Consider the following 144,179-nt stretch of genomic DNA (forward strand, 5'->3'; position numbering starts at 1 on the left):
GATTCTGAATCCAGACCCAACTATTTTCTATGTGGTTGCGTGTTCTGATCTTACTTTGTTTTATCGTATTGAGTAATATCTTATTTAAGATTTGCTCGAGAGTTATCTCCGATAGGTAAGATATAAAAAGTAGTCACAAAGCTCTTTGTCTCATTCTTTGTGATTCCACAATAACTTGTACTACCATATAGTTAAGTTATTGTGAGGTGATTGATATTTCTAGGCTGTTCTTTGGGATATAAGACCGGATTATCAATTGTTTCTATTCACTTTGATTTATCAAAAGACAGAACAAAAACTTCACAGGTATTTCTGTGAGAGACAGATTTATCTATTCTCACTACAAAAAAACTGACCAAAGGCTACTAAAAGTTTTCAACAGCAGAAAACTTTAGTTGCCTTAATAGTTTAAGCCACTAGGAAAGGCAACTTGGGGTGCGTTTTTATTTAAGCCACTAAACGTTAAGCAACTACAGATTCCAAAACCCATTACCAATAAATGTGTGCCAACTAAACAAACGCACTAGTAGTTCTAGACATTCCACCACTTGGAAAAAACCAACGACAAGATATTAGTTGTCTAATCCTCTATTCAGCCACTAGAGTAACGCAACTACCAGTAAACCTAGTTGATTAAACCTTTGGGAACTAACCATGCCAACTACAGTAGGCATATACATTGAGATATTTTTGGGAACCAACTCAAGCATGTTAGCATCTTAACTTAAGAGGAGTAATTAATGAGAGAGTGACTAAGTTGTTGGTGTACAAGAGCCTTGTCGCTGAGCCCGTATAATCAATAGTACAGACATATTATTGTGGTCACAATTTAATTTGTACACATGAGGTTGTTGCAGAGAAATTTAGTAATTAAGTGTGTTAAGAAAGTGTATCCACTGCATATAGAAACACTCCGCATCAATAAAAAATCAGTTTCTTAACAATTGCCAAGCCAATCGTAAGAAAACTCTGTTTGTTTTAAGAATAATGAAGGCCAAGGCTAGAACTTCCATCGCCAAAAGTTAACAAAGATGCTCCTTTGTAATTATAGCTTAATAAACAAAATATGCTATACTTTCATACTGAAGTGGTGAAAATATTCCCCCTTAAAGGCCTTGACAAAAGGCCTTGACAAATAAAGTTATCACATTAAATGGTGATGAAACCCTTGCTTCCTATTGGCCTAGAAAGGCCTTTTCTAATGCAGAAGCTATGGTGAGGGCACTTGGCATAACTCTATTGGTTGTAATAATTAAAATTTGGTTACAATTTGGACACATCAAATACTTAACTGTCTGTTAGTAACGGTGTTGAAAAAAAAGTAGGTGGAAAATACTTATGTTAGAATTTAAATTTGAATTATTTAATTACACCGTGTTTACACCTATACTTAACTGTACTTTATTAAGGGTGGACAAAACTCACATCCAAACAGTTAAGTAAATAACAATAATTAAAAAAAAAAAACGTGAAACTCTTAAAAAGGAATTCCTATAAAAAAGGAAATCGTTGACACACCAAAAAAAAGGAAATTGGTTGAAATCAGAAGTTCGATCCCAAAAAGGAATTGGCCTTTCTTTACATATATATGTATGCAAGTCGTAAGATTAAACCATGAAAAGAGCCTTTGATCATTAACTTAAACCTAAATCATGGAAGCTTTTGATCATTAATTAAGTACTACAAACTCAACTTTAGTAATGCGGACAATTAGTTTTGAGCTTCCATTTGGCTTCTAAAATTTAACATCATATTTCTGTGTGTTCGTTAAAAGGCCAATAGATCCTTTTTTAACTGTGAACTATGATTTTGCAGACATATCCACATAAGAGAATTCTAGAGATAAAGATGTCAGTACCTTAATGTAAAAGAAATGTTAGTGTCTAGAGGCTTCTAAAGAGAGTGTTAGAATAGTTAGTTAGAGAGACTTCTAGAGTTAAAGGAAGTCGCTTATTGTATCCTATAGATAGCATTCGTATCAACATTTGTAAGCAAGCATGAATCAGAGTAATACAAGAGAAAGTTCAAGTTACAAAGTCTTGCTTATACAAGCAACATCACTATGCTCATATACATCCAAAAATATTACTAGAGTGTTTCCAAGTTCTTTATAAAAATAAAAATTTCTAACATGGTACCAGAGCTTCAAAACATCTCAATATCTAATATCGCATCAGAGCGGGTTTGATCCAAATGGGCGTCAAGTTTTTCAGCATCAAAGTGTTTGAGAAGATATGAAATTCAAGAGGATGAGAAGGTACAACAGCCAAGCCCATCTATACGGGGTGCAAAAATTGTCGGCGCAAACCAAAATTGTGTTTGGAGCTCAAAGAAACAAATGAAAACAAAAATGCAAGGTAGGACTCTACTTACCTATCCAAAGTTCAGATACTTGTTGTATGTTTTGCGTCCCTTAGTAAGAAGCTGTCACCCAAACATATAATATAAGAAAAGGATAAATGAATGAAGAAGAATTCATCCCAAGTATATAAACTCGTCTTTCAAACGCAAAAAGAAAGACAACGCAAAAAAAAAAAAAATTAACAAATTACACTACTTGAAAAAAACTAGAGTGAGAATGGGAGCCAGAGAAGTAAAGTAATAAGGCTCATCCAAGTACCTCGAATATTGATCTTTACACAAGCAGTTTTGAGAATTTTATCATTTATCAATTACCGGTATGCACGTCACAAAAAGTTCACTAATCACACATATACAATACAAAGGAAAGTATGGTAAACTCCATCACTACAAACCAAAAGTGAGATTCAAATTATGAACCAAACAGGAAAGACCAACATCAATTAGATAAATCATGACTCAATATAGTGATTATTACCTCATAAAATTCTCCATTTAATCTTCTTACACTCTTTCAAATAACCTCATTAAGATTCCAAACTCCATCTGAAACATAAACAGAAATCGAGTTCACCAAACACGAATTAACCAAATCTGAGAGAAAACTCTCAGATTAGTTTTGTCAAACAGGTAATAAGCGATTGTAAATAGAAATATGGAATGTCAGAAAACAAAAAAAGCACATACCTTCAACCCCTGATTTCCAATTTACAGTATCACTTAACAATCTCTCTAAGACTACGAAGTCCAGCATCATAATCTGGATTTAATTTGGAGATTTTAATGGTATTTGATCAAATCGATCGAAAATGGTTAGGAGTCACCTCACAATCTCTCTAAGACTACGAGAGAAACGTTCACCGACAGAATCCGGGGGGATTGAGTTGTAAGGCCTACCGATATCGGGTAAGATGACACATAACAAGTCAAATCAAGTGAGTTGATGAAAGTTCGGTTTGAATAATCATGTAATTCCATGGAATCAAAGATAAATTGATTTGAGTTCGAGTCATATCGGAAAAGATTGATTGATAACGGGTGACACTGACTAAGGTCAGTGGACATTCGGTTAAAATGATAGATAACTATACAAGTTGTGTAACACTGATAAATATTGGTAAGACGACTGATAAGAAGTAAAATTAAGTAAAGTTGATGAAAATTCAAAATATATTTTAATAGAAAGATAATCATATGAACCTATGGACATTTGGTTAAAATAATGGATGATTAGAGGAACCGATGGAGTGGAGGCCGACCAACGTTTGGTGAGATACTAGGATTGATGAATAAAAAGTGAAGTTAAGGAAAGCAGATGAAAATTCAGTTTAAATGAAAGGGTACATATATAAACCCCTACGAAATCGAGAAAAATTGAGTGAGGTCGACCGATATCGATATAATCAATGAATACAGATTAAATTTAGCGAGGTGGATGGACACCCGACGAAGTTGATTGGAAAAAACTGTAAAAATCAATATAGTTTGGGAGAAGTTTATTATCAGTTATAAGTTTTTCTGGTGGATTAGTTTCATGAGAGCGCATAAGGATTATTTTTTAAGTGTCCTAGAAGCAAATTTGGAAGGCTTGGCCAAACTCAAATTCCCAGAAGAAAAAAAAGTCGATTAAAATTTAATACAGGACCAAATAATGTTAATATTTTTTTTGGTTGATTATGTATATTAAAATTTAATTATTATAACGAAGATTTTATAGTTAAATTATCTTTTTATCATTACACCGCGTCCACTCAAAGGATCAGTATTTGCATTCTTGCTAGATATACGAGGTTATAGAGCTTCGAGGACATTAACGGCGAAAGCACTATGCTGGGCCGACACTGACACTGAGAGACGAAAATAGTAAATAATATTGAGATCGTACTCAATATCACTAAGTCTGATTATCCACCTAATTCCATCTAGTTCAATTACATTGTACTAAATTTTCACTCAATATCTCTAGATTATACTATTTTGTACAGTTATCCACTGAATTCTATTTTACTTAATTTCACTCCATTCCATCAAAATTACTACATCCTACTTGACATCACTTAGCTAATTATGCACCTAATTCAAACCAATTCCACTCAATTTCCACTCAATATCACTAGGTAATACTCGCATTCACTAATTATCCACAAATAAAATTCGAGTTATCTCAATTTCATTTCATTCAGTAAAAATCACCAAAATTCATTCGATTAAATTAAATATTCATAAAAAAAAAGTACATATAGTCGATTCTAAACGTATTTTAGGTTTCCTTTGCTTGTATTAAGCACACTAATATTTACAAAAATTTATTCTTCCAAGGTAGTTTTATCCGTTTCTAGACTTTTGTTTTGTCCCATCAAATATGATTAGAAATTTGTAAATAGGTAATTCCAAGAAAAAGTTGTCCGATCAAGTCGATTGATAAACGGTAAAAGACGATTCAGTGAGAGACAGAGCGACATTTGACGATATTAATGGATAACAGGTGACACTAAATGACGTGAATGAATATTCAGTTAGTTTAATAGATAAAGTGTGAAATTGGATACAATGGAGTCTTTCAGATATCTCGCGGAATCTAACTCTTCGTCGGCATAAAAAAAAATGAAATTTATAGGATTTAGAATATTGACTCTTTCCTCGAAAAGCTATCAGATAAGGATTTTGGTACTATTGCTAAAGCCGGTCTTGAAATTTCAACCAAACATGAATTTATCTTGGAATAGATTATACTCATCGTTGTATAACATATTAATAAGTTGAATCAATATTTGAAGTATATCAAGATTAGTATGCTTCAAATACAAAAAATTAAAGACTAAAGAAATTTAGCCGGTAGCTTTTACTTATTGTTATTCTAAAGCATTTGTTATAAAATAATTGTAGGAACATGCTTCAATTTTTTTTTATTTTTTCTTGTAATTACTTTTTTTTTTTTTGAAAAAAAACATCTTGATTTCATTAATATTATAAAATTGAATACATGATTACCAAATATACCGAAAATGAAAATAATAAAAAATTACATATATCTTTTCTTTTTATAATTACTAATACATATACACGCGTGAAAATAAAATGTCAAGTCCCATCCAAATTTTGGACCTCTGCAAACAAGGTCGCATAGTGGAGAAATTATGTAGTTGGCGAACTTTTGGCCGTCGAGATGGCCGTGAGATAGACGGTTCGAATGATAGAGGAGAAAGTCAAAGTTATGTGGTTCTAACGTGACGGATGTTTATTCGCTGAGCATCAAACAGTTGATGCACTAAGTTGTATTAAACTTCAAAAAAGAAAGAGAAAGAAAAAGAGAGCGCATCTTCACGTCTCACTTTCTATCCGCCTCAACTTCCTTTCTTCCCTAGATCTGCCACCGCCTCTTCTGCAAGATCGAAGATGCAGGAGCTTCGCGAAAACCCTAACAAGCAAACTCTATCATTTTTCCCATTTTTAGTACAAATCTAAGAACTCCCACCTGTTCAACGATTCCACCACGAACACCAAAACCACAGAAACTCCAATCAATCACAAACAAACCCTAATGCGAAGTAACGAAAAGGATAAGTATGCGATATTTAACATATTGTCATTGAAACTTGATTTTTTGATTTGCTATCTTATTTTGATTGAGAGATTTTTTGTTTTCTCTTTTAATAAAAGCCTTTTGGCTATTGTATGTATTGTACAGGTGAACCTAGAGCACAACATTCGTTCCCTTAGTATTTCCACATAACTGGGAATAAAAGAGAAGGTAGATGCTTTCCATATGCGAAACGTGGCGATGATGCTACACCAGAAGGAAAAAAGATAAACAACAACTTGATACCATCACCGAATACCGACAACAATAATGCCCTCTTTAGTATTTCCGAATTACCTTCTTTTTTTCCTTGTTTCATTGTTTACTTTTTAATTATTACTTTTTTAATTATTTTATCTTTTCAATCAATTTAACATGAAAATTTGGTAAATGCCATGGACTGGATCTAATGCATTCCACCATATTGCTATGATTAATAGATGCTATACATAGGGATATTTCATGTGCACTTACATAAAATATATTTATTGTGATCACACATTTAAGTTTTAAGTTAAATACGACTAGTTGTTTTGATTTCTAGTTCTTTAGTAGTCAAGAGAGTGTTGTCCGAACTAGGGCTTTGGATACAACTCAAAAACCGTATAGGTAGTTGAAACTTAACCGAAAGCGATAAACCTTGTGCCAAAATGTAAGGTAACAATTTGTTCCTTGTTTCTTCACAAGTCCATTACTGCTTTTATCTACTCACAAGTTAAGCGTGTACGCTGGTTTCCGAGAGTCATATAAGAATCCCAGGCTAACTAGTTACTGGGAATCAAATTGCTTTCTTGTAATTGCATAACGCCCTTATTTTTCAATTAGACCTGTCATGGTTTTGTGTTTGATTTTGTTTATTTCCCACTTAGTTTGTAGTTATGTGACAGCTAGTGCCCGCTCTGATGGCATTTTCTTTGTGGGGGGAAGAGACACCTTGGGCACAATATGATCTATTGATATGTTCTCCCTGAACCAGATATAGACATATAGTCAATTATTACCAGTTTACATTACGAACCACATGGTTCAGAACTACTTGTGTTGTGTTTCCCACTGTGACTTTTCTGTTCTTGCAAGCGGGAGTTATTAGATAGAGAGAGTGGATACACCTCACTGCTTATACATTTTGTTTATATTATGCATAACCGTGTAAAATGACCAGCAGTTCTGCTTGAGTTTTGGAGGAAGCTCGACAATAACATAATGTTATTTTCATTGTTGTAGGATGCTTACAGGAACACAAAGCTATTCATGGATGATGTGAACTTCAACAATTGTATCAGGAGTTCGAAGTTACCTGAATGTTATACTCTACCATTTCAACTGAGGAACTTGCAAGTTATTTGGAATAAGATGAAACTACTTTAAGATTGGTGATTACTGCTTGGGACCCTAAATCTTTTATTTTATTTTTTATTTTTCCATTTTTCGATTGTTTGTGTTGTTTGATGGTTTGCATGTCCACTGGCTAGATGACTTTCAAGCACAATATCCATGTTGTTAACAAAGAGAGTATCCAAGTATCTTCAATGCAGATGTGAGTTTCCTCATTGAAGATTTGGAAAATGAATCGAACATGATTAGAGTTAAATGCTTTTTACGGGCTTCGTTTTGTGGAGAGCTAATATAACACTTGCTCATCTATCTTTTGGTGCTGAATATAATACACTATGTCGAAAGCAAATCTGTTAACCGGCATGGTGACTATTTTATGCATCGGACCTTTATGGTACTATAGTCGTAGTTATTAAGGTTATGAATTCTATAATCCCTCGCTCATTTTATATATTCGTGATACAATGTTGTTCATGACATTTCCTAGGCTTGGATATCGCATCTAGATTTTGGATAGTCATTACTCCTGCTTTCCAAAGAGCCGCGCGCCTACAACTGAAGAAGGTTTCTTCTACTTAATCTATTGATGTCATTTTATTATTTATTTATTTATTTCGGTAATTTGTAATCGTTGCGTATTACAGATTTATAAAGAATTTGTTTTTGGTTTAACCGTTCCACGGCTCAATATAATGATCTGTTTTTTTTTAAATATATAACTATTTTATATATTTATTATTTTATATTTTTCCAAAAATCAACAGAAAATTGTTTCGTGGTTGCTAATTAAAAAATTCCCTTTAATTGAAATTTCATTTATGTAGATCTATAAAATTAACCGCAAAAATTATGGCCGAAAATAAGACAATTAATAAAATAATAGCAAAGACATCGGTCTATCAAATTGGAAATAAATATTTTATTAACCGCAAAATTATGTCAGTAAATAAGGCAATTAGCTAAATGATAATAAAGGCACCGATCTACCAATTAGGAAACAAAATATTATTAATCGCAAAAATTACGCTAAAAAATATGGCATTTAATTAAAGTATGTTTGTTGATTTAACTATTTAGCTACTAGCCTATTAGATATACAAGTGGCTCTCAAAGTTAAGCCACTAAAAAACAATTGTGTGTGTTTTAGTCTAATGTTGTAAGGCACTTGGAAAAATTTTAGATGCAAAATCAACCAAACAATTAACAAAAAATCAATTGCTTTAATGTTTTCGCTAATAGCCTGACGACTACACAAATTAGTGGATTTACCTATTAGGTGACGACTATTGGCCGATTAGCCAAACTAGTAGCTTTAGACATGGCGACCAACTAACCATTACGCGCTTGTTGCTTTAAACATAACACAACAACCTCTTACGCGACTAAGGCTGGACAACTAACATTAATTGCATAAAGTGATAGGCAACTAAAGATTTGAATAGGCCACTACCATTGGTCAAGTAGCTTTTGGTCGTTTTCTTTGTAGTGTCTAATAGACCTTTATGTGTGAGACAAATTTGTTTATCAAGTCTTCGACTTTGGGTCATATCAACTCTTAGTTGTGGTGAGATCATCTAAGGAAATCAAGTGCGTAGAGTCATGCTGGGATTCATAGGAGTAAGGAACGCGATTGTACCTTAATCAGTGTAAGATTAGTTAGGGCTCAACTACATTCCAGTTCGAAGTTAACTTGTAGTAGGCTAGCGTTTGTAGAGGCTTAATACAATGTGGTGTTCAAATCTGGACTAGGTCCCGGGGGTTTTCTGCATTTCTGGTTTCCTCGTTAACAAAACTTCTGGTGTCTGTGTTATTTATTTTCCGCATTATATTTTCTATATAATTTAAATATCACAGGTTGTGCATAGTTCAATCAATTAGTAAATCCAACCTTTGGATGTTGATTGAAATTGCTTGACGCTTGGATATTGGTCTTTGGTACCATCCAAGTTATTTCTCATATTGATCCGGCTCACAGATTTCTATCTGTTCGATTGCAGATTGATTTGAGAAATTGAGATATAACTCTTGGATATATTTTCCTTGATTGAGTCTGACTGTCTAGTTGATTCTATTGGAATTATATTGGAGTTCAACCACACAAATTTCCTAAACGAATTATTTGGTGTGGTTGTTAGACCCTCGTTTTTTCAATTGGTATCAGAGCAGGCAATCACGTTTAAAAGACCTCATAAGTATGTGTTTGTAGCAATCTGACTCTATGGAAAATTGTGTTATAGACGAACATGTTGTTCACACGAAACAGACAAGCATTGTTATGTGTTATCCTAATTATCTTATTGACGAGTCTAACTCTGAAGTAGAAACGGAAGCATCTCAAGAAAGTGCAGTGATTCTAAAACTTGTTAGAATCCAAGAAGTCGAAATCAATAGGGTGAAACACAAGGTCAATACAATGGTTGGTATGGTAAAAGATCGTGATTCCAAATTAAGGGTTTTTTGTGAGTAAAATGTTGTAGTTTGTTCTTCACGAACCTTACTCGAGGCTAAACTCAAAGAAATTGCCAGTGAAATAGAACGACTATTGAGTAATATCTCTATTCAAGATAAAGGTTGTTCTGAGGAATCTGTCATGCGAACTACTTCTGACTCTGCTGTGATATCAGAAAACGTGACTCATCGAGACCTTTAGCTATGAAAAAACATGACTAGTTCATAGCTATTTTCTTATCATCCGTAGCTAAATTATTGTCTACAGATTAGCTCGTTGATACTATGAAAGGTCTCGATGTGTTAAGAACTAAGTTGAAAAAGGTTAACTCTGACCTTGTTCTCATGAAGACACGCATTAAAGATCTTCTCAATGAGGATATCTTCTCTGAAGAAGCAGTGGATGCTGTCAATCACAAGCTCAAATGACTCAAGACTTGTGAAGGATCCGAAAGTGCTCTTTGATTTCAGTTCATGATCGATTTTGTTGATTTAGGAGTCTTTTTTTTTAGCTTGTTGGTTTTTATTATGTCTAGGAAACTTCTTATGATAATTTATTCTTGTGTTTCGGATAACTAGGGTTTGGAATAGCATATATTGTGATGCTAAGAGAGAACAAGTTGATGCCCTTCGTTACCTTCTTCTTTGTTTCGAGTTAACTTCGGGTTTGAAGATAAATTTATCTAAAAGTAGCTTATTTGGGATCGCGGTCGAGGATGAGGTTGAAAATTATGCTAACATGTTAGGATGCAAGTATGCGAGTTTTCCTAGCATATATCTTGGCCTTCCTTTGGGAGACAAGGTAGGAGGCACTCAAAAATGGGAAAAAAACACTTGAAATTTGTGGGAAAAGAGTTACTACATGGAATGGAAAAGCAATAGCAAGAGGAGGTAAGTTAACTCTCATAAAAAGCGTTTTAGCTAGTCTTCTCATTTGTTATCTCTCTATTTTTCTTGCTCCTTGCTCCATAACTAAGAAAATTGATAGAGTTGTGAGAAAGTTCTTATGGGATGATCAAAATAAGAAAATAATTCACAATATTGGTTAGAAATTGTCTTCAAACCAAAAGAAAAAGGTGGTCTTGGTATAAGAAGAACTAAGCAAGTAAATTCGGCTTTGCTAAAAAAAAGGTGGTGGTGCTTTGGCGTAGAGAAAGATTTGTTGTGGAGGAAGATCATAGTTGAAAAATTTGGCGAAACATTTAGCGGTTGGGAAACTCTCCGACCCAAAGGATCTAAAGGTGGTAGCTTATGGTTTAATATCTATAAAGAGCTTGAAGATTTTAATAAAAGTATTAGATTCAAAATTGGAGCGGGTAAGGAAACTAGATTTTGGGAAGATTCTTGGCTTGGATAAGGAAGGTTATGTGATATGTTTCCTTTGGCGTATGAAGCTTCAAGGACCAAGGAGTTTGTGGTGGCTAGTATGTATGGCGTTAGGGAAGGTGGTGTAAGGTGGATGTTTATGTCTAGGCAAAGATACTCTCAAACCATTTCAAGTGAAGTGTTATCTATATCAAATCTTGTTTCTTCCATCTCTATTCAAGAAGGGGTTATGGATACCCGAATTTGGGTAGTGATCATGGTCAATATACGGTTAAGGATGGAATTAAAGTCAACGACGATCAAGGTGAGCCGGATTATCCAACAAATGTTGTTTGGAGTAATGAGTATCCTCACAAAATCAATTTCTTTATTTGGCTTCTTTCTCATGATCGAGTAATGACGGCGGATAAACTTTTAATAAGAGGTATGAATGTCTCTAGTGTATGTCGTTTTTGTGAGGAAGACAATGAATCAAGTATGCATTTGTTTTATGGTTGTTGGAGAATTCGGAGAATATGAGACTATTCTGTTGAAGGGTGTCAATTTGGATGGTCATACGACCCTAATGTCATTACATCTATGAAGACTTGGAAGTTTAATTGGGGAGACGAAAGACTAAGTCGAATATGGAATAACATTCCGGTTGCTATATGGTGGTGTGTATGGAAACAACGAAATGCAAGAACCTTCGATAACAAAAAGAAAACTTTGGCAAGCCTCATTAGAGATATCAAATTACAAACGTTTTTTTTTTGGGCCGAATCAAATACAAAAATGTTGGGGCTTACGGCAAATATCGTGATCTCTCTATGTGATCCATTATACCGGCCTCCGTCATAAATTGTTTTTTCGTGTTTTTTATTTGGGTAGCCGAATCCCCTTTCGGTTCCCATTTTTTTGTTCGGTCGTAATCATTGGGTTAAGGTATCCCTTAAGTGCATTTTTTCAATGAAATTTCTATTTGACCGATTAAAAAAAAAAGACTGGAGAATTTCAGTTGACGCATATAGCCAGCGACACATTAATCACAATTTAGACTAATGGAGATAAGTGACTAACAATGCATTAGAACTGAAGTATATACAGTCACAATTGTTTACAATATCAGAACAATGTACAGAAATTTGAAATGGGTAGATGAAAATTCAATAAGGTTACATGTGAAACATAAAACATCAAGTTATCTGCTTTTTTCTGCCAAAGCTAAAATATAAACCAGTAAAGGATAAAAGACATTATTGAAACCTGTATAGGTGTTAGAATGCAGATAAAGAAGCGAAATGGTTGTAAAGAAAGAAATATTGCCATGGTATGATCAAACAACATGAACATTATAAGTTGCAAGAATTGGTAACAAACAATTTGAGAAGCACTCATAGAGACCTCGGTGGTTTCTCCAACAATGCAGATAGATAAACTTCGTCTTTCGATTTAGGAGAAATAACCCATTTATGTTTCTTGTACCTAAACTGCAGAAACATATACATGAAGTCATCCAACTCAGTTTTCTTGCAGAAGAAACGGTCTACCCAGAGCAATCCACCAGGTCTCAGAATTCGATCCCAGTCGAACAAGATAAAATCCATTAGTTGCAAATCAATCCAACCATCTAAGAACCCAATTGTATGAATCAAATCCATAGTATTATCAAAAAATGGCAGTCTTTGATTCAATGTTACATACAAAGGAAGCAAACCTCTTAACGCAATCATCTCGTTGAAAGGCGCCCCGAGGTTAAGAGCAGTCGAGATAATTGTCACATTTTGTTCCCTCATTCTTGCAGCAAAAGTTCCAGTACCTATACCAAAATCAAGGCCTATTCTTATCTCCCCAGGCTTAACTTCAAGAACATCACTAATTCGAAAAGTTGGCGCATTTGGTGTACTACTATTACCCATCCACTTAATTTTCTCCTTTTCCATCTCAAAACATCCACTGCATTTGGTATAACCTCGTTTTGGATTCTTGGCTTCTAAACACTCAAAATTTCTGCACTGATAATTAGCCCACCGAACATTTCTTCCGTCCGGCAATTTCCATAACGACTCATTAATCGAGTATGGCCTCAGATATAGCTTCGATGCTCTGGTTAAACAACGCCTCCTAGGTAACGGATCGCATCCGTTAATCATAAGCTTCTGCGCTAAAGGCCAATCATCTTTACAGTAAGAACCAATGTCGTAATTCATGTACTCTTCTAAGTCCTCCTTCATTAGAACACAAGCATGTCCTATTGTGTTGTAAATCTTTTCTGTTCCATATATATTCACCTTTCCGACTCTATTCGTTTTCGCGGTTATGTACTTGCGAATCTCTTCCACTACAAACGAGTTGATTAATGGGTCTTCAACTGAGGGAGTACTCGCATTTCTTGTTTCTTGAACTTTCGGTAGTCGAATCTGTCGAAGAGAAATATGAGCACTATAAAGAGGTTGAATCACTTCATCCTCCAAAAACTTCTTATACTCCGATTTGTCGATACTACCTCTGCCATCTTTGTCTATCTTTTGTACAGTAGATTCAAGCTGATCTTGCAAAGTTGCCATTTTCATTAACACTTCTTCAACCCGATCTGATAAAGCTTTCGTATCGAAACCACTGTACGAATCTCTAACACCATAAAAATGTTTGCAGATGTCCTCATCGTGCATAAAAAAACCGGCAGAGTAAAATCGAAACAAACTCGTTATACTTACTAGTATTACAAGTCCTCCTAAGAGAATCTGAATTGAACCCATCACTCTTGCAAGTTTGCAGCATCTTGGTGAGCAAACTTTCCTCATCTTCCTTCTCTCCGAAATCGATCTGGGTTGTCAAAATTTCATTATATATTCAACTTCAACCTTTTTCTACTCAGTGTAGCTCAGGAGTTACTAAAAGTGAGATCCGGAGAAACACTAAAAAACACGCATTTTTTTTGTATGTTTGCGTGATGCAACCGCTGTTGAAGGGTGATAAACCATGTGTTTGTCACCCAACTTGACAAAATTTTGTCACCTACTAGTAATGGCTCCAACTTCGTAAGTTGAAATATATATTTAAATATAATTAAACTTCGAAATCTGGATTCCGGATGAGGAAATTAAGGAAAATTTAGTGTTAGATTGGAAGGGTTGACTCAAGAACTAGTAGGATTATTATATGTAGCGGTTGCTGGGTTGTATTATTAATTACAGCATCAGCTTGAATTGTGGAGTTCTTAACATGTAGTGTTTCATAATTCTTCATCAATTCAGGTAATGCAGTTGCAGTTTCTTATATTCACTTGCAAGATTTTTCCAGAACACTGCATTCTGTAACTTGTTGATATGCAATAATTATGAACCGTTTTTTTTGGGCACTACTCCATTTTGGAGGAGTACTATTTGATAATAATATCACCCTATAATTATAAGGGGTTTTCTAAAGTGTGGAAATGACTAATCTATCATTAGCCTAATTTAATTTAAAACCAACCCAATAACCACCTATATATAACGACCACCACCACCACCGACCATCACCTACCACCTTTGACTACCACCACTACCAACCACCACCATCTCTCTATATATATAGCTTAATTTAAATCATTAACAAAGATATTCCCACAAACTCATTACTTGTCATTCGTTTTTGGTGGGAAAAATGAAAAGTAATCATCAAAATGAGTTGAAAATGGAAGTTGCAGAGAGAAGTTCGGCTAGAATTATGTGAAAACTTTGTTGAACTAGCCGAACTCAACTTTAATGGAGGTTTTTCTTTTTTTTCAGAGAAAAGTTCGGTTACGTCGCAAAAAAAATGTCTCAGCCGAACTTTTAGTTCGGTTACGTCGCAAAAAGTTCGATTACGTCGCAAAAAGTTCGATTATGTCATAAAAAGTTCGGTTACGTCAAAAAAAGTTCGGTTACATCGCAGTTTTTTTCTCCTAACCGAACTTTTCTCTGAAAAACCTATATATTGAGTTCAGCTACGTCGCAATTTTTTATCCTAACCGAAATCCTAATTCGGTTACGTCGCAATGTCGCAATTTTCTTCTCCTAACCGAACTTTTCTCTGAAAGAAAAAACTCCATTAAAGCTGAGTTCGGCTACCTGTGTTTTCAGAAACATTAGCTGAACTACACTTGCAGATGAGTTCGGCTACCTGTTTTTCAGATGTCGTAGCCGACCTTTTTTAACCAAACCGAAATCAATTTGTAAATTGTTCATTCTTAGGAATGTTTTGACCAATTCAAGCACCATTAACTAAATTTGAAGTATCCGTGAGTATCCAAAACATCAAACTCTTGTTGTGGCTCTTAAAGAAAAAGATCTCACTTTTTTCTTCCAAAACCCTCATTTTCATTATCATCTTCATCTTCTACTTCTCCCTCCCAATAATTCTTCTTTTGAAAAAAAAATCAATTTATTAATTTAGTCTCATTAATCATTCCACTAACTTAATTAGAAAGGGTATTTTTGGTACTAAAATAAATATATGAATAAGGAGTGACTCAAATTTACGTTAAACATCCACCCAAAAAAATATAGTAGTCTCCCCTCCAAAATGGAGTAGCGCCCAAAAAAAACGGTTCATAATCATGATGCATGCAAGTTTTTCACAAACTTGAACAAGTTCCTCGGCCCAGCCTAGTATGGACATTCATTCTCTCTCTCAGCTTGTGTAGTGTCATTCTCTCTCTCTCAGCTTGTAGCTTTCCTTTTCTCCACATTTGTTGTATTCTATATGTTTCCTTATTGGCGCGGATCGTTAATGATGCGCGAGTGTTTGAAATTTTCTAAGTAATCTTCTTCATCCAATCTTCTTTTACATTTTATTTTTCTCTCAACACTTTACCCTCCAAATATTAGAAAAGGTCCATGTTAATTTCCTGAACATAGTTTAGGAGACGAGCATGGAATGTGTCCGATAATTTAATGAAATTAAATTTTAGTACCAAATTGGAAGGGAAATCTTGTTGATCATCATCGTCGTCATCATTTTCGTCACCTTCTTCGGCCTCGAAGTTCTTTTTTAAGAGGTCATCCTTCAATTACATATTCATTCCTCGTGCTCCGTGCATGCCCTGAAATCATAAGAGCAGCACTAATCATAAGAAGTTGAGAAAAGTGTTTGCATTGCAAAGTATAGACACCGTATATTAGGCGGCCGTAGGCCGCTTCAAATTTTGGAAATTTCGTCTGTTTTTTATAGCTAAATGACACTGTTACACTTGAAAATAAACTTGACTAATCTATCTAGCACTATGCTTATACTATAGTTAAACCGACTAACATGTCAAAATTATTTCAATAATTATCAAAATAAATGTAAGGAATTTAAAAAGGTCCAAAACTAAATTTGTTGTTTCGAAAAAGTAAGGGTCCTCTCAAAATCAATGGGGACTGATTTTCGCACTTAAAATAAGTAAGTAAACAAAACTATATTGTACACAATGAGTGATGGAGAGTAGCGAGAACTTGCTACAACTAATAAATCTTTGATATTTTCTTTTTCGTTTTTGAACATTTCTAGCTATTAAAAAAAGAAACATAATAAAAGATGAAGACTATGTACTATCTATGTAAGTTGATTGAAAGAGATTTTTCTTAAATATAATTTAAATTCATAACTGAATATAATTATAAATATAAAGGGTAATCTAAATTTATAGGTCGTCTAAATATAAATTAATTTTATGGTAATTATAAGGTCCAAAAACGTTTTCTAGAATTTTGGGGTGGGATAAAGCCCACCTTAGCCTCCCCCATCTCCCTCGCTAAATTTGAGGCTTATGGACCTAGATAAATTCATATATGCTCATTAACTAATCAGTTATTAGTCCTTAGTTGGTTCATTTTGTTCTCATGTTATGACTACATGCGTGTTTTATGCTCATCTCATGGTTACAGGATACTAGCTGTAAGTCCAATACAAACAATGTCACTATTACCTTTCAAATTTGAGAGGTTCCAAAGAGCCATGATTCACATACTGCTACGATATGACAAATGTTTACCCACTTGAGAATAAAGAACTAGCTCGATGACCCATACTGTTGAAATGTGGTAACATCTTGCTTCATTTTTGTTTCAATTTTCTTCGGGGAATATTTTGTGCATGTGCTGAATTCCATATTCTTGTAAATTATGTCGACGTCTAGAAATTTCCTATCTTAGCAAACCCTAATTCCCACACAAACTGTAAAGTAAACTTTGGAAATCGGTTTTGCTCTTGGGATCGGTTCTACCATGAACAATAACACAGGATAGGTTCGGTTCTACCAAGTCACCAAACACAGGTCGGGATCTGTTCTACCAAGACTCCCAAAAAAAGCTAGGATCGGTTCTACCAAGATTCCCAATATACGTTAGGTGTCGGTTCTACCAAGACTCCCTAAAAAAGTTAGGATCAGTTCTACCAAGATTCCCAATATTGGTTAGGGATCGATTCTACCTTAATTTCCAACAAAAGCTAGAACCGGATCCACCACATATCCCAAGCTAGGTGAGGATCGGTTCTACCTTGACTCTCAACATAAGTTAAGATCGGTTCTACCTTAAATCCAACCTTAGGTTTGAATTGTTCATTCAAAAGATCTTTATGAAAAACCGGACCAACATATCTATTGATTTATTTTTGATTACGAAACAAGTTCGTATATCTACTTCCTTATACCGATGTAATAAAACATAGTTTTCTAGGATGAAATCACACCTATATCCCATACACAATTGATCAAGTAACAAGTTACATATATATATGATGTTGATGTCGCATTTACAAAGTTCAAAAGATGAACATTATACTTCGTAATTCAATATACTTCCTTAACACTTTGATCTTAATAATATGACCAAGTCTAATACTAGATTTTCATAAATATAACTGCGCATATTATGTTTTCAATCTTAAACGACTTCAAAGACACGATAAGAATGTAAACAAGTCAAGTCAACATTACTAACCTCAAGTGGAAGGATGATATCTTCGTTTTAGTCGATACTTCTTCGCGTCCTTCAGGTCCTCAAAGAAATACTTGTAAGTCTCAACATTCCTAAACTTTTTAGTCTAACCTAAACTAAGTTGACTCTAGTAATTAATCAATCGACTCTAGATGAGTTATGATACTAAAATATGACAACCAACTTTGACATACCAATGCTTGGTGGGTTCAACCGGGCAATGCTCTAACACAGTGTTGCAATGGACTACTTCAGGAAAACTTGTTATAGAATTGTGGGTCACTTTTGCTTAGTTCTTGCTACCCTACACCTACTGACATCCCTGAGGTTATTTATGTTCTTCTTCATTCTTATTCTGATGTGTTTAAATAAACCATCCACTTTTCTACCTCACAGATCATTGGATCATACAAGTCCATTTAAACCTCATTCTTCACCACCCAACATGAGACCCGATAAGTGTCCCTATATCCAGAAATATGTTGTTGATAACTTAATGCAAGAAATATTGTCTTACAGTATCATCCAACCAAGGCATAGTCCCTTTGCTTCTCTTATTCGGTTGGTTAAAAAGAAAGATAACACTTGGAGATTCTGTGTTGATTACTGGAAACTCGATAACATAACTATTAAAGATAAGTTTCATATCCCTATGATAGATGAGTTATTTGATGAATTAAACAACGCCATTATTTCTACTAAAATTGATATTAAGTCTGAAAATATCATCATATCAGAGTGCATCTCTCTGACATTTACAAAATTGCCTTCAGAACTCATCATGGCCATTATGAGTTCAAAGTAATGCTATTTGGCCTCAATAATGCTCCAGCTACATTCCAGGCACTGATGAATGACATCTAGCCTTATATCTAAGAAAATTCATCCTGGAATTTTTTGATGATAGTTTGGTATATAGCCCCAGCTTAAAGGAACATGTGCACCATTTGGAATTTAGTCTACAGCTTCTTCGACAACATCATCTTTATGCAAATCTTTCTGAGTGCAGGTTTGCTCAACCAGAATTGGAATACCTTGGTGTTTGAGGGTGAAAACGATTTCTGCTGATTTTGGTAATTTCGGGTGTGTGGGTGAGAAACGAGTTTAAACCCTAAATAATGTACTGCAAGGGAGTACTTTAGATTCGAGAGATCAATCTGTACAAATTCGGCCTTAACCAAGAAATGGCCGTTCCAGACTTGCGTCGGTCACAAAGTGAAGGAGAAGGGTTGGTTTTGGGGAGGGAAGCGAAGAGATTGTTGAGACCAGAATAGTTGATTCTGGAAGAGTAGTTGTTTCACGACTTGTATCAGAAAGTGGGAAGCTAACAGATGGAAATCTAGCAAATATTTTCGGAGTGTTGTATCCTCCTGACCTAAATTTGTTGTTCGATGGAAATAGGTAAGACCTATTTATACAAGTCGAAGTGAAACGTACTCTGGTCTCGTAAGAAATGGAAAACGGATGAGTAAATGGGAGGAGGTGGTAACCGGTAACGCCTGGAATTAATGTTCCATAAAAGAAAGTGTTTCACCATTACTCCCTGTATTTAATAACCGCCTCATCCTTATGACACTATCTTATAACGGGCGTAGTGTACGCCGCACGCTATAAACCACCAAACCAATACCCAATGAGCATCCCCCAGTTTGTTACATGTGTTGATGTCTCGGGTTTTTTCGTGGAAAACATGTAGCATGTTGTTGTTCGGCAAGTTGAGCTTGGGAGACTTCCCGGCTCGGTGGTGACCTTCGACGGTCGAGATTTTGCATCTTGAGAGGAAGGGTAGCTATTGATTATTGCAACCCTTCGTTTGGTAGCCAGTGGAATGAAAGCATGGCCGGTACAGCTTTAATATGTCCTAGTTTAGGTGCGACCAAAAGTTAGGGTTTTGGCTTTGTTTGGGAGCGACCAAACTAGGGCTTGGTGTCGGGCCAAAGGTTTCCATGTGTTAGCTGGTAACCTTGGAAGGCTAAGATCTGCATCTTAGATGGAAAAATGGTCGTTGATCTTCGCAAGCCTTTGTTTTGGTATCCGAATAGGGAAGGCCGGCATGGTATGGCGCGACAATGTGGTTGGCATGCCATTGGCACATGTGGCATGGCTGGCATGCCTTGGCGCGGTTTAGGCGTGGCCAAAACAAAGGTTTTGGCGTTGGGCCAAAGGTTACCATGCGTTGGTTGGAGACCTTGGACGGCTAAGATTTGCATCTTAGATGGAGGGATGGTCGTTGATCGTCGCCAGCCTTTTTTTTGGTAACCGCATAGGGAAGGCCAGCATGGTATGGCGCGGCAAGGTAGCTGGCATGCCATTGGAACACGTAGAATGGCGCGGCAAGGTGGATGGAATGCCATTGGCACATGTAGCATGGCTGGCATGCCTTGGCGTGGTTTGGGCGTGGCCAGAACAAAGGTTTTGGCGTTGGGCCAAAGGTTACCATGCGTTGGTTGGCGACCTTGGACGGCTAAGATTTGCATCTTAGATGGAAGGGTGGTTGTTGATTGTCGCACGCCTTCGTTTTGGCAGCCGTGAAGGGAAGGCCGGCATGGCATGGCTTAGGCGTGGTAAGGTGGATGGCGCGGCATGCCATTGGCACATGTGGCATGGTCGGCATGCCTTAGCGTGGTTTAGGCGCGTCCAAACTAGGGTTTTGGCGTTGGGACAAAGGTTACCATGTGTTGGTTGGTGACCTTGGACGGCTGAGATTTGTATCTAAGATGGAAGGATGGCCGTTGATTGTCGCTATCCTTCGTTTTAGCAGCCGTGAAGGGAAGGCCAACATGGCATGGCTTAGACGCGGCAAGGTGGACGGCGCGACATGCCATTGGCACATGTGGCATGGTCGGCATGCCTTGGCGTGGTTTAGGCGCGACCAAACTAGGGTTTTGGCTTTGGGACAAAGGTTACCATGTGTTGTTTGGCGACCTTGGACGGCTAAAATTTGCATCTAAGATGGAAGAGTGGTCATTGTTCATCGCACGCCTTCGTTTTGGTAGCCGTGAAGGGAAGGCCGACATGGCATGGCTTAGGCGCGGCAAGGTGGATGGCGCGACATTCCATTGGCACATGTGGCATGGTCGGCATGCCTTGGCGTGGTTTAGGCGCGGCCAAACTAGGGTTTTGGCGTTGGGACAAAGGTTACCATGCATTGGTTGGTGACCTTGGACGACTGAGATTTGCATCTAAGATGGAAGGGTGGTCGTTGATTGTCGCACGCCTTTGTTTTGGCAGCCGTGAAGGGAAGGTCAGCATGGCATGGCTTAGGCGCGGCAAGGTGGATGGCGCGGCATGCCATTGGCACATGTGGCATGGTCGGTGTGCCTTGGCGTGGTTTAGGCGCGGCCAAACTAGGGTTTTGGCGTTGGTCCAAAGGTTACCATCCGTTGTTTGGCGACCTTGGACGGCTAATATTTGCATCTAAGATGGAAGGGTGGCCGTTGATCATCGCACGCCTTCGTTTTAGTAGCCGCGAAGGGAAGGCCGGCATGGCATGGCATGGCCTTGGCGTGGTAAGGTGGATGGCGCGGCATGCCATTGGCACATGTGGCATGGTCGGCATGCCTTGGCGTGGTTTAGGCGCGGCCAAACTAGGGTTTTGGCGTTGGGACAAAGGTTACCATGCATTGGTTGGTGACCTTGGACGACTGAGATTTGCATCTAAGATGGAAGGGTGGTCGTTGATTGTCGCACGCCTTTGTTTTGGCAGCCGTGAAGGGAAGGTCAGCATGGCATGGCTTAGGCGCGGCAAGGTGGATGGCGCGGCATGCCATTGGCACATGTGGCATGGTCGGTGTGCCTTGGCGTGGTTTAGGCGCGGCCAAACTAGGGTTTTGGCGTTGGTCCAAAGGTTACCATCCGTTGTTTGGCGACCTTGGACGGCTAATATTTGCATCTAAGATGGAAGGGTGGCCGTTGATCATCGCACGCCTTCGTTTTAGTAGCCGCGAAGGGAAGGCCGGCATGGCATGGCATGGCCTAGGCGCGGTAAGGTGGATGGCGCGGCATGCCATTGGCACATGCGGCATCGTCGGCATGCCTTGGCGTGGTTTAGGCGCGACCAAACTATGGTTTTGGCGTTGGGCCAAAGATTACCATGCTTTGGTTGGTGACCTTGGACGGCTGAGATTTGCATCTAAGATGGAAGGGTGTCGTTGATCATCGCACGCCTTCGTTTTGGTAGCCGCATAGGGAAGGCCGGTGGTTGGCATGCCATTGGCACATGTGGCATGGCATGCCTTGGTGTGGCCAAAACTAGGGTTTGGGCCAACGGTTACCATCCGTTGTTTGGCGACTTTGTACGGCAAAGATTTGCATCTTAGATGGAAGGGTGGCCGATTGTCATCGCACGCCTTCGTTTTGGTAGCCGCATAGGGAAGGCCGGCATGGTATGGCGCAGCAAGGTGGTTGGCATGCCATTGGCACATGTGGTGCAGCTGGCATGGTTGGCATGCCTTGGCGCGGAGGTGCGGATGGCATGGTTGGCATGCCTTGGCGCGGAGATGTGGCTAGCATGGTATGCCATTGGCACAATGGTGTGTCTGGCATGGTTGGCATGCGTTGGCACGATGACGTGGCTGGCATGGTCTGCTATTGGCACAATGGTGCGGCTAGCATGGTAGGCATGCCTGGGCGCGGTAGCATGAGAATTAGGGCTTGGCATAGATTATGTCAGTCAGTGTTAAGGGTTCTGCCGTGGAATATGACCCATGTAAAAAAAAGGGTACCCAGGTAATTCTTACGTAGGCATGTTGATTGATTCAATAAATGTGCTAATGGTCATAGTGATGTCATGTCAGATGTACAGTTTTAAGATTTTGACCGTAAGCTAAAAACCACCATCAACATTAAGTCCCCTGCTTAGCTCGGAACAGGAGCATTGTTGCGAGGTAAGCATAAGATGGTGACAGGCGAGGACAAAAATTGAAATGACAGGTCGTGAAAAGATGGTCAGGAAAGTCCGACTAACCTTTTTCAAGAGGTAGGGAGAGTTCATGATCCTCATGTTTGGCGGCCTTGCATAGATTCTATTTGTGGTGTAGACCGTGAAGTGGTGAGATGAAGATCGTCGGCTTAGTATTGTCATGTATCACCTTGGCTAGGTTAGGGAACATCATGACGCTGGCTTAGCGAGTTGTTGGTATTGGCGCGACAAGTCATGGCGCGGACGGCTTGGCATGGTGGGGCTAAGGCAAGGTGCGGTTTGGTGAGGCAAAGCATGTGGATGGCTTGGCGTTGTAGGGCCAAGGCATGGTGCAGACGGCTTGGCATGGTGGGGCCAAGGAAATGGCGTGGTTTGGTGAGGCAAAGCATGCGCGGACGGCTTGGCATGGTGATTTGTCTTCACGGGCCCGATTGCCTCTTTTCCTAACTTGACTCAAATTGGAAGTCCTTTCCTTATCCAAACTCCCAAGTACCACGCCTATAAAAGGGGTCGGCCTCTCCTTTTATTTCACATCTTTATTTATTTTTTTATTCTGACCGTGTGGTAACAGTAAAGCGGACGAGCGAATCCCAGGTATGTCTTCAAGCACTTCCTCTTTAACTTGTTTTTCTTGTTTTCTTGTGTTAGTGCAAACCCTAGCTATAGGCGTACTTTTTCATGAACTTGTAAAAATATTGTTCTTTTGTGTTAGTATGAATCCTAGCCGTAAATATGCTTTGCGTGAACTTGTAGTAACATTTAGGCGTGAATATCTTAGTAATGTTGGCCGCCTCAATTACTGTGCAAAGTAGACATGCTCCTAGGGTTTCCTCCATTTTCCTGGTGTGGCCGTGTATATTTTTACCATGGTGGGGAGCGCCTCCTTGTCCGGGCGCAAATTTCCTGCTGCAGGGTACGGCCTTGGCATGAGGTGGTGATGCAGGGTCTGTCAGTCCCCATTTCTTTTCTCATGCGCATTATGACTTTGCAACAAATTGGTTTGCGTCCAGGATGGATTTTTTATGTCTGATAAAATAATTTCCATGCACTTTCCATAATAATTTCTCTTCGTATTGTTCCATTGTAGTTATTTCGAAGGTGAAAGTAGCGTGAGAGAATTTCGTTAGGATGTCGTTTGAGAAAAGTTCTGCCGTACCGAAAGACGTTGGCAATTCCAATCCAAACATAGACGATGAGTTCTTTACAACATCTGCCACAATTAGGAAAAATCATCCCAAGTATGTGTTGATTCTTCTGAATGGTCCGGAAAGTGAAGGAGATGCCCGATCAGTTCGTCCTGGAGGTGTAATAAGGTTTTGTCTTCAGAGGAAAGAGTATTATGCTTCTCCATTGACTTTAAAATCTGTGTGAGTCCGTTGCGTCCCTTTGAGAAATGGATGCGATTCATGATGAGCCAGGAATGTGTAAAAGCCAGTTTGACCAATGCGCAGATTATTGATGCTGTCGCGTCTTCCGCAGTGCTTCAAATTAGAAAAGATATTCCAGACTTGGTTTCTTTTATTTCCAGATGGTGTCCGGACACTCACACGGCCATATGCAGGTGGGGTGAAATGACCATCTCTTTAGAGAGCCTGGTCGTCTTGCTGAACCTTCCCGTAATAGGAAACCTCGATGTCAAGTTGTCTGCAGATGAAGAAGAAATGTGCTCCGCTCTGGTTGCGAAATCAAAAGGATTCGTTCGGAAAGAAAACGAAAAGAGGTGCTTCTATGGCTGGTGGGTGTCTCAATGGTTTCCTGATGAGTTGGAGCCAAATCAGAAAAATAGTACACTTCATGTCACAGCGTTCTTGGCTCTTTGGTTATCCAGAGATATTTTCGATGACGGCTCTGGTAAGAAGGATATAAGACAAGAACTTATCAATTTTTCCATAAAATTGGCAAAAGGTGTCTTTCTCCCTATTGGCGGATTGTTTCTTGGTTCTTTGTACACACACTTGGACCATCTGGTCGCAGACATGTGCACTGCAAATGGCTACATGAAAGTGGATTCGTATATTCATGCCGCCTTTATCCAAGCGTGGCTGTGGGAGCACTTCAAAAGGTATTCTCCAAAACCGTTGGCCGTACTTCCCGAGTCTTGGGGTGGTTCTAGGATACTGCGCTGGTCGAATAGGCGTCCAAAGATTGGTTCGAACCTGGTTGGATTCCTTGACAACTCGCACATGATCAATTTTCGTCCATGGGCTCTGGTGCATGCGTCCATAACTCATATCAATACCTTTGCTCCTGCTCCGAGCATGTTTTTGTCTTCTAATAAAGAGGATATGAGTGTTGGAGAGATGGTGTTCATGCGAAGCTGCACGCCAGGTCATGTGCCATCTTTCTTTCAAGGATCTTACAAAGCAGTTTCTTACAACATCGATAGGGCGGCTCGGCATATGGGTTTTGACCAAGGGTCCCACTCGTTCGTCAGCCAGTTGTTCCAGAAGACTCGTTGCCAACTGTTCTCGATGCTAGTGTTCTTTTGTCGGGTAAAAGTCTCCCTTTTACACTCGCGGAACGAAATCCATAAACAACCTCCAAATATAACATATTTTGGCAGGATGAGTTTCTCGCTATCCATGGATTCGTGAATGATGTGGTAGAAAACCGTCGCGGTAATCCTTCTCCTGCGGTTTTAGCGGAGCACCCACTGCTGAGGGATCCTTCTTCGACCAAGCGAAAATCCGTTAGCCCGAATGCAGATAGTCCCCAAGTGAAGGAGCGAAGGTCTAAAAGCCGTGCAGACGGTTCCCAGTCATATTCGACAGCCCTACCGACTTTCATTTCGCCTAATATACGGGTACATATGCTTTTCCTTATTTTAGTTGGATCGCGTATATCCTTGTTTCTTTTCTGAGTATCCGTCTTTGTATCTTGCCCAGGGTGTCTCAGCAGCGTGAACACCTTTACCAAACTTGCAAGTAGTCAGAAAACATCATTTCTCGAGACGTAGGGTGGTGGTGCTAAGCCTATCCATGGTGATGGGGAACCCGAGAATGATGAAAGTTCAGAGTCCAGTGATGGAGAGAGTAGTTCTTCCGGAAGCAGTGCTGAATCTTCCTCTAGTCGGTCTGTAAGCGAATCAGTGAGTCTCCCACATGTTTTTTCTTCTTTCCTCTCTTCCTTTCTCTTTGAAAAATATCTAATCCGTGATATCATAAGGGGAAGCCGTTTCTGAAGATGGCCCTGAGACGGAGACTGGCGGAGATACAGCTTTGTCTCCAATTGTGATAGCCGCACCAGGCGACCTTGAAATGGATGTTGATCGAGATGAAAACGTCGTTGTGACTCAGACAATGGATAGTACTCCAGTGGCCGCAGGTGCAATTGTCGTTATGAATCCCTTGACAGTTGCTGATGCAGTCGCGGGCGCCACTTTCAACCCTCCATATCTGGTTCCTCATCCGGATCATGTGTTGATCGGGGGATTTAGCATGCCATCCAAACACGCGGTGCTATACACCAGGATATGGGAAAGCTACAGACATATCGCCACGACCAAGAAAATTACTAGTCGATTTGCGTTGGTTAAGCGTGTTGAGGAAGCTTTTTCTTCGATTGACGACATGTGCAATGTGACTGGTAATACTGTTTCTGAGGATGTAGTCTCGAGATGAAGGTTCCATCGTGACACGTGTGTAAACTTCGAGTTCAATGTTCCTTTGTTCGTTGAAGGTTTCTCTGAGGTTGAAAAGTTGTTGGCCGAAACAGTCGAAGGTCCTTCTGCGGATATGGTGAAGAAGCAGGAAGCGGAAATCGAAAAGTTGTCCAGGAAGCTGAAGTTGAAGAGGACGGCTCTCCAAAGCACGAAATAGGCTTTTTCCAAGAAGAGCAAGCCATTGTTGAAAAACTTTCCTTGAACGCATTTCTGTCTTCTGAACTTCTTATTTTAGGTTTCTTTCTTGAAAGGCAAATGAAACTCCCAGTTTACGGTTTTGATTTCCTGGATATTTGGTTTGACATACAAATGTTATCTTGAGGGTTTCGGATTATTATTTGGAACGAACTGTTTTTAGAATAACGATGATTTTTGGTTACGATTGCGAATGGTGCAAACATCCCAGGAAAGCCACTGAATCGTGAGCATTGCTTGTCGACAGAGAGCATGAAATAAAACATAACATGGCTATTGGTTTCATCATTCCCATGAAAACCTGAAGTAGTAAACCACGTATTTTGTCTAGGCAAGACTTACTCGGTTTTTGGATCTTCTGGTGAAAAAAGAATCTCCCGAATGTAAGACCGAGTTTTGTGGGAAACATCACGGTAACTGTGGAAAGTACCCAGTCATTCCTTTTCGGTGACTGTGGATGTAAGACCGAATCGTTTGCTTCTAACCCCTCGGAAGTCCCTAGTCGTCCCTTGTCATGTCACGAATGGTAATCGAGCCGCCTAGTAGCTGAGTCGTCGATTCCTGAACGGATCGTTTGATTTTACTGTCCTGACGTCTGGGTCGAGGTATTAGATCGAGGATTGAAAATTGACATCGTGACCGAAAGATCAGCCTCCCACTGTGGTCGCCAATTGTTTGAGGGTGAAAATGATTTCTGCTGATTTTGGTAATTTTGGGTGTGTGGGTGAGAAACGAGTTTAAACCCTAAACAATGTACTACAAGGGAGTACTTTAGATTCGAGAGATCAATCTGTACAAATCCGGCATAAACCAAGAAATGTCCATTCCAGACTTGCTTCGGTCACAAAGTGAAGGAGAAGGTTTGGTTTTGGGGAGGGAAGCAAAGATAGTGCTGAGACCAGAATAGTTGATTCTGGAAGAGTAGTTGTTTCACGACTTGTATCAGAAAGTGGGAAGTTAACAGATGGAAAGCTAGAAAATATTTTCTGAGTGTTGTATCCGCCTGACCTGAACTCGTTTTTCGGTGGAAATAGGTAAGACCTATTTATACAAGTCGAAGTGAAACGTACTCTGGTCTCGTAAGAAATGGAAAACGGATGAGTAAATGGGAGGAGGTGGTAACCGGTAACACCTGGAATTGATGTTCCATAAAAGAAAGCGTTTCACCATTACTCCCTGTATTTACTAACCGCCTCATCCTTATGACACTGTCTTATAACGGGCGTAGTGTACGCCGCACGCTGTAAACCGCCAAACCAATACCTAATGAGCATCCCCCAGTTTGTGACATGTGTTGATGTTTCGAGTGTTTTCGTGGAAAACGTGTAGCATGTTGTTGTTCGGCAAGTTGAGCTTGGGAGACTTGTTGGCTCGGTGGTGACCTTCGACGGTCGAGATTTTGCATCTTGAGAGGAAGGGTAGCCGTTGATTATTGCAACCCTTCGTTTGGTAGCCAGTGGCATGAAAGCATGGCCGGTACGGATTTAATATGGCCTAGTTTAGGCGCGGCCAAAAGTTAGGGTTTTGGATTTGTTTGGGCGCGACCATACTAGGGCTTGGCGGCGGGCCAAAGGTTGTCATGCGTTAGATGGTTTTGGCGTGGCAAGGTAGCTGGCATTCCATTGGCACATGTGGCATGGATGGAATGCCTTGGTGTGGTTTGGGCGTGGCCAAAACAAAGGTTTTTGCGTTGGGACAAAGGTTACCATGCGTTGGTTGACGACCTTGGACGGCTAAGATTTGCATCTTAGATGGAAGGGTGGAAGTTGATTGTCGCACACCTTCGTTTTGGAAGCCGTGAAGGGAAGGAAGGCATGGCATGGCTTAGGCGCGACAATGTGGATGGCGCGGCATGCCATTGGCACATGTGGCATGGTCGGCATTCCTTGGCGTGGTTTAGGCGCGGCCAAAGGTTACCATCCATTGGTTGGTGACCTTGGACGGCTGAGATTTGCATCTAAGATGGAAGGGTGGCCGTTGATTATTGCAGGCCTTCGTTTTGGAAGCCGTGAAGGGAAGGTCGGCATGGCATGACTTAGGCGCGACAAGGTGGATGGTGTGGCATGCCCTTGGCACATGTGGCATGGTCGGAATGCCTTGGCGTGGTTTAGGCGCGGCCAAACTAGGGTTTTTGCGTTGGGCCAAAGGTTACCATTCGTTGTTTGGCGACCTTGGACGGATAATATTTGTATCTAAGATGTAAAGCTGTCCGTTGATCATCGCACACCTTCGTTTTGGTATCCGCAAAGGGAAGGCCGGCATGGCATGGCTTAGGCGCGGCAAGGTGGATGGCGTGGCATTCCATTGGCACATGTGGCATGGTCGGCATGCCTTGGCGTGGTTTAGGTGCGGCCAAACTACGGTTTTGGCGTTGGGACAAAGGTTACCATGCGTTTGTTGGTGACCTTGGACGGCTGAGATTTGCATCTAAGATGGAATAGTGGTCGTTGATTGTCGGACGCCTTCGTTTTGGCAACCGTGAAGGGAAGGCCGGCATGGCATGGCTTAGGCGCGGCAAGGTGGATGGTGCGGCATTCCATTGGCACATGTGGCATGGTCGGCATGCCTTGGAGTGGTTTAGGCGCGGCCAAACTAGGGTTTTCGCGTTGGGCCAAAGGTTATCATGTGTTGTTTGGTGACCTTGGACGGCTAAGATTTGCATCTAAGATGGAAGGGTGGCCGTTGATCATCCCACGCCTTCGTTTTGGTAGCCGTGAAGGGAAGGCCGACATGGCATAGCTTAGGCGAGGCAAGGTGGATGGCGCTCCATGCCATTGGCACATGTGGCATGGTCGGCATGCCTTGGCGTGGTTTAGGCGCGGCAAAACTAGGGTTTTGGCGTTGGTCCAAAGGTTACTATGCGTTGGTTGGTGACCTTGGACGGCTGAGATTTGCATCTAAGATGGAAGGGTGGCCGTTGATCGTCGCATGCCTTCGTTTTCGTATCCGCATAGGGAAGGTCGTCATGGTATGGAGCGGAAAGGTGGTTGGCATGCCATTGGCACATGTGGCATGGCATGCCTTGGCGTGGAGAAAACTAGGGTTTGGACCAAAGGTTACCATGCGTTGTTTGACGACCTTGGAAGGCTAAAATTTTCATCTAAGATGAAAGGGTGGTCGTTGATCATCGCACGCCTTCGTTTTGGTAGCCGCAGAGGGAAGGCCGGCATGGTGTGGCACAGCAAGGTGGTTGGCATGCCATTGGCACATGTGGTGCGGCTGGCATGGTTGGCATGCCTTGGCGCGGAGGTGCGGCTGGCATGGCATGCCATTGGCGCAGTGGTGCGGCTGTCATGGTCGGCATGCCTTGGCGCGGAGATGTGGCTGGCATGGTTGGCATGCCTTGGCGCGGTGACGTGGATGGCATGGTCGTCCATTGGCACAGTGGTGCGGATGGCATGCCTTGGCGCGGTGACGTGGATGGCATGGTCGTCCATTGGCACAGTGGTGCGGCAGGCATGGTTGGCATGCCTTGGTGCGTTAGCATGAGAATTAGGGTTTGGCATAGATGATGTTAGTCAGTGTTAAGGGTTCTGCCGTGAAACATGACCCATGTAAAAAAAAGGGTACCCCGGTAATTCTTACGTAGGCATGCTGATTGATTCAATAAATTTGCTAATGGTCATAGTGACGTCATGTCAGATGTACATTTTTCCGATTTCGACCCTAAGCTATAAACCACCATTAACACTTGGACATATTACGACATCTAAGGGAGTGGCAGATGATCCTGCCAAGATCTCTATCATGGTACAATGGCCAATTCCTAAAACCAGTAAAGAGGTTAGAGGATTTCTAGGCCTTACATGCTATTACAGGAAGTTTCTGAAAGGACATTGTTCTATCTGTAAACCACATTTTGGATATAGATGCATAACGCATTTTTAAGGTAAAAAAAAATATGGGATATTTTTTAACTACGCTCATTGATTTATTATATTAGCTACCATTTTTTTCCCTATCTATCATCCATGTTTTAAAGTTTCAGTTATGCTTGTATGTTTACACATGGATGCAAAAGCAACTTGCAGTTTTATTCATTTTTGCTGTTTTAAACCTTTTTTTCATTAATTTATTAAACCTTGATGATGTTGGCACTGAAACCAACCAAAAAATGGTTGCATAACTTGTTTGCATCTGAGAATATTGATGCAAAACACATTATGCAACTATAAAAATAGCCGCACAACATGTTATGCAACTATAAAATAGTTGCATAACCTGTTATGTAATCGAGAAAATGGTTGCATAATGGATTATGTAACTATAAAAATGACTACATTTTTTTCTTAGCACTGAAATCAATCAAAAAAATGACTGTATAAATTGTTATACACCTATTAAAATGATGTCTGCAGGACTTGTTATGCAGTCGAGCAAATGACTGAATAACTATTATGCAACCACTTTGTTGTTAACACTAAAATAAAAAAGAATAGTCTTTTATGCATCTGATAAAATGGATGCATAGCCTGCCATGCATCCGGAAAAAATGGTTGCATAACGCGTTATGCATCAACCTTTTGTAAGTACAGAAATCAATCAGAAAATGGCTGCATAACATGTTATGCAGTTGAGAAAACGACCACATAATTCATTATGCGTCTATTTTTTTGTTGGAATGTTATTTTTCAGACATATACATTGTTTTAGTAGTTGCATAACCAAATTTGTGGGTACATGAACTAAAATAAGGTTAAATAAGGAGTTATGCATCCTTTCTGGTGGCTTCATAATTCGTTATACATCCTTCTTCTTTTTTGTTAGGATGTTACTTTTTAAGTGTATACATCGCACTGGTGGTTGCATAACCAAATTAATGGATAATAAACCAAAATATGGTTGCATACTGTGTTATGCATCCATTGTGGTATCTGCGTAATATGTTATGCATCCTTTGTGGTGGCTACATGATGGTTATGTATCATGTCTAAAGATTAATTACCTCTGATTTTTGGTAAATTTGGTATTTTTGTTTGTACTCGTTGTGTAGATCTCTTTAAAAGCTTTCAAACGAGATAAAATTTGTAAAATTCCAAGGCACTGTTTTTTAAATATGTTATATTCAAGTTTCATTTCCAATTATACCCCTGAAAAAATAGGTTGTATAAAACAATTTAATTAGAAGATAGAAAATTTGAAATTCTTTTTTTACACATCTGGAAATATTAAGGGTAATTATGTTTTACATTACTCACTTTATATAATTTCAACTAATAATGAGTGTTACAAAATATGAAAAATATTTTTGGCATGACAAGAAAAAGAATAGTTTCGGGTGTCACATAACATTTAAGGCTACACATGAGCCGGTACTACCCGGTTTTCTGTTGGAACCAGTCCATGTACCAGGTGTTGACCGATACCTCATTTTGAGGATCGGTACTGTACCTGTACTTGTAAGACCGGTCCGGTTCCACTCCTGTACGGGATTTTTACCTGTAAAACAAAATATGCAACATAATATTTTCTTTATCTAATTGTTCTCAACACATTAAATACATAATATGTTCTTAAGATGAACAAAGGTTTAAAACAAGTTACAAGTTACTTAAACTCCTGAAATAAGAAATTCAAAGTTCTGTATTTAACATTAAAACAAAGTTAAAACAACAGTTCCACACCACTTTCACTTCCATTCCATAAATACAAGACTGAGACAATGAATATCAAGCTCCCTTTAATTCTTCTTTTCCTTTTTGGTTGAATCTACGCTTCATTAATCGAAGGATTGGGCATTGCTGTATATGAAATCTCATATCAGTTGTCTCATTTCGCTTGGCATCAGCAGCATATACCTTTGAGTAGTGCCTACACTTTTCTCTTGTAAAACTAAGTTTCTCAAAATATTCCCATACTGCAGATCTTTCCTTGAGTTGAATTACGTGTATCCATCTAAAAAAATCAACAAAATTGAATATCTTAATATACACAAAACACTCATCAATCATCATCTCACTAAAAAAAATTGAACATCTCATATATTGTGGACAGATACATACATTCAATTATTACTCATTGACACAGATACATCTGTGCAGGTTAACCAAAGATGCAATGTAAGTTAAGTAAACCGAACAAACAAAAGTAACCACAAATTCAGTTTAATTCATTCATGAGCAGAACAGTAGAAATTGATAAAGTTATAACAATAAATGATTGAAACAAACTCAAAAGGAAGAATAAGAATTGAACAGAACCCATCAACTTTCTATTCTTTAACTACCCAACTATCCCTTTTTCTCATTTCACCTAATTTCTTTTTAATTAAGAAAAAAGGTTTTTTCTTAATCCAGTAAAAACTAAGAAAAAAAATACAAGCATTCATAGTTATCACACAGTCCATAAAGAAGATCTATGTCTTCAAATCATCAAATCTATCATGATCATTCAAAACAACAAGGTTAGTTTCATCGATCTGATACTCTAATCAAAGAAAAAATTCTTAAACAACATTCTCCAACAACCAAACAACAAGAACCAAACCCCAAATCAATACGGCTATAGATATGTGCATGCAAATTCAAACCCCAAATCAATCTCAAATCAAATGATTCAAACCCGAAATCAATCATAAGAGTTACAAAGATTTAAAAAAATCGAACAAGAAGAAGTACCTGACTCAGTCAGAGATGTTAAAGAAGAACAATCGATGATAGAGATGGTGATAGTATGATAGAGAGACTTAGAGATGGTGGTTGTAGGGTGCTCTTCAGAGTTCAGTGATAGACGCATTTATGTGTCTAATATATCTCAATTGTATATAGTGTTAGTGCTCGATTCTATACTTATTTGGTTATTTTATTTATTTGTAGGTGTTTTTGGAGAAATAAGCTTTTACGGCGAAATTGGCTAAAAAAGTGGTTTTTGCGCTCGTGGGAGAAAACTACTATACAGACTCTCACATTGGATAAGGGGAAACTTAATTACTAAGGGGTGACCCATTTCCAGGCATCTGTTAAAGGGAGACCGGGACTGGTTAGGGGGACATCCTTCTCAAATTCAAATATTGAATTTTGGCGGGAAAAAGAAGTGTCACGTCTGGCACTTTTTGTGTTCGATTTCAAGCGAGTTTTAAGGAGATTAATGCCCGGATTTTCACTGGACTTGAATTCCTAGACTATAACAAGACCAGTACAACAAATTAGACCCAGCCAATTGGGCTGGACAAGTCGGAAGAATCAACCAACGTTCAACAGGACACGAACTCTCTGTTTAGGGTTCAAATATTTTTGAGAGATTTGTGGAAGACTTCTACGCGTGGAAAAGGAATATATATCCTCTGGAATTACTATACGCTCAACTGGAGAGATTTTAGGAAGGTTTGGACTGCTGAATATTGCGTAAGAGAGTTTGGTAGAGAAATAAACACGGAACTTGCTGAGGAGATAAACGAAAATATTGGGGAAGATTTAGTCGACTTATTGTGTATATAAAGGATGTTTAAAGTCTTAGGAAGGATTATCAAGAGTTTGGGGTCGAGAGAATCGGAGCAGAGGCTGGGAGAGACGAAGAACAAGAGCAGAAGAAAAGTTCTCTTCTGCTGCTCGAGGAGGAGGAAGAAGATGAAGAACAGACGCTTCTGAAGCGTCGTTCTTCAACAGTGCCAGCTACAGAAGATAAGTGTCATTCGTTTGCTACAGTTCCTTTCTATCGTTTTTTTTTTGGACGTGATTTGTGAGTCTCAGAACCACTATTTTATAACTTTTGACTCTTTTAATCACACTTTGAACTTTGAATTAATATTTTGAGTGTGTGATTGATATGAATAGCTAAACCCCAATACTGGGATGATGGAGGAAGCCATATTTTACACATATAAAAATTATATTTAATTCTTTTATGACTTCTTGCATTGTTATTAAATGTTTTATGATTTTTCTTAATTGATTGTCATTTCTTTTGATGGTTTATGCTTGGTCTTAGTACTTTTGATATGCCATGCTTTCGATTTACAGTTAATCTTCTAAAAATCTACCTTGGCAAGAATTAGAGTCCCTATTTTTATGTGAGCTATAATTGTTTTGGAAATAAATATATTAATTATATGAATGATTATGGTGGAATCCTGAGTCCTAGCGTCTCTTGATCCTGTGACAATTTTTGTACATATATTTTTAAATCTTTCAAGTCCGAGTAACGAATCCCTATTTACCGCAATCGAAATATTACAACAAAATGGCGCCGCTGCCGGGGACTTGTATATAGATTTATTTTTATTTTTTTTAGGTTTATTTTTTTTTATTATTTGTTCCTTTTTACGTTTCTTTTTGTGTCTTTAATTTACAGGTTCGAAGTGGAATACTAAGGACTTGGGAACAAAAAGCTTAAAGCTAAAAGAGAAGAAAAAAAAAGACATAATTTTTTTTTTAGGATTTAATTTTTATTATTATTATTTTTTTGTATATAGTTTTTATTTATTTATTTTTAGAATTTGTAAATAGGCTTTATTTTTCATAATTTTTGTAATTTTTGGACTTTTTATTTGGACTTTATTCTGGACTTTTGGACATTTTTTTTTTAACCCTACGGAAGGGTCTTATTATTAATAAAAAAAAGAAATAAATTGTTTGCAGGGAAGGACGACGATTACGATATCGTCTCGGCCCCTCGGGTTCGTACATGACATAGGAGTCGTGGCCCGAGTCGACTTCAACGGTTCATCTCCCGTCTGGTACGGGAGGTAAGTCCATCGAAACACTCACGAATCTCCTGTAAGCGAGTTACTGTATTCCTTAAGGTGATTCATTGATTGAGGACGAATTTGGACTGTTTTTAATTTCCTAGTAAAGGGCAAGGCCTGGCCAAATCAAGATAAGGACTCGGATTTCATCACCGTTTCCTTCTTGCCCGCCTTAGGAAAACGAAACCAAACGCGAACCTAAGCCTGAAATTTTGAATAGAAAGAGACCAATAGGGTAACGAGCTTAATAGGAAACTCGTTCGAAAAATATTGGTTGTTATTTAAGCACACTTCAAAGTTCATGATGGTTTCTGTGAGTTGAATGCGTGACTGCGCCGCCTTGTGATATCGGTGAGGCCTTGGGTATCAAAGCTCCACTGAGCTTCCCTCGCCTCGATTCAACTTACATTAGCTCGGATTGATTCCATAGGGGTGTGCTCAAATTGTAACGAATTCCTTTTCGAAGGAATAGAAGCTGGTCTAGAAAACAATCTAAGTGGAGCCATCATGCTTTTTGTTTGCTAAATTCTATAGGTTTGATTTGGTCGAGTCAGCCTTGTTTGTGATTGTGTAGAATTCCCTTGCATTTAAGAATGTAGAACTGGTATGATAGAAGCAAATACAATGAGTATCGACCTGAATTTGAATATGGACATCATCATTTTTATGACCATGGTGGGAATAGTAGTTGGGAACGCCAACCTTTTCAAGGTTATGGTTCATACCATGGTGAGCCCAATTACTATCCACACATGCATCAGTCTTACGAGCAAGAAGATTATAGTACTAGTTCTTCGTCTCTAGAGGATACAATCAAACTATTGAAAAGTAGTCATTTTTATGATCCTTCTGATAATTCCTCTTTACTAGAGTCAACACGTAAGTTAGCTGAGTCGACGCGTAAGTTAGTTGATCTGAATAGTATAATTATAGACGAAAGAACTACAATAATGAGTGAACCTTCTTTAGAAGACCACCTCAAGCGGATAGCTGAGACGAACGAAAGAATTGCTCGAAATTACTTGAATTGCCAATATAGTGTATCCAATAATACCCTTGAGAATGAAGATAGTTATTTATATAATCAAGATAACAAGGTTAGAATTGGTAGCACTACTTGTTTTGATGAGGTTCGATCTTTTTCATGTTATAATGATGATTATGATGAGGATAGTATTGATGAAGAACATGAAATATGTAGGAATAGTGATCAGGAAGCTAGTAATCCAATTGAGCTTTATAATGATTATATTATTTCTAGTTCAAATCCAAATAATTATTATGATTATTCACCTATTCAAAAGGACGAGGATTTGATTAGGGATTCCACCGTTTTAGACGATGTAGTTTTTCATGTTGATTACGAAGCCGATAGTGGTTTAGAGGAACCGGTTTATCTTGAAACTCCTGTTTTCGAGTCGAACGATTTAGAAACTGTAATCGATGATGGTTTTGAGGAACGGTTTTATCCTGAGAATACTTTTTTAGAGTCGTACGATTTAGAAACAATAGTCTTAGATGAACTCGTAGAGATTAATGAGGATGAACCTGACTTAGAAGAATCAATTGCCCATTTTCAGGAATCTGATGACCTAGAAATTAGGGAGATTGTGACTAGTCTAACTAGAGACACTGAAAACTCTAAGTTTGGGGGTGATTATCAGTCTCCAGGTTCTTTAACTCTTAGAAAGTTCCCTCGTGTAGGACTTGACATTTGTGCCTCAACCATCTTACAATATTATCTTCGTACACTTTTACCTGAACCTAATGATGTCCAAAGAGAAGCTCAGTTGTTAGAAACCCATCCTCTGGTTGATGTGGTTAACCCAGGCTATGATACCCAGATTGACTTTGTTTTCCCACCAAATAGTTTTCTTCCAACTGTGGGAACGTTTCAAATGAGTCGAATATTAAGTTCTGAGACTAAACCTAAGAATTTTAGGTTAATAGAATCGACACATTTTCCTAAGAATGACCACTACTCTCACTGTGGTCAACTTTGTAAGTCATATCTGATTGACTTAGAGGATCCGCAATTATTTAGGTTATTACTTCGTGATTCTAAGTTCGTATTTGAGTTTTTACAGACTCTAAGACCTAGTGATTCGGATCCCATCTATGAAGAAACACAACCAATGAAAATATTCTATTTAGACCCTTTCATAGAACCTGAACCTGAACCGCAATTAGCGATAGTTTTCAGGAAAATAGGTAAGGGCATGCTTTTCTTGTCCATTTTCTTGGTTCACTGCAGTTTCCTTTGGTCAACTCTTTTTGGTTTTGAAGACCCACAGTTATTTCGACTGTTACTATATGATTCGAGGTGACTACTCTTTCCTAAGTCTGGCTGAAGACATTAAACTTAGCACTTCTTGGGAGGTAACCCAATATTCATGCGACACGGTAATATTTTTCCTTATCTCTTTTGCTTCAAATGGTAACAGTTTATCCTTGTTCATGCTTTTAATTTCATCTTTAGAACATTGAGGACAATGTTAGATTTAAGTTTGGGGGTATGGGAGAAACTTTTTAGTTGCAATAAATAAACTCCAGAGCTTAGAAATTTATGCCTATTTAGGATTGCACTAACCAATCTAAGTGGATGGAAGCATTTTGGTTATAGGAGTTGAGGAACCAATCTGATTATATGGAAACATCTAGAAGAGTCTATTCATAAAAGCACAGAGCTCAGGTGTTAGAAATAACATGATAGTTTCACCATATCTCGTTGAGTCCTTTTCACTTCTATTTTTATTTTATTTTGTTTTTAAACTATGTTACTCTAAGTGATTAGGTGGGGCTCACGATTCAAGTTGTTACCAATGCTAGGGTGAATTAGAGTGATAGAGATACCAAGAAAAAAAAAAGAAAAAAAAAAGAAAGAAATTGAGACCAGACCATTTGACCAAAAGGAATAAATTCAATAAAGTCGACCACTGGTACCCTTGTATATGCCAGTTGTGTTGACCTAGAGTTAGGTTATCGACCATTGGTACCCTTGTATATGCTAGTGTGTTGATATTAGCCAGACTAGTATCTCAATCCATTAGGATAGGTTCATTTTGGCGGAGGCCTTCAGACAGATATGGGAAACGTCGTTCACTTAGTAAACATCAAAACCATATATGTTTTTCTATATCCATCTTCTTGATCTATCCATGTGATTAGTTTTGACTCCGAATATGATGTCCATAGTGCAACTATCTGAGTAGAGCTCTGTCACTTTATATGAATTTTAGTATGCTTGAGTGCAAACTCGTGTACAACAATTGGAATTTCGCATCATGGTACTTCTTCCTGTAGTCAATAAGTATGCCAACCAAGGAGATTCTTTAGTGCCTTCCAAGGTTCTGCGTAGATAGCTAAGGTATGGAGTACAGGTTTTGTGGGTATATCTCTTGTAAGCCCTCCCGAGCCTGTATCTCGGCCACTAGGGCCACCTAGGGGTTTAAAGGCTTATTGCATACGCTAAATGCAATCGACGATGCCTGCGACAGTGAGTTAGGATTTTATTTTGTAGTTTTGATTTGCTCGGGACTAGCAAATAATAAGTTTGGGGGTATTTGATAGACGCATTTATGTGTCTAATATATCTCAATTGTATATAGTGTTAGTGCTCGATTCTATACTTATTTGGTTGTTTTATTTATTTGTAGGTGTTTTTGGAGAAATAAGCTTTTACGGCGAAATTGGCTAAAAAAGTGGTTTTTGCGCTCGTGGGAGAAAACTACTATACGGACTCTCACATTGGATAAGGGGAAACCTAATTACTAAGGGGTGACCCATTTCCAGGCATCTGTTAAAGGGAGACCGGGACTGGTTAGGGGGACATCCTTCTCAAATTCATTCAGACGAGAGAGGACTTTTCAGAGGAAAAAAATAAGAAGAAAGATGATCTTGCTAAATTTAAGGAAGAAAATAATGGAGGCTAGGTTATTTTTCCTCTCATGAGAAGGAGAGGAGAATTGTTATTCGTCTGTCTACATTAAGCATGTTTAATGGATATTAATTGTGTGAATATAGCATAATTATTTCCATTTAAAGATATTTGTATAAATATAGTGTCAATCCTGCTGCACATGTTCCTAATTTCATTTAAAGATAATTTGTAAACACTGATGCTACACACACCGTGAATTCACCGACACTCAGTCCCGGAGATCCCACCAGAAGAAAAAAAGAGGGTGGATTTTTGTTTTTCAGTGGGCTCCATCATTTTTTGTGTCTTGCGGGAATATCACCGTGATTTTTCTAGACTTATTGATTTGTAAAATGGTCATATATGTATAACCAGATTAGAGTCCACGTCGTGGAACATTCACTTGATCTAAAAGGGTGGTAAATTGACCAAAAATTAATTTGACTATTTATATCTTTTCACTAAAGTACCCTTATGAAAATTATATAGTTATAGGGTATGTCGTATGCCCACAGCCTACCTTCCCTTGTAGAGCAGATTCTTTTTCCAAGCGAAGCACAAATCTTACAGATAAGTATGTTGTTAGTAAAATTTCATGTTAAGAACCCAATAGAAAGCTGATTTGGTTGCACAAAGTTATAATCCATGTCTTGCAAATTACAGAAGAAATCCACATATACAAAAAAATAAAATCTAACTTTGAAATCAAGAGGTGTATTGTATCCGTTGCCGTCCCATCCAAAACACTTGGCTCAAATTCGTAGTAATGCTGGTATAATTAGATTACATTTGTAGACGGGAGAATTCCAGTTGACGCATACATTAGTCACGAAGTAGCCTAATGGATCAGAGATAAGGGGCCAACAATGCATTAGTATATACATTCCCAAGTGTTACAAGATCAGAGCAATCAATTGAAATACGTATATGAATTTCGATCAGGTTACATGTGAAACATAAAATCTACAAGAATGTAGATAAAGAAGAGAAATGGCTGCAAAGAAAGAAATATTGCCATGGTGGCCTTGGTGGTTTCTCCAACAATGCAGATAGATAAACTTCGTCTTTCGACTTGGGAGAAATAACCCATTTGTGTTTCTTGTACCTAAACTGCAGAAACATATACCTGAAGTCATCTAACTCAGTTTTCTTGCAGAAGAAACGGTCTACCCAGAGTAGTCCACCAGGTCTCTGAATTCAATCCCAGTCGATCAATCCATTAGTTGCAAATCAATCCAACCATCTAAGAACCCAATTGTATGAATCAAATCCATAATATTATAAAAAAAATGGCAGTCTTTGATTCAATGTTATATACAAAGGAAGCAAACCTCTTAACGCAATCATCTCGTTGAAAGGCGCCCCGAGGTTGAGATAATTGTCACATTTTGTTCCCTCATTCTTGCAGCAAAAGTTCGAGTGCCTATACCAAAATCAAGGCCTATTCTTATCTCCCCAGGCTTAACTTCAAGAACATCACTAATCCGAAAAGTTGGCGCATTTGGTGTACTACTATTACCCATCCACTTAACTTTCTCCTTTTCCATCTCAAAACATCCACTGCATTTGGTATAACCTCGTTTTGGATTCTTGGCTGCTAAACACTCAAAATTTCTGCACTGATAATTAGCCCACCGAACATTTCTTCCGTCCGGCAATTTCCATAACGACTCATTAATCGAGTATGGCCTCAGATATAGCTTCGATGCTCTGGTTAAACAACGCCTCCTAGGTAACGGATCGCATCCTTTAATCATAAGCTTCTGCGCTAAAGGCCAATCATCTTTACAGTAAGAACCAATGTCGTAATTCATGTACTCTTCTAAGTCCTCCTTCATTAGAACACAAGCATGTCCTATTGTGTTGTAAATCTTTTCTGTTCCATATATATTAACCTCTGGTGAAATCCAGATCTAGGCCTGTTTATTTTGAGAGTTACAATTCTATGCCAGTTTTTAGTTTTTTTCACGTTGCAAAACTAGGGCAGTTTTGACCAAAATGGCTAACTGTGGTTATCTACCTTTTTTCCACCGTTAGTGTAGGGCAAAAAGACTTATGAGCCCTTTGAATCATTGAACTCGACGAGTTGCAGTTTAACTCGACGAGTTGCAGTTTAACTCGCCGATTTTGCACAGTAACTCAGAGCTGACTGGGTACACATGTGTACCTATACACGTCACCATATGTACATGTCACCATCTTTACACGTCACTATCTGTACACGTCATCATCATACAACTGAACCTCACATCTCCAGCTGAATTTCAGTGCCATTTCAAGTCTCATCTGAATCGATTACCATCAGTACCACGTTACTTCCGTTTCCTTCTTACACAACCCATATTTCTATTATGTCAGGTTCCAAACCAGATCTATCCACTGCATCACCTAATTTTTTACAGCCATTAATCGGGACGACAGCAGCATCATCTTCTATACATTTCTCTAAACCAAAAGCTCCAACATATTGCATTCTCAGTACCACCATCGCAACATATCTAGCTGACTGCGCAAGACCCATCACCTAAACCAATAACAACTCGCACAATCTAGCCAACAGCAGCAGCAACACCTGAACTGCAGCTTCAATCACCTGCTGCAATTCTCAAGCCATTGAAGACATGTATATAAAAACTTTAAAAAAAAAAAAAAACTGGAAAGCAAGTAACTGGATCTACAAGTTCACCGTATTCATGTATGCAGTTCAATACTGCTCTAAATGAATTATTGCTCTAAAGCTAAATATTACACTTCACTCCTTCATTTCAGAAGCAAACAAATTTTAAGTCTAAAAGCCAAAGCAGAGCAGGATTTGTTGCCATGAGCAAATGATCTAGCTCGCAACCTCCACTGTACAAACATTACCCCCTAATAAGAATCTGCATGCAAGTTATACTCCAATGATAACTTTAAGAAGATCCTGCTATGGAACTGCTATACATAACGACAGCAACTTCAGATTACCATCTTCCCTGTAATACTCGGACAGCACCATGCTAGACAGCAGCAAACTCTCACTGTTTCTTGGCTAGAACTGCATCTACAGCATGTCCCTCTGCAACATAACCTAACTCCTCTAACTGCATGTCCCGCTGCAACATAACCTAACTCCTCTACCTGCAACTGCAACTCTGTAGCTTCAGTTGACCAGAACTCATAGCAACAACAGCTCAATCTCGTACATCCCTTAGTTGTAACTCAATCCAGCTATTCCTTAAGCATCACAACATCATCTCAACTTGAAACACTCTCAGTTCAGAACACATCCACCATCCTTGATCACTATAATCCTGTGTTACACGGAAACTTCAGATGTATGCTCGTGTCCCGTGTCCATACATATGGACACAGATACTGACACTCTTTGGACACAGCTTGAGTACTAAGCAATTAAAAATTTATTACTTTATTCACATAAAACTCTTTTGTGGGTGTAAATATAAGGCTGAAGTTAGAAAAACAAAAACCCAAGGTAGCTGCCACATATGTGATCCCAATTAAAGCTCAAGCTAGCAAGCCACCACCCACCACAAGATTAATATTTCATAAAAATCAGATCTAAACTTTTGTTCACGTGTGTCGTCTGTATTTCTGCATATCTTATCAAATTAGTAATATTTTTATGCATACTGCCGTGTATTTTTAGAATTGCCGTATTGGACACACGAATACGTGTCCGTATCATACACCCGCGGCAGTGTCCATGTAAATAATCACATCCCTAACACCTACCACTAATTTATATCTTCACCAGTCATCTCAGTTCCTGCATCATTCTCACATATACAGATTCCCCTGTACTTTAACACAATTTTAAACAATATACTACAACTCCATAACACACCATCAGGTTTATTTACAATTACCAAATCTCAGGAACTAAACAATGAGATGAACAATTTTACCAAATCAACTCATAAGACAATTACCTCAAACATGGTTCTACCCAAGCAAAACTGACTCTTCTTGCTTTTGATTTATCACCATCAGGTTCAGCTGTTTCATCTGTAATTCAAACCCATAACCCTAAATCTTCACCCTAATTCATGAAGTTCTAATCCATAAAGAAACTACAATCTAAACCTCAACTGAAACAAACCCATCTAGTAATTGTACTAACTTTTTCGATTTGCAGTTCAGATAAAACCCTTCTTCAATTCTTCAAAATCCTGAAACCAATTAAATCTGAGAATCAATTACTAATTAATCTTCTTCACTTTCAGTAACGAAAACCCATCACAGCTTTTCTCAGTTAACATCTTAACAAGCAAAAACCCTAAATTCTAATTCTCCCTGCTTCCATTGTTTCGATCAATAGAAACCCTAACCCAAATCAAAATCTCAATCTCAATCATACTACACCCTCCCGATCCTTTTAATTCACTCAATCGGTTCTTAATTGATATGAACGATCACTCACTTCCAATTTCCAATTCAACCAAACCCATCCAATAATTGTTAGATACATTAATTCCACAAACTCTCAGACACATCAAGAAACCCTAACCCCTAAATATGCTTCTCTCTCTCTGTTTTATAACCTCAGTTCATCATGATTTGTAACAACACCATCTCCTTAACATCTATACTGTTTCATCAACTGATTCTCTCAATCAAAACTCACCAACACTCAGAGAAGAGGAGAAAAGAAAGAGGAAACGATTTTTTTCGTTTGGATTTGGTGATAAAACCTATAAAAATTACTAAGGCTCCCGAACGTTGGATCTTATAGAGATGCGCTCTGTAAAGATATGTGGACATAATACATACATGTGGCTGCTATCAAATCTGTTTAATCTAAACCGTTGGATCTCATAGATTGCTCTAATGAGATATGTGGGCAAAATAAATACACCTGTCTCCTATCAATTCCGTCTAATCTAAGCCGTTCATTCTTCATGTGATTAACACTACTATTAGATCAAACCCCTTTAGCCTTACACGTGTATAAACGGTATTTGGGTAATTTGGGTGTCATTGTCTCATTTCATATGAGGAGAAATTGACCGAATTGACCGAAAAATTGACAAAACTAACGGATTTGGATGGAAGTCTAATTTTGTTATGCGAAAAAAAAGTGGCCTAGAATTGTAACCCAGGATAAAAAACTGGCATATATATGTATATATATTCCATTAACCTTCCCAGCTATATTTGTTTTCGCAGTAATGTACTTGCGAATCTCCTCCACTATAAACGAGTTGATTAATGGGTCTTCAACTGAGGGAGTACTCGCATTTCTAGTTTCTTGAACTTTCGGTAGTCGAATCTGTCGAAGAGAAATATGAGCATTATAAAGAGGTTGATGTAAGATAATTTTTTATATGATAATTATCTGTATTGTGTCCATGTGAGAATCTGGTTATATTTAGGATATTGCTAAATATCTAATTCATGGTTTATATAAGGAGTTAGTATCTTATTTATGCTCTTCCTTGATGGACGGTCCAGATCTAATGTCTAGTACTAAAACCTAGGAACTTGGTCCTCTCTCTACCTATGAAAGGGAAACAATAACCATTACTATTGTATCCAAGGATTTTACTCATTACGGCTAAGGTTAAGAGAGAGAAACCATGACCTCCACAAATTTTATCGCTGCTACAAAGATGATCGGTATCGTAACACGGATTAGCGCTACCAGGTATTCTCCATTAACAATTATTGCATATTTTATCGTGTGATTATCATGAAGTTCAACGATCCTAAATTATGTTTCTATAAATTAAATCTCATAGTTGGCATCTAGAGCTTGTGTTTAAAACTCATGATCGTCTATTATTGTATGCAATAATAATATCGGCGAAAATAAAATAAAATTTAGGTTTGATTTTTTATTTTCTTTTTATGTGATCATAATCGTTCTTATGGAATTGCATTCCTTTTCTCATCTAACTAGCATGACCCATATCATACTCACACAACAAGTTTCTGTGTGACGTCAAAATCCTGTGTGATTTTTCATTATCACATCAAAATCAAGTCAGTTGAGAATTATGGTATACTATATAATTTAAGATCATGTGACCATTATTACTTATGATTTCTTATATATTTTATATTATCTCTCTCTTGATTTTGGAAGAAAATATATTCTACATTAATGACCTACTTAATTTTGGAGGAAAATATATTTTAACTTAATACTAATGTCCTGCCCTTTATTTTATGTAAATAAAAATTAACATCTTTTGCTTAATGAGTTTATTTTTGGCCTGATGATTTTATTTTTGGCATGTAAACAATAGAAAAAATCATTGTAAGAATATTATTTTTAAATAATGGCATATAATGAGTATATGAGGTGATAATGAACGTAATAATGATGATAAATGAAATGGAAGAATGTCGACGTCACGTAGTCATAAACATGCATAATTGATCCACTAAAGTCCATATATTCTACTTGTCTTGTATGTGAAAGGGAGGTAAATTGGATATATGATATAAATGAGAAAATATTTATTAGGCATTATATCTTTATGGCATGAATCAATAAGTGCTCCAAAACAAATGAAGATAAACAGAATATTTTCATAACGTGAATGGTTATTAAGACATTAAAAATTGGAAACATTAATATTTTATTGTGGGCAAGTTTACGTGTTAGTTAATATTAAGATAATGAGACAGTATTAATTTTAAAACTATTGAAACCAATTTTTATTGTAAATTAACTTACCCTTTCGCTTTATCGAAACAATAAAACGATTTTTTTTATCGAGTTTCTTTCTAAATTTTATGATCAAAACCATTTTTTGACAACATTAATTTTGTGTGTGCATTATGATATGGTTTGTGTGCTTGTGCACTATGGTATGAGTTTTTCTCCCAATGTTGATATTTTTTTATCGAATGAGATTATTGTCCTTAAGATCATTATGTCAAGACTCTTTAGTTATCACCATAGTGATACTAGAGTGTTTTATCTTAGCAATAATAAAAGATTTATTGTAAGCACGAATTCATATGCCAAACCATAAAGCAAGGTTCATCAATTATTGAGTTATTATAATAATGACATTATTTTTGAGTCGTTTGGAAATCACCACAGTGATGTCAAATAATTTCCAGTTATAATTGTTATAATGTCAAGTGCTTATAAAATTATTTTGCTTAAATATATTAGAACAAAAATTACCCATAGGTAATTTGAGTTCACATGTTTAAGAAAATTATTGAAGGATGTGATCTTTATTTCATCATATATTATGGATCTGAATCATTTTATGCTTAAATGTGTGTCTAATGTCATTTCTCGTTTTGACTACACTTTGACATAAAAATAAAGATCATGATTAATAAAATGCGACATAATTTTTCATTATTTCGTATAAAATTCATAAAATTTTTTTTACTCAAACCAAAGCATTTTCAAGTTGAGTAACCATAATGGATTTTCATATTTTAAATGGACAATCAAATATGTTATTTTAAGTCTAAAGCTCGTTGCATTTTTTAAAGAAGAAATAAAAAATTATTGTTTTTTGGGTTATTTCTTATATTTGTGAAAATAATTATCTAAGCTATAACATTAATCATAAGAATTTAACTAGCGATGCATCAAAGAACTTTCTTCAACGAAATTTTATTATTGAATTATACTTATAGACTTGCTTAATGCTCGATCTTGGTTTATGAAAGGTTCATCACGTTTGGATATTTTTTTAATTAAAGGGTGTTGGACATTTTTACAAATTATATATGACATGTTTTTTGAATAAATGTTTATGATTAATGTTTCAGGGTTACTCATAATTGTTTATAAACTACTAATTTTATGATCAGATCAAGGATTTCCATATCATTGATTAGGACCATGCAATGTCACAAGAAAAAATAGTGTGATATTTGCAATTGTACATATTTGCTGGATTGTTTAGTTATCACCACAGTGATACTAAACTCTTATCTTGTAAGTATTGTATTTTTTGAGTCCTTTTAGTTTGACTTAACGATTAGAACAATGCTGCTCACAAGTAGTTTTGGTTCACACGTTTAAACAATCATTAAGTTTATCTAAATGTTTCATATACATGTAAAATAATAGCTACCCACAGGTGACTATTATTCCGATGTATTGGGTTGAACATTAGAATTATTTGAGTTTGTTAATACATGATAGGACGAGATTCTCCCACAGGTGATTCTAGTTGTGGTATTAAACAAACATAATGTTGTGTGTATGAGAACGTGAAATATGTACTAATATTTTTTCATGTCTCACATTGTTCCTTGATAAGGTTTTACCCACAGGAGAATCTTATTAAAGGTATGAAACTATTATAAGCTTAATTGTCATTTATCTCTATTATAAATTTCAGCCTTTGTTCTTATTAATTGTTGATTATGATTATTTTGTAGACTTTTAATAGTCCATTTTTTGGAATATAAAATTGTTTATCACCTGATATTTTTTCGCGTTACTGTGCACATCTATCAATTGCATTATGAATCTCAATCCGTGGATGGTTTCTCGGACATTCATTATTGAAATTGAGAGTCAATTATAGAGAAAGTGAAAATCATAAAGTATGATAAATGTGTTGAACATTCTGAAAGGTATTACAAAAAAGGATAATATCCTAAATCTTTTACGTAGTATCTCCAAAAATTTGGATTTGTTGCTCAATACACAAGGCCAACTTATCCTTGGCATAATGGTGTATAAAAAAAGGCAAAATCATACTTTTATGAAAATGGTTAGAAGCATGATGAGTTATACATAATGACCATATATCAGTGAATGTATGTTCTTTCAAAAACTGTGTAATTTAAATAGATTTCTGAGTAAAGCAGTTTCAAAGACACACTTTGGACTAGAATGGCTGGAAACCTAGTTTAAATCACCTTTAAGTTATGGTTGTTCAATTGGAGGTGAGGGCTTACATTCCAAAGACTGAAAATTGGATTTGGAAACTATTATTGGTTCATTGGTTTTCCTAAATAATCCAAATGGTATTCTTTAACGTTCTAACCGTAGTATGAGACTTATTGAAACCGAAAATATAAATTCGTTAATGATGGCTTAATCAGTGGGAGTACGTGGATATATATGTTCAAGAAATCATGATAATGATCCCTTTATTTAAGATTTCTACATATATTGTGAATCTTCTCATTATCAGAATGTTAGATAATGAAAGACCACAAATTACTGATCCAATATTCCATAATATAACTACTGCTAATAAAGAAATTTTTTGATAACAACATGAACCAGTATTAAGCAGGTCTCAATAGAGATTGAAAGAAAGTTATTCATGTTGTTTTAGTGATTTTCTTACAAGAATTTATTACATTTTGATATGAAATGGCAAAGACTCGGTTTTAGGTTCACAAATATTATGTGTAATATTTTTGATTAATGGATTGATGCTATGTGAGAAAAAATCATTGGTTGAAAATCAAGTCTCGGATATTGTTTAATTGCGCGAAAGACACAAATCAGTTGTATGAAAGTGGGTCTTTCTGACCGACTGTAATAGCAATTTTAAACGGTATAAAGCAAGATTTATTTCCAAAGATTTTACTCTGAAACGATGCATTGATTATAAATAAGTTTTTCTCTCGTGTCAAAGAAAGACTTATTCAGAATTATCATAGTATTATTAGTAGCTCAGTATGACCTAAGAGTTGCATTAATTAAATGTGAAAATATCCTTTATTAATGATAAACTTTAGTCTACAAATTTTAAAAATCAAAGTATGAAATTTAAGCAGCCTCCCATAATGGTATATGAAATTCAACAAAACTATAAATGTTTCAAGTTTTGGATGAAATTATTACAGATTTATGCATATACCTCAAGATCAGTGGGAGAAATTCATACTCTTGATCTTGTATGTTAAGACATACTACCTACGAGTAGTGATCTTGACTTTATGCATATCTCTATATTTTTTGAAATAAAGGATATCACTGGAGCTTACCATGTGATAGTAATATCATATGGATTACTAAAGCTCTCATATAAGGTATATATCGAATATTCAATGAATTTTGAGATAATAACATATTTAACAGATTTTATTTCATGTAGGATAGAAGATATAAATTTAATCTTCATTACGTCTTAATTCTGATACGAAACTTACAACAAGTTGTTGATATGTTAACTAAATGCCTAAAGAATCGAGGAACAAATTACAGGAAAGTTATCAAGAATTTTGAGATACTATTTTAACTTATGTCTTATAATTAGTTAGCAAGCCCAACAAGAGTTGATTGGGTTTTCAGACTTCAATTTTTGTGGATGTATGGATTCTATAAAGGAAGAATCCATTAATACTAGTCCCACAATTGAGTTTGAATATTTATGACTGCGATACTTAGAGACTTCAGGTTTGTCTCTACATTGCCGAAATTTATCGTAGCATTAAAACACGATATATATACGAAGGGAACAAAACACATGAACCTTGAGTATATATGCGTAAATTAGGAAATTCAGAAACAATAGTTGTTCATTTATCGCTTAAGCACAATTGCATTCGGTGATGCACTTAATGAATAATTACCTTTTAAGACATCTTAAGAAAAGATTAAAATCTCAGGTATGTGGGAGTAATTGCTTATTGAACTCAGCTAATTTATGTGCTTACTTTTGGACACTTATTGAGCTCTTATTAATGTTATTCACAATTATTTATGTATCCATGTTTAGTATACATTTATGTGAACGGATGAATGTTAACAAAAATCGTCTTTCTGAAAGACATCACTGGACCATTATGATACTCCTATTTAAGGCCTAGTTGAGCAAGGTACTCATGTTGTGGTACATGGAAGGGAACATGTTGATAACAAGACAATGTGCAACCGCTATAACTCGCATGAATAGATTATTTGATCAAAGTATTACGTTAACCACTAAAGTTATTATTTAGAAATTACGCGCGCCTTATGTTTCCTGCAATTACCATTTATAGATTATCACATGGACCAGTGGGAGAATGTAAGATAATTTTTTATATGATAATTATCTCTATTGGGCCCATGTGAGAAACTGATTATATTTAGGATATTGCTAAATATCTAATTCATGGTTTATATAAGGAGTTAGTATCCTATTTATGCTCTTCCTTGATGGACGGTCGAGATCTAATGTCTAATACTAAAACCCTAGGAACTTGGTCCTCTCTCTACCTATTAAAGGGAAACAATAACCATTACTATTGTATCCAAGGATTTTACTCATTACGGCTAAGGTTAAGAGAGATAAACCATGACCTCCACAAGGTATTACCGCTGCTACAAAGATGATCGGTATCGTAACACGGATTAGCGCTACCAGGTATTCTCCATTAAAAATTCTTGCATATTTTATCGTGTAATTATCGTAAGTTCAACGATCATAAATTACGTTTCTATATATTAAATCTTATAGTTGAATCACTTCATCCTCCAAAAACTTCTTATACTTCGATTTATCGATACTAACTCTACAATCTTTGTCTATATTTTGTACGGTAAATTCAAGTTGATCTTGCAAAGTTGCCATTTTCATTAACACTTCTTCAACCCGATCTGATAAAGCTTTCGTATCGAAACCACTGTACGAATCTCTAACACCATAAAAATGTTTGCAGATGCCCTCATCGTGCATGAAAAAACCGGCAGAGTAAAATCGAAACAAACTCGTTATACTTACTAGTATGACAAGCCCTCCTAGGAGAATCTGGATTGAACCCATTACTCTTGCAAGTTTGCAGCATCTTGGTGGGCAAACTCTCCCCATATTCAGTTTCTCGATATGGGTTGTCAAAAGTTTATCATATCTTCTTCAACTTCAACCTTTTGCTCCTCAATGTAGCTCAGGAGTTACTAAAAGTGAGATCCAGAGAAACACTAAGAAACACTTTTTTTTTCTTTTTGTTTTGCATTTTTTGCGTGATGCAACCGTTGTTGAAGATGATAAACCATGTGTTTGTCACCCAACTTGACAAAATTTTGTCACTTACTACTAATGGCTCCAACTTCGTAAGTTGAAAAATGTATTTAAATAAAATTAAACTTCGAAATCTGGATTCTCTTGATGAGGAAATTAAGGAAAATTTAGTGTATTAGATCAGGAGGGTTGATTGAAGCACTAGTAGGATTATTATATGTAGAGGGTGCTGGGTTTTATTATTAATTACAACATCAACTTGAATTGTGGAGATGTTAACATGTACTGTTTCCTAATTCTTCATTTGTTCAGGTAGTGCAGTTGCAGTTTCTTATATTCACTTGCAAGATATTTTGCAGAACACTGCAATTATGTAACTTATTGATATATAATTATGATGCCAGTTTTTCACAAACTTGAAGCAAGTTCCCCAACCCAGCCCAGTATGCACATTCATTTTTTCTGTCTCTCTCTCTCTCAGCTATTTCATTGGAAAATGTAAATGAACAGCTTGTGTAGTGTCTTAAAGTTCTGTCTTAGTTCCTTTTTGTAAACTTGTAGCTTTCCTTTTTCTCCACCATTGTTATATTCTACGTGTTGCCTTATTAGCGCGGATCTTTAATGCTGCGCCAGTGTTTGAAATTCTCTTTAGTAATCTTCTTCATCCAATCTTCTACACTTTCTTTTTTCTCTCAACACTTTATATTAGAAAAGGTCCATGTTAATTTCCTGCACATAGTTTAGGAGACGAGCATGGAATGTGTCCCATAATTTAATGAAATTAAATTTTAGTACCAAATTGGTAGGGAAATCTTTTTGATCTTCATCATCATCGTCATCATCTTCATCACCTTCTTTGGCCCCGAAATTCTTCTTTAACATGTCATCTTTCGAGTACATCTTCATTCCTGGTGCTCCGGGCAGTCCCTGAAATCATAAGAGAAGAACTAATCATCAGAGATTGAGAAAAGTGTTTGCATTGCAGAGTATAGCCACCAATATATTAGGCGGGCGCCTCAAATTTTGGAAATTTCGTCTATTTTTTAGAGCTAAATAACACTGTCACACTTGAAAATAAACTTGACTAAGAAATCCATCACTATGCTTATATTATAGTTAAACTGACTAACATGATCAAAATTATTTCAGTAATTATCAAAATAAAAGTAGGAAATTTAAAAAATCCAAATCTAAATTTGTTATTTCGAAAAAGTAAATGGTCCTCTCGAAATCAGTGGGGATTAGTTTTCGCACTTGAAATAAGTAAGTAAACAGAACTATATTGTGCACAATCAATAATGGGTAGTAAAGAAATTGCTACAACTAACAAATTTAAATTTTTGATATTTCTTTTTGTTTTTGAAATGTACCTGCATATCGAAAAAAACGAAGACTGTGTACTATATATCTATGTAAGGTGATTGAAAGGGATTTTTCTTAAATATAATTTAAATTCATAACTAAATGTAATTATAAATATTAGGGCTAATCTAAAATTTATAGGTCGGCTAAATATAAATTTTATGAAAATTATGAGGGTCCAAAAACGTTTTCTGAAATTTTGGGGTGGGCTAAAGCCCACCTTAGCCTCCCCCCATCTCCGTAGCTGAATTTGAGGTTTATGGCTCTAGATAAATTCACATATGCGCATTAACTAATCAGTTATTAATCCTTAGTTGGTCCACTTTATTCTCATGTTATGACTACATGCGTGTTTTGTGCTCATCTCATGGGTATAGGATACTAGCTGCAAGTCCAATACAAATAATGACACTATTACCTTTCAAACTTGAGAGGTTCCCAAGAGCCGTAATTCACATACTGCTACGATATGCGAAATGTTTACCCATTTGAAAATAAAGAACTAGCTCAATGACCCATAGTACTGTTGAAATATGGTAACATCTTGCTCTACCTTGGGACCGGTTATACCATGACTCTAACATAGAATAGGTTCGGTTTTACCAAGTCACCAAACATAGGTAGGGATCGGTTCTACCTTGACTCCCAACAAAAGATAGGATCGGTTCTACCAAGATTCCGAATATAGGTTAGGGATCGGTTCTACCTTAATTTCCAACAGAAGCTAGATTACCACATATCCCAAGCTAGGTGAGGATCGGTTCTACTTTGACTTTCAACATAAGTTATGATCAGTTCTACTTTGACTTTCAACTTAAGTTAAGATCGGTTATACCTTAAATCCTACCTTAGGTATGAATCGGTAATTCAAAAGATCGTTATGAAATACCGGACCAACATATCTATTGATTTCTTTTCGACCACGAAACAAGTTCGTATATCTACTTCCTTATACCAATGTAATAAAACATAGTTTCCTAGGATGAAATCACACCTATATCCCATACACAATCAAGTAACAAGTTACATACATTATATAATATATATATATATATATATTATGTTGATGTCGCATTTACGAAGTTCAAAAGATAAACGTTATACTTCGTAATCAATATACTTCCTTGACACTTTGATCATAATCATATGACCAACTCTAATACTAGATTTTCATAAATATAACTGCGCGTATTATGTTTTCAATCTTAAACGACTTCAAAGACACGATAAGAATGTAAACAAGTCAAGTCAACATTACTAACCTCAAGCGGAAGGATGATATCTTCGTTTTAGTCGATACTTATTCGCGTTCTTCAGGTCCTCAGAGTAATACTTGTAAGTCTCAACATTCCTAGACTTTCTAGTCTAACCTAAACGAAGTTGACTCTAGTAATTAATCAAGCGACTCTAGATGAGTTTGATACTAAAATATGACAACCAACTTTGACATACCAACACTTGGTGGGTTCAACCGAGCAATGCTCTAACATAGTGCTAGAATGGACTACTTCAAGAAAACTTCTTTTAGAATTGTGGGTCACTTGTACTCAGTTTTTACTACCCTACATCTACTGACATCCTTGAGTTTATTTTTGTCCTTCTCCATTATTATTCTGATGTGTTCAATACAACATCCACTTTGCCACCTCACGGATCATTGGATCATACAATCCCCCCTAAACCTCATTCTTCACCACCATCTGAAATCCTATAAGTGTCCCTATATCTAGAAATCTGTTGTTAAAAAATTAGTGCAAGAAATATTGTCTTCTGGTATCATCCAACCAAGCCGTAGTCCCTTTGCTTCTCTCATTTTGTTGGTCAAGAAGAAAGATAACACTTGGAGATTCTGTATTGATTACAGGAAACTCGATGACATAACTATCAAATATAAGTTTCATATCCCTGTGATATATGAGTTATTTGATGAATTAAACAACGCCATCATTTTTACTAAGATTGATTTTAAGTCTATCATCAGATTAGAGTGCATCTATCTGACATTCACAAAACTGCCTTCAGAGGTCATCATGGCCATTATGAGTTCAAAGTGATGCCATTTGGCCTCAATAATGCTCCAGTTACATTACACTTATTGATGAATAACATCTTTCAACCTTATATCTAAGAAAATTCATCATGATTTTTTTTATGATATTTTGGTGTATAACCCCAACTTTGATGAACATGTGCACCATTTGGAACTTACCCTACATCTTCTTCGACAACATCAGCTTTATGCAAATCATTCCGAGTGCAGTTTTTCTCAACCATAATTGGAGTACGTTGGACATATTATAATAGCTAAGGGAGTGGTAGTTGATCCTGCTAAGATCTCTAGCATGGTACAATGGCCAATTCCTAAAACCAGCAAAGATCTTTGAGGATTTCTAGGCCTTACAAGCTATTACAGGAAGTTTGTGAAAGGATATGGTTCCATCTTTAAACCACAGTTGGAGTATAAATGCATAACGCATTTTTAAGGTTAAAAAAACGGATATTTAAAATATGGATATTTTTAACTACACACACTGTATTATTATATTAGCTACCATTCTTTTTTCTTTCTATCATCCATGTTTTAAAGTTTCAGTTATGATGGTATGTTTACACATGGATAAAAAAGCAACTTGCAATTTCGTTCATTTTTGTTGTTTTAAACCTTTTTTTTTCATTAATTTATTATACCTTGATGATGCTGGCACTGAAACCAAACAAAAAAAGGTTGCATAATTGTGCATTTGAGAATATTGATGTATAACGCATTATACAACTATAGAAATAGCCGCACAAAATAGTTGCATAACCTGTTATGTAGTCGAGTAAATGGTTGCATAATGGATTATGCAACTACAAAAATGACTGCATTTTTTGTTAGCACTGAAATCAATCAAAAAATGATTGTATAACTTGTTATACACCTACAAAAATGATGTCTACAGGACTTGTTATGGTCGATCAAATGACTAAATAACCATTATGCAACCACTTTTTTGTTAACACTAAAATAAAAAAAATAAAAAAAGGTCTTTTATGCATCCGATAAAATGGATGCATAACCTGCCATGTATCTGGAAAAAATGGTTGCATAACACATTATGCTTTATACATCAACTTTTTTGTGAGGAAAGAAATCAATTAGAAAATGGCTGCATAATATGTTACGCAGTTGAGAAAATGACCACATAATTCATTATGCGTCTATTTTTTTGTTGGAATGTTATTTTCAGACATATACATCATTTTAGTAGTTGCATAACCAAATTCATGGGTGTATGAACTAAAATATGGCTAAATAATTATGAATCCTTTGTTGTGGCTTCATAATTCGTTATACAATCCTTTTTCTTTTCTTTTTTTAAATGTTACTTTTTAAGTGTGTACATCGCTTTGGTGGTTTCATAACCAAATTAATGGATGATGAACCAAAATATGGTTGCATATTGTGTTATGCATCCTTTGTGGTATCTGTATAATGTGTTATGCATCCTTTGTGGTGGCTACATGATGGTTATGTATCATGTCTAAAGAATAATTACCTCTGATTTTTGGTAAATTTGATATTGTTGTTTGTACTCGTTGTGTAGATCTCTTTAAAAGCTTTCGAACGAGATAAAATTTGTAAATTTCCGAGGCACGATTTTTTGGATATGTTATATTCAAATTTCATTTACGATTATACCCCTGAGAAATAGGATGCATAAAACAATTTAATTAGAAGAGTTATACAAGTAAAAATATTAAAGGTACTTGTGTTTTATTACTCTCTTTATATAACTTCAAATAATAATGATTGTCACAAAATCTGAAAAATATTTTGGGCCTGACAATAAAAAAAATAGTTCTGTGTGTCACAAAACACTGTACAAGGAATGGAACTAGCGGGCTCACGAGGGGTGAGCATTTTACCCGTAATCCGTAGATTTAACCGGGACCAACCGTATTTTTGCGGATGGATTCTCAGACCGTTTGCTATGGGTTGAACGCGGATGAGATTTTTGAAATCTAACAGTTTAAGGATTGGGCTAGGATGCAACCTTGAAAATCCGTTGGACATCCATATCCGTTAGATTAAGGGCATTTATATAGTTTCTAGAAAATATATAGACAATTTTGGAATTTTTAAGGTGTTTTCTTTGAGTGTCGTCCATGGCACTTCCATATTTATATACATATATAAAATATGTAAGTTCCATAAGAAGTCATCTATATTGGCTTTATTTTTTCATTATAAATTTTAACTAACACAAATCCACTGGATTATCCGCACCCAATCCGTTCATCCGGGCATCCACTGGATGCAAATCCGTCAGATGTTGGATTGGATACGGATACCAAATTTGAAATCCGTGGTGGATTGGATTGGATGTGGATGAGGTGAAAACCGATCCTTACCGGCCCAGGCTCACCCCTAATTATGGAGACGAATTGAATTTCCAAGTGATTTGGGAATTCGGATGATACGCAAATTGTTCGGACAGACATTAAAAGTGGCGTTTTTAAACCGGGGTTACAATTGACCTTAAAAATTCGCCAAATTACTAACCAGGAATCAAAGCTCATTTACAAATGAGGGAATATCGTAACATATATGGACAATATGGGCTTATTTTCAACTGAATCTTAATTTATCATGAGAAATCCTGAATCTCTCAGAACGGTAAATTTGGTTATTAACTGTAAAAGTCAGCTTCATTGGCCCATGACTTTTACAGCTAACATGAAGTCACAAGTTGGGGATTTCTCTGGGGCATACAAAATTATTCCATATCTAATACAATATCAAAATAATAAGATAAGAAAAAAATATCAAAACAGTTAATTTTTTTTAAATAATAATGATTTTGTAACATTTATCTTGAGTTCAAATTTGTGTACCCTCTAAAATCGGGGTGCAGGTTCCATACGTCATTATTGGATGAATTTTTGGTTATAAAACGAGTGTCTGGTATCTCTATTTGCCAGTTTTATTAATATTAAAACCAGTGTCTTGTCTTTCGTGCATAATTTTTCTTTCTGTTATTTTTATTTTATTAATAATAAACCAAGATTACACAGATACCTAATACATTAAAATCAAATAGTAAAAAGAACAACATACTTGTAGTGATGCATAAACTCAAAGCATAGCTACATTCATTTAAATAAACTAGTACATTGATAAAACATCTATAAGATGCATGATTATTTCGTCATCCTTTTTCAGTAATTATCACTTGTCACTTCTTTTATCTTAGCGAGGATGTATTCATCCATTTTGAGTATGGTCTTATAGATCATTTCCTTAATCATGTAAGGTTCGGGAACCATCTCATTTACTTTCTCATACTTCACTGACCACTTCACAGTCCCTCCTCTTTTTTCGACCTTCTCGTCTTCTTCATCAAAAACCTTATGATCACTTGGAGTAACTATAAGCCGAGGTTCATAACTTTTGTAAAGCTTTAATAAATCTCCACCAATAACACTGTAAGTTATTGTCTTGGTTAGTTCATCCAGATTTTCTATTTTTTTCATCTCTTCCATCATAACGGGAGCCCCTTCAACCAATGTACCTAAAAAAAAAAAGGAAAAAAAGAAAACATATTAGTGACAAAAATATGTTACACTTGCACCATAATTCACCAAGCGGAGTCCCATTTGGCCTTTGATTTCTCATTTCATCTTAATATAGTAGTTGCTTGTTGCCATCTTCATTGGCATATGCAATAAATTTGAACTTACTTGGATTTATTTTCCAGAGGGTAACAGATCCATTCTTTTCTCCATTCATTTCTTCAATTACTTCAATACTCTTATAAGTCTCGGGTAGAACCTCCGGAAAAATAGCTGACCAAGTTTTAAGAGATTCCCAAAACATGTCTGCTGAGCTACTAATTTCTACTACTAACTCAAGTGTACAAGCAACACCGGAAACAGCCATTGTTACTTATCTTATCAATGATTTGCACTCAAAACACACACGCTCATGCAGTATGAAACTCAAAATAGAGGACATGCAAGGGTTGTGTAAGAAAGAGCATGATGTTTACTCTGTATATATACCAATTAGAAGATAAGTTTTGTACTATCTATCATTTTAAAGCCTTCATCGGTTATAAATATACGATCCTTTTATAAATATCTTTAGATGAAATGAGGAACATGTGCAGCGGGATTGATACTAACATTTTAGGGCCTGCGGAGAGAATAGATAAAGGCACTAAATTAGTAATAAAAGTAGGTTTTTATCATAAATAAATCGTTGCTGGATAGACCTATATGCACGGAGTGGTGCAGAGCACTATATAAACAATTAATTACAACAGTGTTATGTACTCTAGCTTTGGCAGATGCCATCAAACATGTTTTTCAAGTTGGTCCGCTACTTGACTACATATATATACGAGGTACATACATACATTGCCATGAAAGAAACGTGGAAATTAGTAGTTAACAAATTCATCCATTGTCTTTGACATGTGCCAGGGGATTGTAGATATAGTAGTACTAGTAATAATTATTGCTTTACTTATGGGTTTATTTTCAATCAGTTTTAAAGATAATCTGATGCTATCCATGATATTGAGCCCATCACTAAGCTAGCTGCAATCTGGAGGGACTCATTGAACTTCCGGTTGATTCAAATGTCGGGATCGTCGTGCTGATTAAGCGCTTGCGCTGCCTTGCATCAAATTCGTATCAGCATTCCCAAACTTCATAAGTACTGATGCTTATGATATGGGGTGAAGACCATGGGAAGTTATGATTTTCTAATGGAGTATGCAGAGATTGACTATATTTTCTGTACATAGAGACCTGATAGAATAAACGATAAAGGTTGATACAAATATGCACATGGAGTATAAGATTTTTTGAAAGGAAAAGTGTAAATACTACTACATATTTGCCCTAGTAAATGCACCGTGATTTCATTGAAAAGTATTTAAAAGGTTTTTCAAAGGATAACACAAGGAAATTAAGATAATGAATAATTAGGGTAACACAAAGAAATTAAGATAAAAGAGTAATTTTCAACGTCTATTATTGCATTTGTAATCGGGTTTTGAGCAGTCTATCAATGACTCTGGCATCGGTATTACTAAAAGATCCAAATGGGTCCACCATCTGTATCTGTCGGTGTGATACTAGGGTTTCTCGCTCGGCAAACTTAGAGCATCTCCAATGCTAGGGGTGAAGGTCTTAAAAAGACAAGACACCTAGGGTTTAGCACTTTTCTAACCAAGAATTTATCTCCAATGCCAAGGTCAAGGTAAGGTAAAAGCATGACATGGATGCCATCTCATAAGAAAGGGTAAAGGAGAAAGTCATATCTTTACCTTCTCCATGACCCAAGGTCTTTTGATACATAATCAATTCTTTATTCCAAAATTAATTTGTCTCTAAGTTCTAGGGTAGTAATATCTTGGCATTGGAGATGAAATTTGAGGTAGAAAGTATAACTTTCATTTTTTTTAGCCACATAGTAATGACCCACAACAAAAAGGTATTAATAGGACCTCCACCTAGGATTACCTTCACCCCTAGCATTGGAAATGCTGTTAGAGTCGGGGATAATTAAATTCAACCACCGAATCTTCCTTAACGACATTATTTGCTCCCCAGTGGCATAGACAATGACCAATAAATTCTCCCTAAACATTAAGCATATATTACTGCCTATCAAGGTGGCATAGACAATGACCAATAAATTCTCCCTAATCATTATTATTATGTAAGTATTGTATCCCCTCCGTCTCTTATATATAAGTGGAGTTTTTAAAATCCTTTTGTCTCACTAGGTAGGCGGAAATGTGATTCTAAGATAGGTTTTTCCCGTTTATATCCTTAGTTGAATAAGTCAAATATCATCACAATCAAATTCACATCTCTAGTATTGGGAACATGATAAAAGTTAAAATAGAAAAATAATTTTTTATGAAATCAAAATTATTTCTTATTCTAAAAGATTTCACATATTCCACCTATATAAAGGGAATCGAGGGAGTAGAGCATAGACAAGTAACCGTTTCTTTTTCCTTCTAAAATAAAATTAAAAATGTATTATGTTGGAGATCCAATGATAGTTGGATGCTCTTCCATTACAATTGGTGGATGATAATGAGTTCCATTACAATTGGTGGATGATAATGAGTAAAGTGGGCCCAGCTGTTTTTCGCGGTCGAGATTTTAAACGAATTTTTATCTCAGTAAGGCTTGCATTTTCAATGTGCAAATGACCTGTATACACCCGGAGATGATATACACACCGAGAGAGAAATTCTGATTTCTCTCCCACGTCTCACAGAATTGTTGGGCCAGCCACCCGCTGGAGTTAATTGAGGGCTACGTTTTGTGTGGCGGGTCCCACAATTTTGTGAGATGCGGGAGATAAATCGGGATTCCGTCCTCAATTTCTTTAACATTTCCGTGCATGCACCCAAATAGAGCGCTAGACAAACCTAAAGGCACCCAAATTTCCTTTTAACTATAAAAAACCCTATTTATAAGTATTGAAGAAAGTAAAAATTACGAGAGTTGAAGCTTATCGAGCTATTTGGTCAGTGTACGGAGTAGAATTTTATTTCATCTTCTTTCATTATTTTCTGTAGTTTGTTCTTTTTTATTTTCCTTCGTTTGTTCTTATGAATGTATGATACTCATTGTTGACAGTTGTGGTTCAAGCTTATCACATTTCAGTTAAGATATGAACGGATCTTTTGCTAAAGTATACACTGCTACCGTTTGCTTTCTCTTTAGTGAAATAGAAGCGAATGGTGTGTTTCTTAGGGCTGAGGTGTGTGTGCACTTACGTGATTCTAAACCCTTTATTCATCATGGCTGGTACAATTATTGCGGCCTTATCAGCATCCTATCCAGCTAACCATTTACTAAAAATTTTCCTAGTTTTGCTTTGATTTGTTTTTGTTTTCCATTGTTTTCTTCAACTTAACCTTTATTTAGATTTTATAACACTGATAAAAAACAGTGTACCAATTTTTTATTTTTAAAGTTTATATTTTAAATTATTATTGTCTAGTTTTATGTTTTGTAAAATGACTATTAATGATTAATTCGAAGTTTAATGAATTTGAAAATATGACTGATATTGTTAAAAATTAAGCTAATTCTATTCTTAATCCAATCTTACATTTTAAGTAGAGATACATTTTTGTTTAAACTAAAATAACACAAGTTGTAAAACTTAATACTTAAAACAACTTTCAAACTTAATGACTTAAGTGGAAAATTAAAAAATTAAAATATAAATTGTGGATTATATTTACTCTTAAAATCTCCAAACAACTTCCAAATTAGAAGTCTTTTCCGCAGATGCGACGATATTCCATACGACACCTTTGTTCAAGTTCGATCATAGTTTCACCATCCTTCAAGTTTTGACCTTCGGTAAGTAAGACAAGATACTTACTAATTTATGTATTCACTACAGTGAAGTGATGAGACAACCCCAACATCACGATTGCTTGGGGTTCATTGTTTGTTCTTGAAATTTTCCAAATATCTTTTCCCACAAAATTTGGTGACGGGATTCTTCTCCGAATATAGTCTCAGTACAAAAAACATAATTCCTGCAATTACATTCATCTTCCTCAGTAGTAAATATTGGTAATCACCTCCTAATTCGACTTCGCACATTGGCACGATTAACGACTCTTTGATTTTCGACAGCATGTTGGTTTGCTACGAACTCATCCATGTTCGTATTATCAGCCCTGCTCTCTGAGGAATTGGAAGAGTGATGAAAAGAATTGGAGATTGAGCAACTCTAGAGAGATTTAGAAATTCTGGTGTGAGTTGAAATGAGTTGGAAATTCGGTACTTATAGACTGGGGAAATTATAGCCGTTGGAAGAGAAACTAATGAGCGATGATCAGACCATCAAGCGACATCTTGGCTAGCGCTGGAATGACCAACGAGCGATATTAGATCATTTAGCGATTGAGTCTCTATCGCTCGCTGAAAAGTTTGTCGTGTATGCCTATATATTATAATTGACATATAGCCATATATGTTTGGCATTTCGGCATACCCATAATGGATGCATATATGACAAAATCTGATATTTGCCATGTGCATAGGAACATGCCTTACTGCTTGGTTCAAAACAATTCACTTTAATTACGGGATAATGCTTCTTCGTGTCATCAAATAATTTCTCGATTAGTGGAATTCAAATTTACTCTGTTTCGCTTGCTGAAACGCAATTCATTGATCCCGAGAGTATACAATAGGCAAGTTGCCATTAATATTCAAACTTAACACCGAGATGGAAAGATCTCCTTCTATCTTAGTGATAATCACCTTGTTAAATTAGCTTGGACAAAATCAGCACTATTGTGTCATGAAGCTTCGGCAGCCAGTTCACCTATAATTTTCTCTGGTATTTTAGACAAATTTCCTTGTTTTCTTATTTATCATAATCCACACACTGCATTACTATGCATGGTATACTCAGAGAACTACTAGATGAATTTGAGGCGGGCAAAGAACAAAAAAACTGGCTTACCAAGAAGGATACTGATCCACAGAACCTGCATCTTAGCAACAAACCGTATTAGATTTCTTCTAATCTCTCCGGCACCGAACCAAATCCATCACCCAATAGCCTAGCACCCCTTACATGGGTTAGCAGTTGTTTCCTGCAACCCGAATGATCTTGCATAACCAGCTGGTAATTGTTTCATGTGTACCGTACTGATTAACTGATAAAGCTGTGATTTTGCTATGATAGAAGTTAGATGTGAAATACGACAAATTGGAAAAGAATAATTTTATTGAAGTGAAACCATACGATTACAGAGATTCTATCTTGGTACGTATACCAAAGATAGGGTTATTGAACTGATAAATGGACCTAATACATGTTGTCATTACAACTGGAGACTACAACACTTGGACCATTGTGACACACATACACGTGTACAGTTGAAACAGAAATAACACACTGAAACAGAAAGGAAAAAAAAATCCTAATAACTTACATTTTTATTAACGGTCAAAAACACACTCAAACACCTTTTTTTGGAGGGAATAATTCAGGTAGAACTTGAAGTAAATGGGAATAGGTATTAGCATATGGAAAAGTATTCCTAAAATGAAAAGTGGGTTTGACCGCGGATTTTGTGGTGGAATGAAGCTTTATTTAGTCAGACTCCAAAGGTTTACAACATTGGTTTGTTTAGCTGGCCTCCATTTAGTTTTTCCCCTCATAACCTCCCCTCCGCTCTCAAATTGAAGCATGTGTTGACATTCCGTATGACTATCAGTTTCAACAACTCTTGTTAAAGACTTTAGCTCATCGCCTACTCCACATTCCTTTCTAAACTCTAGAGACAGGTCATAAAGCTCTTGGCTTTTTAAGATCGGAATAGGAGAATTCTGCAAAATCATTTGACATATCTATTATTTTTGAACTTTCCGAAACAAGCCAAAGATAGACACAATACAAAAGACGAGCAGGATTAATTAATTATCTAGCTACCTCGAGAATCCATCCAACGTACTTGGCAAAATTCACATGGTGGTTAACATCTAAGTCACTCCATTGTGCCTGCATATTTTTTCATACTATTATTAGTCGATTTTAGTAAATGGGTGCCAATGTCATCATCCAAGTCAACAAGGATGATAGAGGAGAGAAATTAGCAACATATACATTGCAAGTCTTTAATTAATAATTATGAGCTAACTTACAATTACACCAGTTTGTACAGAGTCAGCTTCGTTGTCATGAAGCTTTGACAGTTTGATGTCATCCCAGATACGATAATCCTTTATATGAGGTGTTATTTCATCTCTAACTTCCTCTGGGATTTTAGACAATTTTCTTGTGTTTTTATTCATCATAATCCACACACTGCATTAAGATTAGTTTTTAAGCGGGCTAAAAACAATGGGGTAAACAACAATAAGGGTAGAAATTGTAATATTTGTAACATTAAGATTAGTAAATATTTAATGTCATAATTACCTGTTAGCTTGAGCGAGAGTTTCACCAGTATTGGCATCACGAAGAAGCCAATGCATAGCGAAACCATTCTTTATAGGCGCACCACCAAACCAGGTATCTATTTCAACAACATCACCCCTGCCACCAGATATACCGTCAATCAACTTAAACGTACCGCAATGAATAACTTTATATTTATAAAATATTTATTCGTTGTGTGCATGTTCTGATGGACTGGCAGGTACTGCAGATAAGGCAAAAAAATAAACAAGAACTGGCTTACCAAGAAGGATACCGATCTACGATAACCTGCATCTTAGAAACAACCCATATTAGATTTCTTTTACTCATCTCTGGCGTCGAATTAAATCCATCACCCACCAGCCCAATATCCCTAATATGGTTAGCTGCTGATTCCTGCATCCGAATGAAATGATCGAGCCTAAGACATTTTTACTTGCATGACTACGATCATAATGAAAACCTTGCATAACTAATAATATTCCTATGAGGATATATCAAGATATGAGATATAAAAGTTCGCAGTATTTATTCTTGCCTGTAAATGATTCAAGAATGTTCCTATAGTTGCCATCCGATTAGGGCCAATCTCAAACGATCTGATTGTGAAGTTTCCCCGATAAACGCAGTCATCCTTGATCTTTTCAAGTGCTTGGGTCTTTGCTGTAACCCTCAACCCCCTAAAACACGGTTTCGTTTCTGATTTCATGCCAAGAGGAATCACATTGTCTGATCCTCCACTAATCTTTGTCACCAATGTTGTTCTTAGTGAATGGTTAGCAGGAGAGCATGCTGATAAGGCCGCAGTAATGGTAACAGACATGACGACAAAAGGGTTTAGAATCACGTAATGCACACACACTTGACGTAGCAATGATCAGATATATCCACTAAAACTTGTTAAGCTTGAACCACAACTGTCAATAATGAGTATCATACATTTATAAGACAAATTAAGGAAAATAAAACAGAACAAACTACAGAAAAACGATGGAAGATGAAATGAAATTCTACTCACATACAAATAGCTCGATAAGCTTCAGCTCTTTGTAATTTTTTACGTTCTTCAATACTTGCTTATAAGTAGAGTTTGTTACCATTAAAAGGACATTCGGGTGCATTTAGATTTATCTAGCGCTCTATTTGGGCTGCATGTACATAAATGCTACAGAAACCGAGTGTGAAATCACGATTTTTCTCCCGCCTTTCACAGAATTATTGGACCCACCACACAAAATGCAGCCCCTAGTTAACTCTAGTGGGTGGCGTGCCACACACTTCTGTGACACGTGACACGTGGGAGAGAAATTTGGGATTTATCCCTCGGTGTTTATATCATCTCCCGATGTATACAGGTCATTTGCACATTGAAAATGCGAGCTTACTAAAATAAAAATTCGTTCAAGATCCGGACGAGAGAAACAACTGGGCCCACTTTACTCATTATCATCCTCCAATTGTTAAATAGAAGAGCATCCAACTACCATTGGATCTCCAACATAGTTACATTTTTAATTTTATTTTAGAAGAAAAAAGAAACGGGTACTTGTTTACACTATGCGCTACAATACTTGATAGTAATAATATTATGCTTAATGTGGTTAGGCAGTATTTATTGGTCAGAATTTATGTTCTTTATGCAGCAAATGGTGTGGCAAGGAAGATTCGGTGGTTGAACGAGTATCACACCGACAGATATAGATGGTGGACCAATTTGGATATTTTTGAATGCCATTGCTAGAGTCATTGATGGACTGCTCAAAACCCCATTACAATTGCACTAGATGTTGAAATTACTCTTTATCTTATTTTCCCATGGTCTTCACCCCCATTTGCATATCATAAGCACCAGTACTTATGAAGTTTGGGAATGCTAATACGAATTTGATGCAAGGAAGCGCAAGCGCTTAATCAGCACGACGATCTCGACATTTGAATCAAGCGGAAGTTCAATAAATCCCTCCAGAAAGCAGCTAGCTTAGTGATGGGCTCAATATCATGGATGGCATCAGATTATCTTTAAAACCGATTGAAAATAAACACATAAGTGAAGAAATATTTATTACTAGTACTACTATATCTACAATCCCCTGGCACATGTCAAAGACAATGGATGAATTTGTTAACTACTAATTTCCACGTTTCTTTCATGGCGATGTATGTATGTACCTCGTATATATATGTAGTCAAGTAGCGGACCAACTTGAAAAACATGTTTGATGGCATCTGCTAAAGCTAGAGTACATAACACTGCTGTAGTTAATTGTGTATATAATGCTCTGAACCACTCCGTGCATGCATGTAGGTCTCTCCAGCAACGATTATTTATGATAAAAACCTACTTTACAGTGCCTTTGATTATTCTGTGCGCAGGCCCTAAAATATAGTGTCAATCCCGCTCCACATGTTCCTCATTTCATTTTACAAGCTAGCAGGTTTATCGCATACTCTCTCCGCAGGCCCTAAAATATTGGGTCATTACTCCATTTAGTGGGTCTAACTGTAAAAATCATCTATCTATCCTACTTCTGTTCATCTTTATCGCATGAATGGCATCAGAATTCATATCTAAATATCTAATCTCAAACGACCTCCTCCTCCTCGTCAATCTGAAACCCTTTCATACTACTCCGAAGTAGTTACATGGAACTGTTCGCATTAAAAAAGAAAGAAAAAATTGATCGATCACTGTATACATAAAATTAGTCGTGATTATACCGATGATCCCTCTCATTCTCCAAATTAGTCGTGTAAGATAATTTTTCATGAGATTAATTATCTTTATTGGGCCCATGTAAAAATTTTGGTCATAACTAGGATATTGCTATATATCTATAACTTGGTTTATTTAAGGAGTCAGATTCCTAATATATCTCTTCTTTGATGGACGGTCGAGATCTAAGGTTAATACAAAAACCTTAGGAACTTGGTCCTCCCTCTGCCTATGAAAGAGAAGCAGTAACCATCACTAATGCATCCAAGGATTAACTAATTACGGCTAAGGTCAAGAGAGAGAAACCATGACCTCCATAAGGTATTATCGCTACCCCAAAGATGATCGACGTACGATTAGCGTCACCAGGTATTCCGTATAAACTATTCTTGTATATAATTATCGTGTGATTATCATGAAGTTCAACGATCCTAATTAAGTGTCTATAAATTAAAAATTATAGTTGGCATATAGAGCTTGCGTTTAGAACTCATGATCGCCTGCTAATCATATATCAATAATAAAATAAAATTGGGTTTGATATTTATTTTTCCTTTCTGTGAACATAATTGTTCTTATAGAATTGCATTACTTTTCGCATCTAACTATCTTGACCCATATCATGCTCACACTTTATGTTCATGTGTGATTTTTTATTATCTCATCAAAATCAAATCAGTTGAAAATTATGGTATATTGTACAATTTAAGATCTCGTGGCCATTATCGCTAATGATTTTCTTTTATACTTATTATTACTTTCTTTTAATTTTGGAAAAAAATATATTTCAACATTAATGACCTACTTAATTTTGGAGGAAAATATATTTTAATTTAACACTAATGTCTTACCCCGTCATTTTATGTAAAAATTAACATTTTTTGCTTGATGATTTTATTTTTGGCCTGATGATTTTATTTTTGGCTTGTAAATAATAGAAAAAATCATTGTAAGAATATTAATTTTAAATAATGGCATATAATGAGCATATGAGGTAATAATGAACGTAATAATGCTGATAAATGAAATGGAAGAATGTCGACATCATGTAGTCATAAACATGCATAATTGTTCCACTAAAGTCCGTATATTCTACTTGCCTTGTATGTGAAAGGGAGGTAAATTGGAGATATGATATAAATGAGAAAATATAGAGAATATAGAGAAGAAGACACAAAATACAGGGAAGAGAAGAGAGAGATTTCTATTAATCTATGTATAGAATACAAAGGTTTAGGACACTATTTATAGAGTTTACATACTTGGTGCCCAAGTAATAGTGTCCCACTAAAGTGGGCATCTACATGCTAAACTGCCGTTTGTAATGCTCCCCCTAGATGACCACTGTATCTAAGCTAATTGCCTCGTTAAAACCTTTGTCAGGAAAATCCAAAAGAGACAAAATTAACCTGATAGAAGGGAAAATAGTACAATTGTGAGATAACTTAGAACAACGTTGGACATGCATATGTTGCCTCATTAAAACCTTGACAAGGAAAACCCAGTGAGAAAAACCTTAGTGAAGGAAAAAGAGTACAACGTTATAGTCCAGTAAAATATCTTCTAATTGATACTCCCCCTGATAAGTACTTCAGTTAAATCTTGGCTTGCAAATCTTCGAGTCGAGATTTCCCAATTTTGATAAACAAATTTCTTGAATGCTGGAGATAGCAATGCTTTCGTGAGAAATTTGTCAGTTGATGAAGTCTTCTTTTGTGTTCGTCTTCTAATGGTAGTATTCTCAAGTCTTTATGCTTCGTTAAATACATTGAGGACTTGCTTCTTGGACTGCTAACTTCTCGAAACCATAATTTGATACAACTCCCCCTTGGATGACCACCATATTGAATTAATTTGCCTCACTACCTTACCAGTAAAACCCAATGGGATAAAATCTGGATGAAGGAAAAAGAGCACAACATCAACATTTTGAGACGTCATTAAGATGTTGCCTCGTTAACACCTTGTTAGGAAAACCACATGGGACAAAACCTGAAACGAAGGGAAAAGAGTGCAACTTTTGACATACTTATCGATGCTAACCCAACTGTATGAGTTTTTCAAAAAAAAAAAGCATCAAAATAATTACTCTAGTCTATCTTAAAGACGAGTTTATGCTAGCATAACTATAACTGCGGATTAAAGAAATAAAAGAAAAAAAGAATTTATGCTGCTAAAGCGTGGATTTTTTTTATTTTTAAGGACTCCTCAAGAGACCTATATAGTTGATATCATCAACTAATTAATCCGGATTTTCGGTTTCGTACCAAATTTCTAAAAACACATAAAGGATTGTTAAAACTAACAAAATCGAGTCAAGTGGCTGCTTGAATATAATTTGAATCATTCAAGGATTACAAATTTGAATATGTTCTTCGACCACATTTATTGTGTCAATGCAATATGAGTCCTTCAAAGACTACCACGCAGTACATTGTATAAAAAGAACAATTAATGAATCAATCCTAGGGTCTGAGCAAAAATGAAACCCTTAAATCATTTTTACAACGAAAAATTCTCATATAACGCATTATAACTACACCAGCCTGTAGTTAATAGACTTGGCATTTTTAAAGTGTTAAGTTTTGGATCCAAAATTGCGTTCATCGAGAAATTAATACAATCTAAATTGGATTGTATGCCAACCAATCACATATGTCGATATTTCTCTGCAGAGGGGTTAAAAACCACCATCATTTGTTATTTATGTATCTACTATAATGAAGATTCGACAATTTATAGTTTACTACGATCCCACATAATTCTCAAATATATGCATATATTGAAAAATCAGTCAATTATTGGTACTGGCACTTGCGGGCGTTATAATCTCCTCATCTTCAAATGAGGAGATATTAGTTTTGAGAAAGTAATCATATTATGATATACTCTACCAGAGCATTATCTGTAGATTGTACTAAAATGCTACATGCTTGCTAGAAGTGATTGGATTTGCCTTATCAAACGGCATAAGCTTCTGGAAAAGCTAAATGAGACACCTTCATGCCTATTATTTAATGGCAGCATTTATCGATTTGATTTAATGGGAGAGAAATTGATATAACTTTTAAAGTTAATTAACACAAGTTTTGATAGTGTATATAGTCTCCCCCCTGATTATAGTGGAAATGTTTGCATCTCATATATGAAATCAAGTTTCATAAAGTATTATCCGATTAATTCGAGGACATATACTTATTATAGTTTCTGGATTTTAGAAATACCAGGTTGGACAGTAAAATACTGACACCAAGAATCATTAAAAATTATTCTAAAAATGTAATCCACTTGAAATACAAATTGAACAAAGCATGGATTTTATTGATTACAACCAAAAACATATAAAATATGAAAATAAATCTCCAAATAATTCCATGACCTCAACGACATGAGATTGTGGACACTTTCTTTTTTAAAAGAAATTAAATTCAATACCAATTTAGTCACTACAAGGACTAATTATATAGCTATCAATCCGGGTGCGCACCCATTGATCTTTTATGTCCTAGATTTTCCAATGTCAAGTTGAATGCTCTTAATTTTGGAGTGTAGCATTAGGAAGAAAAGTAATAATAAAAAAAAAATTCTCAGTATCCCTCATGGATAATGCAATTAGTGTTTCCAAGTGTGAATACGTAATAACCAATCTCATCCTTTTAGGATCCATAGAGAAATATGATTCCAATTGGTTTGAATGATTTTTTTTTTTGAGAAAAATAAAGAAATCATTATCGTATTCTTTGTAGAAAAATTCTACTTTTTGGTTGATGAAGTTTCTTATAACAGAATTCAATAACCAATATTGGCTAAAAGTTCTTAAAATGCCAATTTTTACATCTCATTAAGGAGAATTGATGGGGAAAAACCAACATCACTTTTTACAATTAACAAAATTATATCGACAAATTAAAAAAAAAAAGTTGTTTTCAATATCGCATAATCAGCTGATGGATGGTTTCTTACAAAGAAGTAGAAAAATAGAAACCATTAGTCACATGATCTTCGTCCAATAAAGTCAATGGACGAAGATACCAATTAAATTGGACTTAGGTTTTTCAACCATGCATGTGAATAATTACCGTAAAAATAATCAAGTCTTTAATAAAGCCAAAATAGTGGAAGAATTGATTACCCAGAATAGGATTAACCCGTGGATTGTAATTATGCACCCAAACTAAAAAAAATATTGGGTTAAAATAACGTTGATGGTGTTGTGGAGGTAAATAAGATCCATCCACCACGAGATTGTACCACATCATCCGAGATGGGTTGATTTACAAAACAACCATCTTTAGACTAAACACATGCAATGATCAATGAACAAGGAACATACAAATTTTTGTTAACCTGTATACCCGTATACAGGTTAAGGAACAATTAATAACCGAACTTTTATCTAGGATCTTGGAATTTTGTATTGGAATAAGATAGAAGAATTAATTACATTTATGAGGTAAGTATTTCTATAATTAACCTCTCAAGTGAACAGTGTTTTTCTATCTCTCTTCTCTCACAACATCCCATAACCCTTTTCCCTCTACCTCGGTCATTGACCTCTTCCCTTAAATATGCAGAACATGATGAAATCAGAGAACAGAAACGTCAACTATAAAACCAGATAAAAATATCAGAAAACTAATTTTCTGTCATCGATGATTCGTATTGATGAATATGAGATCCAAAAAGAATAATAGTGATGGGTTTGAGGTAAAAGAAAATTGGGTGTTCATTGAATTCTAATTACAAAAATTTCTTTAGAGAGCTACTAACCAACAATTTATTTAGATGGAATGTTTATCTTTTTTATATTTGTTGGATTTGATTATGATGTTCTTGAGAAAAACGTATTTCTTTTGATTAGGAATTTTTTCCCGATGAGTTTCTAGAGTTTTTAACAAAAAAGGAAGTGTAAGGCCGGTGATTCTCTCTTTTAAAAAAGAAAAAATATGTTGATTCTGCCGATAAAGGGAGAAGAAACTCCAGTGAATTATCCTTTGGCTTTTCGATTTATTCATCATAGAGAGAAGATAAAGGCTCCACATCAAATTGTCCAAGCAATTAATTCGATGAGTATATTGACAGAGAGAGAAAACAGTAAACCAAACTGTCCTAAAGTAAATATAGTGAAATTATTAGCGGTATTATAAGGAATTTTAGATTTTAATTTTAAGGAAAAATTATATTTACGAGATGTTTAAAACTCCAACAAAATTATCGTAATCCGATACAAAAATTAATTATTTAATGATTCCTTAACCTGTATACGGGTGTACAGGTTAACAGGACCCCAAATTATTAACGAAGGAATCAAACGAACTTTGACTTTTGCCATCAGTAACACTTACACACACAACCACAAAGTGATTGTTTTCGGTCCACCTTGCGTACACAACAAGTTAGGTCACTGTGTTACTATCTTGTCGAGATCTAAACTCGTTCGTAGACTCCGTATAGCTTTATCATATACCTATTTATTAGACATTATATCTTTATGTCATGAATTAATAAGTGCTCCAAAGAAAATGAAGATGAATATAAAATTTCCATCACGTGAATGGTTATTAAGACATTAAAAATTGGAAACATTAATATTTTCTTGTGGATATATATACGTGTTAGTTAATATTAAGATAATGAGACAATATTAATTTTAAAACTAATGAAACCAATTTTTATTGTAAATTAACTTACGCTTCCGCTTTATCGAAACACTAAAACGATTTTTTTATCAAGTTTCATTATAAATTTTATGATCAAAACCATTTTTGACACCATTAAATTTGTGTGTGCATTATGATATGGTTTGTGTGCTTGTGCGTTATGGTGTAGTTTCCCTCACATTATTGTTTTTCTTTAAATTTTATAGGATTATACTTTAAATTATTATTAGACTCTTTAGTTATCACCACAGTGATTCTAGAGTGTTATATCTCAGTATAATCATAATGTTATTATAAGCATGAATTTGCAAACCGCAAAGTGTAGGTTTTGCAGTTATCCACATCATGTGATAATGACATTATTTTAGTTGATTGGCTATCACCACAGTGATGTCAAATCACTTTTGGTCATGATCACAGTTTTGTCAAATGCTTGTAATCTTGTTTTTCTTACATATATCAGAATAAAATTTACCCACAGGAAATTGGAGTTCACATATTTAAGAAAACACTGAATGATATGATTGTTGATCATACATTATGGATATGAATTGATTTAAATCTTGAGGGTGTCTAGTTTCATTATGTTTAATTTTTATTTTGACCATTTTTGATGGACACATTCAAATAAAATCATGATTAAGTTAACGCCACATGATTTTTGGTACATACTTTCTTTAAAAAGCTTATTTAAAGTTTTTAAATTCTTATTTAAGAATTGAGTAACCCATAATGTATTTTCATATTTTCAATGCGCAATCAAATATGTTACTTTAAGTCTAAAGCTCGGTGCATTTTCTAAAGAAGAAATTAAGGGTTAATTTCTTATATTTGTGAAAATCATTGTCTACACCATAACCTTTATTTATTCTGATCCTTAAAACTAGTATCGAATTTAACTAGCGACGCATCAAAGAACTTTCTTCAACGAAATTTTATTATTGAATTATACTTATAGACTTGCTTAATACTCGATTTTGGTTTATGAAAGGTTCATCACGTTTGTATATTTTTTTAATTAAAGGGTGTTGGACATTTTCACAAATTATATATGACATGCTTAAATAAATGCTTTTGATTAATGTTTCAGGGTTACTCATAATTGTTTATAATCGACTAATTTTATGATCAGATCAAGGATGTCCATATCATTGATTAGGACCATGCAATGTGACAAGAAAATATAGTGTGATATTTGCAATTATACATTTTTGGTGGATTGTTTAGTTATCACCACGGTGATACTAAACTCTTATCTTGTAAGTACTGTATATTTTGAGTCCTTTTAGTTTGACTTGACGATTAGAACAATGTTGCTCACAAGTAGTTTTGGTTCACACGTTTAAACAAGCGTTAAGTTTATCTAAATGTTTCATATACATGTAAAATAATAGCTACCCACAGGTGACTATTATTCCGATGTATTAGGTTGAACATTAGAATTATTTGAGTTTGTTAATACATGATAAGACGAGATTCTTCCACAGGTGATTCTAGTTGTGGTATTAAAAAAACATAATGTTATGTGTATGAGAAGGTAAAATATGTAGTGATGTTTTTCATATCTCACATTGTTCCTTGATAAGGTTTTACCCACAGGAGAATCTTATTGAAGGTATGAAACTATTGTAAGCTTAATTGTCATTTATCTCTACTATAAATTCAGCTTTTGTTCTTATTAATTGTTGATTACGATTATTTTGTAGACTTTTAATGGTCCATTTTTTGGAAGATAAAATTGTTTATCACCTGATGATTTTTCACGTTATTGTGTACATCTATCAATTGCATTATGAATCTCAATCCGTGGATGTTTTCTCGAACATTCATTATTGAAATTGAGAGTCAATTATAGAGAAAGTGAAAATCATAAAGTCTGATAAAGGTGGTGAATATTGTGAAAGGTATGACAAAACAGGATAATATCCTAAATCTTTTACGTAGTATCTCCAAAAGTTTGGATTTGTTGCTCAATACACAAGGCCAACTTATCCTTGGCATAATGGTGTATAACAAAAGGCAAAATCATACTTTTATGAAAATGGTTAGAAGCATGATGAGTTATGAATAATGACCACATATCAGTGAATGTATGTTCTTTCAACAACTGTGTAATTTAAATAGATTTCTGAGTAAAGCAGTTTCAAAGACACACTTTGGACTAGAATGGCTGGAAACCTAGTTTAAATCACCTTTAAGTTATGGTTGTTCAGTTGGAGGTGAGGGCTTACATTCCAAATACTGAAAATTGGATTTGGAAACTATTATTGGTTCATTGGTTTTCCTAAATAATCCAAATGGTATTCTTTAACGTTCTAACCGTAGTATGAGACTTATTGAAACCGAAAATATAAATTCGTTAATGATGGCTTAATCAATGGGAGTACGTGGATATATATGTTCAAGAAATCATGATAATGATCCCTTTATTTAAGATTTCTACATATATTGTGAATCTTCTCATTATCAGAATGTTAGATAATGAAAGACCACAAATTACTGATCCAATATTCCATAATATAACTACTGCTAATAAAGAAATTTTTTGATAACAACATGAACCAGTATTAAGAAGGTCTCAATAGAGATTGAAAGAAAGTTATTCATGTTGTTTTAGTGATTTTCTTACAAGAATTTATTACATTTTGATATGAAATGGCAAAGACTCGGTTTTAGGTTCACAAATATTATGTGTAATATTTTTGATTAATGGATTGATGCTATGTGAGCAAAAATCATTGGTTGAAAATCAAGTCTCGGATATTGCTTAATTGCTCGAAAGACACAAATCATTGTATGAAAGTGGGTCTTTCTGACCGACTGTAATAGCAATTTTAAACGGTATAAAGCAAGATTTATTTCCAAAGATTTTACTCTGAAACGATGCATTGATTATAAATAAGTTTTTCTCTCGTGTCAAAGAAAGACTTATTCAGAATTATCATAGTATTATTAGTAGCTCAGTATGACCTAAGAGTTGCATTAATTAAATGTGAAAATAGCCTTTATTAATGATAAACTTTAGTCTACAAATTTTAAAAATCAAAGTATGAAATTTAAGCAGCCTCCCATAATGGTATATGAAATTCAACAAAACTATAAATGTTTCAAGTTTTGGATGAAATTATTACAGATTTATGCATATACCTCAAGATCAGTGGGAGAAATTCATACTCTTGATCTTGTATGTTAAGACATACTACCTACGAGTAGTGATCTTGACTTTATGCATATCTCTATATTTTTTGAAATAAAGGATATCACTAGAGCTTACCATGTGATATTAATATCATATGGATTACTAAAGCTCTCATATAAGGTATATATCGAATATTCAAGGAATTTTGAGATAATAACATATTTAACAGATTTTATTTCATGTAGGATAGAAGATATAAATTTAATCTTCATTACGTCTTAATTCTGATACGAAACTTACAACAAGTTGTTGATATGTTAACTAAATGCCTAAAGAATCGAGGAACAAATTACAGGAAAGTTATCAAGAATTTTGAGATACTATTTTAACTTATGTCTTATAATTAGTTAGCAAGCCCAACAAGAGTTGATTGGGTTTTCAGACTTCAATTTTTGTGGATGTATGGATTCTATAAAGGAAGAATCCATTAATACTAGTCCCACAATTGAGTTTGAATATTTATGACTGCGATACTTAGAGACTTCAGGTTTGTCTCTACATTGCCGAAATTTATCGTCTTAGCTTCGCAGCATTAAAACACGATATGTATACGAAGGGAACAAAACACATGAACCTTGAGTATATATGCGTAAATTAGGAAATTCAGAAACAATAGTTGTTCATTTATCGCTTAAGCACAATTGCATTCGGTGATGCACTTAATGAATAATTACCTTTTAAGACATCTTAAGAAAAGATTAAAATCTCAGGTCTGTGGGAGTAATTGCTTATTGAACTCAGCTAATTTATGTGCTTACTTTTGGACACTTATTGAGTTCTTATTAATGTTATTCAGAATTATTTATGTATCCATGTTTAGTATACATTTATGTGAATGGATGAATGTTAACAAAAATCGTCTTTCTGAAAGACATCACTGGACCATTATGATACTCCTATTTAAGGCCTAGTTGAGCAAGGTACTCATGTTGTGGTACATGGAAGGGAACATGTTGATAACAAGACAATGTGCAACCGCTATGACTCGCATGAATAGATTATTTGATCAAAGTATTACGTTAACCACTAAAGTTATTATTTAGAAATTACGCGCGCCTTATGTTTCCTGCAATTACCATTTATAGATTATCACATGGACCAGTGGGAGAATGTAAGATAATTTTTTATATGATAATTATCTCTATTGGGCCCATGTGAGAAACTGATTATATTTAAGATATTGCTAAATATCTAATTCATGGTTTATATAAGGAGTTAGTATCCTATTTATGCTCTTCCTTGATGGACGGTCGAGATCTAATGTCTAATACTAAAACCCTAGGAACTTGGTCCTCTCTCTACCTATTAAAGGGAAACAATAACCATTACTATTGTATCCAAGGATTTTACTCATTACGGCTAAGGTTAAGAGAGATAAACCATGACCTCCACAAGGTATTACCGCTGCTACAAAGATGATCGGTATCGTAACACGGATTAGCGCTACCAGGTATTCTCCATTAAAAATTCTTGCATATTTTATCGTGTGATTATCATAAGTTCAACGATCCTAAATTACGTTTCTATATATTAAATCTTATAGTTGAATCACTTCATCCTCCAAAAACTTCTTATACTTCGATTTATCGATACTAACTCTGCAATCTTTGTCTATCTTTTGTACAGTAAATTCAAGTTGATCTTGCAAAGTTGCCATTTTCATTAACACTTCTTCAACCCGATCTGATAAAGCTTTCGTATCGAAACCACTGTACGAATCTCTAACACCATAAAAATGTTTGCAGATGCCCTCATCGTGCATGAAAAAACCGGCAGAGTAAAATCGAAACAAACTCGTTATACTTACTAGTATGACAAGCCCTCCTAGGAGAATCTGGATTGAACCCATTACTCTTGCAAGTTTGCAGCATCTTGGTGGGCAAACTCTCCCCATATTTAGTTTCTCGATATGGGTTGTCAAAAGTTTATCATATCTTCTTCAACTTCAACCTTTTGCTCCTCAATGTAGCTCAGGAGTTACTAAAAGTGAGATCCAGAGAAACACTAAGAAACACTTTTCTTTTCTTTTTGTTTTTTCATTTTTTGCGTGATGCAACCGTTGTTGAAGATGATAAACCATGTGTTTGTCACCCAACTTGACAAAATTTTGTCACTTACTACTAATGGCTCCAACTTCGTAAGTTGAAAAATGTATTTAAATAAAATTAAACTTCGAAATCTGGATTCTCTTGATGAGGAAATTAAGGAAAATTTAGTGTATTAGATCAGAAGGGTTGATTGAAGCACTAGTAGGATTATTATATGTAGAGGGTGCTGGGTTTTATTATTAATTACAGCATCAACTTGAATTGTGGAGATGTTAACATGTACTGTTTCCTAATTCTTCATTTGTTCAGGTAGTGCAGTTGCAGTTTCTTATATTCACTTGCAAGATATTTTGCAGAACACTGCAATTATGTAACTTATTGATATATAATTATGATGCCAGTTTTTCACAAACTTGAAGCAAGTTCCCCAACCCAGCCCAGTATGCACATTCATTTTTTCTGTCTCTCTCTCTCAGCTATTTCATTGGAAAATGTAAATGAACAGCTTGTGTAGTGTCTTAAAGTTCTGTCTTAGTTCCTTTTTGTAAACTTGTAGCTTTCCTTTTTCTCCACCATTGTTATATTCTACGTGTTGCCTTATTAGCGCGGATCTTTAATGCTGCGCCAGTGTTTGAAATTTTCTTAGTAATCTTCTTCATCCAATCTTCTTTTACACTTTTTTTTTCTCTCAACACTTTATATTAGAAAAGGTCCATGTTAATTTCCTGCACATAGTTTAGGAGACGAGCATGGAATGTGTCCCATAATTTAATGAAATTAAATTTTAGTACCAAACTGGTAGGGAAATCTTTTTGATCTTTATCATCATCATAGTCATCATCTTCATCACCTTCTTTGGCCCCGAAATTCTTCTTTAACATGCCATCTTTCGAGTACATCTTCATTCCTGGTGCTCCGGGCATTCCCTGAAATCATAAGAGAAGAACTAATCATCAGAGATTGAGAAAAGTGTTTGCATTGCAGAGTATAGCCACCAATATATTAGGCGGGCGCCTCAAATTTTGGAAATTTCGTCTAATTTTTAGAGCTAAATAACACTGTCACACTTGAAAATAAACTTGACTAAGAAATCCATCTCTATGCTTATATTATAGTTAAACTGACTAACATGATCAAAATTATTTCAATAATTATCAAAATAAAAGTAGGGAATTTAAAAAATCCAAATCTAAATTCGTTATTTCGAAAAAGTAAATGGTCCTCTCAAAATCAATGGGGATTAGTTTTCGCACTTGAAATAAGTAAGTAAACAAAACTATATTGTGCACCATAAATAATGGGGAGTAAAGAAATTGCTACAACTAACAAATTTAAATTTTTGATATTTCTTTTTGTTTTTGAAATGTACCTTCATATCGAAAAAAACGAAGACTGTGTACTATATATCTATGTAAGTTGATTGAAAGAGATTTTTCTTAAATATAATTTAAATTCATAACTAAATGTAACTATAAATATTAGGGCTAATCTAAAATTTATAGGTCGGCTAAATATAAATTTTATGAAAATTATGAGGGTCCAAAAACGTTTTCTGAAATTTTGGGGTGGGCTAAAGCCCACGTTAGCCTCCCCCATCTCCGTAGATGAATTTGAGGTTTATGGCTCTAGATAAATTCATATATGCGCATTAACTAATCAGTTATTAGTCCTTAGTTGGTCCACTTTGTTCTCATGTTATGACTATATGCGTGTTTTGTGCTCATCTCATGGGTATAGGATACTAGCTGCAAGTCCAATACAAACAATGACACTGTTACCTTTCAAACTTGAGAGGTTCCCAAGAGCCGTGATTCACATACTGCTACGATATGCGAAATGTTTACCCATTTGAAAATAAAGAACTAGCTCAATGACCCATAGTACTGTTGAAATATGGTAACATCTTGCTTCATTTTTGTTTCAATCTTCTTCGGGAAATATTTTGTGCATGTGTTGATTTCCATCTGCTTGTAAATTATGTCGGCGTCTAGAAGTTTTCTATCTTAGCAAACCCTAGTTCTGAATTCACACAAACTCTAAAGTAAACTTTGGAAATCGGTTTTTTTTTTGGGACCGGTTATACCATGACTCTAACATAGGATAGGTTCGGTTTTACCAAGTCACCAAACATAGGTATGGATCGGTTCTACCTTGACTCCCAACAAAAGACAGGATCGGTTCTACCAAGATTCCCAATATAGGTTAGGGATCGGTTCTACCTTAATTTCCAACAGAAGCTAGATTACCACATATCTCAAGCTAGGTGAGGATCGGTTCTACTTTGACTTTCAACATAAGTTATGATCAGTTCTACTTTGAATTTCAACTTAAGTTAAGATCGGTTATACCTTAAATCCTACCTTGGTATGAATCGGTAATTCAAAAGATCGTTATGAAATACCGGACCAACATATCTATTGATTTCTTTTCGACCACGAAACAAGTTCGTATATCTACTTCCTTATACCAATGTAATAAAACATAGTTTCCTAGGATGAAATCACACCTATATCCCATACACAATCAAGTAACAAGTTACATACATTATATAATATATATATATATTATGTTGATGTCGCATTTACAAAGTTCAAAAGATAAACGTTATACTTCGTAATTCAATATACTTCCTTGACACTTTGATCATAATCATATGACCAACTCTAATACTAGATTTTCATAAATATAACTTCGCATGTTATGTTTTCAATCTTAAACGACTTGGAAGGCACGATAGGAATGGAAACAAGTCAAATCAACATTACTAACCTCAAGTAGAAGGATGATGTCTTTGTTGTAGCCGATACTTATTCACGTTCTTCAGGTCCTCAGAGTAATACTTGTAAGTCTCAACATTCCTAGACTTTCTAGTCTAACCTAAACGAAGTTGACTCTAGTAATTAATCAAGCGACTCTAGATGAGTTTGATACTAAAATATGACAACCAACTTTGACATACCAACACTTGGTGGGTTCAACCGAGCAATGCTCTAACATAGTGCTGGAATGGACTACTTCAAGAAAACTTCTTTTAGAATTGTGTGTCACTTGTACTCAAATTTTACTACCCTACATCTACTGACATCCTTGAGTTTATTTTTGTCCTTCTCCATTCTTATTCCGATGTGTTCAATACAACATCCACTTTGCCACCTCACGGATCATTGGATCATACAATCCCTCCTAAACCTCATTCTTCACCACCATCTAAAATCCTATAAGTGTCCCTATATCTAGAAATATGTTGTTAAAAACTTAGTGCAAGAAATATTGTCTTCTGGTATCATCCAACCAAGCCGTAGTCCCTTTGCTTCTCTCATTTTGTTGGCCAAGAAGAAAGATAACACTTGGAGATTCTGTATTGATTACAGGAAAATCGATGACATAACTATCAAAGATAAGTTTCATATCCCTGTGATATATGAGTTATTTGATGAATTAAACAACGCCATCATTTTTACTAAGATTGATTTTAAGTCTATCATCAGATCAGAGTGCATCTATCTGACATTTGCAAAACTTCCTTCAGAGGTTATCATGTCCATTATGAGTTCAAAGTGATGCCATTTGGCCTCAATAATGCTCCAGTTACATTACACTCATTGATGAATGACATCTTTCAACCTTATATCTAAGAAAATTCATCATGATTTTTTTTATGATATTTTGGTGTATAACCCCAACTTTGAGGAACATGTGCACCATTTGGAAATTACCCTACATCTTCTTCGACAACATCAGCTTTATGCAAATCTTTCCGAGTGCAGTTTTTCTCAACCAGAATTGGAGTACGTTGGACATATTATAATAGCTAAGGGAGTGGTAGTTGATCCTGCTAAGATCTCTAGCATGGTACAATGGCCAATTCCTAAAACCAGCAAAGGTCTTTGAGGGTTTCTAGGCCTTACAAGCTATTACAGGAAGTTTGTGAAAGGATATGGTTCCATCTTTAAACCACAGTTGGAGTATAAATGCATAACGCATTTATAAGGTTAAAAAAACGGATATTTAAAATATGGATATTTTTTTAACTACACACACTGTATTATTATATTAGCTACCATTCTTTTTCCTTTCTATCATCCATGTTTTAAAGTTTCAGTTATGCTGGTATGTTTACACATGGATAAAAAAGCAACTTGCAATTTCGTTCATTTTTGTTGTTTTAAACCTTTTTTTTTATTAAATTATTATACCTTGATGATGCTGGCACTGAACCAAACAAAAAAAGTTTGCATAATTGTGCATTTGAGAATATTGATGTATAACGCATTATACAACTATAGAAATAGCCGCACAAAATAGTTGCATAACCTGTTATGTAATCGAGAAAATGGTTGCATAATGGATTATCCAACTACAAAAATGACTGCATTTTTTGTTAGCACTGAAATCAATCAAAAAATGATTGTATAACTTATTACACATCTACAAAAATGATGTCTACAGGACTTGTTATGGTCGATCAAATGACTAAATAACCATTATGCAACCACTTTTTTGTTAACACTAAAATAAAAAAAATAAAAAAAGGTCTTTTATGCATCCGATAAAATGGATGCATAACCTGCCATGTATCTGGAAAAAATGGTTGCATAACACATTATGCTTTATACATCAACTTTTTTGTGAGGAAAGAAATCAATTAGAAAATGGCTGCATAATATGTTACGCTGTTGAGAAAATGACCACATAATTCATTATGCGTCTATTTTTTTGTTGGAATGTTATTTTTCAGATATATACATCATTTTAGTAGTTGCATAACCAAATTCATGGGTGCATGAACTAAAATATGGCTAAATAAGGACTTATGAATCCTTTGTTGTGGCTTCATAATTCGTTATACAATCCTTTTTCTTTTCTTTTTTTAAATGTTACTTTTTAAGTGTGTACATCGCTTTGGTGGTTTCATAACCAAATTAATGGATGATGAACCAAAATATGGTTTCATATTGTGTTATGCATCCTTTGTGGTAGCTGTATAATGTGTTATGCATCCTTTGTGGTGGCTACATGATGGTTATGTATCATGTCTAAAGAATAATTACCTCTGATTTTTGGTAAATTTGATATTGTTGTTTGTACTCGTTGTGTAGATCTCTTTAAAAGCTTTCGAACGAGATAAAATTTGTAAATTTCCGAGGCACGATTTTTTGGATATGCTATATTCAAATTTCATTTACGATTATACCCCTGAGAAATAGGATGCATAAAACAATTTAATTAGAAGAGTTATACAAGTAAAAATATTAACAGCGTGTTCGTTTCGGGTAATTGGGAGCCGAGTAATTGGATTCCAAGGGAATAGGCCCAATTCCCCTGAACCGAACAGCCCAAAAAAATTTAGAATTGGATTTCTAAGGAATCCAATTCCCTCCTATGGGCTCTATTCTATTGCATTGGTGGGTGGGTGGGTGGAAAGGAATTTGATTCCGTAAAAAACAAAGGGAATTGAGCGAAAATTACGAATCTGTCCCTCTGAAAACAAAATCTGAATCTGGTTTTCATTTTTCATTTCTAACCATTTCGTTTGAGATCGAGAGAGAAGAAGAGATCGAGAGAGAAGAAGAAAGAAACCACTGAAGAATGAGAGATGGAGAAATACGATGATTAGGTTAGGTTTTAACCTCTCGTATTTTCTTTCTTCTCTATCTGTATGTAATTTCATTTTTTTTTAACTGCTCGTTTTGTTAGGGTTTTGATTTCTTTTCAGTTTGTTGCAGGAATGATTGATTAAAAGACCAATTATCATCTCAATTGGATTTGCGGCTTTCTGATAATCGGTCATCAACTCAGGAACAATAATTTCTTCCACAAGAACTCTAACTTTCATTTTCAACAGTACCTATTTCTTCTTTTCCCGACTCAATCAACTACAGTATTATCAGCGTTTCCCTTTGATTCAACTAATAAGAACTTTCAAGGTATAATTCGTTCACCAATTTCATTTAAATTGATTTCGGTAATTTTTTATTTTTATGATAAAATTAGCTTATGCATGTGTATGTTGGGTTTATGATATAATCCATGAAATCATCTTTTAACTATCCCTTGATTGTGTTGTGTTTTTTTGACAATGAAAAACTAACTTAGATTATGCTTTTTTTTTCCTGAAAAACTTTTGATATTTGACTTGAGACCTATATTGAGTCACCCTGTGGCTGTATGATTGTTTACTGTTTTATCATCCGTGTCTGTATAGTCATGTATGGTTGACCATTTTGTTCTTATCCTTTTCAAATTCAGACCCACTTCCAGTATGGCACCTCTAGTCTTGACAAAAAAAAGGAAACTTGAAATGATGACAGACAATATCCGAACAACGATGGATGTTGTAACTTTATTTTACATTTATTTCTATTCATATGTCTTGCGTCATCAAAGCAGTGTGTTAAGAGCTAATGATCGTTTTGAATTAACTATGGTACGATTGTGGGTGATGGAAGATTTGGTATACAAAAGTGACACTAAATGTAAATCCCAACTTCGTCTCGATAGACGCACTTTTAGAATTCTTTGTCATAAGTTGCGCACTGTTAGTGGACTAGAAGATAATAGGAATTGTGATGTCGAAGAAATGGTGGCGATATTTTTATATGTAATTGCGCATCACCATAAGAATAGAGTTGTGGGTTTTCAATTCAAGCGATCAGGAGATACGATTAGTAGACATGTGAACACGGTGTTGAAAGGAGTTATTAGGCTTCGAGGAGAGTTGTTAAAAGAACCGGTAGCAGTCTCTACAAGTTCTGTTGACCAGAGATGGAACTGCTTTAAGGTATGAGATTGTCTCAAATGAAATATTATAACCTTTTTAACCTTATATGTCATGAATATTAACACTTGGTTTTTCGTATCACTAATGAACTATTAACATCACCTTGTTTACCTTTATAACTGCCTAGGGGCATTAGATGGAACACATATTAGTGTCCACGTTGCAACAACAGACAAGCCTAGGTATCGTATAAGGAAAAGCGCAATTGCTACCAATGTCTTAGGTGTATGTTCTCAATACTTGGAGGTTATATATGTATATACTGGATGGGAAGGATCAGCTGCTGATTCTCGTGTTCTTAGGGAAGCCATTTACAAAAAAAATGGCTTAAAAGTTCCACATGGTAAGTTTGTTAGAGTATTATAACTTGAATCTGCGGATTAGCGAGTGTTTTTCATGTTTTTTATAAAGATAGTGATGGTTGTTTACATGCTTACTTGTTTAGGTTACGATTAACTTGTTGATGCCGGTTATCCAAATAGTGGAGGATTTCTTGCTCCCTTTAGAGGTCAACGTTATCATTTGAAGGAATGGGGGCGAGATCGTTTAGAACCCAGGACAGCTGAAGAATTGTTCAATATGAAACATTGTAGGGCTAGGAATGTGATTGAAAGAGTTTTTGGATTGTTGAAAATGAGATGGGCAATACTTAGGGGTCCCTCATGGTATCCTGTGAACATACATTGCCGTTTTATCATGGCCTGTTGTTTGATACATAACCTTATTAGGAGAGAAATGCCTATGGATGAATTTTTACCGGAAGATGAATATGAAGATGGACCAATTAATTTGGTTTCTCCTCAAGAAAGTCGAATGATCGAACATGTCGATTCCTCGAATTATTGGGATGTTCAGAGAAAGGAGTTAGCTGATCAAATGTGGGAAAGATGGACTGCACCTAGATGTAGGCGCATATTTAGTTAAAATGATTTCATCATTTTCCTGTATTAGCTTACATTTTTTATCACTTTCATTTGTACTGAACTGTTACAAGAACAAGGTTTATTAATTATCTTACTGATGGTATAGTAAGGGGGATGGTTCATTTCAGATTTATTTTTGCAAATGGTTGATTTTTGTCTCTATCTTATAGTATCTGTGTGAGTTTGATAGCAGCAATGACTACTATGTTTTCCTCCTTTACAACAATCACAGATGATGAAATCTCACTGTTAATCTGTGAGTTACTATGGTTCATTTCCTTGTTCCATTTGAAGTTAAACTACTTATGAAATTATCTTGACATAATTTGGTTGTAAACAGGCAAGTAATGGCACCTCATCGGAGTTGGGTACAATCTGAAGATGACATATTGGTTGATGTTTTGACGGAACTTGCACTTGATGGCAAGTGGAAGAGTGATACAGGATTTAAATCTGGCTATTTGAAAGTGATTGAGCAAAAATTAGCTGAGAAACTACCCAATTCCGGGTTAAGTACTACCAACATTGATTCGAGAATAAAGAATTTGAAGAAGCATTCAATGGAAATCAATGAAATGCTAAGTTCTGGAAGTGGTTTTGAATGGGATTATGTCAACAATAAGCTTGTGTGTGAGAAGAATTTATTTGATGAATGGGCTAAGGTAATTTCAAACCATTATTAAATATATTCCTTTCTATTTAATTAGATGTGTCTCTAATTTCTCCTCTAATCACTATTCGAAGTTTGAGATTGAGCTACCTTATGAACCATGTAGTGTGAACAGTGTAAGTATATTTAGTGAATTTGGTAACGATGACCATTATAGGCATCAATTGATGGTGATAACTAGACCTTGTGGTGGGATAAGGTCTCTGTGTATGGACTTTGAGGAAGTCAAGGCTTGAATGCGCAGTATTAAGTCTACTATTCTACATCTTTGTGTTACTGCACTGTTACTCAATTGTTACTCAACTGATACTCAGTGCACTGTTTATTTTAACTGCACTGTTACTGCACTGATACTCACCGTTCACCTGTGTCTTCACTAACTAATATCATGGGTGTAGCTTCTGCATTCGCGTTAATAACACTGCCTCTGGCAAGTCCGCAATTTCATTTTGCATTTGTTTCGTTTCATTTATGAACTGTGAGTTTCTAGTTTAATTTTGTCCAGTTTGTTGTTCTTATTTTTTGAAGTCCCAATTTGTGGATTTTGCAGTCTCATCCAAGTATAAAGGGAGTGTATGGGAAAGTTTTTCCTCATTTGGACGCATTGGTTGAAATATTTGCTGAAGATAGAGCAAATGGTAAAGGAGCTGCTTCTTTAGCTGAAGAGTTGGAAGAGATAGATAAAGAAGATGAGCAAGAAAGGGAGAACGAAACAAAACAGGAAACTGAACAAGAAACAGAACGCGAACAAAGTAACCAATCTGGATCAGTGGACGAAGCCAATAATAGTAATGATAAAGGTAGGAGGAGGAAGAGGGTTAGATCATCTTCTTTGGATGTTGGATCTGGTGAATCAAGTGGTGATTCGAATGGTCTTAATCTGATGGCTAATTCTTTCAGCAAGTTTGTATCAGGCACTCTTTCACATTTTGAAGCAATTCGTAGTACATTGGCCCAAGAATCAGACACCAACAAACAGTTGTTTGAGGAGCTACAGAAGATTGATGGTCTTACTGATGATGATGTGATAGATGCTGCTTCGATTATACTTGATTCATCTACGAAGACCAAAATGTTTTTCGGGATAGAAGAAGGGAAGAGGGCTCACTATGTGAAGAATAGAATACTCAAGTAGTAGTGAAAAAAAGAAGCTTCAGAAGATGGTTGGTGTCAACCGCATTGGTGGAAAAGGAAGCGTTAGAAGGTCCACTGAATTCCTCTTTTGTTTTCTTACGGGTATTTGGTTAGCAACAACTGTACTTTCTCCAATTTCAATTTAAGTTCTTGTTTGTGTGGTTTTGAAGAGTTGTTTAAGACTTTATGAAACCTGAAGCTAGTTTTGGCATATGAGATAAGCTGACAAGAACTCTTGATTACAAATCTAGGTTAGGAAGCAAGAAAAAGCACTCTTAGTTGGCTTAACTTCTTAATTACTTTGATACAAGTTTATGAATTAAAGCAACTCTCCATCTGCAGCAGCTGTATAGTCTGTTGTGAAAGATCAGTAATTCTGCATTATTGTCACCTGCTACTTTTCTGTGATGGCGTTGTATTTTTTTGGCAAATTCTATATGTTCGAACTCTACATTCGAAATACAACAATAGAATCTTATATTTTGTTTTTGCCTTTCGAAATAAGGTTGTGATTCTACTCTATAAATTTGTTCGCTCAGTTTTATGTAAGTAATCAGTAAATCTGTAGTCTATGAAAAAGATATAGTTTCACTTGAGAAGTTCTTAAGAACCATGTGGAAAAAGGCGCTTCATACACAAGTGGAACAATAGTCATCCATGGTTCAAATTTGCTTTGAAATTTTGAATTCTTAAATTTTTGAGTTTTAGCTTTATTAGAAGTTTCAAGGATATTTAAGTAAATAATAGATTTGAATTACAATGGAATCCAATTATCCCAACCAAACAGATTTTGTTTTACCATGGAATCCATTACCCTGTAATCCAATTCCTGAGATTTGAAAAAATTGAACCGAACAGGCTATAAAGGTACTTGTGTTTTATTACTCTCTTTATATAACTTCAAATAATAATGATTGTCACAAAATCTGAAAAATATTTTGGGCCTGACAATAAAAAAAATAGTTCTGGGTGTCACAAAACACTGTACAAGGAATGGAACTAGCGGGCTCACTAGGGGTGAGCATTTTACCCGTAATCCATAGATTTAACCGGGACCAACCGTATTTTTGCGAATGGATTCTCGGACCGTTTGCTATGGGTTGAACGCGGATGAGATTTTTGAAATCTAACAGTTGAAGGATTGGGCTAGGATGCAACCTTGAAAATCCGTTGGACATCCATATCCGTTAGATTAAGGGCATTTATATAGTTTCCAGAAAATATATAGATAATTTTGGAATTTTAAGGTGTTTGCTTGGAGTGTAGTCCATGGCACTTCTATATTTATATACATATATATATAAACTGTGTAGGTTCTATAAGAAGTCATCTGTATTGGCTTTATTTTTTCCTTATAAATTTTAACTAACACAAATCCATAGGATTATCTACACCCAATATATTCATCCGTGCATCCATTGGATGTTGGATTGGATGCAGATACCAAATATGAAATCCGTATTAAATTGGATTGGATTGGATACAGATGAGGTAAAAACTGGTCCATACCGGACCATGCTCACCCCTGAACTGGAATACACTGTACAAAGAAAGGATTGAAACTGGTGGGCTCCATGATGTTTCAGAATGTTGGTCCAAATAACTAATTTCTACCAACTGAGCCAGTAGCACTATATCGAAGTGATTAATTGATTATGCGTAGGGGTGAGCATTTTACCCGTAATCCGCAGATTTAACCGAGACCAACTACATTTGTGCGGACGGATGTCCGGACCGTTCGCTAATGGGTTGGACGCGGATGAGATTTTTGAAATCCAACAGATTACGGATTGGACGCGAATGAGATTTTCGAAATCCAACAGATTACGGATTGGACCCGGATGCAACCTTAAAAATCCGTTGGACATCCATACCCGTTAGATTAAGGGCATTTATATAATTTCTAGAAAATATATAGACAATTTTGGAATTTTTAAGGTGTTTTCTTTGAGTGTCGTCCATGGCACTTCCATATTTATATACATATACAAAATATGTAAGTTCCATAAGAAGTCATCTATATTGGCTTTATTTTTTCATTATAAATTTTAACTAACACAAATCCACTGGATTATCCGCACCCAATCCGTTCATCCGGGCATCCACTGGATGCAAATCCGTCAGATGTTGGATTGGATGCGGATGTCAAATTTGAAATCTGTGGTGGATTGGATTGGATGTGGATGAGGTGAAAACCGATCCTTACCGGCCCAGGCTCACCCCTAATTATGCAGACGAATTGAATTTCCAAGTGATTTGGGAATTCGGATGATACGCAAATTGTTCGGACAGACAATAAAAGTGGCGTTTTTAAACCGGGGTTACAATTGACCTTAAAAATTCGCCAAATTACTAACCAGGAATCAAAGCTCATTTACAAATGAGGGAATATCGTAACATATATGGACAATATTGGCTTATTTTCAACTGAATCTTAATTTATCATGAGAAATCCTGAATCTCTCAGGACGGTAAATTTGGTTATTAGCTGTAAAAGTCAGCTTCATTGGCCCATGACTTTTACAGCTAACATGAAGTCACAAGTTGGGGATTTCTCTAGGCCATACAAAATTATTCCATATCTAATACAATATCAAAATAATAAGACAAGAAAAAAATATCAAAACAGTTATTTTTTTTTAAATAATAATGATTTTGTAACATTTATCTTGAGTTCAAATTTGTGTACCCTCTAAAATCGGGGTGCAGGTTCCGTACGTCATTATTGGATGAATTTTTGGTTACAAAACGAGTGTCTGGTATATCTATTTGCCAGTTTTATTAATATTAAAACCAGTGTCTTGTCTTTCCTGCATAATTTTTTTTCTGTTATTTTTATTTTATTAATAATAAACCAAGATTACACAGATACCTAATACATTAAAATCAAATAGTAAAAAGAACAACATACTTGTAGTGATGCATAAACTCAAAGCATAGCTACATTCATTTAAATAAACTAGTACATTGATAAAACATCTATAAGATGCATGATTATTTCGTCATCCTTTTTCAGTTAATTATCACTTGTCACTTCTTTTATCTTAGCGAGGATGTATTCATCCATTTTGAGTATGGTCTTATAGATCATTTCCTTAATCATGTAAGGTTCGGGAACCATCTCATTTACTTTCTCATACTTCACTGACCACTTCACAGTCCCTCCTCTTTTTTCGACCTTCTCGTCTTCTTCATCAAAAACCTTATGATCACTTGGAGTAACTATAAGCTGAGGTTCATAACTTTTGTAAAGCTTTAATAAATCTCCACCAATAACACTGTAAGTTATTGTCTTGGTTAGTTCATCCAGATTTTCTATTTTTTTCATCTCTTCCATCATAACGGGAGCCCCTTCAACCAATGTACCTAAAAAAAAAGGAAAAATAGAAAACATATTAGTGACAAAAATATGTTACACTTGCACCATAATTCACCAAGCGGAGTCCCATTTGGCCTTTGATTTCTCATTTCATCTTAATATAGTAGTTGCTTGTTGCCATCTTCATTGGGATATGCAATAAATTTGAACTTACTTGGATTTATTTTCCAGAGGGTAACAGATCCATTCTTTTCTCCATTCATTTCTTCAATTACTTCAATACTCTTATAAGTCTCGGGTAGAACCTCCGGAAAAATAGCTGACCAAGTTTTAAGAGATTCCCAAAACATGTCTGCTGAGCTACTAATTTCTACTACTAACTCAAGTGTACAAGCAACACCGGAAACAGCCATTGTTACTTATCTTATCAATGATTTGCACTCAAAACACACACGCTCATGCAGTATGAAACTCAAAATAGAGGACATGCAAGGGTTGTGTAAGAAAGAGCATGATGTTTACTCTGTATATATACCAATTAGAAGATAAGTTTTGTACTATCTATCATTTTAAAGCCTTCATCGGTTATAAATATACGATCCTTTTATAAATATCTTTAGATGAAATGAGGAACATGTGCAGCGGGATTGATACTAACATTTTAGGGCCTGCGGAGAGAATAGATAAAGGCACTAAATTAGTAATGAAAGTAGGTTTTTATCATAAATAAATCGTTGCTGGATAGACCTATATGCACGGAGTGGTGCAGAGCACTATATAAACAATTAATTACAACAGTGTTATGTACTCTAGCTTTGGCAGATGCCATCAAACATGTTTTTCAAGTTGGTCCGCTACTTGACTACATATATATACGAGGTACATACATACATTGCCATGAAAGAAACGTGGAAATTAGTAGTTAACAAATTCATCCATTGTCTTTGACATGTGCCAGGGGATTGTAGATATAGTAGTACTAGTAATAATTATTGCTTTACTTATGGGTTTATTTTCAATCAGTTTTAAAGATAATCTGATGCTATCCATGATATTGAGCCCATCACTAAGCTAGCTGCAATCTGGAGGGACTCATTGAACTTCCGCTTGATTCAAATGTCGGGATCGTCGTGCTGATTAAGCGCTTGCGCTGCCTTGCATCAAATTCGTATCAGCATTCCCAAACTTCATAAGTACTGATGCTTATGATATGGGGTGAAGACCATGGGAAGTTATGATTTTCTAATGGAGTATGCAGAGATTGACTATATTTTCTGTACATAGAGACCTGATAGAATAAACGATAAAGGTTGATACAAATATGCAGATGGAGTATAAGATTTTTTGAAAGGAAAAGTGTAAATACTACTACATATTTGCCCTAGTAAATGCACCGTGATTTCATTGAAAAGTATTTAAAAGGTTTTTCAAAGGATAACACAAGGAAATTAAGATAAAGAATAATTAGGGTAACACAAAGAAATTAAGATAAAAGAGTAATTTTCAACGTCTATTATTGCATTTGTAATCGGGTTTTGAGCAGTCTATCAGTGACTCTGGCATCGGTATTACTAAAAGATCCAAATGGGTCCAACATCTGTATCTGTCGGTGTGATACTCGGGTTTCTCGCTCGGCAGACTTAGAGTCGGGGATAATTAAATTCAACCACCGAATCTTCCTTAATGACATTATTTGCTCCCCAGTGGCATAGACAATGACCAATAAATTCTCCCTAAACATTAAGCATATATTACTACCTATCAAGGTGGCATAGACAATGACCAATAAATTCTCCCTAACCATTATTATTACGTAAGTATTGTATCCCCTCCGTCTCTTATATATAAGTGGAGTTTTTAAAATCCTTTTGTCTCACTAGGTAGGCGGAAATGTGATTCTAAGATAGGTTTTTCCCGCTTATATCCTTAGTTAAATAAGTCAAATATCATCACAATCAAATTCACATCTCTAGTATTGGGAACATGATAAAAGTTAAAATAGAAAAATAATTTTTTATGAAATCAAAATTATTTCTTATTCTAAAAGATTTCACATATTCCACCTATATAAAGGGAATTGAGGGAGTAGAGCATAGACAAGTAACCGTTTCTTTTTCCTTCTAAAATAAAATTAAAAATGTATTATGTTGGAGATCCAATGGTGGATGATAATGAGTTCCATTACAATTGGTGGATGATAATGAGTAAAATGGGCCCAGCTGTTTTTCGCTACTTTTTGTGTGGCGGGTCCCACAATTTTGTGAGATAGGGAGATAAATCGGGATTCCGTCCTCAATTTCTTTAACATTTCCGTGCATGCACCCAAATAGAGCGCTAGACAAACCTAAAGGCACCCAAATTTCCTTTTAACTATAAAAAACCCTATTTATAAGTATTGAAGAAAGTAAAAATTACGAGAGTTGAAGTTTATCGAGCTATTTGGTCAGTTTACGGAGTAGAATTTTATTTCATCTTCTTTCGTTATTTTATGTAGTTTGTTCTTTTTTATTTTCCTTCGTTCTTATGAATGTATGATACTCATTGTTGACGGTTGTGGTTCAAGCTTATCACATTTCAGTTAAGATATGAACGGATCTTTTGCTAAAGTATACACTGCTACCGTTTGCTTTCTCTTTAGTGAAATAGAAGTGAATGGTGTGTTTCTTACGGCTGAGGTGTGTGTGCACTTACGTGATTCTAAACCCTTTATTCATCATGGCTGGTACAATTGATGCGGCCTTATCAGCATCCTATCCAGCTAACCATTTACTAAAAATTTTCCTAGTTTTGCTTTGATTTGTTTTATTTTCCATTGTTTTCTTCAACTTAACCTTTATTTAGATTTTATAACACTGATAAAAAACAGTGTACCAATTTTTTATTTTTAAAGTTTATATTTTAAATTATTATTGTCTAGTTTTATGTTTTGTAAAATGACTATTAATGATTAATTCGAAGTTTAATGAATTTGAAAATATGACTGATATTGTTAAAAATTAAGCTAATTCTATTCTTAATCCAATCTTACATTTTAAGTAGAGATACATTTTTGTTTAAACTAAAATAACACAAGTTGTAAAACTTAATACTTAAAACAACTTTCAAACTTAATGACTTAAGTGGAAAATTAAGAAATTAAAATATAAATTGTGGATTATATTTTGGCAACACTCTTAAAATCTCCAAACAACTTCCAAATTAGAAGTCTTTTCTGCAGATGCGACCATATTCCATACGACACCTTTGTTCAAGTTCGATCATAGTTTCACCATCCTTCAAGTTTTGACCTTCGGTAAGTAAGACAAGATACTTACTAATTTATGTATTCACTACAGTGAAGTGATGAGACAACCCCAACATCACGATTGCTTGGGGTTCATTGTTTGTTCTTGAAATTTTCCAAATATCTTTTCCCACAAAATTTGGTGACGGGATTCTTCTCCGAATATAGTCTCAGTACAAAAAACATAATTCCTGCAATTACATTCATCTTCCTCAGTAGTAAATATTGGTAATCACCTCCTAATTCGACTTCGCACATTGGCACGATTAACGACTCTTTGATTTTCGGCAGCATGTTGGTTTGCTACGAACTCATCCATGTTCATATTATCAGCCCTGCTCTCTGAGGAATTGGAAGAGTGATGAAAAGAATTGGAGATTGAGAAACTCTAGAGAGATTTAGAAATTCTGGTGTGAGTTGAAATGAGTTGGAAATTCGGTACTTATAGAGTGGGGAAATTATAGCCGTTGGAAGAGAAACTAATGAGCGATGATCAGACCATCAAGCGACATCTTGGCTAGCGCTGGAATGACCAACGAGCGATATTTAGACCATTTAGCGATTGAGTCTCTATCGCTCGCTGAAAAGTTTGTCGTGTATGCCTATATATTATAATTGACATATAGCCATATATATTTGGCACTTCGGCATACCCATAATGGATGCATATATGACAAAATCTGATATTTGCCATGTGCATAGGAACATGCCTTACTGCTTGGTTCAAAACAATTCACTTTAATTACGGGATAATGCTTCTTCGTGTCATCAAATAATTTCTCGATTAGTGGAATTCAAATTTACTCTGTTTCGCTTGCTGAAACGCAATTCATTGATCCCGAGAGTATACAATAGGCAAGTTGCCATTAATATTCAAACTTAACACCGAGATGGAAAGATCTCCTTCTATCTTAGTGATAATCACCTTGTTAAATTAGCTTGGACAAAATCAGCACTATTGTGTCATGAAGCTTCGGCAGCCAGTTCACCTATAATTTTCTCTGGTATTTTAGACAAATTTCCTTGTTTGCTTATTTATCATAATCCACACACTGCATTACTATGCATGGTATACTCAGAGAACTACTAGATGAATTTGAGGCGGGCAAAGAACAAAAAAACTGGCTTACCAAGAAGGATACTGATCCACAGAACCTGCATCTTAGCAACAAACCGTATTAGATTTCTTCTAATCTCGCCGGCGCCGAACCAAATCCATCACCCAATAGCCTAGCACCCCTTACATGGGTTAGCAGTTGTTTCCTGCAACCCGAATGATCTTGCATAACCAGCTGGTAATTGTTTCATCTGTACCGTACTGATTAACTGATAAAGCTGTGATTTTGCTATGATAGAAGTTAGATTTGAAATACGACAAATTGGAAAAGAATAATTTTATTGAAGTGAAACCATACGATTACAGAGATTCTATCTTGGTACGTATACCAAAGATAGGATTATTGAACTGATAAATGGACCTAATACATGTTGTCATTACAACTGGAGACTACAACACTTGGACCATTGTGACACACATACACGTGTACAGTTGAAACAGAAATAACACACTGAAACAGAAAGGAAAAAAAATCCTAATAACTTACTCCCTCCGTTCTTTTTTAATAGGCCAGTTTCTATAAATAAAAGTTTCAAAAAAATAGGCCAGTTTCCTAATTGGGAAAGTCAAATGTTATTTTAAATTTTGGGACCACTTTTCTTTTAACTTCTTTTGATGACAAGTGTCATGTGGACCACTTCACTTTACTTCTTTTGCTAACAAGTGTCATGGGGACCATTTTACTTCACTTCTTTTATTGACAAGTGTCATGAGGACCACTTTCAATGATTAGTTCTCTTAATTTCCTTAAATTTCGCTAAAAACAAAACTGGCCTATTAAAAAAGAACGGAGGGAGTACATTTTTATTAACGGTCAAAAACACACTCAAACACCTTTTTTTGGAGGGAATAATTCAGGTAGAACTTGAAGTGAATGGGAATAGGTATTAGCATATGGAAAAGTATTCCTAAAATGAAAAGTGGGTTTGACCGCGAATTTTGTGGTGGAATGAAGCTTTATTTAGTCAGACTCCAAAGGTTTACAACATTGGTTTGTTTAGCTGGCCTCCATTTAGTTTTTCCCCTCATAACCTCCCCTCCGCTCTCAAATTGAAGCATGTGTTGACATTCCGTATGACTATCAGTTTCAACAACTCTTGTTAAAGACTTTAGCTCATCGCCTACTCCACATTCCTTTTTAAACTCTAGAGACAGGTCATAAAGCTCTTGACTTTTTAAGATCGGAATAGGAGAATTCTGCAAAATCATTTGACATATTTATTATTTTTGAACTTTCCGAAACAAGCCAAAGATAGACACAATACAAAAGACGATCAGGATTAATTAATTATCTAGCTACCTCGAGAATCCATCCAACGTACTTGGCAAAATTCACATGGTGGTTAACATCTAAGTCACTCCAGTGTGCCTGCATATTTTTTCATGCTATTATTAGTCGATTTTAGTAAATGGGTGCCAATGTCATCATCCAAGTTAACAAAGATGATAGAGGAGAGAAATTAGCAACATATACATTGCAAGTCTCTAATTAATAATTATGAGCTAACTTACAATTACACCAGTTTGTACAGAGTCAGCTTCGTTGTCATGAAGCTTTGACAGTTTGATGTCATCCCAGATACGATAATCCTTTATATGAGGTGTTATTTCATCTCTAACTTCCTCTGGGATTTTAGACAATTTTCTTGTGTTTTTATTCATCATAATCCACACACTGCATTAAGATTAGTTTTTAAGCGGGCTAAAAACAATGGGGTAAACAACAATAAGGGTAGAAATTGTAATATTTGTAACATTAAGATTAGTAAATATTTAATGTCATAATTACCTGTTAGCTTGAGCGAGAGTTTCACCAGTATTGGCATCACGAAGAAGCCAATGCATAGCGAAACCATTCTTTATAGGCGCACCACCAAACCAGGTATCTATTTCAACAACATCACCCCTGCCACCAGATATACCGTCAATCAACTTAAGCGTACCGCAATGAATAACTTTATATTTATAAAATATTTATTCGTTGTGTGCATGTTCTGATGGACTGGCAGGTACTGCAGATAAGGCAAAAAAATAAACAAGAACTGGCTTACCAAGAAGGATACCGATCTACGATAACCTGCATCTTAGAAACAACCCATATTAGATTTCTTTTACTCATCTCTGGCGTCGAATTAAATCCATCACCCACCAGCCCAATATCCCTAATATGGTTAGCTGCTGATTCCTGCATCCGAATGAAATGATCGAGCCTAAGACATTTTTACTTGCATGACTACGATCATAATGAAAACCTTGCATAACTAATAATATTCCTATGAGGATATATCAAGATATGAGATATAAAAGTTCGCAGTATTTATTCTTGCCTGTAAATGATTCAAGAATGTTCCTATAGTTGCCATCCGATTAGGGCCAATCTCAAACGATCTGATTGTGAAGTTTCCCCGATAAACGCAGTCATCCTTGATCTTTTCAAGTGCTTGGGTCTTTGCTGTAACCCTCAACCCCCTAAAACACGGTTTCGTTTCTGATTTCATGCCAAGAGGAATCACATTGTCTGATCCTCCACTAATCTTTGTCACCAATGTTGTTCTTAGTGAATGGTTAGCAGGAGAGCATGCTGATAAGGCCGCAGTAATGGTAACAGACATGACGACAAAAGGGTTTAGAATCACGTAATGCACACACACTTGACGTAGCAATGATCAGATATATCCACTAAAACTTGTTAAGCTTGAACCACAACTGTCAATAATGAGTATCATACATTTATAAGAACAAATTAAGGAAAATAAAACAGAACAAACTACAGAAATTAACGATGGAAGATGAAATGAAATTCTACTCACATACAAATAGCTCGATAAGCTTCAGCTCTTTGTAATTTTTACGTTCTTCAATACTTGCTTATAAGTAGAGTTTGTTACCATTAAAAGGACATTCGGGTGCATTTAGATTTATCTAGCGCTCTATTTGGGCTGCATGTACATAAATGCTACAGAAACCGAGTGTGAAATCACGATTTTTCTCCCGCCTTTCACAGAATTATTGGACCCACCACACAAAATGCAGCCCCTAGTTAACTCTAGTGGGTGGCGTGCCACACACTTCTGTGACACGTGACACGTGGGAGAGAAATTTGGGATTTATCCCTCGGTGTTTATATCATCTCCCGATGTATACAGGTCATTTGCACATTGAAAATGCGAGCTTACTAAAATAAAAATTCGTTCAAGATCCGGACGAGAGAAACAACTGGGCCCACTTTACTCATTATCATCCTCCAATTGTTAAATAGAAGAGCATCCAACTACCATTGGATCTCCAACATAGTTACATTTTTAATTTTATTTTAGAAGAAAAAAGAAACGGGTACTTGTTTACACTATGCGCTACAATACTTGATAGTAATAATATATATGCTTAATGTGGTTAGGCAGTATTTATTGGTCAGAATTTATGTTCTTTATGCAGCAAATGGTGTGGCAAGGAAGATTCGGTGGTTGAACGAGTATCACACCGACAGATATAGATGGTGGACCAATTTGGATATTTTTGAATGCCATTGCTAGAGTCATTGATGGACTGCTCAAAACCCCATTACAATTGCACTAGATGTTGAAATTACTCTTTATCTTATTTTCCCATGGTCTTCACCCCCATTTGCATATCATAAGCACCAGTACTTATGAAGTTTGGGAATGCTAATACGAATTTGATGCAAGGAAGCGCAAGCGCTTAATCAGCACGACGATCTCGACATTTGAATCAAGCGGAAGTTCAATAAATCCCTCCAGAAAGCAGCTAGCTTAGTGATGGGCTCAATATCATGGATGGCATCAGATTATCTTTAAAACCGATTGAAAATAAACACATAAGTGAAGAAATATTTATTACTAGTACTACTATATCTACAATCCCCTGGCACATGTCAAAGACAATGGATGAATTTGTTAACTACTAATTTCCACGTTTCTTTCATGGCGATGTATGTATGTACCTCGTATATATATGTAGTCAAGTAGCGGACCAACTTGAAAAACATGTTTGATGGCATCTGCTAAAGCTAGAGTACATAACACTGCTGTAGTTAATTGTGTATATAATGCTCTGAACCACTCCGTGCATGCATGTAGGTCTCTCCAGCAACGATTATTTATGATAAAAACCTACTTTACAGTGCCTTTGATTATTCTGTGCGCAGGCCCTAAAATATAGTGTCAATCCCGCTCCACATGTTCCTCATTTCATTTTACAAGCTAGCAGGTTTATCGCATACTCTCTCCGCAGGCCCTAAAATATTGGGTCATTACTCCATTTAGTGGGTCTAACTGTAAAAATCATCTATCTATCCTACTTCTGTTCATCTTTATCGCATGAATGGCATCAGAATTCATATCTAAATATCTAATCTCAAACGACCTCCTCCTCCTCGTCAATCTGAAACCCTTTCATACTACTCCGAAGTAGTTACATGGAACTGTTCGCATTAAAAAAGAAAGAAAAAATTGATCGATCACTGTATACATAAAATTAGTCGTGATTATACCGATGATCCCTCTCATTCTCCAAATTAGTCGTGTAAGATAATTTTTCATGAGATTAATTATCTTTATTGGGCCCATGTAAAAATTTTGGTCATAACTAGGATATTGCTATATATCTATAACTTGGTTTATTTAAGGAGTCAGATTCCTAATATATCTCTTCTTTGATGGACGGTCGAGATCTAAGGTTAATACAAAAACCTTAGGAACTTGGTCCTCCCTCTGCCTATGAAAGAGAAGCAGTAACCATCACTAATGCATCCAAGGATTAACTAATTACGGCTAAGGTCAAGAGAGAGAAACCATGACCTCCATAAGGTATTATCGCTACCCCAAAGATGATCGACGTACGATTAGCGTCACCAGGTATTCCGTATAAACTATTCTTGTATATAATTATCGTGTGATTATCATGAAGTTCAACGATCCTAATTAAGTGTCTATAAATTAAAAATTATAGTTGGCATATAGAGCTTGCGTTTAGAACTCATGATCGCCTGCTAATCATATGCAATAATAAAATAAAATTGGGTTTGATATTTATTTTTCCTTTCTGTGAACATAATTGTTCTTATAGAATTGCATTACTTTTCGCATCTAACTATCTTGACCCATATCATGCTCACACTTTATGTTCATGTGTGATTTTTTATTATCTCATCAAAATCAAATCAGTTGAAAATTATGGTATATTGTACAATTTAAGATCTCGTGGCCATTATCGCTAATGATTTTCTTTTATACTTTTATATTACTTTCTTTTAATTTTGGAAAAAAATATATTTCAACATTAATGACCTACTTAATTTTGGAGGAAAATATATTTTAATTTAACACTAATGTCTTACCCGTCATTTTATGTAAACAAATTAACATTTTTTGCTTGATGATTTTATTTTTGGCCTGATGATTTTATTTTTGGCTTGTAAATAATAGAAAAAATCATTGTAAGAATATTAATTTTAAATAATGGCATATAATGAGCTTATGAGGTAATAATGAACGTAATAATGCTGATAAATGAAATGGAAGAATGTCGACATCATGTAGTCATAAACATGCATAATTGTTCCACTAAAGTCCGTATATTCTACTTTCCTTGTATGTGAAAGGGAGGTAAATCGGAGATATGATATAAATGAGAAAATATAGAGAATATAGAGAAGTAGACACAAAATACAGGGAAGAGAAGAGAGAGATTTCTATTAATCTATGTATAGAATACAAAGGTTTAGGACACTATTTATAGAGTTTACATACTTGGTGCCCAAGTAATAGGGTCCCACTAAAGTGGGCATCTACATGCTAAACTGCCGTTTATAATGCTCCCCCTAGATGACCACTGTATCTAAGCTAATTGCCTCGTTAAAACCTTTGTCAGGAAAATCCAAAAGAGACAAAATTAACCTGATAGAAGGGAAAAGAGTACAATTGTGAGATAACTTAGAACAACGTTGGACATGCATATGTTGCCTCGTTAAAACCTTGACAAGGAAAACCCAGTGAGAAAAACCTTAGTGAAGGAAAAAGAGTACAACGTTATAGTCCAGTAAAATATCTTCTAATTGATACTCCCCCTGATAAGTACTTCAGTTAAATCTTGGCTTGCAAATCTTCGAGTCGAGATTTCCCAATTTTGATAAACAAATTTCTTGAATGCTGGAGATAGCAATGCTTTCGTGAGAAATTTGTCAGTTGATGAAGTCTTCTTTTGTGTTCGTCTTCTAATGGTAGTATTCTCAAGTCTTTATGCTTCGTTAAATACATTGAGGACTTGCTTCTTGGACTGCTAACTTCGAAACCATAATTTGATACAACTCCCCCTTGGATGACCACCATGTTGAATTAATTTGCCTCACTACCTTACCAGTAAAACCCAATGGGATAAAATCTGGATGAAGGAAAAAGAGCACAACATCAACATTTTGAGACGTCATTAAGATGTTGCCTCGTTAAACCTTGTTAGGAAAACCACATGGGACAAAACCTGAAACGAAGGGAAAAGAGTGCAACTTTTGACATACTTATCGATGCTAACCCAACTGTATGAGTTTTTCAAAAAAAAAAAGCATCAAAATAATTACTCTAGTCTATCTTAAAGACGAGTTTATGCTAGCATAACTATAACTGCGGATTAAAGAAATAAAAGAAAAAAATAATTTATGTTTCTAAAGCTGTTTTTTTTTTTGTTTTAAACTCCTCAAGACCTATATAGTTGATATCATCAACTAATTAATCCGATTTTTTTTCGTACCAAATTTCTAAAAACACATAAGGATTGTTAAAACTAACAAAATCGAGTCAAGTGGCTGCTTGAATATAATTTGAATCATTCAAGGATTACAAATTTGAATATGTTCTTCGACCACATTTATTGTGTCAATGCATATGAGTCCTTCAAGACTACCACGCAGTACATTGTATAAAAAGAACAATTAATGAATCAATCCTAGGGTCTGAGCAAAAATGAAACCCTTAAATCATTTTTACAACGAAAAATTCTCATATAACGCATTATAACTACACCAGCCTGTAGTTAATAGACTTGGCATTTTTAAAGTGTTAAGTTTTGGATCCAAAATTGCGTTCATCGAGAAATTAATACAATCTAAATTGGATTGTATGCCAACCAATCACATATGTCGATATTTCTCTGCAGAGGGGTTAAAACCACCATCATTTGTTATTTCTGTATCTACTATAATGAAGATTCAATTTATAGTTTACTACGATCCCACATAATTCTCAAATATATGCATATATTGAAAAATCAGTCAATTATTGGTACTGGCGCTTGCGGGCGTTATAATCTCCTCATCTTCAAATCAGGAGATATTAGTTTTGAGAAAGTAATCATATTATGATATACTCTACCAGAGCATTATCTGTAGATTGTACTAAAATGCTACATGCTTGCTAGAAGTGATGGATTTGCCTTATCAAACGGCATAAGCTTCTGGAAAGCTAAATGAGACACCTTCATGCCTATTATTTAATGAAAGCATTTATGATTTGATTTAATGGGAGAGAAATTGATATAACTTTAAAGTTAATTAACACAAGTTTTTGATAGTATATATAGTCTCCCCCTGATTATAGTGGAAATGTTTGCATCTCATATATGAAATCAAGTTTTATAAAGTATTATCCGATTAATTCGAGGACATATACTTATTATAGTTTCTGGATTTTAGAAATACCAGGTTGGACAGTAAAATACTGACACCAGGAATCATTAAAAATTATTCTAAAAATGTAATCCACTTGAAATACAAATTGAACAAAGCATGGATTTTATTGATTACAACCAAAAACATATAAAATATGAAAATAAATCTCCAAATAATTCCATGACCTCAACGACATGAGATTGTGGACACTTTCTTTTTCAAAATAAATTAAATTCAATACCAATTTAGTCACTACAAGGACTAATTATATAGCTATCAAGACGGGTGCGCACCCATTGATCTTTTATGTCCTAGATTTTCCAATGTCAAGTTGAACGCTCTTAATTTTGGAGTGTAGCATTAGGAAGAAAAGTAATAATAAAAAAAAAATTCTCAGTATCCCTCATGGATAATGCAATTAGTGTTTCCAAGTGTGAATACGTAATAACCAATCTCATCCTTTTAAGATCCATAGAGAAATATGATTCCAATTGGTTTGAATGATTTTTTTTTTGAGAAAAATAAAGAAATCATTATCGTATTCTTTGTAGAAAAATTCTACTTTTTGGTTGATGAAGTTTCTTATAACAGAATTCAATAACCAATATTGGCTAAAAGTTCTTAAAATGCCAATTTTTACATCTCATTAAGGAGAATTGATGGGGAAAAACCAACATCACTTTTTACAATTAACAAAATTATATCGACAAATTAAAAAAAAAAGTTGTTTTCAATATCGCATAATCAGCTGATGGATGGTTTCTTACAAAGAAGTAGAAAAATAGAAACCATTAGTCACATGATCTTCGTCCAATAAAGTCAATGGACGAAGATACCAATTAAATTGGACGTAGGTTTTTCAACCATGCATGTGAATAATTACCGTAAAAATAATCAAGTCTTTAATAAAGCCAAAATAGTGGAAGAATTGATTACCCAGAATAGGATTAACCCGTGGATTGTAATTATGCACCCAAACTAAAAAAGATATTGGGTTAAAATAACGTTGATGGTGTTGTGGAGGTAAATAAGATCCATCCACCACGAGATTGTACCACATCATCCGAGATGGGTTGATTTACAAAACAACCATCTTTAGACTAAACACATGCAATGATCAATGAACAAGGAACATACAAGTTTTTGTTAACCTGTATACCCGTATACAGGTTAAGGAACAATTAATAACCGAACTTTTATCTAGGATCTTGGAATTTTGTATTGGAATAAGATAGAAGAATTAATTACATTTATGAGGAAAGTATTTCTATAATTACCCTCTCAAGTGAACAGTGTTTTTCTATCTCTCTTCTTTCACAACATCCCATAACCCTTTTCCCTCTACCTCGGTCATTGACCTCTTCCCTTAAATATGCAGAACATGATGAAATCAGAGAACAGAAACGTCAACTATAAAACCAGATAAAAATATCAGAAAACTAATTTTCTGTCATCGATGATTCGTATTGATGAATATGAGATCCAAAAAGAATAATAGTGATGGGTTTGAGGTAAAAGAAAATTGGGTGTTCATTGAATAATTACAAAATTTCTTTAGAGAGCTACTAACCAACAATTGATTTAGATGGAATGTTTATCTTTTTTATATTTGTTGGATTTGATTATGATGTTCTTGAGAAAAACGTATTTCTTTTGATTAGAAATTTTTTCCGATGAGTTTCTAGAGTTTTTAACAAAGAAGGAAGTGTAAGGCCGGTGATTCTCTCTTTAAAAAAGAAAAAATATGTTGATTCTGCCGATAAAGGGAGAAGAAAATCTAGTGAATTATCCTTTGGCTTTTCGATTTATTCATCGAGAGAAGATAAAGGCTCCACATCAAATTGTCCAAGCAATTAATTCGATGAGTATATTGACAGAGAGAAAAAAAGTAAACCAAACTGTCCTAAAGTAAATATAGTGAAATTATTAGGGGTATTATAAGGAATTTTAGTTTTTACTTTTAAGGAAAAATTATATTTACGAGATGTTTAAAACTCCAACAAAATTATCGTAATCCGATAAAAAAATTAATTATTTAATGATTCCTTAACCTGTATACGGGTGTACAGGTTAACAGGACCCCAAGTTATTAACGAAGGAATCAAACGAACTTTGACTTTTGCCATCAGTAACACTTACACACACAACCACAAAGTGATTGTTATCGGTCCACCTTGCGTACACAACAAGTTAGGTCACTGTGTTACTATCTTGTCGAGATCTAAACTCGTTCGTAGACTCCGTATAGCTTTACCACATACCTATTTATTAGGCATTATATCTTTATGTCATGAATTAATAAGTGCTCCAAAGAAAATGAAGATGAATAGAAAATTTCCATCACGTGAATGGTTATTAAGACATTAAAAATTGGAAACATTAATATTTTCTTGTGGATATATATACGTGTTAGTTAATATTAAGATAATGAGACAATAGTAATTTTAAAACTAATGAAACCAATTTTTATTGTAAATTAACTTACGGTTCCGCTTTATCGAAACACTAAAACGATTTTTTTATCAAGTTTCATTATAAATTTTATGATCAAAACCATTTTTGACACCATTAAATTTGTGTGTGCATTATGATATGGTTTGTGTGCTTGTGCGTTATGGTGTAGTTTCCCTCACATTATTGTTTTTTCTTTAAATTTTATGGGATTATACTTTAAATTATTATTAGACTCTTTAGTTATCACCACAGTGATTCTAGAGTGTTATATCTCAGTATAATCATAATGTTATTATAAGCATGAATTTGCAAACCGCAAAGTGTAGGTTTTGCAGTTATCCACATCATGTGATAATGACATTATTTTAGTTGATTGGCTATCACCACAGTGATGTCAAATCACTTTTGGTCATGATCACAGTTTTTTCAAATGCTTGTAATCTTGTTTTTCTTACATATATCAGAATAAAATTTACCCACAGGAAATTGGAGTTCACATATTTAAGAAAACACTGAATGATATGATTGTTGATCATACATTATGGATATGAATTGATTTAAATCTTGAGGGTGTCTAGTTTCATTATGTTTAATTTTTATTTTGACCATTTTTGATAGACACATTCAAATAAAATCATGATTAAGTTAACGCCACATGATTTTTGGTACATACTTTCTTTAAAAAGCTTATTTAAAGTTTTTAAATTCTTATTTAAGAATTGAGTAACCCATAATGTATTTTCATATTTTCAATGCGCAATCAAATATGTTACTTTAAGTCTAAAGCTCGGTGCATATTCTAAAGAAGAAATTAAGGGTTAATTTCTTATATTGTGAAAATCATTGTCTACACCATAACCTTTATTTATTCTGATCCTTAAAACTAGTATCGAATTTAACTAGCGACGCATCAAAGAACTTTCTTCAACGAAATTTATTATTGAATTATACTTATAGACTTGCTTAATACTCGATTTTGGTTTATGAAAGGTTCATCACGTTTGTATATTTTTTTAATTAAAGGGTGTTGGACATTTTCACAAATTATATATGACATGCTTAAAATGCTTCTGATTAATGTTTCAGGGTTACTCATAATTGTTTATAATCGACTAATTTATGATCAGATCAAGGATGTCCATATCATTGATTAGGACCATGCAATGTCACAAGAAAATATAGTGTGATTTGCAATTATACATTTTTGGTGGATTGTTTAGTTATCACCACGGTGATACTAAACTCTTATCTTGTAAGTACTGTATATTTTGAGTCCTTTTAGTTTGACTTGACGATTAGAACAATGTTGCTCACAAGTAGTTTTGGTTCACACGTTTAAACAAGCGTTAAGTTTATCTAAATGTTTCATATACATGTAAAATAATAGCTACCCACAGGTGATTATTGTTCCGATGTATTAGGTTGAACATTAGAATTATTTGAGTTTGTTAATACATGATAGGACGAGATTCTTCCACAGGTGATTCTAGTTGTGGTATTAAACAAACATAATGTTATGTGTATGAGAAGGTAAAATATGTAGTGATGTTTTTCATATCTCACATTGTTCCTTGATAAGGTTTTACCCACAGGAGAATCTTATTGAAGGTATGAAACTATTGTAAGCTTAATTGTCATTTATCTCTACTATAAATTCAGCTTTTGTTCTTATTAATTGTTGATTATGATTATTTTGTAGACTTTTAATGGTCCATTTTTTGGAAGATAAAATTGTTTATCACCTGATGATTTTCACGTTATTGTGTACATCTATCAATTGCATTATGAATCTCAATCCGTGGGTGTTTTCTCGAACATTCATTATTGAAATTGAGAGTCAATTATAGAGAAAGTGAAAATCATAAAGTCTGATAAAGGTGGTGAATATTGTGAAAGGTATGAAAAAACAGGATAATATCCTAAATCTTTTACGTAGTATCTCCAAAAGTTTGGATTTGTTGCTCAATACACAAGGCCAACCTATCCTTGGCATAATGGTGTATAACAAAAGGCAAAATCATACTTTTATGAAAATGGTTAGAAGCATGATGAGTTATGCATAATGACCATATATATCAGTGAATGTATGTTCTTTAAACAATTGTGTAACTTAAATAGATTTCCGAGTAAAGAAGTTTCAAAGACACACTTTGGACTAGAATGGCTGGAAACCTAGTTTAAATCACCTTTAAGTTATGGTTGTTCAGTTGGAGGTGAGGGATTACATTCCAAAGAATGAAAATTGGATTTGGAAACTATTATTGGTCAATTGGTTTTCCTAAATAATCCAAATGGTATTGTATAACGTTCTAACCGTAGTATGAGACTTATTGAAACCGAAAATATAAATTCGTTAATGATGGCATAATCAGTGGGAGTACGTGGATATATCTGTTTAAGAAATCATGATAATGATCCCTTTGTTTAAGATTTCTACAGATATTGTGAATCTTCTCATTATCAGAATGTTAGATAATGAAAGACCACAAATTACTGATCCAATACTGCATAATATAACTACTGCCAATAAAGAAATTTTTTGATAACAACATGAACCAGCATTAAGAAGGTCTCAACAGAGATTGAAAGAAAGTTATTCATGTTGTTTCAGTGATTTTCTTACAAGAATTTATTACATTTTGATATGGAATGGCAAGGCTCGCTTTTTTTGGTTCACAAATATTATGTGTAATAATTTTGATTAATGGATTGATGCTATGTGAGCAAAAATCATTGGTTGAAAGTCAAGTCTCGGATATTGTTTAATTGCTCGAAAGACACAATTCAGTTGTATGAAAGTGGGTCTTTCTGACCTAACACGACTGTAATAGAAATGTTAAACGGTATAAAGCAAGATTTATTGCCAAAGATTTTACTCTGAAACGATGCATTGATTATAAATAAGTTTTTCTCTCGTGTCAAAGAAAGACTTATTCAGAATTATTATAGTATTATTAGTAGCTCAGTATGACCAAAGAGTTGCATTAACTAAATGTGAAATAGCCTTTATTAATGATAAACTATAAAAAAAATTACGCGTGTTAATATGAAGGCCTCGCCTTATAAAGATAGGAATACATAGTTGGTGGACCCGGAAAAGCGTATAAAATTGAAGCGAAATGAAACGGGCCTACAGTAATACCGCAAGTGCACGGTCGTCAGTTGTAGATCGTGCAAGTACGGGTCGATCCACAGAGACTGGGGGTGTTTGGAGTTTCTAGCTATTTGGGCTCTAAATTGCTATTGGGCTTCTAATTGTGCTTTGGGCTTAGTGGGTTTTTGTAACAATGAAATGGTTTTGGGCTCAGTGGGCTTTTGGTCTTTTGATGTGAACTGGGCTTGGTAACAGTGAACTGGGCCTTAGGTTTTTGAAATGAACTGAGCCTTGGGCTCAGTTGGCTGGGCCTTTAGATTAGCTAGGCTTCTGAGCTATGAACTAGGATTTAGGCCTTAACCTGGACTTTGAACCTGGGCTTTTAGCCTTTGGTTCTAAGCTAACTGTTTGGAGCAGCAGCAGACAAGGCTGGGCTGGAGAAGAAGCAGCAGCAGCAGTGGTGGCTTCAGCAGCAGCAGAAGTGCACAGCAGCAGCAAAAGCAGTAGCAAGTAGTAGCAGCTGGGGGAGAACAAGGCAGCAGAGCACTAGGCAGTGAATGCAGTAACAAGAACAGGAGAAACAAAAGAGAAGAAAGAGCAAATAGTGGCAGTGAAACTGTGATATTTACAAAGCAATGAAGATGGTAGTGAAATAATGAGACAATGGAAATGAAGCAAAGAGAAAGACCAAGGCAGTGAAGTAAATGTGACAGTGAAGCAAAGGTAACAGTGGCAGTTAACAGGAAACAAAGCCAAATAAACCAAGGCTGTTAGCCAAGGGCAGGGAGGAGTTTGCATGTGGCTAAGCTAAGGCTTAGAATCCACCTTGTGTCCTAGCTAAACAATGCAATTCTAGATTTAAAAACTTAAGCATCCAACTAGAATGGGAAGAGAATCAGCTTGCTCACTGATTTGCCCCTAGCATTGACTGTCTTTTGACAGAACAATCAATCACAGGCATATCAGAGCACCAACTTCTTCCCATTACTCAAGCAAAACAGGCCTTCCTAGCAATTCATCATTCAATAGAACTAAGGTTTCATCTGAGCCTCAGCAGTGACTCAGAACATAATTAACACTACAATGGAACTAAACATGATCATTTAAACTACTAAACAGTGAATGAAAATTGCAAAAGAAGAACCCTAAAAATTAACAGTGAAATTAAATTAACATTGAGAATTAAATTAACCCAATTAGGGGGTTCTCGGCTAACCAAGAACAACCTTTAACATCCTACATCACTTCCCTTTTATAGCTTACAACAAAACCCTAAATTTCTACAAACCCTAATTTGAAAATCCCCAAATCAGCAGGATTAGGGTTTCGAGAATAACTAAAATTAACTCACCCTCTGATGCAAATAGACTCGACCCATGCTTCTTCTGACCTTCCTGCTCCTCTCTCATGCTTCAATTGACGCCTCTGCTGCTCTAATTGTTCCCTAGTTCGAGTTATTTTACTCACCCCAAAACCTAGGGTTTCAGTGGTTGTGAGATGGGGAAAATAACTAGGCTAGGGAGATGGGTTTGAGGTGGTGTCGGGGTATGGAGATGGTAGTGAGGCAGAGGGTGGCAGTGGACATGGAAGAGAGGCAGGAGCAGAGCTCGACTGCAACTGTCGGGGGAAGAAGAAAGATTTTGGGGAAAAAAGATTTGGGGAAGAAGAACTTGTTTGGGTGAAGTCGATGGTTTTGGATGCTAGGGTGTTGAGCGGGTGTAGCGAACTTTGATGATCTGCGACAAGGAGCGATGGATGGGAAGATGGTAGGTGGATCCAACGGCGATACGGAGGTAAGCGTGGAGCGACCGTCGGATGAAGGGATGTAGCAAAACGGACGACCCAAGATGGAGATGGGCGTTGCGATGTAAAGCGGGGGCTTCGGAGTTTGATGTGCGATGATGGAGCGACCGTAGGATGCTGAAATGCTTCGATCTGACGGCTGAAATCCGAGACGGGCTTGGATAGTGGAAATGTGTTTGAGTAAGGGTTTTGGGCCTTGGGTATGCCAAGCCCATATCTTCTTTAAGGACAATTCTTCTTCTTCAAGCCCACTTCTAGCCTTTTGGTCTTGTGCACAACATTCTTCGCGGCTTCCTTGTGTAATTCCTCCCGGCTTTTCACTACTTTTCTGCTCTTTTCCGCTCTGCTATTCATCCAAACTTTATTTATTACCTAAAAATGCAAAATTAAGTAAGAAAAATATTTATTCTTGAAAACAATGAAAATACAGAATATGGGATAAAATGTAGAATTAATGCACAAAAGATGAGTTAAATGCCAAGAAAAATATATAGAAATATGCACTTTTTAGCACTCATCAAATACCCCCAAACCTGAATTTTACTTGTCCTCAAGTAAAACAAAACTAAGGAAATCCTACCTATACCACTGTCGCTGGTCTCTCGAATGCATTTAGCGTATGCACTAAGCCTTTTAAACCACTAAGTGTCCCTAGTGGACGAGTTGAAGTCTCGTGAAGGTTTGCTTAGAACGTACCTACAAAGTTCTAGGTCAAAATATAAGCTCAGATTCCATCAAATGTGACATGTGCAAGTCAGTTAAGCTCACAGCAAAATGGAGATGTCAATCTAGCTATCGAAGGCACAATCCTAGCACTGATAACAAATAAGGACATGTGATAAGAGTGTAAAGTGTATCTACACATGTGTAAAGAAAGATCGGATGTTATGACTACTAATCACCAAGAGATAGTTTCTCAGGCTAAGAACCAAGGTCGAAATCTAGCTAGCTGTCCGGACTTTACGAGAATTGTGAATGAGTTGGAGGTGTTTCACAATTACTCGCGTTGTACATCAATGGCATACACCCTTCCTTGCTTATTACAATGAAACACAAAAGATGACTATTTACATGACTCTTATTTACATTGACTACTCTCTTTTATTTTTGGAACAAGAGAGAATGGAATTGATAAATACTTGATTTTTTTGTATTTTTCTGATATTTTTTTTCTGAATATATACATCGTTTTTTTTTTTTTTTTTTTTTTTTTTTTTTTTAACAAGAACTTGAAATTGATTTTTACATATGGTAGCTCTTTTGATACATAACAAAAAGAAACAAAACAAAAAAATTACATGACACTTTGCAAGAGGTAGCCCTTTTTGATGCACCCAGTTAAATTCGATGGTTGTCTTTCTTAATGTAACCTCCACCTTCTATCCCAACCAACCAAAGAACAAGCTAGTCAAGTTTCGTTCAGTATTCTAAAGTGATTGGCAATCGTGACTTCCTATCAAACACCTTGAAGATCGAGGCCATACATGTATTGGTAGATCGTGCGCGTGCAAATTTCTTATCACTATGTGAATTGTGCTAGAATCAGGGTGCCTAAATATCTAGACTAAGACTCCTAATAATTACATATTTGCACAAGAGTCAACATTTCAAGGTAAATGAGCTCCATTTTTTATGTTTTTTTTTTTTCAATTTTTAATTTTTTTTTTTGATTTTTTTTTTTTTTTTTTCAAAAAAAGGAGTTCTTGTTTTCAATTATGGCATATTATCAAAGTATCTACTTTTCACCCCCAAACCTAAACTAAACATTGTCCTCAATGTTTCAAAATATGAACAAAATTATAATACAACATATGAAGAGGATCATGTTGAGTAGAGAAAAAGGAAAGAGAATACCCGATTTCGGCGAAAGCAATATTAGAACTCCGTTATTCAAGGCAAGAATCCAACATATGTCAGCCGAGATCATATTGGATTAGCAAAATATATACAAAAGGAACAAAAAGGTTTTAAGAAATTTTATCTACTGGATTATATACAAAAATTCACCATACACTAACAATCTAAAGAGTTGAGGATCAACCCAAAAGACAAAGTGTAGAGGTTTCAACAGCTTCACACAATAATAATATGATAGGCATGCAAGTGAAGCTGTGAAACAAAATGAGCTACCCCCAAACCTGGATTTTACAGAAGATATAATTTTGAAAACAAAATCGCGCAGTTTCGGGGGTTCATCATGCACAAGGTCTAACTCAAAGTGAACTGTGCTAGGGACGGGCAAACATGCTAATTCCAACTGTGGTTCCTCAAATGTATTATACTTAGAAGCAAAATAGTCCAAGAGGACTTGGGAAGCACACAGTTCCAAACCTAGATTAGGGACTCTCAGAAAAGTCGGTTTGACAATATGGGTACAAACCAAATCTAGGTTGGGTGGAAGGCCATCAGATTGTGACTTATGTAGGACGATAGGCACATCATTACTAATCACATCAACATCTCCTAAGTCTTCTACAAGTGTCATAACATGCTCACAATCATCAAACAAATTGGCAAGATCACAATCAGAGTCATCAACATCATCAACAAATTTATTCTCATGCATCGGCAAATCAGGAGAAATATCACAATGTGACCTAGGTAGAGAATCAGACACATCAAATATATTTTCATGCATATTAGTGTCTACAGAAGATTCAACTATTCCTATGTCATGCTCATCTTCACAGAATAATTGTACGAATCCCATGTCAATATCAAAATCATATGAATTACAATGAGTATTAGAAAGAACAACATGCATGAAGGTCGAGGGCGAGAAGCCATATGTTTTTGAACCAACAGGTTCCACAATATTTTCATGTTCTTCTAACATATCATCATAATCATCATCATGGTAGCATGCATATTGGTCCTCATTAACAGTGGTGGTGTCATTAGTCGATTCATGTTCCTCTAAATTAGGTTCATATTCAACATTATTTACATGAATGGGACTAGACACTTCATTAGGGACAACATACATTTCCTCATGAATTTCCTCCTTTTGTAGGTGAAGCAAAATCTGATCTATATATGCATGAATTCGTGATGTAGATCTATCATAGTCTTGCTTGCAGAGTCTTAAAGATTCTGTGGTGGAGTCTAAATTCATGGGAGTACCAAATTCTTCATGTTCAAATTGTGGTGAATGGTACATGTGTGCATGGTCATTAGGGTTTACAAAATATTGATCGCAACCCTCAAAGGATTGATTATGGTCCCAATGACTACCATTCTCACAATTTATGGGCATTTCATACCTTGGATTTTCTCTAGATTGCCTAAAATTATGCAAAATATGACAATTCTCAACAGGGTGGTCTAAACTACCACATGCGGGACATGCATAGATTTCAGGTTGCCTAAGAAAATTAGATGTGACAGATTCCTCATGTGATTGCATTTCTAAAGCTGTGATTCGAGCTTCTATTTGATCCATAAGTGATGATTGTGTGAGTGAGGCTCTAGCAGAATGTTCATTTTCACGTTGCGATGAATGATGCACGTATGAATAGTCATTAGGGTTCATGTATTGCGGCTCGGGACTTTGAAAATGTCCATAATAATTCCTATGACTATTGACATCATGGTCCGTGGAAGGTTCATAACGTGAAGTTTGTCCATATGCAAGTTCTCTAAGGGATTTGTTGTACTCCCCAACTGTAGAAAAAGATCTATTCATGATTGGCTCAAAGCTAAGTAAAGAATTACAAAGCTCAAAATTTGGTTTTTTAAAGGGTTTGGATTTTTGGGAAAAATTTGGTTTTGGTGGGAGACATTTTTTTGGTTTTTTAAAATTTGGGAGCAAGTTTGGTTTTAATGGGATAAAGAAGAAAAAATTTGGTTGTTAAAATGGGAGCAAGTAAAATTTGGTTTTTGAATGGGAGAAAAGTAAAAATTTTGGTTTTTTTTTTTTAAAAAGAAAATAAAATTTGGTTTTTGAATGGGAGCAAGCCCACTGTTGGTTTTGTGTTTGCTTTGGCTCAGCTGGTTTGAAAACGTTTGGTGAAACTGAGTCCAAAATCTCGGCCTAGAATTTGGGTACTCGGCCCACTAACGAGTTAACCTAGCGTGATCGGTTACAAGCTCAGCTGGGTTTAAAAACCCAGAATACAAAATACCAGTCCAAATTAAACAAGCTCACAAAAATTAAATACAAGCCCACAAATTAAACAAACAAGCCCACAAAATTAATTACAAACCCAACAGAAAATAAAAAGCCCAAAAATTGGCTTTAATATTACAAGCCCACAATTAAAAATTGGAAGCCCACAATTCGGGTTCTCTTAAATGGGTTACCTTTTAAGCACAGCCCAGCTGCTCTGATATTGTTGCAAAAACCCAGTTGGGCTTTGGTTCTTTTCCTTGGTGGCGTCCCAGCAGAGGAAAAAGGTTCAGAACAGCAGGTCCAACAGCAAATGAAGTGAAGCAGATGCAGATGCAAATGATGCAGTGAAATGCAAAAATAGCTAATAAAACTACAAGAAAAACACAGCACCAATCCCCGGCAGCGGCGCCAAAAACTTGGTGGACCCGGGAAAGCGTATAAAATTGAAGTGAAATGAAAACGGGCCTACAGTAATACCGCAAGTGCACGGTCGTCAGTTGTAGCTCGTGCAAGTACGGGTCGATCCACAGAGACTGGGGGTGTTTGGAGTTTCTAGCTATTTGGGCTCTAAATTGCTATTGGGCTTCTAATTGTGCTTTGGGCTTAGTGGGTTTTTGTAACAATGAAATGGTTTTGGGCTCAGTGGGCTTTTGGTCTTTTGATGTGAACTGGGCTTGGTAACAGTGAACTGGGCCTTAGGTTTTTGGAATGAACTGAGCCTTGGGCTCAGTTGGCTGGGCCTTTAGATTAGCTAGGCTTCTGAGCTATGAACTAGGCTTTAGGCCTTAACCTGGACTTTGAACCTGGGCTTTTAGCCTTTGGTTCTAAGCTAACTGTTTGGAGCAGCAGCAGACAAGGCTGGGCTGGAGAAGAAGCAGCAGCAGCAGTGGTGGCTTCAGCAGCAGCAGAAGCAGTGCACAGCAGCAGCAAAAGCAGAGTAGCAAGTAGTAGCAGCTGGGGGAGAACAAGGCAGCAGAGCACTAGGCAGTGAATGCAGTAACAAGAACAGGAGAAACAAAAGAGAAGAAAGAGCAAATAGTGGCAGTGAAACTGTGATATTTACAAAGCAATGAAGATGGTAGTGAAATAATGAGACAATGGAAATGAAGCAAGAGAAAGAAAGGCAGTGAAGTAAATGTGACAGTGAAGCAAAGGTAACAGTGGCAGTTAACAGGAAACAAAGCCAAATAAACCAAGGCTGTTAGCCAAGGGCAGGGAGGAGTTTGCAGCTGTGGCTAAGCTAAGGCTTAGAATCCACCTTGTGTCCTAGCTAAACAATGCAATTCTAGATTTAAAAACTTAAGCATCCAACTAGAATGGGAAGAGAATCAGCTTGCTCACTGATTTGCCCCTAGCATTGACTGTCTTTTGACAGAACAATCAATAACAGGCATATCAGAGCACCAACTTCTTCCCATTACTCAAGCAAAACAGGCCTTCCTAGCAATTCATCATTCAATAGAACTAAGGTTTCATCTGAGCCTCAGCAGTGACTCAGAACATAATTAACACTACAATGGAACTAAACATGATCATTTAAACTACTAAACAGTGAATGAAATTGCAAAAGAAGAACCCTAAAAATTAACAGTGAAATTAAATTAACATTGAGAATTAAATTAACCCAATTAGGGGGTTTCTCGGCTAACCAAGAACAACCTTTAACATCCTACATCACTTCCCTTTTATAGCTTACAACAAAACCCTAAATTTCTACAAACCCTAATTTGAAAATCCCCAAATCAGCAGGATTAGGGTTTCGAGAATAACTAAAATTAACTCACCCTCTGATGCAAATAGACTCGACCCATGCTTCTTCTGACCTTCCTGCTCCTCTCTCATGCTTCAATTGACGCCTCTGCTGCTCTAATTGTTCCCTAGTTCGAGTTATTTTACTCACCCCAAAACCTAGGGTTTCAGTGGTTGTGAGATGGGGAAAATAACTAGGCTAGGGAGATGGGTTTGAGGTGGTGTCGGGGTATGGAGATGGTAGTGAGGCAGAGGGTGGCAGTGGACATGGAAGAGAGGCAGGAGCAGAGCTCGACTGCAACTGTCGGGGGAAGAAGAAAGATTTTGGGGAAAAAAGATTTGGGGGGAAGAAGAACTTGTTTGGGTGAAGTCGATGGTTTTGGATGCTAGGGTGTTGAGCGGGTGTAGCGAACTTTGATGATCTGCGACAAGGAGCGATGGATGGGAAGATGGTAGGTGGATCCAACGGCGATACGGAGGTAAGCGTGGAGCGACCGTCGGATGAAGGGATGTAGCAAAACGGACGACCCAAGATGGAGATGGGCGTTGCGATGTAAAGCGGGGGCTTCGGAGTTTGATGTGCGATGATGGAGCGACCGTAGGATGCTGAAATGCTTCGATCTGACGGCTGAAATCCGAGACGGGCTTGGATAGTGGAAATGTGTTTGAGTAAGGGTTTTGGGCCTTGGGTATGCCAAGCCCATATCTTCTTTAAGGACAATTCTTCTTCTTCAAGCCCACTTCTAGCCTTTTGGTCTTGTGCACAACATTCTTCGCGGCTTCCTTGTGTAATTCCTCCCGGCTTTTCACTACTTTTATGCTCTTTTCCGCTCTGCTATTCATCCAAACTTTATTTATTACCTAAAAATGCAAAATTAAGTAAGAACAATATTTATTCTTGAAAACAATGAAAATACAGAATATGGGATAAAATGTAGAATTAATGCACAAAAGATGAGTTAAATGCCAAGAAAAATATATAGAAATATGCACTTTTTAGCACTCATCAATAGTCTGCAAAACTTAAGAATCAAAGTATGAAATTAAGCAAACTTCTCGAATATTGTGTATCTAAAATTCAACAAGACCATCAACGTTATCTGGTTTGATATGAATTTATTATTGATCGATGCATATACCTCAATATCAGTGGGACAAGTTCATACTCTTGGTATTTTATGTTAAGACTTACTACCTACGAGTAGTGATCTTAACTTTATGCATATCTCTTATGATTCAAAATAAAGGATGTAAATGAAGCTTACCATATGATAGTCACATATCGTATGGATTACTAAAACCCTCATGTAAAGTGTATATCGAATATTCGAAGAATTTTTTGAGATAATAACATACATAGCAAATTTTGTTTCATATCGGAATGAAGATATAAATTTAATCTTCATTATATCTCTGAAATGGAACATATAACGAGTTGTTGGTATGTTAGCATATATCTATGGAATCGAAGAACAAATTATGCTGAAGCTATCAAGATTTTGAGATACTAATCTTGACTTATGTCTTACAATTAGTTACTCAACCCAATTAAAGTTGATTGGGTTTTCAGACTACAATTTTGCTGGATGTGCGGATTTTATAAAGGAAGAATCCCTTAAGATTAGCTCCACAATTGATTTGAATATGACTGCGAGACTTAGAGATTTAAGTTTGTCTCTATATTGCTGAAATTTATCGTCTTAACTTCGCAGCATTAAAGCACAATATGAATGCAAAGGGAACAAAACACATGAACCTTGAGTATCCATGTGTGAATTATGAATTTAAAAAAATAAGTTGTTTATTTACCGTTAAGCACAATAATTTTTGCAAATGCACTTACCGAACAGTTACCTTTTAAGACCTCTTAAGAAAAGTGTAAATCTTAGGTCTGTGGGAGTAACTAATTATTGAATTCAGCTAGTTTATGTGCTTAGTTTTGAATACTTATTGAGCTCTTATTAATGCAATTCTGAATATATTTCTGTATCCATGTTTAGTATACACTTATGTAGATGGATGAATGTTAACAGAAATAGTCTTTCGTTTGAAGACATCAGTGGACCATTATGATACTCCCCTTAAAGGCCTAGTTAAGTAAGTTGTTTATGTTGTGGTACATGGAAGGGAACATGTTGATAACAAGACAACGTGCAACGGCTATGACTCGCATGAGTAGCTTGTTAAATCAAGGTATTACGTTAACCACTAACGTAGTATATTTAGCAATTACGCGCGCCTTATGAATCCTATAGTTAAGCATTACTAGATAATCACATGGACCAGTTGGAGAATGTAAGAAAATTTCTTATGAGATTAATTATATTTCTTTGGACCATGTGATAATCTTGGTCATAATTAGGATATTGCTAAATATCTATAACTTGGTTTATATAAGGAGTTAGATTCCTAATATATCTCTTCTTTGATGGACGGTCGAGATCTAAGGCTAATACTAAAACCCCTAGGAACTTGGCCCTCTCTCTACCTATGAAAGGGAAACAGTAACCATCACTATTGCATCTAAGGATTAACTCATTACGGCTAAGGTCAAGAGAGAGAAACCATGACCTCCAAAAGGTATTATCGCTACCCCAAAGATGATCGACGTACGATGGATTAGCTCTACCAGGTATTCCGTATAAATTATTCTTGTATATAATTATCATGTGATTATCATGAAATTCAACGATCCTAATTAAGTATCTATAAATTAAAACTTATATGTATACATAAAATTAGTCGTGATTATGCCGACGATCCCTCTCATTCTCCAAATGCTTTTGTTTTCATTTTTATAGTTTTACAGATGAGTGATCTTTACAAAAAAAAAATCAAAAAGAAAAAATCAAATCCTACCAGTCTACTACTATTTCTTCTCGAAACTACTAGTAACTTGTTGTATAATGTATATATATGAATGGTATCAACACAACCTTGAAAATACATATTGAACTTCATTGAGCTTTCACATGGCTAAACACTTGTAACCAATCTTATTTCCCATTCTCGGAGTAAATCCTTCCTAACTAATTCTTGCAAAATAAATTAACATTACAGAACCAATGAATTGTAACACTAAAAATAATTTTTTGATGATAAAACAAACAATATAGAGGGATAAAAGTGTTCTTTTTTCTGTTGAATAATAAATTTGATCCTCAATTATGTTTTTCTTTTTTGGATTAGATTCTGATCCTCATTAAGTTCAAGTAGTTCAAGTAAAAAACGTAATTTTGCTTCAATGAAAAAGTCCCTAAATTAAAATATCGAGATAACCAATGGTTGTTTTCATTTTGTCAAAATAAAGTAGGAGGGATTTTAAATAATTAAAACAATTGAAATATGTAAATATGTCATCAACGACTAAAACTAACTATGTATTATCGTCCAATGGGTTTTAACCCGCTAGCTTGTAAATCCATTATACAAAACTGTGCGGGAGAGCATCTCTCGACTGACCCAAAAAATGAATTTGATTGTTTATATCTTTTTATAAAAATACCCTTATGAAAATTATATAGTTATAGGGCAATGCCTGCACCTCCCTTGTAGAGAAGATTCTTTTTCCAAGCGAAGCACAAATCTTACAAATAAGTATGTTTTTAGTAAAATTTCATATTAAGAACCCTATAGAAAGTTGATATGGTATAATTCATATCTTGCAAATTACAGAAGAAATCTACATACAAAAAATAAAATCTAAACGGAAGAAATCCACATACAAAAAATAAAATTTAACTTTGAAATCAAGAAGTGTATATTGTATCCCTTGAGAAACAAGTATTACTATTGAAACAAAATCGATAATTCTTTTACAAAGAAAGATATGTCTTTATAACAGATAATCATAAGGCTACAGTAACATTATAAATACAGAAAATCAAGTCAACTAATATTGACTTGACACACAACCTTTATACACAGACACACTTTCTAATACACCCCTCCCCCTCCCCCTCAAACTGCTAGAAGCTAACAACAAGAACATATTGAAAAGAACATAGTAAAATGAAAAACACTAAGTAATTGCAGAAGTAGTAGAAGAAGTATGATGAGAACTGAAAGACAAATCTGAATAAGTAGACTGCAATCTTGTATGGATCAAAGACTTCAACAACCTGGAGAATGTAGGAAAACAAAGACCCTTGGTGAAGATATCAGTTAATCTTCACTAGAAACATGTTGAAGCTGCATAAATTCATTATCCACCAGTTCTATATCGGTATGATATTGTATCTCTATATGCTTTATCCTAGAATGAAAAACATGATTAGATGCTAAGGACAAGGCACTTGTATTATCACAGAGAAGTGTATATATTTTTGGATTTAAAACAAAATTTTGTGAATCAGACAATAAATCAACAAGCCATTTTAATTCTGCAGAAGCAACAGATAAGCACTTATACTCAGCCTCAGCGGAAGACTTAGAAACAGTAGGCTTCTATTTTGAAGACCATGAAACTAAATTGGAACCCAAGAAAACTGCATAACCTGAAGTTGATCTCCTTGTATCTGGACAACCTGCCCAGTCTGAGTCTATATAAGCTTTCAAAGTCTGCAAACTGTCTTTTCTTAAAGTAATATCCAGACCAATTGTAGCCTTTAAGTATCTGAGAATTTGCTTTACTAGCTGTAAATGCACATCTGTTGGTGAATGCATAAATTGTGGCATATAGTCACTCCAAAACAGATATCCAGTCTAGTAGAATCAGAATTCCTAACAGCCTCAATTCCAAGAAAATAACCCAATTCACCCAGTTCTTTCATAGCAAACTCTTTCTTAAGACAACCAATTAAAGTATCAATCATTATAGAATAGCTATCAGTCAGCAAAATGTCATCAACATACAATAATTGAACATGCATTCCATATGGAGAAGAAAATACAAACATTGAATTATCTGATATGGACTTCTTAAAACCATAAGAAATGAGAAAAGAGCTAAACCTGTGAAACCATGCTCTAGGAGCTTGTTTTAACCCATACAAACTTTTTTGGAGATGACAGACATAATGTGAAGGATAATTAGGATCAATAAAACCTTGTGGCTGTGACATATATATGGACATCTTCATCTAAAAATCCATGCAACAATGTGTTACTGACATCTAATTGTCTTATTTGACAATTATATGTAATAACCATACAAAGATCAATTCTCACAGTGATAGACTTGACAACTGGACTAAAGGTTTCGTTGTAATCAATGCCATCCTGCTGATCATACCCCTTAGCAATTAATCTAGATTTGCATCTGTTAATTACCATATGACTTCTGTTTAATCATATATACCCATTTGCAACCTAAACTATTCATGTGTGGTTCTAGATCTACATATTCCCAAGTATCATTAACTTTCAAAGCCACATACTCATTTTTCATAGACACTTGCCATTTAGGATTTCATTGCTTGCTTAAAAGTTTTAGGCTCAGTAACAATAGTCAATTAATAAGGATACATATGCAGAAGAAATAGGATATTTCATTGAGATATGAGAAATATAATCTGGAAAATGCTTTGGTTTTGAAATTCCTTTTTGACTTCTAGTAACCATTGTAGAAGTAGAAGATACATTATTATAAAGAGAAGACATTTCAACTGGTAAAGTGTTAAAAGTATAACATGAATAATCTTGTGGAACAGACAAAGAATCTAAGAAATAAAATTGTGATTCATCAAATATTACATTTCTTGAAATATATGACTTTTTAGTAATAGGATTATAGCATTTGTAACCCTTATGAAGGGGACTATATCCTGGAAAACCACATTTTACATATGTAGGAAAGAGTTTATCAGTTCTAGAATGAGCTAAATGAGGATAACAAATTGTACCAAAAATTTTGAGAAGAGAGTAATCAGGCACAACACCAAATAAAACCTCAAAAGGTGATTTATAGTTCAAGATAATTCTAGTTGGTGTTCTGTTAATGAGATAAGTGACAGTCAAAAAAGCATCATACCACATGTCTTTAGGACTGAAAACATTGAACAAAAGAGTATTATCCATTTTAGTAATGTGTATATGCTTTCTATCAGCAAGACCATTCTTCTCTGGAGTTTTAGGATGACATGAATTCCACTTTTCTCAAGAAGAAGCTTAAAAGGACCTTACTAACTCAGCAGCACCATCAACTTGAAAAGAATTTTTTTTTGATGAAAACTGATTTCCAGTGTGAGTTAGAAAATTAGTAAAACATTGAACAACATCATATTTAAGTTCCATGGGATAAATCCAACGGAACCTACTATAATCATCTACAAAAAGAATATAATACCTATACGAAAAATGGGTCATTTGTCCAAATATTTTTAAAACATGGTTCAAATGGACTAGTAAAAATTATTATGGGTGAAATGGACACCAAAAAAATAGCAAGGATGAAACTGGATTCATCCTGACTTAAATTTAAAAAATAGTAAGGATGAAACTGGATGCATCCTGATGTAAATTAAAAATAAGAAAAAGTATTTAAAAATAGGTAGGATGAAACTGTTTACATCCTGGCTATTATTATATTTTTTTCCATTTAAACAGTATCAAAATATAACTGTCCTTTTACCCAGGAATTGTTGATTTTGGTCTTTTTAACCAATTTTGTGATAGCTATAACCATTCAATGATTCAACATTAGGACCCCATACATCACAGTGAATAAGTAATAATGGTTTAGTTTCATGTGAAGAAGATAACTGAAATGGTAATTTCTTTCTTTTGGAAAGTTGACATGCATGGACAACATAAAGAAGAAGAATGAGGAGTTGTCAAAACTATTTGATTTGTGGAGTGTAGTTTTTGAACAATGTGACTAGATGGATGACCTAGTCTATCATGCCACACATTAGAAGAAGTAGATAAAGTTTCATAAAGAGAAAGAGCAGATTTAGATGACACAAATTTAGTAGGAATAGGATACAAGTTATTGACTATTGTTCCATGAGCAATCAAAGCATGTGTAAATAAATCCCTAATCCCATATCCATATGAATCAAGTCTAAAGTAGCAGGAATTGTCTCTTGTAAACTTATCCACTGACGGGAAGTTATGCTTCATATCTGGAACTAGTAAAACAGTGTTGAGTCTAAAACTAGTTAGAAGAACCAGTAGAAATTATAATAAGAGACTTACCATTTCCAACTTACACTTTATCCTTGCCTTTATAGTTAGAAGTATTCTGCAAAAGTCCTTCATTCCCAGTTGTATCTGTAGTAGCACTAGAATCAGTTAGCTATTGTGGAGTTTCATATGTTGAAAGACCAGAAAAACCAATATCTTCACTCATATAAGTAAAAGCTGATTTTTGTTGTTGAGCCACATTTGATGTACTATTCCCTGAAATAGAAGGAGGAGGATAATATTTAAAGTGGAACCTACTAGCATAATGACCTCTTTTCCTACAGATTTTACACTCCACTTGTGAAAAATCCTTTTTTATATTTCCAGTACTAGAAGTACCATCATATGAACCATAAGGCTTGAAGTTGGAGTCACTATTGTTGTTTGTTGTCATTGTAATTACCAGAACTTGAATTCTTGTTATTGTTATAATTGACATTGAAAACGCGGGGGTATAACAACCGCACCCAATATTTTGTTCGACAATATGTATGGACTAAAATCCAATATAATTCTGAGAGCACCAACTTAAAAGGGAGACTCAATCAAGAAAGATATCAAAGAGATTTATCTCTTTCTAAATGCAATCAGCCAATCGAACAGATAGAAATCTGTGAGCCTGATTGATGTGAGAATAACTTGGATGGTACCAAAAACCAATGTCCAAGTGTCAATCAAGTTCTATCTAACAAACAAGGTCAGATTTATCAACTGTGATTGAACTACGCACTGACAATTCAATTATATTTTAAACAAATATAATGAGGAAAAGAAATAACACAGACACTAGAAATTTTGTTAACGAGGAAATCGCAAATGCAGAAAAACCCCGGGACCTAGCCCAGATTTTAACATCACACTGTATTAAGACGCTACAAACTCTAGCCTACTACAAGTTAACTTCAGACTGGAATGTAGTTGAGCCCTAACCAAGTCTCACACCGATTAAGGTACAGTCGTGTTCCTTAAGCACAACTAAGAGTTGCTACGAGCCAAAGTCGAAGACTTGTAAACAAATCTGTCTCCCACAGATATGTATATTCTGGTTTTGTTTCGGTCTTTAGATAAATCAAAGTGAATAGGAAACTCAACTAATAATCCGGTCTTATACTCCCGAAGAACAGCCTAGAAATACTAGTCACCTCACAATAACCTAACTAATTAACAGAAGAAGTTATTGCGGAATCACAAGAGTCTGAGACGAAGAACCGTTGTGATTACTTTTTATATCTTACCTATCGGAGAATATTCTCGAGTACATCTAAGAGAAGATAAACTCAATACGATAGAAAAAGTAAGATCAAAATATGCAACTACAGAGAAAGTAGTTGGATATGGCTTCACAAATCCCAAATGAAGTCTTCAAGTCGTTAACCTAATATTGGTTTTGTAAAAACCTAGGTTAAAGGAGAATCAACTCTAGTTTACAAATAGGATACACGAGCGTGTCGGGATTAGGTTTCCCAGATGCTAGAGTTCTCCTTTATATAGTCTTTCAAATGTTGCTTACAATCAAAGCTAAAATAGCTTAGTAACAAATCAACTGATATTCATGTTAGATGAACTCCTGATTTAAGATTCAAGCTAAGTCTGCTTAGAAACTAAGCAATCAATCTCCACCTTTAGATGGTATTAGCTTGATACACATAATTGAAATATACCTATATTTATATATGGATGAACCGTACCCAAACATGTATATCTTTTTGGCTCAATAATAGTTAACCGAAGTTATCCATATTAACACTGATAACTTAACCATATTCATCTAACAATTTTATATCAAAAATGATGATCAATCAATCATGATAGATAATCAAATGGATCTAAATGTGTTTCAAGAGAGGTGTAAATGTTCATCATCTCATAGAAATATATATATATATATATATATGAACCATTTGAAGCAAAATCGTTTGGTTTGTAATTATACAAAGTACTTATACAAAAACCGATTCATGAACATAATGCCACGGTTTGTAAAACTAGTTCGCATACCTTATTCTATTAAAGTTCCGGGGACTTTAGTTCGCAAACTGAGTTCCAAACGAACGTGAGTTCATGAGTATGCAAATCACACTTCACAGATTTTAGAACTTGGTCACTGTGTTCGTGAACTGAGTATGCGAACAACAGTTTCGGACTTTGGCTTTGTCCAGCTGTTCGCAAACAGGGTACGCGAAAGACAGTTCCGGACTTAGCCTTTGTCTTTCTGCTCGCAAACAGGGTACGCGAAGAACAGCTCCGGACCTTTCACAAGTAAACCAGTTCGCAAACAATAGTTCCGGACCTTAACTAGACTTCCACGGTGCACATACAAAGTATTCATACTGTGATATATCTAAGTATTGGTAATTTTTCTAAAACTCTCATTTAATCATTAAAACATCATTAGAAGACAACAATGGTAATCTTACATATACCACTAGCTTCAAGTAATTTTCAAGTTATTAATCGATCAATAGGAAACTTCATAAGTTGACATCAAATGACTGTCTCACGCAAATCATGTAAGATGTTCAAGGTAATTTTCACATGACCATCTTTGACTGAATATTTAGTTTCCAACAAATAAATTGTCTACAACTAAACTCGTCAAGTATACTATGAACTTAGCTAAAGCTAAAATCTTCCAACACATATTTCGAGAAATAGATAAACGAGATAAACTCGGCTCGAAGTATCAAATGTGTATAATGTAAAAGTCTATATAGCTATATATACGACTTAGTCTCTTTAGAAATAGAATAATAGACTTATGAGTGATAGATAAGTTAGTCTCCACATACCTTTTGTTGATGAAGTTCCTCCAAGCTCTTCAGTAGATCTTCTTCTTCAATTGGTGAATGCCGTAAAGTTTAAAGCTCAATTACACACTTTTATCCTAATCCAAGACATATCTATAAGTATATTAGAAAAAAGTATATAGTATTGATCAACTAAACTTAACAAACAAGCTTGAGATAGTAACGCTTGCGATTTCGACTGAGCAGTGCACTAACAGACATTGCCTGAATTCTTACTCTTGCCTTTGCCATGAAAATTATTACCAGAACTCACATTTGTAGAGAATAGACCTGAAGGATTTTGTGCATCAAATATATACTGGAATCTTGTTGTTGATCATTAAGCCATTGCTCATGACTTAATAGCCTAGGTTTAATTTTTGCAAAAGTAAATGGTACCTCTTTGTTTTGTGTAGAGATCACAAAATTATCATATTCCCTTCCTAAACTATTTAACACATGCATTACCAAGTCAGATTCATTTACTCTTTTTCCAATACCATCCAAAGAATCAGCAATTGACTTCAAATTTTGCAAATATACAAGAACAATTATATTTCCTTTCTTTAAACCATATAACTGTTTCCACATCATACTCTTTCTAGTCATAAACTGCTTCTTGAAACTGACTTCAAGAAACAACCAAATTTCTCTAGCTGTAGATAAACCCAAAATATTTCTAGCTACAGATGGTGTAAAGGTAGCCTTCAAACAACTCATACCAAAAGAATCAACCTTCTTCAAGTAAACCCATCTAGGATTGATAACAGAAACTCCATTCACAAATATATTCTTAATAGGTTCTATCCCATCGCCATTAACATATCCATAAAGATCAGTAGGTACTAGTATTGATTCAAATTGGTGACGCCACAACAAGAAATTGGTTGAATCTAATTTTGTAGATACGAAATTCGCAATATTGGAAAAAAGGTAAAGAAAAATTGAGAGTATTACCATCTGGAGCAGCGGAATTAGAAGTAGAAGCCATATTTTGTCTTCTTTGGTAAACTATCAATGTCATGAAAACACTAAACCAAAAATTTGTTGAGGCTGATCAAGAAATTTAGATCTGAAATTTTTTGTTTGTAAAGTTTGGCCTAGAAAATAGGTACAAAGTTGAAGGAGAATCAATAAATTATTGGAAAAGATTGTTGATGATTATAGGATCTGACTAAAAAATTGTTGGAAAAAATTATTCGTAGAAGAGATTTTCAGAATTGTATCGAACCGAATGATACCATGAGAAACAAGTATTATTATTGAAACAAAATCAATAGCTCTTTTAGAGAGAGATATGTCTCTACACTAGATAGTCATAAGGCTGTCGAAACATTACAAAATACAGAAAGTCAAGTCAACTAATATTGACTCGGCACACAACCTTTATACACAGACACACTGTCTAATATCGTTGCCGTCACATCAAAACACTTGGCTCAAATTCGTAGTAATGCTGGTATAATGAGACTACATTAGTAGACGGGAGAATTCCAGTTGACGCATACATTAGTCACAAAGTAGTCTAATGGAGATAAGGGACCAACAATGCATGTGAAATGGTTGCAAAGAAACAAATATTGCCATGGTGACGTAATAATAAGTTATAAGAATTGATATCAAAACAATTTGAGCAGTACTCATAGTGACCTTTGTGATTTCTCCAACAATGCAGATAGATAAAGTTCGTCTTTCGATTTAGGAGAAATAACCCATTTGTGTTTCTTGTACCTAAACTGCAGAAACATATGTATGAAGTCATCTAATTCAGTTTTCTTGCAGAAGAAACGGTCTACCCAGAGTAATCACCAGGTCTCAGAATTCGATCCCAGACGAACAAGATAAAATGCAGTACGTTGCAGTTTCTTGTATTCACTTATAAGATAATTCCCAAAACACTGTAATTCTGTAGTTATACTTGTTCAGAAATGGACAAGTATATTGCCAGAAATTGAGAACACCCTTGTTTTTTTCTTTGGATTGATTGATCATTCATGATCCTGCAATGCATTGGAGGCTAACCAGAGCTTTGAACCAAAAGACTACTGACACAGTTATCCAATTTGAAGGATGGAACTTTACTCATGATTCTATTTTCTGCTCAATACCAGGAAAAGTTTATGTAGAACTAAAAAGAAAAGAGGCTATTATGCTCTATAGAAATGAACAGCTGTGTAGTGTCTTAAAGTTCTGTCTTGATTACTTTTTTGGAACTTGTTGCTTCTCTTTTTCTCCACCATTGCTGTCATCGGCATGTTGCCTAGTTGGCGTGGGCCTTTGATGTTGTACCAGAGTCTGAAATTTTCTTTGTAATCTTCTTCTTCCAATCTTGTTTTGCATTTTCTTTTTCTCTCAACGCTTTACCCTGCAAATATTACAAAAGGTCCGTGTTAATTTCCTGATGTTACTTGCACATAGTTTAAGAGATGAAATGTGTCTCATAATAAATTAAATTTTAGTACCAAATTCGAAGGGAAATCTTAGATCTTCATCACCATTTTCGGCCCCGAAATTCTTCTTTAACAGATCATCCTTCGAGTACATTTACATTCCTGGTGCTCCTGGCATACCATGAAATCTTAAGAGCAGAATTGATCTATAGAAGTTCAGAAAAGTGTTTGCATGGCATCCAACTTCTAGGTATCACACAAACTGACCTGCATTGATCTCAATATCCTCTCCATTTCATCCTGCTTATGACTCTGGTATAAAAGGTTCTCCTGGAGCGCGATTTTGTAAATCACAAGAGCATTGTTACATTAGTATCCTGTTCGTCCATGAAAAATAATGGAGTCACAACTTAAGACTCAAAAGTGAAAACAACAGATGGTAGGAATCCAAAAATAAACAAGTTTGAGCCTTACGGAGTTCACTAAACTAATGTTTGCAATGATTAAAGAGTTATGAGTTCTTAGTTGGTTCCTTTTCTTCGCATGTTATGACTACATGTGTATTCTGCTCTTATCTCACCATGGTTACAGGCTACTAGCTGCAAGTCCATACAAAATTTTCTATATGTGAAAAATAGCACCACTACCTTCAAATTTGAGAGGTTCTCAAGAGCCAAGATTCACATACCGCTACAAAATGTCAAACTTTAATAACCCATTTAAGAGTAAAGAACTAGCTCAATCACCCATATTGTTGAATTATGGTAAGATCTGGCTTCTTTTTCTTTCTGTCTACTACAAACAATATTTTGTGCATTATGCTAATTTCAATCTGCCTACACATCTGTAGTATAAATGAATGTATACAAAATGAGTGTTGCAGAATATATTCCAATCACTAACTACAAAGACATGTCAGAGCTTGGTGGTGTGTGTCATGATCACCTAGCTTTCACCTATCTAAAAGCTTTGAGCCAAACACTGAATTTTGCATGTTGCATTAGACACTAGAAAGAGAAAGAAACAAACATAGCCCTTCTAAGTTATATGGCAGATGCTAAATCACAAAAAAAAAATTACCTTCCGAACTGCCGGTGGCTTGACTGAATGCTTTAGTGAGATCTTTACAGAGATTTTCGCAGTACAGCGATCTTATGCTTGGCTTTGAACAACAAAAACAAGACAACTTTATAAGCAAATATTAAGATCTATCATACTCAGTAAGTCTGCGTAAAAGAAAGTGCGCTAAATTCAATTGGTAGTGAAATGGAATCAAGAAGTTTCAGTAGCATATAACCAAGAAAAATGAACATAAAATCCGGCAACGTCACACGGGAACAAGTACCATTTATACACATATCTTATCACTCTCTTATTCTCTACAACAAATTGAGTTTGCGGTGAGAAACTCAGACTCATCAATCAAAAACCAATCACAAAATAAACAAGAAAATCCCACCTCTTGATAAGTTCGCTCGATTTTGTTGCAAACTCTGAATTGCATTCTCCTCCAGTATCAATATGAAATTTACTATGATACTAATCTGATTCTAGACAACAAATATCAAATGATCTAAACAACAAGTAGCAATTAATCTAAGCAACTAGCAACTAAGATAAACTAAAAATGCAATCTTTTTCTTTTAAAGAAAAGGGTTTACAAATTACACATACAATAGACTGTACACATTCACATACCTCTAATTTCTTCCCATTTTCAACAATATCAATTCTCAAGATCCAATCACCTTCTTCATTCTTCAAATTACAAACATTCTCAGCTATTTCAATGATTTCAAACTACATTTTACCTAGAATAAAAAACCATGATAAAGATGGGTTTTTCACATAGTACCTTCTTAGGATAGATCTGGGTTTGTTTCTTACTATTAACTTTTTGATACATCTGTGATGCAAGTTTTTCACAAACTTGATGCAAGTCTCTCATGGATAAATCCACTCTCTCTCTCTCTCTCTCTCTCTCTCTCATATACTTGTAAACCAAGAGGTTAAAGAAAGAGAAAATTTCATAATTTTATGGAAAAGGGTAAAAAGAAGTGGGTGCGCTGAACTGGAGACCTCAAAATATAAGCCTATATGGACTTGCAGCAAGTAGCAATGTAAGAGGTTTCTGGAGATGCACAATGCATTGCACAAGTTGTTCAGAACTGTTGTTTTTGAATGTAACTTCAATATATTAATTTCTCAAAACCCTGTAATTCTGCAGCTATACTAGTTCAGATATCACCCTGTAATTTTATGGTAATGTTGGAGGCTATAACTAGAGCTTGAACAAAAAGATTACCAATACAGACTACAGTTATCCAATTTAAAGGATGATACTTTACTAATCTGATTCTATTTTCTGCTCAAACTAACCGAAAAAAGTTTATGTAACGCTGTAAATGAAACAGGCTATATGCTCTTCAGAAAAATGAACAGCTTGTGTAGTGTCTTAAAGTTCTGAATTAGTTCCTTTTTTTGAACTTGCGGCTTTCCTTTTTCTCCACCATTGTTGTATTCTGCGTGTTGCCTTGTTGGCGTGGATCTTTAATGCTGCACCAGTCTTTGAAATTTTCTTCGTAATCTTCTTCATCCAATCTTCTTTTGCACTTTCTTTTTCTCTCAGCACTTTACCCTGCAATTATTAGAAACGGTCCATGTTAAATTCCTCATGTTACTTGTTAAAGAGCCGAGCATGGAATGTGTCCCATAATTTAATGAAATTATATTTTAGTACCAAATTGGAAGAGAAATCTTGTCGATCTTCATCATCATCGTCGTCATCATCTTCATCACCTTCTTCGGCCCCGAAATTCTTTTTTAACAGGTCATCCTTGGAGTACATCTTCATTCCTGGTGCTCCAGGCATACCCTGAAATCATAAGACCAGAGCTAATCATCAGAAATTGAGAAAAGTTTTGCATTGCAAAGAACTTCTATGTATCGTACAAACTGACCTGCATTGATCTCATCATCCTCTCCATTTCAGCCTGCTTATCCGACTTTGGCATAAAAGGTTCTCCTGGAGAACGATTCTGTAGATTACAAGAGCACTGACACATTAGTATCCTGTTCGTTGATGAAAGATCATGGAGTCCAAAAAAAGACTTAAAAGTGAAACAACAAATGTTAGGAATCCAAAATTAAATAATAGTACAGTTAGTGTAGCAAGAGAGTTATAAGGATCAACAAGTTTAAGGCTTATGAACTCATAGGTGCACATTAACTAAACAGTTATGAGTCCTTAGTTAATTCCTTTTGTTCTCATGTTATGACTACAGGCGTATTCTATGCTCATCTCATGGTTACAGGTTAGTAGCTGCAAGTCGAAAACAAAAAGAGGCACCACTGTCTCTCAAATTTGAGAGGTTCCAAGAGCCGTGATTCACATACTGCCAAGGTATGTCAAATTTTCACCAATTTGTGAATAAAGAACTAGCTCAATGACCCATACTGTAAAAATATGGTAACATCTTGCTTCGTTTTTATTTCAGTCTTCTTCAGGGAATATTTTGTGCATGTGCTGATTTCCATCTGCTTGTAAATCTTAAGCATAAATCAAGGTAGATAAAACGAGTTTTGCAGAATATATATTCCATTCACTAACTACAGAGAAATGTCAGAGCTTGGTGGTGTGTGGCATGATCACCTAACTTTCACCTATCCAAAAGAGCTTTGGGTCGAAAACTAAGTGAAATCTTGCATGTCGTGTTACACACAAGTAGAAAGAAAAAGAAAACAAATGTACCCTTCTAAGTTATATGGCAATGAAAGATGCTAAATCACAGAAATTTTACCTTGGGGACGGCAGGTGGCTTGACTAAACATGCTTTAGTGAGATCTTTACATAGATAATTTACGAGTACATCAATCTTAGGCTTAGCTTTGAACATATATTCGGCAACATCAGTATCAGATAAGCCCAAAATCTGAAAAACAAAAACAAGACAACATTTTAAGCCAATATTAAGATTCAACTTATCCAGTAAATCTGCAATATCTAAAAGAAATTGCACAACAATTCAAATGGTAACGAAATGCAATCAAGAAGTTTCAGTAGCATAGACCCAAGTAAAAATGAACATAATACCAGGCAACGGAAAGAAAACAACAAGTGCAATGTTACACGATCCGCTATCATTCTCTTACTCTCTACAACCATTTAAGTTTGTGAAACATAAATCCGACTCCTCAATCAAAAAATTAAGGAGCCAGAGGGGAAAAAAAAACTCACCTCTTGACAAGCCCGCTCGATTGTCTTGCACTCCGAATTGCATTCTCCTTCAGTATCTTGTTCAACTAGCTGACAACCCCCACAATATGAAAATTATAAGATCCTCATCTAAAATAAATTAGCCAGTAGCCACTAATGTAGACAACATTTAGCAAATAATCTAAGCAATTGCCATCTACACACCATGATCAAACCAATTTTCAACATTTAGCAAATAACCTAAACAACTAGCATCTAAGATACACTAAAAATGTAATCTTATTTGAAGAAAAAAGGGTTTACAAATTACACATACCTCTAATTTCTTCCCATTTTCAACAATATCAATTTTCAAGATCCAATCACCTTCTTCCTTTTTCAAATTACAAACATTCTCAGCTATTTCAATAATATCAAACTCTGTTACCTGAAAAATCAAAAAAATCAAAAATCAAAAATCAAACTCAAAATTTTTGAAGAACACACCCCATTATACTAATCAAGATGGGTTTTTTATTGAATTACCTTCTTAGGAGAGATCTGGGTTTGTTTCTTATTAACTTGTTGATGTAATTGTGCAGCAAGTTTTTCACAAACTTGACATTTTATAAATGGAATGTCTTCTTTTCTTGCTGTTAAAACTGGTTTCTTAGCTGAATATGAAACTGGTATACATGATGAGATTAGTAAAACTGAAACTACTAATAAAATTGATGATTTTTTGAGCTCCATTGATGAAGAAGTGTTGATCTCTGTCTATGAGAAAATTTGATTCAAATCTGAGACTTCTACTGCGAAGAAACAAAGCCTGGACAGTGTTTTAGTGAGTTCGCCGATGACGTGTTTCGAGACTTCTTATTGGTGGGATTTTTGTTGTTGTGATGGGCCCTGATGGGTGTCCTGACGGGTGAGTCCCAACTAGACCGAGAAATTCAAGTTGGAATTAACGTATAGCCTATCCTCTCAAGTCTGGTATTGTTTAGTCTAAAATATCTCCCAAACTCCCTATTTTTACCGTCTTTTTCAAGTACCCAAATTGCCTTTTCAAAGCTAACGTATATAAGGTTTATTTTTTCGAAATGAAATTGTTTTATTGTAGAATATCTCAGATTTCAAATCAGGGGAGATTCGGGAGGCGATTTTTGTTGGATTAACTCGTTTCTCATCGGATTTTCATACTCTCAGATTATTATTTGATCTTTGTTTATTGTGTATTCATTTATTTATCTCTTCGATGTTGTTTTTTTATAATTATTGTTTCGTTTGTTGATGCATGAGATAAAGTCTTTTCGATCTTTGATCGTTTGATTTTTGTTTTCGTTTTTGATTATGTTAATTTAGGTTTTCATATGTGATTAAAATATGAGTCATGTTATTATTGACGGAAGAATCTTTGTCCAGATCTTATATTAGCAGACTAAGATGTGGCATAAAAAGAGTAAAGCGTGATATTTCTTCAGGTAATTCTCTTTCATCTTTCTCTACTAACATGGAGACTTTAAACCTGTTCAGGTTTCTTCTGACCTTGTTGGGAACTTGATGAGAGATTTCGAAGTTGTGTTTGATCAGCTTGCTGCAACTAAGAAGAATATTGATCTTCTGAAATCACACCTAGTGAAGACTTCAAAAGATCTTACTTCTATGAAAGATCTGGTGAAAGATTATATCTAGATATTTTTCTATTTCTCTTTTCACTAGTTAACTCCTTGTAGGAATTTTGTTCTTATTTTTTAAGGAGGAAAGCTAGTTTTTTGGAGTAGTTTTTATGTGTTACATTAGCTATTCCAATATTTTCATATTTCCTAGTTATAGTTTATTAATTAAATTTTATTTTGGGAGATAACTTGCAATACCTAATATTTTCATCTTTGTGAGAATGAGACAATCAAGTACCAAAAGTTTCTCCTCAAAGAAAAACAGATTCAATACATCGAACTAGAATCAGATCCAAACCCTAATACCAAAATCAAAAGGAAAAATCGATTTATCTAGTTATGTTGGGAGTTAATATATAGAGAGAGAGATAGAGAGATGAAAGAGTTAGATGTGATGAAACAAAGATCTACACAAAAAGAAGTGGGTTCGAAATCAAAATCAAATCAAGGTTTGAGTAGAAGACGAAATGGGTGAACACAGGGAAGAGAGCGAGAGCGTAGAGAACAATGATTGTTTCTCTCTTTTCCCAAGTATAGATAACATAACGTGAGTTAGAATATCTAAGAAAAATCAACTAGATCTAAGGGTCGTGATTTCAAATATATGTGTATGTCACGTGTATGGCTTAATGGGCATTGACCTCCTATGGCTCAAATGGACAAGACACGATATCAACAACAGCTTTAAGACTAAGATGTTGTCGTATGATCATTTGTAAACAACGTTTTGCAAAACGTTGTCATATATCCGTTGTCAATAGCCATTTTTCTTGTAGTGATGCTACCATTACTGGTGATTAGAACATGTATCTCATATTTTCTCATAGGTTAAGCTCTTTCACTCTTGTAAAAGTGGAGTAAAGTATTTTGAGAATGGTAGTTTTGATCTTCATGGTTACACTTTTTGTGAATAAACTGCTAAAGGATTCCGTAAGATGTTCTTTAGGGATCGACTTATCTCATTGATTGTGTCTCCACCAGGGAATAAGTGGTGATCTTTAATCTCTAGGTTCTTACATGGATAGAGAATATATAATTCTTATGTTGAGTCATATCGCACTAATTGTTCTCTTGTTCGTAACTGGCGTAGAGAATAGTTTGTGTTGATGATTTTTCTCACGAAAATATTGTATTTTAGTGCCTCTAACATTATGATCTCTATTTTTAACTTCTTTGTTCGTAACTGGAGAGAGGAGAGAAAAATATTGGATACAAATTTAATTTTTTTGTAACTGGCTTATTAAATTTAAAGTCCAAGAAAATACTTCTCTTGTGACTAGAGTAAGGTCGCTCATGTCATTATTTCGGGAACGACATACATGGTGGATATTTCTTTTTAAACTTGTTCTTAATGGTAATATCTTTATGGGGAGTGCAGATGTGAAATTACAAGAGATGCTTGTGACCTATGTCTCTTTGATGCAAACCGAGATTTCTTGGTTGAAATCATCTAAATTAAAGTTCGGTATGTGTTCTCTAGTGTTGAAACTCTTTTGATTAATTCATAATTATCCATATTTTTCATCTCTGCCAATTTTGTTAACAAAAAGAGAGAGAATTATTAAGTAGTATCTTACTACATAATATAGATTTTTACGAAGCATCATGTAAGGGGGAGTGAATTATTACCTATAAGTTTTACCTATTTTGCAAAAGTAGTATGTATTGACTAATGAGTGGAATATATCACCATAGTACTATTGCTTCAAAATTGTGGTGCAATTGAATTTTGAGGAAGGTAACATATATGTTTATGTATAAAAACTAATGAGTAGAGTGTATTTACCACATTCGATAAACATCTCATATTGAGTATTCTCATAAGTTTTTATCACTACGGGTATTCAACAACAAAGTGCTGAACGAACACATGCAGAACATTAGAAAAACTTAAATTACGAAGAATTCAAGACATATGTTGAAGAACCATGGAACTCAAGCATAGTGGAGTGAGCTGAAAAGTTTAGTTATTGTATCCATATGTATTGAATAGTGTTGTCACTAAAATTGACAAAGAAGGAAATTGTTCGAGCATTTCTCGGTTGAACCTACAAGTTTTTCTATCTCAAGCTTGTTGTCAATATTAGGTGATCAAAACTATATCTTGATTTCTAGTCTATTAAGTCAAGTTTCGGATAGGTTAGAATTGTAGTTGATTATCAGACATCATTCTTGAAAAGTGAAGATCGACGAAGACATTTTGGAGAACTTATGTATCAGGTATGTGTATACTGAACTATTATATTTTACTCATTATACCATCATTATATCTATTGAAACTATGTCGTATGACTTATACTAGATTAACAAAGAAGATGTATCGAGTCAAGCTTGTCTTGAGAATGATATTGAAATATAATCTAGCGATTGGATGTTGAAAGGTCCTTACCAATATTAGTTTTATGAATTAATTTGTATAAAAATTCCAAATTTCCGATACACATGATTATATCACTTGGGAATATTTCAATGATCAGAGATATATGAACTTATTGAATTTCTACTCAGGATAGATTGGAGAACTCAGTTTACAAACCATAGATATCTGAGATTCAAAAAAATAGAATAGTTGGCAAACCAGTTCGCAAACCATAAGTTCAGTTGGGAACAGTTCACGAATCTAGTTGGTGAACCTTGGTGAACTGAATTTTATAGGCTGGATTAGTTGGCTAGCAGTTGGCGAACCCAGTTCACGAACTGTGGTCAACTAAGTTTCGGAGTCTGGTAGGGTTAGCGAACTCGGCTCACAAACCGTCTCACGCTGACTTGTGAATAATCCCTAGGTTGGCAAACCTTTGTACCAATTGTCCTAATAAAGTTTAATAGATGCTTAAAGACTTATTATTTTAATATGTTTAACATTGATAGAACTCTCTCAAACACCTATAAGACTTCATTGATTTATTAAAACACTTACATGTTTGAATCGTAATTATTTTCTTAGGTGTTTAAATGAACATTAAAGCCTAGTTTGGTATTGCTGTGAGTTTTACAGAAGTGTTTTTTTGTTGTGTTGTGTTGTGCGTTGATGTGATGTGATGTGCTTTAAAAATAAAGTAATCAGACGTTTGGTAAACTATAATATGTAAAGTGTTGTGGAACCAAGAAACTGTACATTTTGTTTGGTAAATTATCATGTTGAAGTGCTTATGATGGTTAATGACGAAAATAGACATGGTTTAAAAAATTCTTTTTAAATTACATCTATTAAAAATATTTTGATTTTATTTTGAATATTATTAAAATAAAGATAAAAATAATAATAATTCATATTCATATTTTTAATCATTTCATATTTTAATTTTTACCTTTAAATGTTATTATTATTATTGTTGTTGTATTTATTTTAACAAAAATTAATAAAATTTTAGTGAAATAATTGTACATAAATAAATATCTAAGGATAAATTTTGTCTCTTTAATATAAATAACAAGGTTAAAATAGAGAATAAATTAATTAAAATTGAGTGGGTCCAACTTCTGCTTTTACTGCTTTTAAAAGTTACTCCTGGGTAGCTTTTAAAAGTTGGCCTAAAACAGAAGTGCTTTTGGAGAAAAGTGTTTTCAAAAAAGTTTACCAAACGCTATTTTCCTAAAAAGTTTGTTACAACTTTGTTACAAAGTGCTTTTGTAGGTAAAAAAACAAAATCCCAAACGGGGCTTAAGTAGGTTTTAGTTCTTTCGATAACTTGCCAAACTGAATAATCATTGCATACGGTTACTGAACTCGGTCTAACCGAACCTTTGTGTATATTCTTCTATATATTGTTGTTTGAAGACCTATTTTTGTTTGCTTGATTCTCAGGTTATCTTAGCCTGAATTCTAAGCTAACCCTGGTCTTTGAAAACTATAAATACAACATCTCTGTCAATTGGGAAAATCAATCCCTGAAACTTTGTATCCTAATTTATTTTAGAGTCGCCTCTATTGACCTTTTAGGTCTACGACCAAAAAAAACTTCGGTTAGGGATTTGTGAATCCAGGTATGACTATCTTTACCTTGATAGTTCGTGAATCCTGATCTTGTTTTTCTGTTATCGAGGTTTTCATAATACTTTTCAGGAAAGATAGATTTTTTAACACAAAGTTCTCTTTGTCTCAGACTTTGTGATTCCACAAGATATATATCTGAAGACTGATCGTAATTGATCTTTAGACGATTATTCTTGAGAGATGGTTCAGAATCTAGACTGCTAACTTTATTGCAAACAAATTTCCACACATTGATCTTTGATCTAAATGGAATTCAATTATGCTTATATGTTAGAGGTAGATTGGTATCAAAAGTATTCAGTTCAGCTGAAGAAACTCTTAGGCTGTAAAGGACGTCAGCTAAGGGAATCAAGTGTGTATAACCTTGCGAGGTTCAAGAGATGTAAGGAGCGTGACTGTAACTGAATCGCTTGGAGTGTAAATTCGGTTTCAACTACATTATAGTCTGAAGTATGATAGTAGTCTAGTGTCTGTAGCGGCTTAATAGAGTGTGGTGTTCAATAGGGACAAGGTACCAGGATTTTTCTGCTATTCCGGTTTCCTCGCTGAAAAAAAATTCTGGTGTATTTTGTTTTTCCTTTTCTGCATTATGTTGTTTATCTTTATTATTGAATTTACGCAGGTTTGTATGTATTAAATCTATGTATACGAACCCTCTTAATTGTAATCGATTATGAAACTAGTTTCTTATAGAATTCCTATCTTGAAAGATAGATAACAAGTTTAAAAATTTAGAAGAATTCCGATTGAATTATTTGGATACGACTAGATTGATCTTAGATATTGCTTTTTGAAATCGTCCAAGTACTCTGCTTATTAATCAGGTTCACGAACCTGGTGTCTATATAATACTGATTGAGTAAAGGTTGAGATATTAACTTTATACTTATTGTCAAAGATCATTAAGTTGGTTTTCTTGCGATTGTGTTAAGTTTTGTCTATACAGATTGGCTGGCGAAAAAGTTGGGTGTATTTGGTATCCTCTACATTCTCAATTTTTGTACAATTGTACACGCATGTGTGTCATGGTGGTCCGGGTGTTATAGTCTCCATCTGGCAGCATGTATTTAGGTCAATCTATCCGTTCAATAACCCTGTGATAATTGTTGGTCATGTGTGCACACAAACATACTTGCTAATAAATGTGCTGATATTATATTTTCCTGTTAAACTCTATTGCTCACGATTATGCTTAACTTAATATATTGTTTTTAGCATAAAAATAAGATTTTATTGTTTGGTTTAAATAAAATTCTCTATTAATTTGTCATTTTCTCTTTTTGAAATAATTGTTAGATCTTGATACTTCATACTTCAAATCAAACTTTTTTCATGGAAAAATCAACTATTCCAATTAATAATTAACCAAAATATGGTAGAATGGAAACAATTACCAGCTAGTTATGAAAGATATAATATTGTTTCTGCGCAAGAAACAATCCAAACCTATATAATGGGTGCTAGGCTATTTGGTGATGGACTTGGTTCAGCGCTGGAAAAATGTAATATGGGTTGCCGCTAAGATGCATGTTTATTTTCTGCTAAGATGTTGGTATCCTTCTTGATAAGCCAGCCAGTTTTTTGTTCTTGGCATTCCTCAAAATCATTCAGTAGTTTTCAAAGTATACCATAATAATGCAGTATGTGGATTTTGTCCGAGCTGGTTTGGATGTAAGTTAATTTAGCTTTATGTTTGATTTTGTTTGTGTTATTAAATTAATGAAAAATATCTTGTTACACACTAAATTTGGAGAAGACCTGGCCATTTGGCTATTATTACTACAGATAACATGACAAATGGATGGAGTACAAAGGTGAGATTAAGTTTGTGCAAGTACAGAAGTTTTAAGGAATTTTAACAAAGCTTTTGAAAGCAAACTTTGATTCTAAATATTTATCTAATCAATACTAATTTGAGTAGTTTCTTTTTCGACTATTATCTTTCAGATTTTCCCAGAAAACAAGATTCGTCCCCGTTGTCTAGTTGATTTTATTTGATCGTTTTAATTGAGTTTTAAAATAATCAGAAACTCTTAATCATTTAGTTGCTAATAAACTGAAAGAAATTCCAAGAACTTTAGAGAGCTAATTTCATGGAATTAGCCATCTTTCCATGAAATAACATGCTTTCTGTCGTTTGATACAAAACAAACCTATTTCCATGGAATAGTAAAAAAAATAAAAAAAATTATCTGAAGTATATATGTTTTAAACACAACTTAATTTCTTGGAAAGTCTCTCCCCACCTCCCCTGGGGTACTGATTCCATGGAATATACTTTTCGTGGAATTGTTTCATTTTTTGTGCAAGTTGACTCCGTCCAAGTTGATGTTTATCCCAATTTTATTTAAAACTTATGTTGCTAATTTTTGTCTTCTATCAGTACTTTGATTTTCTGATTGCGGTCGCATTACACTCATTTTCTATCTTTTACGTAGGCACATTGGAGCGACTTAGATGTCAACCACCATGTGAATTTTTTCAAGTACATTGAATGGATCCTCGAGGTAGTTAGAAAATTAATTGAGCAAACTATCGCTTTCTTATTTTCTTATTGCGTACTTATTGGTGTATCTATTGAAAAACTTATAGTTCGAGTCTGGCCTTGGTGCATTTTTAAATTAGAAACCATATGTCAAAATAATTTGCAGAATTTTCCTAGGCCGATCATAAAAAGTCAAGATCTTTGTGACCTGGCTATGGAGTTCAAAAGGGAGTATGGAGTAGGCAATGAGCTAAAGTGTTTGACAAGAGTTGTTGAAACTGAAGGTGGCTATACCGAATGTCAACACATGCTTCAATTTCGGAACGTAAGGAAGGTTATGAGGGAAAGAACCAAATGGACGCCATCGAAGAACACCAATGCATTAAACCTTGGGGTTCTGGATTAATATGACAGAAATTTTATGTATTTCATGAAAAAATTCACGGCCAAACCTATTTTTTTAGTTTAGTAATATTTTTACATGTGTTAATGTTAAAAGGACATATATCCACTCACTCCACGTTCTAGCGGTAATCATTCTCCAAAAAAAAAAAGTTTCATTATTGTTTTGATAATGTTTTACTGGATCCTTGACCGTTATGAAACTTAGTTAAGTTGGTTAAGATTTGTTGTCTCCGTCTGGTAGCATGTATTTAGGTCCATTTATCTGTTCAATAACACTGTAATAATTGTTGGTCTTTTTTTTGCACGCATACCGACTTGCTAATTAGTGTGTTGATATTCTATTTTCCTGTTAAACTCTATTGCTCACGACTGTGATTAGCTTAATATATTTTTCTTTGTATAAGAAAAAAATTGTATTGTTTGGTTTCAATAAAATTCTCTACCAATTTGTACTTTTCTCTTTTTAAAAGAAACATTTCTTTGATCTTGATAATTCATACTTCAAATCAAGCTTTTATCATTGCAAGCTCAAACTATTCGAATTAATAATTAACCAATATATGGTACAGTGAAAAAAATTACCGTCTTGTTATGAAAGATAAATGTGTTAGGCTCGATCATCCATTCTCCGCAAGAACCAATGCAAACTTATATAAGCTATTCGGTAATGGACTTGGTTCAGTGCTGGAAAATCAAATATGGGTTGTTGTTAGATGCAGGTTTCTTTTTTGCTAAGATGCCGGTTTCCTTCTTGATAACGCTATTAGGGCATTGCTCGGTCGAACTCACAAGTGTTGTTATCTCAAACTTAGTTTATCAAAACTATATCTTGATTTCTAGTCTACTAGAAGTCATATCTCGGACTAGGATAGAAATGTGTAATTGAGCTTTATACTTCACGGCGTTCACCATTTGAAGAAGAAGATCAACTGAAGACTTTAGAGGAACTTCATCAACAAAAGTGTTAGAGCATAGCTCGGTTGAACTCACCAAGCGTTGGTATGTCAAGTTTGGTTGTCATATTTTAGTATCAAAACTCATCTAGAGTCGCTTGATTAAATACTAGAGTCAACTTCGTTAGGTTAGGCTAGAAAGTCTAGGAATGTTGAGACATAAAAGTATTACTCCAAAGACCTAAAGAATGTAAAGAAATTACGAACTACAACGACGACATCATCCTTCCACTCGAGGTTAGTAATACTGAATTGAACTTGTTTCATTCCTAAAATCTTTCAAGTCGTGCATATTGAAAACATAACTGCGAATCTTTATATACTCTAGTGATGTGACACGATCATAGTATTAGGGAATTAGACTACGAAGTTTAACGCTTATCTTTTGAACTTTATAGATATGACATCGACATAATCTTGTATATATTGTTATGATTATGTGAATGGGTTATGGTGAAGATTTCATCCTAGGAAATAATTTTAATATTTGTTTAAAGGAAGTATTTACATTCATCAACTTGTTTCGTTAATCGAAAAGGAAATCATTAGGCTTATTGGTCCGGCTATTAATTGAAAATCTTTGGATGACCAATATGTGTGAGATGGTAGAACCGATCTTAACTTAGGTTATGTATCTTGGTATACCTAATCACAATACCTGACTTAAGATTTGGTATGAACGATTTTTGTTAATTGGTGTAACCGATCCTAAGTAATCACCATGTGATGATATGATCAATCCTAGTAATTGGTGTGTCCGATCATGAGTGTGTGTGTAATCCATCCTTGTAATTGGTGTAACCGGTCCTGGTAACTGGTGTGACCGATCACAAATAATACCATGTGTAGATGGAACCGTAACTGGTATAACCGATCCTAGTGACTAATGTGACCGATCACAAGTGTTTCCATATTTAGGTATAACCGATCCTAGTGATTGGTAGAACCGGTTGAACCCATGTATGTGATTTGGTATTCGATCAATCACATAGTAGTCTTGGAAAATAGGTGAACCAATTCTAAACTCGTTTGGAAGTGTGGTATAACCGATTCCAAAAATGCAAATCCATGTAAATATGAAATAAGGATTTGCAGTGAAAAGATGTCAACATACTTTGAACACGAGTAGTAACTCTTATCATTTATTGTTAAAAGATATTACTTAGTATTCATTAAGGTGATCCTGTGCCAAAATAAATCAAGAATCTTTTAATTAAAGTTTTTGATTTTATATGCATTAATTACCATCAATTAATGTATAGCTCTAGAAAATAAAAATTAGTAATGTACGTTTATTAATTGGAGATTTTCTATTGAGAGATTTCAGAAATATTGGACAAGCATTTATAGGAATTATGAAAACCGAATTTCGCCATTCATTACATATCTTAAGAATATTTTCATTTTTGGAAATTCCTTGGTGTCCAAACATCTTTGGTCTATAAATACCTAAGTTTGCACTTCTAGAAAACTATCCTAAGAGTCAGACAAACTTCATTTCTTGTTTTTTCTGGTGGGGCCATCTATTCGGAGACGAAAGTATCCTAATTATGTGAAATCTCTTACGACCGCTCGTTTAAAGACTTCTGTGGGATCAAGAAGCTCTACGAGTACCATTGGTGGGAAACTAGATAATTGCATTGTTATTAGTTTTCGATTGATTTGATTGACTAACAGTTGTTGAAACTTTGATTGCACCTAGTTTGTTTATGCTTGAGAATCTTCTTTTCTGATATAAGATTCACTCAAACTAGATCAGAATATTGACTGGATCTTTAGAACTGTTTGTATATCTGAAGACATCTTGTGATAATCTATTGTTAACAGACTTCGGTTTGTGCGTGATTGATCGCAA

At 35.2% G+C, this 144,179-nt stretch overlaps 7 protein-coding genes, 1 long non-coding RNA gene and 1 pseudogene across 8 annotated transcripts; 1 reads left to right on the top strand and 8 right to left on the bottom strand.

Annotated features, from left to right (window-relative positions):
* Window positions 1–12,331: 12,331 nt before the first annotated feature.
* LOC113353507 lies at window positions 12,332–13,879 on the bottom strand. The gene has a single exon (XM_026597076.1). The coding sequence runs from the start codon at window positions 13,831–13,833 to the stop codon at window positions 12,424–12,426; it is 1,410 nt and encodes a 469-aa protein (XP_026452861.1). The 5' UTR covers window positions 13,834–13,879; the 3' UTR covers window positions 12,332–12,423.
* A 26,329-nt stretch (window positions 13,880–40,208) lies between these two features.
* Window positions 40,209–51,096, bottom strand: LOC113347991 (annotated as a pseudogene).
* A 6,714-nt stretch (window positions 51,097–57,810) lies between these two features.
* Window positions 57,811–58,531, bottom strand: LOC113351355 (MLP-like protein 423). Its single transcript, XM_026595358.1, has 2 exons — window positions 58,333–58,531; window positions 57,811–58,163 (listed from the first exon to the last, which is right to left on the bottom strand). Exons 1-2 carry the CDS (start codon window positions 58,529–58,531, stop codon window positions 57,811–57,813), a joined length of 552 nt encoding a protein of 183 aa, XP_026451143.1.
* Window positions 58,532–63,747: 5,216 nt separating this feature from the next.
* Window positions 63,748–65,402, bottom strand: LOC113351356 (palmitoyl-acyl carrier protein thioesterase, chloroplastic-like). The gene is made up of 6 exons (XM_026595359.1): window positions 65,118–65,402; window positions 64,842–64,975; window positions 64,580–64,696; window positions 64,303–64,465; window positions 64,091–64,159; window positions 63,748–63,987 (listed from the first exon to the last, which is right to left on the bottom strand). The coding sequence occupies exons 1-6, from the start codon at window positions 65,400–65,402 to the stop codon at window positions 63,748–63,750; spliced, it is 1,008 nt and encodes a 335-aa protein (XP_026451144.1).
* Window positions 65,403–85,715: 20,313 nt separating this feature from the next.
* On the top strand, window positions 85,716–87,708 carry LOC113351357. The gene is made up of 3 exons (XM_026595360.1): window positions 85,716–85,858; window positions 86,244–86,565; window positions 87,124–87,708. Exons 1-3 carry the CDS (start codon window positions 85,716–85,718, stop codon window positions 87,706–87,708), a joined length of 1,050 nt encoding a protein of 349 aa, XP_026451145.1.
* Window positions 87,709–90,723: 3,015 nt separating this feature from the next.
* Window positions 90,724–91,439, bottom strand: LOC113351358 (MLP-like protein 423). Its single transcript, XM_026595361.1, has 2 exons — window positions 91,241–91,439; window positions 90,724–91,073 (listed from the first exon to the last, which is right to left on the bottom strand). Exons 1-2 carry the CDS (start codon window positions 91,437–91,439, stop codon window positions 90,724–90,726), a joined length of 549 nt encoding a protein of 182 aa, XP_026451146.1.
* Window positions 91,440–96,383: 4,944 nt separating this feature from the next.
* Window positions 96,384–98,038, bottom strand: LOC113351359 (palmitoyl-acyl carrier protein thioesterase, chloroplastic-like). Its single transcript, XM_026595362.1, has 6 exons — window positions 97,754–98,038; window positions 97,478–97,611; window positions 97,216–97,332; window positions 96,939–97,101; window positions 96,727–96,795; window positions 96,384–96,623 (listed from the first exon to the last, which is right to left on the bottom strand). The coding sequence occupies exons 1-6, from the start codon at window positions 98,036–98,038 to the stop codon at window positions 96,384–96,386; spliced, it is 1,008 nt and encodes a 335-aa protein (XP_026451147.1).
* Window positions 98,039–127,648: 29,610 nt separating this feature from the next.
* Window positions 127,649–130,292, bottom strand: LOC113347993. Its single transcript, XR_003359382.1, has 4 exons — window positions 129,697–130,292; window positions 128,884–128,993; window positions 128,689–128,787; window positions 127,649–128,591 (listed from the first exon to the last, which is right to left on the bottom strand). It is a non-coding gene; the product is annotated as an uncharacterized LOC113347993 (long non-coding RNA).
* Window positions 130,293–130,774: 482 nt separating this feature from the next.
* Window positions 130,775–133,645, bottom strand: LOC113347992. The gene is made up of 7 exons (XM_026591680.1): window positions 133,358–133,645; window positions 133,149–133,259; window positions 132,854–132,922; window positions 132,417–132,548; window positions 131,577–131,654; window positions 131,357–131,491; window positions 130,775–131,254 (listed from the first exon to the last, which is right to left on the bottom strand). Exons 1-7 carry the CDS (start codon window positions 133,562–133,564, stop codon window positions 131,072–131,074), a joined length of 915 nt encoding a protein of 304 aa, XP_026447465.1. The 5' UTR covers window positions 133,565–133,645; the 3' UTR covers window positions 130,775–131,071.
* Window positions 133,646–144,179: the final 10,534 nt, after the last annotated feature.

This window comes from Papaver somniferum, chromosome 2, assembly GCF_003573695.1.
Source record: "Papaver somniferum cultivar HN1 chromosome 2, ASM357369v1, whole genome shotgun sequence".
NCBI lineage: Eukaryota > Viridiplantae > Streptophyta > Magnoliopsida > Ranunculales > Papaveraceae > Papaver > Papaver somniferum.

Coding starts and splice junctions, on each gene's coding strand:
- LOC113353507 (XM_026597076.1), bottom strand. CDS start 13,833: ATGAGGAAAGTTTGCTCACCAAGATGCTGCAAACTTGCAAGAGTGATG.
- LOC113351355 (XM_026595358.1), bottom strand. CDS start 58,531: ATGGCTGTTTCCGGTGTTGCTTGTACACTTGAGTTAGTAGTAGAAATT. Junction 58,164..58,332: donor CCTCTGGAAAATAAATCCAA/GTAAGTTCAAAT, acceptor TTTTTTTTTTAG/GTACATTGGTTGAAGGGGCT.
- LOC113351356 (XM_026595359.1), bottom strand. CDS start 65,402: ATGTCTGTTACCATTACTGCGGCCTTATCAGCATGCTCTCCTGCTAAC. Junction 64,466..64,579: donor ACTCTCGCTCAAGCTAACAG/GTAATTATGACA, acceptor ATCTTAATGCAG/TGTGTGGATTATGATGAATA. Junction 63,988..64,090: donor ACGTTGGATGGATTCTCGAG/GTAGCTAGATAA, acceptor ATGATTTTGCAG/AATTCTCCTATTCCGATCTT.
- LOC113351357 (XM_026595360.1), top strand. CDS start 85,716: ATGCCTATGGATGAATTTTTACCGGAAGATGAATATGAAGATGGACCA. Junction 85,859..86,243: donor AAGGAGTTAGCTGATCAAAT/GTGGGAAAGATG, acceptor GGTTGTAAACAG/GCAAGTAATGGCACCTCATC. Junction 86,566..87,123: donor TATTTGATGAATGGGCTAAG/GTAATTTCAAAC, acceptor TGGATTTTGCAG/TCTCATCCAAGTATAAAGGG.
- LOC113351358 (XM_026595361.1), bottom strand. CDS start 91,439: ATGGCTGTTTCCGGTGTTGCTTGTACACTTGAGTTAGTAGTAGAAATT. Junction 91,074..91,240: donor CCTCTGGAAAATAAATCCAA/GTAAGTTCAAAT, acceptor CTTTTTTTTTAG/GTACATTGGTTGAAGGGGCT.
- LOC113351359 (XM_026595362.1), bottom strand. CDS start 98,038: ATGTCTGTTACCATTACTGCGGCCTTATCAGCATGCTCTCCTGCTAAC. Junction 97,333..97,477: donor GTAGATCGGTATCCTTCTTG/GTAAGCCAGTTC, acceptor ATCTGGTGGCAG/GGGTGATGTTGTTGAAATAG. Junction 96,796..96,938: donor CTGTACAAACTGGTGTAATT/GTAAGTTAGCTC, acceptor AAAAATATGCAG/GCACACTGGAGTGACTTAGA.
- LOC113347992 (XM_026591680.1), bottom strand. CDS start 133,564: ATGGAGCTCAAAAAATCATCAATTTTATTAGTAGTTTCAGTTTTACTA. Junction 133,260..133,357: donor CCCAGATCTCTCCTAAGAAG/GTAATTCAATAA, acceptor TTGATTTTTCAG/GTAACAGAGTTTGATATTAT. Junction 132,549..132,853: donor TCGAGCGGGCTTGTCAAGAG/GTGAGTTTTTTT, acceptor TTTGTTTTTCAG/ATTTTGGGCTTATCTGATAC.